General features: G+C 34.0%; 5 protein-coding genes, 2 long non-coding RNA genes, 1 other non-coding gene and 2 pseudogenes across 15 annotated transcripts; 7 read left to right on the forward strand and 3 right to left on the reverse strand.

Moving 5' to 3' along the window:
• Nucleotides 1-10,037: 10,037 nt before the first annotated feature.
• Nucleotides 10,038-17,708, forward strand: LOC105436310 (the record flags this gene model as incomplete). Its single annotated transcript, XR_004219338.1, has 14 exons — nt 10,038-10,346; nt 10,436-10,478; nt 10,782-10,904; nt 11,001-11,108; nt 11,525-11,669; nt 11,793-11,884; nt 12,649-12,742; nt 12,891-13,447; nt 13,617-13,711; nt 13,813-13,893; nt 14,694-14,858; nt 16,432-16,722; nt 16,858-17,262; nt 17,356-17,708. It is a non-coding gene; the product is annotated as a DNA topoisomerase 2-binding protein 1 (transcript).
• Nucleotides 17,709-17,966: 258 nt separating this feature from the next.
• Nucleotides 17,967-18,789, forward strand: LOC116406309. Of its 2 annotated transcripts, none has more exons than XR_004219335.1 (3): nt 17,967-18,072; nt 18,180-18,338; nt 18,457-18,789. It is a non-coding gene; the product is annotated as an uncharacterized LOC116406309 (long non-coding RNA). The 2 variants fall into 2 exon arrangements; XR_004219336.1 differs by having other exon boundaries at nt 17,967-18,001.
• Nucleotides 18,790-19,605: 816 nt separating this feature from the next.
• Nucleotides 19,606-27,891, forward strand: LOC116406310. The gene is made up of 3 exons (XR_004219337.1): nt 19,606-19,667; nt 27,602-27,745; nt 27,831-27,891. It is a non-coding gene; the product is annotated as an uncharacterized LOC116406310 (long non-coding RNA).
• Nucleotides 27,892-27,895: 4 nt separating this feature from the next.
• Nucleotides 27,896-43,529, forward strand: LOC116406308 (carbon catabolite repressor protein 4 homolog 4-like). Of its 7 annotated transcripts, none has more exons than XM_031890001.1 (7): nt 27,896-27,958; nt 29,613-30,443; nt 31,121-31,183; nt 31,362-31,512; nt 31,639-31,786; nt 33,738-33,833; nt 42,848-43,529. In XM_031890001.1, the coding sequence occupies exons 3-7, from the start codon at nt 31,123-31,125 to the stop codon at nt 42,908-42,910; spliced, it is 519 nt and encodes a 172-aa protein (XP_031745861.1). In that variant the 5' UTR covers nt 27,896-27,958; nt 29,613-30,443; nt 31,121-31,122; the 3' UTR covers nt 42,911-43,529. The 7 variants fall into 7 exon arrangements, 4 of the variants coding, with proteins under 4 accessions (XP_031745861.1, XP_031745862.1, XP_031745863.1 ...); XM_031890002.1 differs by having other exon boundaries at nt 31,362-31,427; nt 31,575-31,786; XM_031890003.1 differs by lacking the exon at nt 42,848-43,529 and adding an exon at nt 39,336-41,967.
• Nucleotides 43,530-51,537: 8,008 nt separating this feature from the next.
• Nucleotides 51,538-61,012, forward strand: LOC116406302 (annotated as a pseudogene).
• Nucleotides 61,013-68,220: 7,208 nt separating this feature from the next.
• Nucleotides 68,221-71,440, reverse strand: LOC116406303. Its single transcript, XM_031889997.1, has 5 exons — nt 71,153-71,440; nt 70,981-71,053; nt 70,222-70,280; nt 69,818-69,937; nt 68,221-68,376 (listed from the first exon to the last, which is right to left on the reverse strand). The coding sequence occupies exons 1-5, from the start codon at nt 71,438-71,440 to the stop codon at nt 68,221-68,223; spliced, it is 696 nt and encodes a 231-aa protein (XP_031745857.1).
• Nucleotides 71,441-84,313: 12,873 nt separating this feature from the next.
• Nucleotides 84,314-84,711, forward strand: LOC116406304 (secreted RxLR effector protein 161-like). Its single transcript, XM_031889998.1, has 2 exons — nt 84,314-84,447; nt 84,492-84,711. Exons 1-2 carry the CDS (start codon nt 84,314-84,316, stop codon nt 84,709-84,711), a joined length of 354 nt encoding a protein of 117 aa, XP_031745858.1.
• A 36-nt stretch (nt 84,712-84,747) lies between these two features.
• Nucleotides 84,748-107,400, forward strand: LOC101210305 (DNA topoisomerase 2-binding protein 1-A). The gene is given in 22 exon segments (XM_031889999.1): nt 84,748-85,082; nt 91,357-91,633; nt 91,723-91,765; nt 92,070-92,095; nt 92,097-92,196; nt 92,289-92,350; nt 92,806-92,950; nt 93,074-93,145; nt 93,933-94,016; nt 94,142-94,333; nt 94,336-94,633; nt 94,784-94,926; nt 95,096-95,424; nt 96,225-96,389; nt 98,178-98,421; nt 98,424-98,467; nt 98,603-98,696; nt 98,699-99,006; nt 99,100-99,144; nt 99,226-99,311; nt 100,050-100,155; nt 107,002-107,400. Coding segments are annotated over 22 exon segments (3,276 nt in total). The 3' UTR covers nt 107,080-107,400.
• A 688-nt stretch (nt 107,401-108,088) lies between these two features.
• On the reverse strand, nt 108,089-110,083 carry LOC116406307 (1-aminocyclopropane-1-carboxylate oxidase 5-like). The gene is made up of 3 exons (XM_031890000.1): nt 109,953-110,083; nt 109,102-109,328; nt 108,089-108,997 (listed from the first exon to the last, which is right to left on the reverse strand). The coding sequence occupies exons 1-3, from the start codon at nt 110,052-110,054 to the stop codon at nt 108,397-108,399; spliced, it is 930 nt and encodes a 309-aa protein (XP_031745860.1). The 5' UTR covers nt 110,055-110,083; the 3' UTR covers nt 108,089-108,396.
• A 16,681-nt stretch (nt 110,084-126,764) lies between these two features.
• On the reverse strand, nt 126,765-132,225 carry LOC116406306 (annotated as a pseudogene).
• Nucleotides 132,226-144,179: the final 11,954 nt, after the last annotated feature.

Genomic DNA, 144,179 nt, shown 5'->3' on the forward strand with positions numbered 1-144,179 from the left:
TTTTATAATCTTTGTTTCGGAAAGGATTAAGTGGAATGATTGTGAGAGATTATTTATAATCTGGGAGAAGATTATGTCAGAAGAATTAAAACCAAAATTGTATTTTTTTTATTATTATTTATACATTAACCTGAATTATGAGATTAAATGTAGAATTGTTTTTTTCCTGTGAATGAAATTCTTTGTTTTTTTCGTGAACCCTATACAAAATGAAAAATGTGCTAATATATGTTGCAAACTTTGTTGATACCGTTAAAGCCTCAACAAAAAATTGTATTCAAATTAATTTTTTTAGTTAACCGTAACCCAAGCGTTCACAAAAAAACACGAATTGATTTTTTTTTTTGTTAATTTTGTATAAATATTTTTTTACTACAATATCCCTAATACACTTTCAAAATTGAATTAGATGTTTTCCATGTGTACGATATGCTTATGGAATGATTTCCATAAACCAAATACAAAATAAAATATGTATTAATTTTTTTTGCGTTTGTCTAAACTTATTTATTTTTTTCGTACGGTTTCAAGAAACGACGAATATTTATATTAAAATAATGTTTATATTTCATTTCAACTGTAACCTCAACACACAACACATATGTATTAATTATAAAGTTGATTTTGTAAAAAACAAATTTGGACCATACGCGCAATACACAATACAAACAAATTGTATTATTTTTTTTCTATTTGTGTAAACTATGTTTCTCAAGTTATACCGTAAATAGAAGGCAAAAAAAAAAAAAAAATCTAAGTTTGTATCGTCAATCATATAGAATAAAAAATTGGATTACGTTGGTTTTATTTTATTTTTTCCATTTTGAAGATTTCTTTTTTCATATATTAATTTTTTTCTCCATGAGAACGATGAGCAACATAATAGCGGTTAAAGCCAACGACTATTTTTTTGAATTGCAATTAACGAAAAACATAACGGGCTAATGCAAACTACATGCAAGAGCTTACCTATCTCACCACTTGGCATTCTTAGTGGGGTAAGTGTCCTGCATGCAATAAGCCACTTGCATATCACATGCAAGTGATAAGCTTACCAAATCTTAACAAATGTTATTATTTAAATTAGTCTAAGGACAATATGGTAATTCAACATTTAAATCAAATTCAAAGTTCGAGTTTTTCAAGCCCAAAGTCAACATTTTGACTTTTAACCATTTTGTCCATCTTGACTAATTTCAACCTTCCAAGCATCAATTCGTATAAATTTCTTCAAAATTTAAATCACATTTGAATATAAAGTCATCCAAAGTTTGATTTTTCAAAGTCAAAAGTCAACATTTTGACTTCTTACTTCTTTACCATTTTCATCAATTTTGAGCTTCCAAATATGAATTCATATTCATATTTAAATTACATTTAAACATGAAGCTTTATCTTAAATTATAATCGATGACTATATTCTAATTCTAACAATTCGAATTATTCCATCATAATGTTCTAAGTTGATTCCTTATGAGCTAGTGGGGGAACCTAATGGATCTATAGATCAAGGGTTCTAACGATCTGAGATTAACTGACTAAACTGTTTAGATCGAGTTAATCAACCTTCGTTAACTAATGAGTCATTCCACTAAAGTCCCGTAGTTGCACTCCCCTCACTATAGATATATTTGTGTCCATGTGATATGACATGATAAGTAAGTTAATCTTTCACAAGTTGTTCATGATCTCGACTGGGTCAAAGCACTGTTTTACCCCGACATTATATCTTTTTTCTTTAAGTCCCACTGATCCACTATTAAATAATTGGTTTTAGGTCCAACCTATAAACTGAATCCCTCTCGGGCCAATGAAAGGGTGGGGCCCTTGTTCAAGACTTGGATTCAATCATTAAGGGAACAACCTATCTACTAACCCTAGAGTGGTAGGAGTGAATTCCGTCTTGCACCCTATGTCCCTAGCTATCCACCCGATCTTACCCCTGAAATGGGAGGCTTATTGAGCCAACGCCATTGAGCTCCCTCACTTATGCAGATCTATCAATAATTTCACGTGAACAGAAGTTCATAGTTAGTTCATTTTTAAAATTAAGTTACATTGGATATCTATAAACGAAATAGTCAGTTTTACAAAGTTAACGGTGTTATAACTTAAAAGCGACTATCTCATGGTTCCAGTCTTATGTCAACTCTTTACATAGAATGCCCCCACTTCCATGTCTCTTACCCTATTTTAGCGACTTACCCTATTTTAGCGACTTCTATAGGTCGAGCTATTCAAACCTCTCTTGAATTCTTGTAAACAAAGGGATCAGTCAAGAATCCAAAATAGTTATTAACACACACCGTCGTAAAGAGAGAGAGAAATTCCCTTATTATCATAATCCTTTTTTCGTGATCGATCATCTCTCAAGAATATCTCTGTCTTATGGCACCTCTCCTTTCCAACTAAAGAAAGTCAAAGAAGAGGAGTAGCAACTTCTTAGGGATCTCAGTTCTGCAAAAGCTAGAGAAAGCCTATGCAAAATCAACCACAACAGCAAAAGAATGTCCTTCAGCAGCAAGGTGAAAAGGAATATTGCATCCTTCATTGATTTGCTTAAGGGGCTAGTTAAGGAGTCTCCTCATTTAACCTCTCATTCTCAAAGTTCGCCTCTCTTATGCTTTTTGATCGATCTGAGATGAGAACAACTGTGATTAAGACAATGATTGCATAAGGAAAGACAGACCCTATCGTTAGAGATATTCCCTACTCAATTTGGATCCAAGGGAAAGCTTCTTCTTGAAATAGTACTTTTGACTACTCACTTTCAGTGATCGTAACCTAATGGATGGAAGAATTTCGTACCTCCTCAAAGGAAAGATTACATTGGGGTCCGTCCCACTCTTTCAAGGCCTTTCTTCTCAGGCATAAAGATAGGGCTTTCTTTAGCACTATTGTGATTTACTACTACAGGGTAGTGTAGGCTACCGTCCTTATGCTTTTCTGTGGATTTAGAAAGCACTTGAACAGTTTCCACATTCGCTGTGAAATGAGCTCCAACAAACTTTCCTTTCTTCCTTTGAGGCCTGAGACAGGTCAATGAATAAGGGCTACAATTCTTATAGTTCATAAAGAAATTCACTCTTTAGTCTATTCCCAATCCTAGTCCTTTGAGATTCTTTAGGTTCTGTGTACTAGACGTCGTCGACCCTCTCAAACGTGGAAAAGACTCTTTCCTCACTCATTGAGCTTGAAAAAGTAGCCCACGTGGCGGTATTCAGTCTTCACCCCCACTCTGCGGTTGAGGCATTTGTTCTCGAAGGAGAAGGATAGTCGCTCAACAAAGTTTACGAACAAGAAGGCGCCATAGGCGGGAACAAAGAATATTGCTCAAAGGTTTTAGCTTTATTTCTATGTGGGCCACTCTTTTTCCATGGAGGCAAGGACCATCTCAAACTACCTTAGAAGAGGCAGGAATTAAGAGACAGTGTCTGCTCTCGTGGCGGCCTTATCTCTTCTTATGGCACTTCTACCATTGGAGGTTTCAATCCTTCTTCTTTTGAAAGAGAAAGATGCCTTATGCATGCATTGGCCTCTAGCATATTTCTTTATTTATGTCAATTTTTCTCCCCTGGTTTTTCTTTCTATTTGCCTTATCAAATAAGAAGCGCAACCCTCAACAAAGGCGACACCTTAAACAAGGGCTACTGCCTCTCCCTCTACATCCCTTTCCTTTCTTTAATGGGGAAAGATTGTCAGAGATCTTATTCAAGATCTAAACTCTGGAAAGGAGTGCCTCCTTTCCTTTCCCTTCGCCTTCATAAGTCAGGCTATGAAAATAGATTGTAAGTGAACCGCTTACCATTCAGACTGATCTAGGAGACGGGTCGAGGTGTGGAGTTTTCTTCTTTCTTGCTTTGATATGTCCCACGGTCTTTTGAGCTAGTCTACTTTCTCTCTGCGGTTAGCTTCAGAAACTACCCCACTGAGAGGTGGAGTATAACCTTTCCGGGAGATCGATACCCTGATCTCGCTCAAGTAATAAGAAGATAAAGTGCTCAAGACTATGTAAGAAGATATGAAAAAAAATTGAATTTTGAAAGCTCTGATCTTTCATACTCTTAATTATATCCACGAAGCGGTAGGCTGAGCACCTTGATGTATAGGCCTTATGAATATGAGCGATAGCTTCCGATATGGAAAGGGGAAAGCAGGACCCACTTGAGGGTCAAGAAATAAGAAGAGAAGATAGAGTAAAGTCGAGTCCTCTAATTCTCATCCATTTCTCCAACTTCGTCTCCTCAACTGCGTAAACTGTAGGTCTCTTTCTTCTCCTCGTTCATAATGCACACCTCTTCCCTTCTCATAATAATCTTTTGAATAGTCAAGATCATCATAAAAAGCCTTGTTAGTCTTGTCTCAACTTCTCCTACTCACTCGAGCCTAACTACTCTCCTTCTCTTTCTTTCATACTAAGTTGATAGTGAAAAGAGAGAAAATTACTAGTTGGGACTTCGACCTTTAATCATAGATCTCATGAAAGAGATAAGGCTACTTCTCTTTCTGCAACTGAAAGAAGAAGAATCGCGACTGCCAAAATCCCTCCCACGGGATGAAAATAATACTTTTATTTATCCACATTGATAAAAGAAAGTTCAATATTCTTTTTTTAGTGGAATAACACTCGTCCTCTTACATACTCGTTCTTCCAGTCGTCTGAACCAAGAATATCCTTGTCTTATGGAGCTTTGTCTCTGCGCAAACATTATTTTTCATAGTCGAATAAAATATCAAAAGAGAAAGAGAGAATCATTTATGAAGAAGAAATCATTCTCAAGCTCTTCTTTTTCTCTCTCTTCTCAATGAATCGAGTCTTCGAACCTGCGAAAGTGCTCAAGATTATTTAAGATAGAATAATGAAATAGTAGTTTCTCAAGCTCTTATTAAAGACATAAGTCGTTTATTACCACATTCCGAAAGAGATTATGAAAGAGAAAAGATAAATGAATGAAATATTCCTAATCCATAAATCTCAGGTGAAGGACTAATCAAATGAGTTCAAAGAGAAGAAGAGGTCAATTGCAGAAAAGAATGAACTTATGAGCTGGAGATGGAAGAGCGAAGAAGATAGGAGGCCAAGCCAAGAGTCATCAAGAAGCCGTCGGATCCCAAAAAGAAAGGTCTAGATGAAAAGGAAGAAAAGGAAAAGGCCGAGTATTTTGTCCTAGTTAAGCCTAAGACCTAGGTGAATGAATCTTGAAGGGTGCCTGATTTGCCTATTAGGTAGTAGTAGTCTTGGTTTCATTGTATTCCCCATATCGAAAGGAAGTTCAGCCTAGGGTTAGGTGCTTTTTCCTTATTTAGCCCATGGAGCAGAGCATATGAGTCCTTTCATGTATCAGAGTTGCTACAGAAGATCGACTGACTCGATCCTCTGATCCTACTCTACATCACAGAGAAATAAAGCAAAAATCTTCTTTCCCACGCACCTCACGTCAGCTAAGGTTATTCTTTCTTCCCATATAGTGGGCTGACTTTGCACCTAAATGATAGAACTAAGTCATGCACAGCGGAAAAAGAATCGAATTTCTACCCTAATTGCCACAATTAACATGTAACCATAAACTAATCAAATTAGGGTTTTAAGAAATATTACCTTTGAAGCTTTCAAAAGGTTTGATATCTTCTTACCAATTCTAACCGAGACCACCACTAGTACTCAACTGCTATCCTCTAGACAAAGAACCGGGTTGTGGGACCCAACTTTGGTGTAGAAAGTAATGGAGATAAAATGGGATTGTAAGGTTTTTTTTTTCTTTTGTTGAGATGATGAAAATGATAAAAGAGGCAAAAGTTCTTCAACATTTGAAAACACCTCTATTTATAACCTAATTACATGCAAAAATGCATGCAATTCATTTGCCAAATCTCAACCCCTAATGTTCCACTAACAATTAGTGGAACTTAGTGGGCTAGGTGTCTATATCTCATATAGCCACATATCCCACTAAGAGTTAGTGGGATTATCCAATAAATGTTGGATTTTCCCACTAACTTAGTCCAAGGGTAAAATGGTCATTAGATATTTCTAGTCAAAAGTCAAACTTTGACTTTTCTTAGTCAAAAGTCAATATTTTGACTTTTTACCATTTTGTCCGTCTTGACTAATTCCAACCTCCCGAGCATGAATCCGCATTCATTTTTCCAAAATTCAAATCACATTTGAATATAAGGCCGGTCAAAGTTTGACTTTTCAAAGTCCAAAGTCAACATTTTGACTTTTTACTATTTTTGACCAATTCCATCAATTCCGAGCTTCTTAGTATGAATCCGCATTCATACTTATAGTATGTAAAACATAAAAGCTCTATTTCTAATTAGAAGACCGACGACTATATCACTATATTTGTCGGTTTCCCTTTCTTCTCCCAATTCGAACAATTCGACTTATTTCATCACACTGTTCTAAGTTTAATCCATATGAGCTAGCAGAGGAACCTAATGGACCTATAGATCATGGGCTCCAATGATTCAAGATTAACTAGCTAAACTCTTTTAAACCGAGTTAATCAACATTCGTTAACTAACAGGTCATTCCACTAAAGTCTCGTAGTTGCACTCCCCTCACTATAGATATATTTGTGTCCATTTGATAAAACCATAATCAGTAAGTTAATCCTTCACAGGTTGCTCGTAACCTTGGCTGGGTCAAAATACCGTTTTACCCCCAAGATTACATCTTGCTCCTTAAGTCCCACTAATCCACTATTGAACAATTGGTTTAAGGTTCAACCTATAAACTTAATCCCTCTCGGGCCAATGAGAGGGTGGGGCCCCTTGTTCAAGACTTGGATTCAGTGCTTAAGAGAACAACCTATCTACTAACCCTAAAGCGGGTAGGAGTGAATTCCATCTTGTACCCTATGTTCCCAGCTATCCACATGATCTTACCCCTGAAATGGGAGGCTTATTGGGCCAACGCTGATGAGCTGCCCTCACCTATGCAGATCTAAGGATAATCTCGTGTGAACAGGAGTTCATAGTTAACTCAGGATTAAGACTAAGTTACCTAGGTCATCAATAATTGAAATGGGGAGAATCTCAACCTTAATTTTATTTTAAAATAAATTTCAAAATAACCAATTTATTAATTTTTGAATTGGAGAATCTCAACTATTGATTTTAAAACGCAATTTCAAAATAACCCAATTATTATTTTGAATTTAGAAGAATTTCAACCATTGATTTTATTTCAAAACAACGTTTTAATACCAAAATAACATTGAGCTCAACCACCAAAATAACCAATTTATTATTTTGAATTAAAATTTTATTGTCATTTTTTTCAAGTGAGAACTTGCTTATTTGTTTGTTTTCCAATGTTTCTTATTCTTATTAAATTATAATTAACTTATTCTAAAAATATAGCATATTATATATATATAAAAACAATTAGTTTAATTGTGTTTAGGAAGATTTTTAAACCATGTTCATTTGACTTAATAACATTACTTAAATTATAATTTCTATCGATATTAGTTTAAAAGTGTAATTATTTCAATATACTGCGGTCTTATCAAAAGTCTTTTATGTGTAATTAATTTGCAATAGACAGTTCTGAGTTTATCAAAGTTTTTCATTATAATTAATTTATGATATGCAATTATGAGTATGCAATGGGGAGAATCTCAACCTTAATTTTATTTTAAAATAAATTTCAAAATAACCAATTTATTAATTTTTGAATTGGAGAATCTCAACTATTGATTTTAAAACGCAATTTCAAAATAACCCAATTATTATTTTGAATTTAGAAGAATTTCAACCATTGATTTTATTTCAAAACAACGTTTTAATACCAAAATAACATTGAGCTCAACCACCAAAATAACCAATTTATTATTTTGAATTAAAATTTTATTGTCATTTTTTTCAAGTGAGAACTTGCTTATTTGTTTGTTTTCCAATGTTTCTTATTCTTATTAAATTATAATTAACTTATTCTAAAAATATAGCATATTATATATATATAAAAACAATTAGTTTAATTGTGTTTAGGAAGATTTTTAAACCATGTTCATTTGACTTAATAACATTACTTAAATTATAATTTCTATCGATATTAGTTTAAAAGTGTAATTATTTCAATATACTGCGGTCTTATCAAAAGTCTTTTATGTGTAATTAATTTGCAATAGACAGTTCTGAGTTTATCAAAGTTTTTCATTATAATTAATTTATGATATGCAATTATGAGTATGCGTGTTAATAAGGTAGAGAATCATATCCTAACCTCTTCCTAATATCTCGGGATTAAAAAAATATCAATAACTTTATTCATTTTTTTATTTCACCACTATTAAAGTTCTTAACAACTTTATTCATTTTTTTATTTCAAAATAATCATATTATTAATTTTTATTGGCTAAATCTTAATCTTTTCGTCAATCTTTAATAAATTGTAAATTAAAATTAGTTTTCTAATTAGATCTTAATTTACTTTTAAATTTTGAATTTGAAAATTAAAATTAGTTTTTGTACGAAGATCTCAATTTTTTTTTATTATTTGGAAATTAAACCTCACCCTTTTTTTGTTTCAAAATAAGTTGAATCTTTTGATCCTTAATAATTTAAAAATTAAAATTAGTTTTCATATTAGATCCTAATTTATTTTTCCAATAAAATAGCATAAGATATTGTGTTTTTGTATAAAATCTCCCAAATTTTATTAAATAATTAATATAAATATATATATATATTTAAAAATCAGCAAAAAAATTTATAAGAGACGAGGAAGATAACTTTTGTATCTTTTTAATATTATGAAAATTTTAATATGAATTATTAAAAACACAAAAAAAAATATCTTGTTTTGTTGTTTATGTCTCAATCTACAAAATTTAGGAGTATTAATATTAGAATAAAATTTATAATCTACCTAAATTTTGTCAAGTAAAATCTTTAATTAAAACAAATATGAAGTTAAAATATTTTTATAAGGGATTGAGCTAAGAAAGCAGTACTCTTTGACGTAGTCTAGCTATTAAGAGGGAAAGCAAAGTTCTCTTAGTTTTTCTTATTTATTCGCGTTCTTCTCAATAAATAACAAATCAATTCTATCTTTTTTTCTTTTTAACCGTCGAGAACTTCTCAAAGATTAACCTTTTAAAATATTTAAAAAAATACATTGAATTTATATTTTGTTTAATTATAGATTTTATTTGGAAAATTGTGAAAGATAATGTTTGTTTATAATATATTTATAAAAATATTGAACTTTTAAAAATATTTATAAAAATATATTGAATTTATATTTTGTTTTAATTATAGATTCTATTTAGATAGATATTATTAGTTTAGAAAATATTTATCAAAATTTTGAATTTTTGAAAATATTTATAAAAATATATTGAATTTATATTTGTTTTAATTAAAGATTTTACTTGACAAAATTTAGGTAGATTATAAATTTTATTCTAATATTAATACTCCTAAATTTTGTAGATTGAGACATAAACAACAAAACAAGATATTCTTTTTTGTGTTTTTAATAATTCATATTAAAAATTTTTGGAGTGAAGGTTTTTGTTTTTCCACTCCAAGCGTTTGAGATTGTAGGTTGTAGACTTGAAAATCAAAGATAGAAGATGAAAAATGAGATAATATTTGCATGCTTCAAATGTTTATATTATTTTTTTTGAAAATGCATGATGAAGTTTCTTTTTTAAAATGCATGATGGAGTTGAAGATAAACCTCAAACTTCAAACGAAAGAGGGTAGAGATTGGAGGTTGCCGCTTCAAGGTGGAAAGATTAGGCTTTGTCCACTCGAGAAAGATGAGATCAAAAATGAAAAATGGATATGAAGGAAGAGAAAATGGAAGATGAGAAACGAAAAATAAAAAAAAAATGTATTTATTATATTTTAGGGTAGTTTACACTTTATCTACTTAATGGTATTTTGGGTTTTTGCAAATTCTTATTTATTGTTTTTCTTTTTTTCATTTGGTCATTTTTTAACTTTAAAATTGCTATTATTATTTAAAAGTATGTTTTTGGAAATTTTTTTAGACACCAACGCGAAGCACTGGATAGGCTCAACTTCCTTTCACAAAACCCTTCAGCCATTCACACTCTCAATCTTTCATCCCTCCAATTTCTCACAAAATCCTCTCTCTCGTCGGACTTCCATCGACACAGAAAGTAATCGAAGCAACTCTCCAACTTCTGAAGCCCAAACCATTTGCTGGAGCTAATGTGTTCGTCTCTCGTAATCTTGTCGCTTCGGAGATGTTCGATCCTTTTCACGACGCTCTCAAGCAGAATGGGGCTGAGGTTTTCCTCTGTTGCGATCCCTCTCAAAACGCCCCTAACGACTATCATGTTATCTCCTCCGCCGATCACGTACCAAACGTCTCATCCATTTCTTGTTCAATTTATATGGCTACTTCGGATTGGCGATGTGTTTATTGGTTGTTGATTCCTGCTTTCAGGCAAAGTTCGAGGATCTTCGCGCCAAGGGATGCAACTTGTTAGGTATAGTTAATTTGTAGTTCCAGCCTTTTCTTTCTTTCTTTTGCGGAATAGAATTGGAGAGAATTTTTTACTGGAGAACGAGATTAACAGGAAATTGAATGTCTCCATTAATTTGTCAAATGTATAGTTACCGCATTGCAGTTAATATTTGTCAGTGCATGCTGCATGTACGCAGTAGCCGAGTAATATATACTTCACTGCTCTCTCTTTCCGAATAGCCAAACATAGTTGTTTGAAATTCTCATTTCAGTCCGACGCCGGGGATTTGGTGCGTCGCTGACAACTTGAATTTCTGTTGGGAAGGTCCTCAGTGCGTGATGTCATGTGCAAAAAGAGCACAGACCTCTTCCTCAACAGGGTTATACTTGCTGCCTTGCCATGGATGGTGTGAAAATCTTGGCATCCGGTTTTCAGGAAGATGAAAAGGTACGTTGCAAATGTTCCTAGTCCACCCATCTTTTTTCTTATTAGTAATTAGTAATTTTATTTTTGTAGAACTAATGACACAAAATTGCATTGCAGGTTGAGATAGGGAAGTTAGTTAGTGCAATGGGGGGAGTATTGCATACGAAAGCATCACTAGATGTCAGTTTTGTTATCGTGAAGAATGCTTTGGCTGCGAAATACAAGGTCATGTTGCTTGAACTTTCGATTTTCTTGACGTGATATGTATGTGTATTTAGACCATTTCATGAATATCACGTGAATCATAAGATTTGAGTCAATTAAACTCCACAAAATTCATTTTTCAATCAATTTAGACCTTTAATCACGGTTACCTTTAAATTGATCTAATTGATATAACCATAAGTTTCACACGAAATTTTTCAAAAATGAATGTAATAGAGGGCGTAAATTGATACACTAACAAAAGCCAGGTTTAAATTGATACAATCTCTACAGTTTAGGGGTGTAAATTGATATTCTCCCTTAATTTAATTGTTAAATGCGTAATAGACTTAATAATGGTTTTTAGTTTTATTCTACCTGAAATGTTACTGCAAAGGTTTTGACAGATACTTTCATATTATTTTCTCTGTTTTCAGTGGGCACTAAACATTTCAAAGAAACCAATCGTGTCATTTTCTTGGTTACAACAATGCTGGATTGAACATCGTGTTGTGCCTCAGGAGGGATATCGGGTCCTTCCATTTTCTGGATTGAATATTTCGGTATCTGGAATTCCTGCAGGTTGTGTTTTATAATATTTTATTTCTTCTTAGAGAAAATTGTTTTCTTGTATTTCTTCTTATTTATGGTCCTCTTGGGGACATCCGATAAAATTGTGTTAGTTCCATCAATTCTGGGTCTCAGGTGAGCTCAAGGAGATGGCAAAGCTTATCTTGCAAAATGGTGGAAGATATTCTGCCGATCTCACAAGAAAGTGTACACATTTGATATGTGATATATCCTTTTTGCATTTTTTTTTCTTGGCGTTACTTTTGATCTTTTCACTTCTTGTTGTTTGAAGCACTCAAATTTATGTGCTGGAAAAACATCTTACTGCAGCTTAAGTTACAGAATAAATGGATAGGGATAATAAATACTACTAAAAAAATTAACTTTGAACAATATGTCTTGGGATCTTTCATAAGGGCCTCTATTTCTTTTCAAGTGCTATTATTGGCAGTATTTGACCGTAATAGTTGCAACTGCTTTAGTTTGTTTCATTGTATTTTGAGCATTAGTCTCTTTAAATTTTACCAAGGAAAAGTCTTGTACCTTATTTATTTGAAATTGGATCAACACTGATTATATGATTATTAACTCAATCATTCATTATTCCTTCTCTTCCGGTAGTAATGACCCTTCCCATTGTTAGGCGATTCACTTATGATGATAACTATTCTTTTAATGATCTTTAATGGCTATATTTTCTTTTCCATATCTCTTAGAACAATCCTAAAAGGATGTGAGATTGACACGAATGAGGTACGGCCTCATCCAAGAACAAAATTGATCACTTTTTGTCCCTTGACAATCTCTCTAGTTTCTAGTTGAGGTTAAGTGATGGGAATGACTAACCACACTCACAAACGTTTATTTGTATGGCCATTGCAAGCATGCTGCTTGCATAGACAATCCATTTCTAAATAGTTGCATAGAATGTTTACTTATTGGTATTAAATATTCTTGTTTGAATAAGAGGTTTTCTTTAATGGTTAAGTAAGCTCCTGAAGGTGACAAGTACAAGGTTGCACGAACGTGGGGCCGTATCAATATTGTTACTTGGAAATGGTTTGATCAGTCCATAGCCAGAAAAGGTAGTAGTTCGGGTTGTATATTTGAAGACCGATATGATATTTGAATTGTTGGCAGTTATTTGTCAAATAAGTTGGCAGTTATTTGTCAAATAATTTTATTAGTTTCTAACTTGTTTCAAATCCTTTTATCCTCGTTTTTAATTGATAGGATGTCTTAATGAGGATTTGTACCGTGTTGGTAGCGTTTCTGGAACTTAAAATAAATTGACAAGGGTTTGCTTGACTGCTCACAATGGCCAAGAAAAGGTTATTGTGAACTCAGCTGTACCGTCCTCATTTCTTGCCGATTCAAAATTCACAGCAGTTGCTGGTCCTTGGTTTTCAGACATGGATGTTGAAGTTACTCTTTCACAGAGCACGCCTATGTTTTCAGATGCTTCTCATTTTATAAATGAGGTTGATGTTGAAGTGCCAGTCGCGATGGGAAGGAATGAAGAAAACACTGTTAATTACCTTGCAAATGACTTTCCGTCTGAAGAAAACGACCTATATTTGTCAGCATGTAGAATAAAAGTTGTTGGGTTTGAAGCTTCTGAGATGCAGAAGATTGTAAATATGATTCTCAGAGGTGGAGGCTTCCGATACATGTTGTTCAATGACAAATTAACACACATAATAGCAACTGGCTTGAAGATTGTGATCGTCAGAAGAAGGAGATCCCTATTCTTGGTAGACACATGGCAGATGATGAACTTATTCCTAAAGGTTTGATATGCAAGACTCGTATTCTAAGCTATCTGTCTTTTGAATAGCAATCTTAAACTACCATCATGCAGAATAACTGCACATTTCATCTGGATGCATGACTAATATTTGTTTGGAGATCCCTAGCCTGTTTGTCTTGTTCTAAATTTTCTGGCTGTTTACTTTGCAGCATCTAGTAAAATGAGCACCATTGTTATGGATCGGAATAAAGTTCCAAATGTTCATCCAATCGTGCCATCAAATGTGTCAGAAGGAAATATTCATGTTAACATTGGAAAGACGTCAATAGCAGTGGAAAGAATTGAAGAAAAAAGTGAATGGAGACAGGAAAATGAAATTATCCCAGAAAAGCCAACAATGTGTAGCAAATGGTACAAACAAGAGTCAAGAAAAGATGGGGCGTGATTTCATGGTTTTGTTTTTCTAGTTCCTTTCGAGAAGATCGGGTATGTTGTAAAGATTCTTTCCTCTTATTTCAAACAACATGATTAATGTACACTATGCACTTTAGGTTTTAGATGTATTATTGTGGTAAATAGCATCCATTTTTTAAAAAATAACAAAGTAGGAGCCCTGTATTCAATATCAGTTGACTTGAGTAAAGAGTAGTTCATTAGTGCTCCAACTCCATGATTTTAAAAGCAAGTCAATGGTGCAGGTAGGATTCTAGATCTACCGTTTCTTTAACAATCGGATCCTGTTAAGAGAATGATATAAAAAAAAATGGAAAAATGACCTTTTTAGTCCCCAATTTTATAAAAATAGGTTTATTTGGTCCTTGAGTTTTCAAAATGTACTATTTTAATCCTTGAGTTCTCAATGTTGTATTGGAGACTCTCAAAACCAATTTTTAGAAGAAGTTATTCTACCTTAAAAATGTATAAAGTTATATTGGGGACTTTCTAAACCAATTTTTATAAACTCAGAGACTAAAAAGGTGCATGACCAAGTGGGCCTATTTTTTTAAACCTAGAGACTAAAAAGTGTACATTTTTAAAACTTAGGAACCAAACACATGTGTTCTTCAAAACTTGGGGAGTATTTTTCCTAAAAAATTTAAGATAATGCCAAATGTCATTTATCATGTGAAGTAATTACGATTTCATTTTTCATTTGAGGAATATGCCTTCAAATTTTTTTCCATTTTATTTTTGAACACTAACAAACGTACATCAACTTTTGACTTCCATAATCCCAAATATTTTTTATGTATATTCTGAGATCATATTTGAAATTCTCCTACTAGAGAGCTGAAATTGTTGAATGGATAAATCAAGGGGGAGGCGAGGTTGTTGAAGATCACATGAAGCAGAAAGTGCACTTCACTGTTGAATGTCATGGTGGGATACCAAGGAGTACAGACGTTCATAGTACTTACGTGTCAAGTCATTGGGTTCAATCATGTTTAGAGGTAAACTATAATAATTAATTGTCTTATTTGTGATTTCTGTTTTAGAACTCTACTATTGGGTTTTGTTTGTGTTTCCCTTTTTGGACATAAAAGTCCACACAAGGTTGAATAGCATATTTTGTTTCATTTAGCCACTGCAAGTTTGGATTGTGTTTGGGTTGGAGTTTTGAATTTTGAGGGACTTTAGTTTTGTGTTAGCCACGCTCTTATAATATGAAGGATGGATACTAGTTTTTCCAAAACCAAACACACATCAGTTTTCTAAGATTACAACAACTGTTCTCCCAGCGTAAAAAAAGGTATCCTCAAACCAACTAAAAGAAGGGGAATATATGAGCAAGATTTATAGTTAATAAATCATCAAAAGTAAATTAGAGTTGGACTCGAGAACTCTTGCTGATGTATAGGAAAAGCAGACAAGGTATGGGAATATAAATTAAAACAGCCTTTAGATGAAGAGGGCTGCTAGAACTGATCCTACCTCAAATGGCGCTACCAAAATATAGGACTTGAATCTTCTCCCCTCGCCCGTTGTTCTCGGCGATGTTAAAGTATCTCAATTCATAGACATTCATCTCCTTGTTTGAAGCAATAACTCCAAGGCCAATCTCAAATGTTGTGTTTCTTGAAATTCTTCTTAGCCAAGTATTTAAGATTCCTCTTGGAGAAGTAGCTACTGAAGTTGATGTTGATCTTGTTCTTGTCCTGAGTGATAGTGACTGAGTCACCAAGTGTCTCTGCCATCCCAGCTTTGTTGGTGCTTTCAAGAAGAAATGTCTCTGACGAGGTGATGGCCGTGATCTTGTCCTCAACTGGCATCACACAATCAAATGGTCACACCCTTATTTTTTCCCTTTGGGCCACCAGATGTGGCTGGTCCATGACTCATTCTGCTTCTGATCTGCTACTTGTTTCCCTAACTCTGCATCTGTATAGAACAATTGGCATAAAATGGTGGATACTATTAAATTGAAAAATGGAGATTCAATCAGTTCTATCATTTTGACCTTTTAATGTTTAGGGGAAGGTGGTAACATAAATTTACCTTCTCAGACTATCCATTAAGGTTGGTTGGAAAAGAAAAGGGTGGTCTATCTTAGAAAACATATTTGGTTGTTCTCTTTTTTCTTCACTCTGTCTACATTTTGGAAATATGAATGCTATCATAGTGTGAGAGGTTTCTTTATCGACAAAATTAATTGGAGTTCGAAATTTGAAGAAGTCTTTCTATGACTGTCCCTTGAACTCCAAAGGTTTGCACTCCATCCCTGTGCCAAACAAATAGATGCTTCTTAAATATTTTTCTGGAGGAATTGAGAAAGTATTGATGCAAACTTCTGTTAAATGCGTTAAATTACGGCTTTCAAGCCAATTTTGAATGGATAGCCGGAGTAGAAACTGCAATTATTGATGAAATTTGATACTACTGATGAATTTTATTTTTAATTTTATATTATTATTAATTCCGTAACTTAATTATGTTCAATATCTTAAACCGATATTTGAAATGAGAATTGAATATTTATCTTGTTTTTATTTGTTACTGACTATTTCAAATAAATTCGTTATGAAGGATGGATGTTTGTGGGATACCAATGGGCACATTCTCTATTCTCCTCTTCCTTGTTGTGTCCCTTTGCCTGGATTTGAAAACATACGGTTTTGTGTTTCACAATATGATGATAAAGACAGAGTATTGTTAAGAAATTTGTGTTTTGTACTTGGGGCCAAGTTTGTGGAGAAGCTGACAAAGAAGGTAACCCATCTAATATGCAAGTTCACGGATGGGACAAAGTATGAGGCTGCTTGTAAATGGGGGAAACAATGCATTACAGCTGAATGGATATATGAGTGTGTCAGACAAGGAACTTTGCGATTTTGTTGCTTTTCAATTATATATGTTCATATACATGCATATCCTGATAGAATTCTAGACCCATTGTGTTTATATTTCTTCTCTTAGATATGGAATGATTTTGTTTGAATACAAAATTTTCAGAGAAAGATTGTTTCTCTTGATTTGTATCGCCCAAAAGAAGTTACAGCTCAAGACAGAGTGACATGCTTGTGCACTGTCAGCCAATTTCCTACTCAAGCTGCCCCAATGATAGCCAATGAAAGCGTATCCCAGTTTCCTATCCATTCTGCCATTCTGAGAGACCAATCAGCTGGAACTAACAGTAGCTCTATAGGAGCAGCTGAACGAATAAGTTCTACTAAAAGAAGGCGCAAGTTATTTGACGAAGCCATACAAAAGCGTTCAGTTTTTGTTGGAAACAGTTCCACTCAATCTGACTGCAATTTGAATTCCACAAAACAAACTACATCAAAATCTTCTGTAGTAACTTCACACGTTCCTGATGTCGCTTCCGCAATCGAGGACTTGTTGGAGCAGACAACTAAGGTAAAATCTGGTTTGAGCTTCAATTCCATTACTTCATTCCATTTTTATTTTTATTTTTTCCTTCAAATCCTTTTGTTTTCCATTCTTTTTAAGATTCAAGATCAGAAGTCACCTGGAAAGACTGGCTGCGACAAAAGTGTATCCTTCTATTAGGTTTAAACTAACTAGTGGACATGGCCATTCTTAGCTCTTACATCCAAAGCAGTTAGTCGTACGAGGACAATTTCTTTTTCTTTGTCTGTTTTACTGAGTCAAAAGCAGCCTTTAGGTTTCATTATTACATTCTGGTGGAGCGAGAGAAAGAACAGAATCGTCAAAGGGTGTGAGAGTCCTTATTGCGATGTTTGATCCCTTACTGAATTCTTTGTTTCTTCTGGGACATTTGTTTTGTTATTATTTGCTAGACCTTATCTCTTTATTGGAGCCTTTTTTGCACTTTGGTTCTTTTTGTGGGCTTTCTTTTTTATGTCCGTTTATTCTTTCATTTTTTCTAAATGAAAATTAAGTTTTTTTTTTTAGAAAAGAAAAAGTTATTAAATGCATCTGCATTTAAATAGTATCTAGTGATAGACTTTAGTATCTTATCGTTGGTTCCCACTCCACCTAATCTATTATTACATGCATCTGTGTGCTTGTGTTCTAATTCCTTCTAAACTATTTTTACGGGATTTTCATAGCCATGTCTTTGAAGAACTTGAAGAACTCCCCTTTTCCTTCCCCAGAAGAAAGTTCACTCACAGTATGTTCATTCAGCTGTTGTGATTAGTTTGTAGAATTGAGAGGAGCATTGCCCATGGTTTATCTTTTTTGGTATTTTCAATTCATTTTTAAGACAAATGTTGATGTTTTATTTTTGGTGTAGCTGACTTACTTTGCCATGGACTATAAGAGCTAATTGTTCAAACCTGCGAATTTAGGTTCATCATCAAAAACCACCGTAGCCGATCGTGGGGATCCTAACGATCCCCGAGTAAGATTAAAACGTGATTGCGTTGGGATTATGGCTGCTTTCAAACTTGGGCAGCCTTTTCATCATGTTGTAATTCTAGCCAACACCCATCTTTGTTGGTAAAATTGTACTTTCTAGTTTCCTTTGCCCTTATCTGTAAAGTCTATATGATTGCTTTTAGGACCTGCTGTATTGAAGAACATCTTATCCATCCAATATGTAAAGAAATGGATATTTTGTTACAGGGATCCAGAATGGGCTGATGTGAAGCTCGCTCAGGCTAAGTATCTTTTATCACGCCTAGCTCGATTCAAATCTTTAGTTGCTGAAAAGTTTGAATGCACACCCTCAGTACTTTTGGCTGGCGATTTCAATTCAACCCCAGGAGATAAGGTTTGTATTCTATCTCGATTTATCATTTGCATTGAATTTCCTCTTTCTGAAGATATGGTATATAGCTATTTCATTGTTATTATCATGTCTAAATTACAAGTTTAGTCCCTTGAACTTTGTGTCTCCTTGATTGCTTAACTTTCCAAAAGTGTCTAAAAGATCTGCATGCTTTCAATTTTGTGTAACCAAGTCTCAAAATTTTAAATTCATGCATTTAATAGGTTCTGTTATACAGGGTAAATTTAGATCTATTAAAAACATAATTGAAAATTCATAGATTTATTGGACACAAAATTGAAAGTTTAGGGACCAAGTAGATACTGTTTCAAGTTTAGGATTTTTCCATACAGAATTGAAATTTTAGAGATCAAATAGATACAGACCTCAAAATTAAGGACTAAACTTACAATTTAACCAATTGTTATTGAGTGTATAGACTTATTTTTAGGCGTAGTGCTACTAGAACGAACTGATGACCATAAACTCACAGGGTGACATGAAAAGTACTATTGTATGGAATCTCATATAGCAGAAACATATAACAGAAAAATATTTAGATAGCTTATATTATCTTTCGAAAAATATAAACTACATAGTTCAAAACGAAGATGAACGGTAAATAGTTTGATGCTATAACGTTCTTAACCACACCACCTTTGAAAATAAGTAATCTAGAAACTTACTGGTTTCTGTTGGTGCAAATGTGAACCGAAGTTCAAAGATTGGTCTCTTATTTTTTTGTCTCTATACTTTCCTCCTCATTCTGCTTCATGAGGAGAAAGGCAATCTGTCAAAGAGTTGAAGGAGAAGACAGAAGAACTTAAAGGTCACATGAAGACCTAAAAGTTAGGTAATTTTTTGAAAACTTTTTTCTTAGTCTTGGTTAGTTTTAGTGGTATTTGTTAACAGGCTGAGACATACTCTTGTATGCCAAGGCTGGGTGGCCAATTCAATGGATGGCCTGAGACGGTGAAATGACGAGTGTAGAACAAAGTAGACAATCGAGCAGATTTACAAGTAGGAGGATGGTGTTTGGTCTTACTCTAAAGCTACTGCTAGAAAGGTGGTTCTCCCTTTATTTACACATGTTATCTATATTTAATTACTGTTTTTATGTGATGGTGAATAAATATTTAAGTCGTTTCAAGTTTGTACATCATGCTTGAGTTAATACATTTCCCAACTCGCACTAATTTTAAAGTTGAGACTAAGTTTGTTGCACTTACACACTTGGTTGCCATTTTGGATTTTGGAGTGCTTTTTCTACATTTTTTGAACTTTTTGGTAGGTTATGAGTTATGAAGTAACACTAAAGCATTATTAGGTCGTTTTTAAAGTTCGAGTGATACTTAAACATTTTTTGAACACCTTTTAGGTTGTTACAAACTAAGTTAGTTTTACATACAGCCATGGTTTCCATTTTGAGTCTTGAAAGATTTTTTTTCACACTTTTTGAAATTTTTGGTAAGTTATGAGTTATAAACTTACACTTAAGCGTTGTTAGGTTGTTCGAAAACTTATACGTGTTTTGAATACTTGTTAGGTTTGTATAGAACTAAGTTCGTTGCACTTACACACTTGACATTTTTGGTTTTGGAGTGTCTTTTTCAAAAATTTTGAACTTTTTTCTAGGTTATGACTTATGAACTTGTATTGAATATTTGTTAGGTCGTTTTGAAAGTTCAAGTGAAACTTAGACACGTTTTGAACTCGTTTTAGGTTGGTTTGAAACTAAGTTTTACACACATTTGATTGACATGTTGGGTCTTGAAGTACTTTTTTCATACTTTTTGAAATTTTGGTAGGTTGTGAGTTACAAACTTACACTGAAGCATTGCCTGGTCGTTTTGAAAATTCAAGTGATACTTACACACGTTTTGAATACATTTTAGGTTAGATTGAGTTTGTTGCACTTGGTTGTCATTTTTGGTCTTGAAATGCTTTTTTCAACATTTTTGGTAGATTATGAGTTACTAACTTACACTTAGGATTTGCTAGATCGTTTTGAAAACTCAAGTAATACCTAGACACGTTTTGAGCATGTTTTAGGTTGGTTTGAACTAAGTTTGTTGCACTTACACACTTGGTTGCCATTTTGGGTCTTGTAGTGCTTTTTTCACTCTATTTGAACTTTTTTCGTAGGTTATGAGTTACAAACCTACACGTAAGCTTTTTTAGGTCGTTTTGAAAGTTCAAGTGATACTTAGACACGTTTTGAACTCGTTTTAGGTTGGTTTGACACTAAGTTTTAAACACATTTGATTGACATGTTGGGTCTTGAAGTACTTTTTTCACACTTTTTGAAATTTTGGTAGGTTGTGAGTTACAAACTTACACTTAAGCATTGCTGGGTCGTTTTGAAAATTCAAGTGATACTTACACACGTTTTGAATACATTTTAGGTTAGATTGAGTTTGTTGCACTTACACACATGGTTGTCATTTTTGGTCTTGAAATGCTTTTTCAACCTTTTCGGTAGATTATGAGTTACGAACTTACTCTTAGGATTTGCTAGGTCGTTTTGAAAATTCAAGTAATACCTAGACACGTTTTGAGCACGTTTTAGGTTGGTTTGAACTAAGTTTGTTGCACTTACACACTTGGTTGCCATTTTGGGTCTTGTAGTGCTTTTTTCACAATATTTGAACTTTTTTCGTAGGTTATGAGTTACGAACCTGCACGTAAGCTGTTTTAGGTCGTTTTGAAAGTTGCAGTGAAAGTTAGACACGTTTTGAGCACGTTTTAGGTCGTTTTGAGCATGTTTTAGGTCGTTTTGAGTAAATGGTATGTATGTTGTGATTGTTTGATTGCATGTATAATACCTTATTGAGATGTGTATGCTTGATTGAGAAGCTGATAGAACACCAAGTAATGGTTCTTATTTGTTCATTAAGCAACCAAACTATTACATAATACAATACTCAAACCAGTCTTGAAAACACCGAACAAACAAGTACTATTACAGACAATAACCAAGTATAAAATAAAACATTCAAACATCAAAAGTCGTTTAGGATAATGGAAAACACTTTCTAAGATTAAAGTAACTGAACAACTTCTGTAATTCTGCTCTCTAGAAAATACAGCCCCTCCACTTCCAGAAACTGATTAACCAACCCCCATCTTTCCTTCCATCTCTCCCTTTTAACCTCCCCCTGTAACTAACTGTTGTCTCCACTAAGGTGGTTTCCACTTCCTCCAATTCCATCACCTGTGCACGTGCAATTCCACTTGTCTTTCTTCTGCTATATTGTATTGCAATTGGTGGTCTATCATTACTCTCCCTCTCCAAAGACACCTTGTTCTCAAGGTGGGAAATGAGGAAGCTTTTGTGTAAAATCATCACAGTTCTCCCATGTAGCCTCATGAGGTGGTATTCCTTTCCAACTAACAAGCACTTCCCACTTCTTTGTTGCTGGATTTTTAGGATAGCCAAAATTGTCTGCTGGTAGTAACTCTTGAAATGTAGGAACATCATCAATTCCATATAGTTCGGTAAATGTCATTCCTCCATCCATAGCTCGACATTTTGTCAAGAAACCTTAATCAGATGGTGTCCATGTCTCCATCATGTGTTACAGACTCACTCTAGTCTTTGTCAAACTCGGGTCACCCCTTATAACAACATTCTTTTCATTTTGTATGAAAGATAAAGTGAGTTTCCGCTAATCCACTTCAGTTACCCAGCCATTGCATTCCAAGGATGACATCCTGATAGAACACTGATGTAGTGTTTCTATTATATTGATAATTCAAACACAACTTACAACATAAGCAAACCGTGAACCTCAGAAAATGAGTCACGTTACATATAATTCACAAACATCAAACAAAGAAAACCTCCTAATCCAAAATTCCGAACAACAAAATACTAATAAGTAAACCAGAATATAGAACACCAATTTCTGCTTCCCCTGTCTTTCAAGCAGTATTGCAGACATTTTCCTTCACTCCAAAAACTCACTTTAACAAAGAGGCAGCCACATTTTCAGGTATAGAAAATAAAGTAGGTAGTATGTAGGAAGGCTAACCAGAACTGAGTTGCATAAGGTTTGTCTTTCGCCTCTAGAGATGTTATATCCTTTCCACCTTTCAAGTTTCTTGTGAATTCGATCAATGACTGGTTGCCAAAAAGACTTTTGTCGAGGGTAGCCTCCCAAAGGGAGACCTAAATATATAATCGGAAGCTTTTCTACCTTGCACCCTATCAGATTTGCTGTTTGAAACAAATCTTCCTCTCCCACATTAACGCCACTAAGGGCTGATTTTTCCCAGTTTACTTTCTGCCCTGAATACCATTCGAATAATCTAATGACGTTTTAAAGTTTAAGGAGCATCTTCACATCATACTTACAAAAGAGAAGAGTATCATCGACAAATTGAAGCAAAGGGAGGTGGATCAAGTCTTTGCCAACAAGGAAACCTTCAAACTGGCTGTTAATATGAAGCTTGTTTATGATTTCTCCTAAAACCTCACTTACTAGGAGGAATAAAAAGGGGGAGAGGGGGTCCCCTTGGCGGATACCTCTAGATGCTGTTATCCGGCCTCTAGGCTTACCATTGATGAAGACTGAATACTTTGGATTTTTTAGGCAGCCCATTATCCATGATATCCATTTGGAACTAAACTTTTTCAAAGATAAATTTTTTTCTAAAAAGTTCCAATTCACCCTATCAAAGGCTTTTTCCAAGTCAAGTTTTAAAATCCATCCTTTTTTCCGTTTTGCCCTATAATCTTCCACGGCCTCGTTAGCAATTAATATTGGGTCAAGAATTTGCCTACCTTCAATAAAGGCGCTTTGAGTGGGGCTTATAATTGCATCCATAACTTGTTTTAGACGTTCAGATAAAACCTTTGCGACGACCTTGTATGCTAACGTAGTAAGGCTGATTGGACGGAAATCCTTGACTAGAGTCACATTCTCTTTTTTCTGCACTAAACAAATGAAGTTTTCTTGGATGCAAGCATTTAATCTTCCATTTCTGTGGAAATCAGACATTAGTGATTTGAAGATATCCTTGAAAATAGACCATTGGGTGATTAGGAACTTCACTGTGAAGCCATCCGGGCCCGGAGCTTTATTGTTGCCAAGTGCCTTTAATGCCTTAAAGATCTCCTCCACTGAAAACTGGGTAACAAGAGCCTCATTCTGAATTGAGGAAACACAAGACCAATTACTGTTAATAGGGATGAATCTGTCCCCCGGAATTCTGGTATAAAGTGACTCAAAAAATTCCAGCACAAGCCTTTCAATGTCGCGGAATGAAGTCGAGACAACCCCATCATCATCTTTTAATTCAGTTATGAGGTTCCTTCTTTTATTCGCATTTAAAAAGCGGTGGAAGAAGCCCGTATTCTCATCACCCAAAGAAAGCCAATTGAGTTTACTCTTCTGAATAAAATTACGCTCTTCATTTTGATAAATACTAAGTAATTCCGCTTGCAAAGCAGCTCTAGAATTCAACTCTTCTTGATTTAATCCAATCAACTCAGCCACAAAATCATATTTTTCTAATTTTGACATCAAGGATTTCTCTGTTTTTTTTTTTACCTTAGCTAGCTTGCGCAGCAATATTCCAAGCTTTTACTGCCAATTTAACTGATCTCAACTGCTCATGAAGAATGAAACCAGCCCATCCCTGGAAGTTAGAGTTGCTCACTGTTTCAACAATAATCTGATTAGAATCACTGGACACCAACCAGCTGTTACAAAACCGAAAAGGAGAGGGACCCCAAAGAAAAGAACCAGCCTCCAAGAATAAAGGAAAGTGATCCGAGAAGATGCGTGCTTTTCGAGAAACCCGAGAATTTTCAAAACAAACATCCCACATCTGATTTATGAAGAATGTGTCTAATAATGATCTTCAAGGAGAACTACCGTCTCTAGACCAAGTGAACCTTCCATTTTGCAATGGAATTTCCATGAGAGAAACCATGTCAATAAACTTATTGAATAATGACATTCCTCTAGTACTTCTGCCAAAAGGAAATCTTTCCCGGGCCCAACGAGTGATATTAAAATTCCCACCTATGCACCAGGCCACGGCCGAACAATCAGCTAAGGAAGACAATTCGGACCAAACCAATTTCCTTTCTTTGCAACCACAAGGGCCATAGACATTTGTGATCCAACAAACCTTTTTGCACAAAGTGAGGCATTTGATTGACAAAGAGAAGCGTCTTTTAATGACCTCTGTTACAGATATTTTACTGCTGTCCCACATGGTAAGAATTCCCCCAGAAGATCCAACAGAAGCCACATAATCCCAGCCAATATCCTTAGAACTCCACAATGATTTTATAAAAGCCGAGTTCAAGGTATCCTTCTTAGATTCTTGAATCATGACTACAATTGTTGATGAATTTTTTAAGTGCTGCACGTTTAGAGGAGTCGTTCAAACCCTTAGTGTTCCAGGAGACAACCTTAATAATGACTGGGAGGAGGAAAAGGCAGTTGCACATCTAATTTAAGCCAGAATGATTCCACAATCGCCGACTATAGACACTAAATCTTTAGGCAAATCCAGGGGAATTTTAATAGGGAGAATATCTTCATCATTGAACAAGACATTCAGATCCATCCCATTAATTTCTGGGACTAATTTAGGGTCAACTTCAGTGTTGGGGACTGCCAATTTAACTGATCTCAACAGTAAGTTGATTAAGTTGGGCAGTAGGAGGGACACGAGACAAGGCATCTGCTGCTTTGTTTTCTAGTCCCGATTTATACACGACATCAAAATTGTAGCCAAGAAGCTTAGCAATCCATCTCTGATGTTGAGGTTGGATAACCCTTTGTTCCAATAAAAGTTTCAATGATCGTTGATCAGTTTTCACTACAAACCTTCTGCCAAAAGATAAGGTCTACAGCGTTGCACAGCCAAAACTACAGCCATTAATTCCCGTTCATAAACTGGTTTAGCACGATCCCTCATAGCTAATGTCTGGCTAAAATAAGCAATTGGCCGATGATTTTGAATTAAGACAGCACCTACCCCGTATCCAGAAGCATCGGTCTCTATTTCAAATGGTAAGGAAAAATCTGGCAGTGCTAAGATTGGGAGAGTCATCGTAGCCATCTTTAAATTCTCAAACGCTTCAGCAGCTGCAACAGTCCATTCATATGCTCCTTTCTTCAATAGTTGAGTCAAAGGAGCAGCCACACTTCCATAATTCATTACAAATCTTCGATAATATCCTGTCAACCCAAGAAATCCACAAACTTCACGGACATTAGTGGGCACGGGCCATTCTTTGATAGATCTAATTTTCTCGGGATCAACCTCTACACCCTTGCTCGAAATTATATGGCCAAGATACTCCACTTTCATTTTGGCAAACCCACACTTGTGCTGCATATTAGCATATAATTTATTCTCTCGCAGCACCTCTAACACCCATTCTAAATGTTGAAGATTTTCATCCAAACTTCTGCTGTAAATTAATATATCATCAAAAAAGACTAAGAAAACCTGCGTAGGTAAGGTTTAAAGATACTATTCATCAAAGCTTGAAACGTTGATGGTGCATTGGTGAGCCCAAAAGGCATGACAAGAAACTCATAATGTCCCTCGTGTGTTCTAAAAGCTGTTTTCTTCACATCCTTTTTACACATTCTAATTTGATGATATCCTGCCTTGAGATCAATCTTCGAAAATATATTAGCCCCATTAAGTTCATCAAACAATTCCTCTACTACTGGAATAGGAAACTTGTTTGGAACGGTCACACTATTCAACGCACGGTAATCTACACAAAACCGTCAACTACCATTTTTTTTTCACCAACAAGACCGGGCTCGAATATGGACTAGTACTAGGTTTTTATGCCAAATGCCATCATTTCATCAACCAATCTTTCCATCTCCTCCTTTTGCTGGTATGCATATCTATAAGGCCGAACATTGACTGGATTAGTCCCCTTCTTAAGATGTATATGATGTTCAATGGTACATTGTGGTGGCAACTCTCCAGGCCAATCAAAAACATCTTCATTCTTAGCTAACACGGCTGGAATAGACTAATGAGTGGTAGGCACTTCATCAACCCCATACATTGCTGCAAATGCCATTCCACCTTCCAAAGATCCACACTCAATCAGAAATCCCTGATCAAGTTCTGTCCATGTCTTCATCATGTGCTTCAAACTCACCCTAGCCTTCGTATGACTCGGATCTCCCCTTAATACAACCTTCTTCCCATTTTGTATGAATGTCAAAGTAATTTTTCACCAATCTACTTCGGTTACTCCTAATGTATGTAGCCATTGCATACCAAGAATGACATCCACTCCCCCCCAATTCCAATGGCAGAAAATTATCCACAACCTTCCATTCACCCAATAGCAGTTCCACTTGTTTACAAATTCCCTTCCCTTTTACAGCTGATTCAGACCCCAAAATAACCCCATAATCAGAAGTTTCCTGAATCCTCTTCTTCAACTACTTCTAGTTCTTCCCCATTTGCCCCAACAACTAAAACTCTAAGTTCCTTATGATCTTTCACTTTACACTTATGGCCCACAAAAAATCATTCCTCACAACGAAAACAGAGACCTTTCTCACGTCTAGCCTGAAATCCAGCATCAGAAAGTCGTTTTAGTGGTCCTTCTCGTCGATTAGGTTCACCAGCCACTCCTCGAAGTGTAATCATCCGCATTGGAACAATCCCTTCTGACTTGTTATCATTAGAAATCACAGGAATTTTAGGTTTAAAAGAAGCAGAAACCTGGAATTTTCCATCCGCTGCACGTTTGAAACTTGATTCTCCCCTTATCACTTCTCGGTTCTCAATCTTTTGGGCCAACTTCATCATTTGAGCAAGCCCCATAGGTTCCCAACATTCCATGCCTGCCTTAATCCATGGTTTCAAACCATTCATAAATGTTTCTTCTAAGACAGCCTTTTGTAGAAAAGGCAATGGTGCTACTGATTTGTCAAATAAATTCTGATATTCTTCCACTGTAATTTCTTGCTTGATCTTTAAAAATCTTCCCAGAATTGATCCCTCACGACTCGATTAAGATGGTACAAACTCTATACTTTCCTCCTCATTCTGCTTCATGAGGAGAGAGGCAATCTGTCAAAGAGTTGAAGGAGAAGACAGAAGAACTTAAAGGTCACATGAAGACCTAAAAGTTAGGTAATTTTTTGAAAACTTTTTTCTTAGTCTTGGTTAGTTTTAGTGGTATTTGTTAACAGGCTGAGACATACTCTTGTATGCCAAGGCTGGGTGGCCAATTCAATGGATGGCCTGAGACGGTGAAATGACGAGTGTAGAACAAAGTAGACAATCGAGCATATTTACAAGTAGGAGGATGGTGTTTGGTCTTACTCTAAAGCTACTGCTAGAAAGGTGATTCTCCCTTTATTTACACATGTTATCTATATTTAATTACTGTTTTTATGTGATGGTGAATAAATATTTAAGTCGTTTCAAGTTTGTACATCATGCTTGAGTTAATACATTTCCCAACTCGCACTAATTTTAAAGTTGAGACTAAGTTTGTTGCACTTACACACTTGGTTGCCATTTTGGATTTTGGAGTGCTTTTTCTACATTTTTTGAACTTTTTGGTAGGTTATGAGTTATGAAGTAACACTAAAGCATTATTAGGTCGTTTTTAAAGTTCGAGTGATACTTAAACATTTTTTGAACACCTTTTAGGTTGTTACAAACTAAGTTAGTTTTACATACAGCCATGGTTTCCATTTTGAGTCTTGAAAGATTTTTTTTCACACTTTTTGAAATTTTTGGTAAGTTATGAGTTATAAACTTACACTTAAGCGTTGTTAGGTTGTTCGAAAACTTATACGTGTTTTGAATACTTGTTAGGTTTGTATAGAACTAAGTTCGTTGCACTTACACACTTGACATTTTTGGTTTTGGAGTGTCTTTTTCAAAAATTTTGAACTTTTTTCTAGGTTATGACTTATGAACTTGTATTGAATATTTGTTAGGTCGTTTTGAAAGTTCAAGTGAAACTTAGACACGTTTTGAACTCGTTTTAGGTTGGTTTGAAACTAAGTTTTACACACATTTGATTGACATGTTGGGTCTTGAAGTACTTTTTTCATACTTTTTGAAATTTTGGTAGGTTGTGAGTTACAAACTTACACTGAAGCATTGCTTGGTCGTTTTGAAAATTCAAGTGATACTTACACACGTTTTGAATACATTTTAGGTTAGATTGAGTTTGTTGCACTTGGTTGTCATTTTTGGTCTTGAAATGCTTTTTTCAACATTTTTGGTAGATTATGAGTTACTAACTTACACTTAGGATTTGCTAGATCGTTTTGAAAACTCAAGTAATACCTAGACACGTTTTGAGCATGTTTTAGGTTGGTTTGAACTAAGTTTGTTGCACTTACACACTTGGTTGCCATTTTGGGTCTTGTAGTGCTTTTTTCACTCTATTTGAACTTTTTTCGTAGGTTATGAGTTACAAACCTACACGTAAGCTTTTTTAGGTCGTTTTGAAAGTTCAAGTGATACTTAGACACGTTTTGAACTCGTTTTAGGTTGGTTTGACACTAAGTTTTAAACACATTTGATTGACATATTGGGTCTTGAAGTACTTTTTTCACACTTTTTGAAATTTTGGTAGGTTGTGAGTTACAAACTTACACTTAAGCATTGCTTGGTCGTTTTGAAAATTCAAGTGATACTTACACACGTTTTGAATACATTTTAGGTTAGATTGAGTTTGTTGCACTTGGTTGTCATTTTTGGTCTTGAAATGCTTTTTTCAACATTTTTGGTAGATTATGAGTTACTAACTTACACTTAGGATTTGCTAGATCGTTTTGAAAACTCAAGTACTACCTAGACACGTTTTGAGCATGTTTTAGGTTGGTTTGAACTAAGTTTGTTGCACTTACACACTTGGTTGTAATTAATTCCGTAACTTAACTATGTTCAATATCTTAAACCGATATTTGAAATGAGAATTGAATATTTATCTTGTTTTTATTTGTTACTGACTATTTCAAATAAATTCGTTATGAAGGATGGATGTTTGTGGGATACCAATGGGCACATTCTCTATTCTCCTCTTCCTTGTTGTGTCCCTTTGCCTGGATTTGAAAACATACGGTTTTGTGTTTCACAATATGATGATAAAGACAGAGTATTGTTAAGAAATCTGTGTTTTGTACTTGGGGCCAAGTTTGTGGAGAAGCTGACAAAGAAGGTAAGCCATCTAATATGCAAGTTCACGGATGGGACAAAGTATGAGGCTGCTTGTAAATGGGGGAAACAATGCATTACAGCTGAATGGATATATGAGTGTGTCAGACAAGGAACTTTGCGATTTTGTTGCTTTTCAATTATATATGTTCATATACATGCATATCCTGATAGAATTCTAGACCCATTGTGTTTATATTTCTTCTCTTAGATATGGAATGATTTTGTTTGAATACAAAATTTTCAGAGAAAGATTGTTTCTCTTGATTTGTATCGCCCAAAAGAAGTTACAGCTCAAGACAGAGTGACATGCTTGTGCACTGTCAGCCAATTTCCTACTCAAGCTGCCCCAATGATAGCCAATGAAAGCGTATCCCAGTTTCCTATCCATTCTGCCATTCTGAGAGACCAATCAGCTGGAGCTAACAGTAGCTCTATAGGAGCAGCTGAACGAATAAGTTCTACTAAAAGAAGGCGCAAGTTATTTGACGAAGCCATACAAAAGCGTTCAGTTTTTGTTGGAAACAGTTCCACTCAATCTGACTGCAATTTGAATTCCACAAAACAAACTACATCAAAATCTTCTGTAGTAACTTCACACGTTCCTGATGTCGCTTCCGCAATCGAGGACTTGTTGGAGCAGACAACTAAGGTAAAATCTGGTTTGAGCTTCAATTCCATTACTTCATTCCATTTTTATTTTTATTTTTTCCTTCAAATCCTTTTGTTTTCCATTCTTTTTAAGATTCAAGATCAGAAGTCACCTGGAAAGACTGGCTGCGACAAAAGTGTATCCTTCTATTAGGTTTAAACTAACTAGTGGACATGGCCATTCTTAGCTCTTACATCCAAAGCAGTTAGTCGTACGAGGACAATTTCTTTTTCTTTGTCTGTTTTACTGAGTCAAAAGCAGCCTTTAGGTTTCATTATTACATTCTGGTGGAGCGAGAGAAAGAACAGAATCGTCAAAGGGTGTGAGAGTCCTTATTGCGATGTTTGATCCCTTACTGAATTCTTTGTTTCTTCTGGGACATTTGTTTTGTTATTATTTGCTAGACCTTATCTCTTTATTGGAGCCTTTTTTGCACTTTGGTTCTTTTTGTGGGCTTTCTTTTTTATGTCCGTTTATTCTTTCATTTTTTCTAAATGAAAATTAAGTTTTTTTTTAAAAAAAAGAAAAAGTTATTAAATGCATCTGCATTTAAATAGTATCTAGTGATAGACTTTAGTATCTTATCGTTGGTTCCCACTCCACCTAATCTATTATTACATGCATCTGTGTGCTTGTGTTCTAATTCCTTCTAAACTATTTTTACGGGATTTTCATAGCCATGTCTTTGAAGAACTTGAAGAACTCCCCCTTTTCCTTCCCCAGAAGAAAGTTCACTCACAGTATGTTCATTCAGCTGTTGTGATTAGTTTGTAGAATTGAGAGGAGCATTGCCCATGGTTTATCTTTTTTGGTATTTTCAATTCATTTTTAAGACAAATGTTGATGTTTTATTTTTGGTGTAGCTGACTTACTTTGCCATGGACTATAAGAGCTAATTGTTCAAACCTGCGAATTTAGGTTCATCATCAAAAACCACCGTAGCCGATCGTGGGGATCCTAACGATCCCCGAGTAAGATTAAAACGTGATTGCGTTGGGATTATGGCTGCTTTCAAACTTGGGCAGCCTTTTCATCATGTTGTAATTCTAGCCAACACCCATCTTTGTTGGTAAAATTGTACTTTCTAGTTTCCTTTGCCCTTATCTGTAAAGTCTATATGATTGCTTTTAGGACCTGCTGTATTGAAGAACATCTTATCCATCCAATATGTAAAGAAATGGATATTTTGTTACAGGGATCCAGAATGGGCTGATGTGAAGCTCGCTCAGGCTAAGTATCTTTTATCACGCCTAGCTCGATTCAAATCTTTAGTTGCTGAAAAGTTTGAATGCACACCCTCAGTACTTTTGGCTGGCGATTTCAATTCAACCCCAGGAGATAAGGTTTGTATTCTATCTCGATTTATCATTTGCATTGAATTTCCTCTTTCTGAAGATATGGTATATAGCTATTTCATTGTTATTATCATGTCTAAATTACAAGTTTAGTCCCTTGAACTTTGTGTCTCCTTGATTGCTTAACTTTCCAAAAGTGTCTAAAAGATCTGCATGCTTTCAATTTTGTGTAACCAAGTCTCAAAATTTTAAATTCATGCATTTAATAGGTTCCATTGAAGTTGAGAATCATTGTAAACCTAGATCTTTCTTTTTTTTCTTTGCTATGGTTAAATTATATGTTAATGTTTTGTTCTGTTACAATTTTGTTCCTATCAATATTGATTAGTATTAAAGTTAGTATACTATTTTGGACGTTGTTAGTTCTTGTACATTTATATGTCGTACTATCAGTACATCTTAAATTTAGTTCATCTGGTTTCAACAAATCATAACAACATTTGAAGACATTATTTATCAAATTGGTTAAAGTAATTTTTTAAAACAATAAAGTAATAGTAATAACTAAGTTAAGATTTATAAAAAATATAGAATTAAGATGGTACAAACTCTATACTTTCCTCCTCATTCTGCTTCATGAGGAGAAAGGTCATCTTTTTTATCGCTTTCATGCTTCCTGGCTTGTGGGTTTTGGTTTTGAAGACTTTTTGTAATTACTCTATAGGTGTTAATTTGATAGTTGGAGTGCGTTCCCATAGGTTATTTTTTCCCTTCCTTTTCCTTTTTGTAATTACTCCATGGTAGTACTTGGATCTCATTCTCATCACAACTTCCCAAAACCATCTAGGACTGTTGCATAATTAATGGTCCAATGTCTGATTAAAATTTTAAACCACCAAAATCATGTGAATTGAACTATGAGAATTGTTGAGAAGGATTGAATTTTATGTTTATTTGAAACTCAGCATCTAATGGACCGGCCATTTGAAATGATTTTTTTAAATGCTTATAAATGCTGTTTTCTTCACTTGTAGAGACTATAATTTAAACACATGAGAATGTTTAGGGCAAGGAGTTGATAATTCGTTATATAGTCTTAGGTTATTATAGTTTGTGCTTGAGGTGTGAATTATTTTAGTTTTGGTAATAATATTATGTGATAGAAGGTAAAACAGTAAAAACGGTAGCAAATTAGGTTTCAAAATAGTATTGATGATAGGTAATTGGGGATTTATAGTCTTACTATAGTCAGTGCCTCGAACATTTTCGTAGAAAGTCAATTCAAATATCCCTAAATATAGGTTCTTTTTTGGTTATTATCTCTTTGGACATCCAAAATCACAAGCTTATAAACAAAAAATTCTAGCAAATAATAAAGAAGTAGAACTCATTACTAGCCAGCAAATCATACTTCTTACAAACAACGTTAAAAACAAAAGGAAAAAGGCTCTTCCTTTTTCCTTTGGTTTAAAAAAAAGTTTAAAAAGGGACCTCAAATATTCTTCTAGGCCTAGACATGCAAATAAGTTGGTTCAATTACAAACACACTTACTACTTTCTAGTAGTAAAATCACTCATTCTTGAGCCTTTATGTCCTATGCAATTGTCATATTATGTCCTATGCAATAGGTCATATTATTGTCATTCAACAAGGGCTTTAATTTTGATCAGTGGGGAATTTGTTTTTTTGTCCTTATCTTTAAATGATGATCACTTTATTATACGGATCCAATTGATAAGTTAAATAGTGAATTTGATAAGTAGAATTCTGTCACAATTAGTGTTAAGTAAAGTTAATATAGGAAGAGTCTTTCATTTGACACATCACAATTAGTGTTAAGTAAAGTTAATATAAGAAGAGTCTTTCATTTGACACATCATATTTGATGTGTGTATATAATATAGATATGCACGTACAATTTTTTTTTTAGTTCACATGGGTTGAGATTTGAAACTCCAACAACCTTTTGATATAGAATATATGATCAAGTTGTGGTAGGTACACATTGTGTTATACACTTATGTATGTAATATACTGAAGATGGGACCGTTGGGCATATATGACGGCTTTAGTGAAACACAAACGGAGTCTCAGGTGTGTGCCCATCTTTCTTTTTGCCAACTATAACTCTTATCAATTATAGTAATTTTTTTAAAATTTGCCATCATTTTTGACCACTTGATTACAAGAGGACTAAAGAACGAACTACAACTCATAAGATTTTTTATGGAGTAGGAATTAGGGTATTATGGACAAATTCTTGATATATTAGGATTAGGATTAGGATTAGGATTAGTTTCTTATATTAATTAGAATTAGGATTAGTTTGATTTTAATAGAGTACTTGTCTTCTTGTATTCACAAATTTAAATATTAATAAAATTAAGTCATTTGGTCTACACCATAAAAAATTGTCATCGATGGAAAATTGGAAAACTTTTCGTGATGCTGATCACAAGAGGGAGCTTTGTGAGTTGTTCTCATTGCTAAACAACACAAATCTAACTGGGAGAACCCTTAAAATTTTTTTTTTAAAAAAAAATTCAAATTAATTTGATTGAAAACGTTGTTAAAACAAGCATTGAAGATTGTCAATTGCAATAAGAAAGCATAGATTGCAAAGAGTACGACAAGGCTTGGGCGGGGATTCAACAGGTATGCCTCTCCTATAGTACTTTTTTAACATTTTCATCTCTGGCAGACTTGCATATGAAAATGCCGAAACGTCACACCCAAGCATATCGACTTGAAATTCAAAGCAACTACCTAAACTACGTACAAGACATAAAGACAAGATAAATTGGGGCTAATCTGAGCATATGGCCATAGGTAAACACACCTTGGACAAGTATGTCTGTAACTTGAGGACACATTCAGGCTTGTCCCTAAGAAAGTGAATAACTCTGTCCAAAAGGCGCCAATGAACCGGCCATCTCGATCACTCACAATGCTTGTCGGTACACCCCACAGCTTCATAATATGTCTAAAGAATAATTGAGCTGTTAACTCCGCCGAACACTGCTTCGTAGTGGGAACAAAAGTGACATATTTCGAGAATCAATCTATAATGACTAATATAGTCTCATAGTCGCCTACTTTTGGAAGATGTGTGATGAAGTCTATAGAAACACTCTCCCACGGTCTCGTTGGCACAGGCAGAGGTTCGAGAAGCCCAGCAACCTTTGCCTTCTCGACTTTGTCCTGTTGACAGACAAGACACATCTTCGTGTATTGCATGATATCGTCTCTCAGACGGGGCCAAAAGTATCCATACTTCAGCAAGACATATGTCCTCTGTCATCCGGGGTGGCCAGCCCACAGAGTGTCCTGACACTCGTGTAGCAACTTCTTTCTCAGGTCTCCTCCCCTAGGGACATACAACCGTCTCCCCTTCGTCACTAACAACCCATCTTCAACCCAAAACTGCCTTGTTTTACCTGCCTCAGCTAAACTCATGACACTCTGAGCCGCAGAATGCTTCTGCAAGAACTCCCTCAAGAAATCGCGCATAGGACCATTAATCTTGCTTGCGTAGAGATGTGCTAACATGCACAAAGCAACGTGTTCACCTCTTCGACTAAGCGCATCAGCGGCCTGATTGCTCACCCCTTTCTTGTGTTCAAACTCAAAATCAAACTCAGTTAGGAATTCCTGCCATCTAGCTTGTTTTGAAGTCAACTTCGGTTGCGTAAAGAAGTGACAAGTAGCACTATTGTCCGTCTTCGCAACAAAAAGTTGACCCCAATAAGTACTGTCTCCAGGCCCTTAAGCAATGTACTACGACAAGCATTTCTTTCTCGGACACGGTGTACCTCCTCTCCGTGTCATTCAACTTTCGACTCTCATAAGCGATGGGGTCTCCATTCTGCAGGAGTACACCACCCAATGCGTAATCAGACGCATCGGTCTCTACTTCAAATGGTTGGGTCACATCTGCGATCCCAAGAATTGGCCCCTTGACCATAGCTTGCTTCAGTTCATCGAAGGCGACTTGACATTCCAGTGTCCAATTCCACTTGTTGTCCTTCTTCAGCAAGTCAGTCAACGGGCTTACTCTTTTAGAGAATCCTTCCACGAATCACCTGTAATAATTGGCTAACCCGAGGAAGGAGCGCAAGTCGGTGACTGACCTTGGTACTTCCCAATCACGAATCGCAATGATCTTTCCTTCTTCCATACTGATTCGACCACACTCAATCACATGACCCAAAAAATTGATCCGCTCTTGAGCAAAGGAACACATTTCCCTCTTGACATATAGTTGGTTCTCCTTTAGTTGGTTCTCCTTTAGTTGGTTCTCCTTCAACTTCTGAAAAACCCTTTTGAGGTGGTCCTTGTGTTCTTCTAGCGTGGAGCTATAAACCACTATATCGTCCAGATAGACCACCACAAACTTGTCAAGGTATTCATGGAAGACCTGGTTCATTAGCGTACAGAACGTTGCAGGTGCATTGGTAAGAGCAAATGACATGACAAGGAACTCGAACGCCCCATACCTCGTAACGCAGGTGGTTTTGGGCTCATCCCCTTCGACAATTCTTACTTGATAATAGCCCGATCGCAAGTCTAGCTTCGAGAAATACTTTGCTCTATGAAGGCGATCAAACAGGTCTTGATTATTGGTAACAGATATCTGTTGCAGACCATGATCTTGTTTAGGGCGCGGTAGTCGATGCACAACCGCATACTTCCATCCTTCTTCTTCTGGAAAAAGACTGGAGCTCAATATGGAGCTTTTGGAGGCCTCACAAATCCTGCGTTCAGCAGTTTACCCAGTTGTTTCCGAAGTTCGGCCAACTCCGGCGGTGCCATACGATAAGCATCCTTCGCAGGCGGTTTTGCCCCTGGCAGCAGTTCGATCTCATGGTCGATCATTCTCCGTGGAGGCAATGATTTCGGCAGGCTGTCTGGCATCACATCCTTGTACTTCTCTAAGACACTTAGGATGTCTTTGGGGACTGTTTCCCTTGGGCTTTCGAACGACTCCAGTGGGATAGCCATGAAGGTTGGTTCGTCACGAGCAAGGCCTTTCTTCAACTGCGTAGCCGAGATCATCTTTATCCCATCAGGCTGACGAATCTCCGTTTGAACAACAGTAGGCGTTGTTCCAGTAATCACTAAACATTTGGCTAGCGGCATTGGTATGACTTGATGCTCCAGTAGAAACTTCATACCCAGTACCACATCCAAGTCATCCATCTTTGCAACCACCAAATCTATGGGACCGCTCCACTCTTCCATCCTTATGGTCGTTCGTTTTACCAACCCGACGATAGGTAGGGCAGCTGAGTTCACGTCCTTCATTTTTCCTGCGTCCTTCTCCCGACGGAGATTCAGCCGTCTAGCTTCGGCTTCTACAATGAAGTTATGGGTGGCACCAGAATCCACCATAGTGCTCTTGGGTGGCTTTTGGTTGACCCAACAGTCTACGTACATGAGACCATTCTACGTACATTAGGGCCCCCATCCGAGGATTCTCGCCCTCTTCTATCTGTCCAACGTCTCCTTCAGTCTGACTCAATCTATCATCTGAGTCCGAGGCCAGGGTGGCTTGAAAAGCGTTGAAGTCGATACGGTTGGGGCACTCTCTGGCAAGATGAGGTCCTTTACATATGAAACAACTGATGGAACGACTGGTGTTGTTTTGATTGTTTGGTCCTCGCCAGTTGTTTCCTGTATTCGCTTGGAAGGGCTTGCGATCTCCACCTTGTCGCTTGTCTCCCCCTACAGTCTTCGGGGAATTTGGGCGGTTGTTTCTGTTTCCTCTAGAGGAGGAAGCTTGATGTCGTCTTGCATCCTAAGATTCACTAGATAAGTCAAACAACCGTTCAGCCACTGCGTATGTCGACGTGAGGTATTGGATTCGTTGCTCATACAACTTGGTCCTAGCCCACGGCTTCAATTCACGTAGTCCCGAATGTTCCCCGTGTGCTTCAATTCACGCAGCTTCCGTCGGGCCAGAACTTGACATTCTCAAGAAAAAAATTGCGAACGGAGTTCTTCTTTTAGGGCATCCCACGTGTCGATTGTGCAACGCCCTTCTTGAATGTCCATGTATCGGGACCTCCACCATAACTTCGCATCTTCTGACAGATGCGTGGTTGCCAGTGTCACCTTGGCCTCTTAAGTAATTGTGTTCGTGGATTTGAAATACTGCTCGACATCAAAGATGAAGTTTTCCAACGCCTTGGCATCTCTCGCCCCATAGAAGGGCTTGGGCTCAGGAATCTTGATTCTGCCCGCAGGAATGGCTCCTCCAGCTGGAGCCTGGTTTGCTAGTGCTCGCATAGTAAGGTTCACCCTTGTGTTTACCTCTGCGAGCTCATTCCTCACGACATCGAGGGTTGCTCGAAAATCTTCCGTCATGTTGTTGATCATCTTCAACATGTTCTTTTGGGAGTTATCAAGCTCCATAACTCGTTCTTCCATCTCGGCAACATAGCCCGATTAACTGTCCCCACGCTCGTAGGTGACATTTCCCGTTCTCATAACTCGGGACTTTAGAGCGTCGACTCTAGTCAATAACTCTTGGATGGGTAGTCCGTCAAGGCGACCGAACACGACTTCAATGCCATCAGCTTTCTTGGCAATATCCTCAAGCCGCTATTCCAAGAACCGGATGGAATCAGGAACTTCCACCAGGTAGAGCATCTGCTCTTCGATTCTCATAAGTCGCTCATTATGGGTCTTGCTAGACTGTTTCGCCACCGACATCTTTCTGTCTCGCACTGTCAACTGCCAACTTGGCTCTGATACCAGTTGTCACAATTGTAACCCTTCAAACACGATGTGAACGATTGTGCGACACTTGTTCGAACTCGACGAACAAGTCAGCCGATCAAAATCCGCAAATCGCGGACAACTTTAACACACGCTTCAACCTTCCCTCACGTTCTTGGAAAAATATTTTTAGAAAACGTAAAAGATGATTAATTTGATTGAAAACGTTGTTAAAACAAGCATTGAAGACTGTCAATTCTTAGTTCTGTCCCGAAACATCCAAAAAAGGGTCGATGTTATGGCCTAGAAAGAAACCACCCAGCTTAGAACAATGTCAGAGGTCCTGAAAGTTCACATCTACCTGTCGGATGGCCACATTCCGAGTAATAATAAAGTTTCTTGCCCACAAAAGCCGAACGGCGATGGCCCGACCTCGGTTTTTTAGTTTCGTCCCGAAACGTTGAAAAAAGGGTCGATGTTATGGCCTAGAAAGAAACCACCCAGCTTAGAACAATGTCAAAGGTCCCGAAAGTTCACATCTAACTGCTGGGTGGCCCCATTCCGAGGAATATCAATATTTCTTGCCGAAAAAAATCAAACGACGATGTCCAGACTTGATTTTTTAGTTCCGTCCTGAAACGTTGAAAAACTAAAATATTAAAATATTGCTATGAATCATATATTTACTCATGGTTTTTTTTTCTTTTTGTTTTTATTTAAGTCTTGAGTGTCTAAGAATTATTTGATATGGTACGAGTCTTCAAAAGTCACATCCTTTTCATTTTCTCTTTTATAGGATGAGTCATCAAGACTCATCTTTCTACACTAGATCTCTAATAAGTTCTAAAACAATTTTTTCTGAGACGACTTTTGCAGGTTGAATGGTGTTGTTTAAAACCAATTTGAATTGTTGAAGTCCCTTAACTTCCTAAGATGTCTCTCCATATCTTGTCTAGTTTTGGTCCTCTATTCTTTCTCGATTACTGTGGTCGGGTCATCTCGTTCACTCTAGATTGCATTGAGAGTATAGGGGATTAAGCAATAAACAAAGCATAAAATGCTCATAAAATGCTAATGAAATCTGGTAGATGAGAAACGGATATCGAATGGATGATCTTGAAAGAGTTTCCATTGTCCCAAACTACGAGCAAGTCGCTTCTCCTGTCCCTATCTCTTACTTCTGTTACTGTGACTGTGTTAGAGCAAAAGGAAGTAGTTTAAACCCTTTTAACAGACTAGAAGCAGCTTGAAATCTTCAATTCGACTTGAAGTTTAGAACTTCACTTATTACTGAAACAGTGCAAAAGCCAAGAAAAAAAAGTCTTACCAGGACTTTTGCCCTAGTGATTGACTTGGTTTTTGAATCAATTACATATATTTTCTCAAAATCTAGGATAAATTCAGGGTCCCACAGCCTTCGATTTTTGAAGTGCTTCGTCAAGAAAACCTGCAAAAGATAAATGAATTGTTTGCACATTCTTATATCTTTTGTCCACATTCCCATCCTGAAGAGAAGACCATCACATGCATAATATTCTTAAATTTCAAACGTCGTTGAGTCAATGAACGTCACTTTGTATAACTATGCTAGCTACTTCTATTCTAACGTATCGCGGCGAAACCTATACTCGGATTTACAAAGAAATGGAAGAGTCCATTAAATTATCATCACTTTCACTAGAAATAGAAAAATAGAGTGAACAATCATCAAATTCTTAAGTCCAACCTTACCTTAAGAACCTCCTTTTCAGACTTGTATAATGGATCTCTAGGTGCATCAATAGGTGGTTCTATGACATTGTAGCATCCATAATCACTCTAAGCACATCTAATATACTGCAGTTGTGAAGAAAAGTATGATCATACACTACTGAAATTCCTTAAAATCTTATTTTGGTCCTTGAACTATGATGTTTGTTCCATATTGTTCTATTAACTTTTAATTATTGTGTTTAAGTCCCTTAACCTTCAATAAGTCAGTTTTAGTCTCAGATTTCTTCATCAAATTAACTGTTAACTTACCAACCGTTCTTCCACAAAAACTTAAATGACCGTCTGTAAACATTTGCCGACTGACTAAATGAACATGCTAAATTGAAATCTGTTTATAGAAAATGATTGAAACTTTTCACAAAGGAGATGAACAGAGACTAGTGCTTCAACATACAAAAGGATACAACAAAAACATAGCATAATGTAAACAATTAACCACAGAGGATTAAAGTAAATGTGGTAAGACTGAAGTAATAAGACTTCAAAAAGTAAATGAAAACTTAGAGAGGCGTGATAAATGCCGGCCAATTGCACTAGTTATTGTTAATGTAAAGTTAATGAAAATGGCTAAACTAACAGGTTAAGTTTCTGTTCATTTGTTAGTTAAAAACTAATGAAAATGGTTGAAACGGGTTTTTAATCTAGAGTTCAAGACTAAAACATAATAATTTACACCATTTTATCATGTATATAAATGCAAAGAAAGAACAATAATACCTTTTGAGGCATTGGAGGGAGCAAGAACTTTGGGGACGACATAAACATCAGTATCCGGAGGAGTAACATACATCTACAACCAAGAAACACATCAACGAAAACTTTTTTTAACTATCAAATGAATCTGATAAAGCCAAGTTTGAAATGAAACTAAGCAAATTTTGCCACTAACCTCTCTAAAATCATAAACATCGCTGTTGGAATCCGACGACTTCCTAATGAAGAAATGACAGTGCATAAAACTAATCTTATGAAATTCCTCCTCATTTATCCTATAATCCACAATCATCTCCGAATCCCATCCCTGTGTGAACACGAAGCTTTTGCTCTGCACAATCGAGATATTCTCATCGCCAACGTCGTCGGAACCCGCTGCTGCAGCTATCGCGGCGACTAGGGGATCGTACTCGATGTCGAAATCTTTGTTGCTGTTGAATTCCTCCATTTCCTCATCGTCCATGTCGTAGTCATCGGGACCACCACTATCACCGTTGCCATCGCCGGAGAAGACTCGACAAGGGTTTCTTCTAGGGAGGAAGAGAGGAGATGCAGATGGAGTGGATTTCCGATAGGGCAGGCTTGGGAGGTGGGGAAGAGAGGTTGCGGAGGAGATGGAGGAGACTCAAAGATGGTTGATTGTGGGGGCGGCAACGACGAGGAGAGGAGGAAGACAGTGGAGTTCATGAGGACGCAAACTCTGTTAAGCGGGCACCGAAGAATTCGAACGCTCTTGTGTTGAGTTTGTTGATGGACACTGTCAGGTGGATAATGTTAAAAATAATTAAAATGAATATTTTTAAAAACATTCAAAAAAATCGTTAATATTATGAAAATGGTCAAATACTGTCAGTTTTGGGTCTACCATTTAAAAAATAGCATACATTTTTTTTATATTCGTCTGTTTTTCTCACAGAGACTGCTTTTTTCACAGCTTTAGCCGAATTCAATTATGAGATTTCTTATTTTGTATTTAAAATTTAAAATAAATGCTATTATACAATTACCAAAATATTTTCCAGCAAACAATTTCATATAGTTGTGAAAATAGGAACTCATTTAGGTTAAGTTTGAACTTCATTACTCTCAAAATCTCTTAGATTTATTGATTTTTGTGTGGGCAAAATTGTTCTGTGTATCCTCAAGCATTTAAGTCTTTACATGTATTCTGCCTTGAACAATTTGATAGTTTAGAGCTTTTTTAAAGTTTTGTTATAGGTTTTTTTTTTTTTTTTTTGTGAAATATGAGGTGGCTGGAATATAAGTAGTTGGATGTGTGCATATCTCATTTTTAAATTTTTTCTGGTGGTGATCTGATGAATGTCATAAATTTCATCAACCTAGGCTCATTTAGATTAGGAATCTCGCCTGAGATTGTTGAAATTGGACTGAGATTTGTTGAATGAGTCTTGAGATTGTTCTACGTTTGTGTTCATATGCATTATGTGTTGGTTATCGGGCTAGATTTCACCCGAGATTAACCAAGATACATCATAGGATGCATATAAAACACTAATATCGTGACATCACATGTAAATAACCCAAGTACATAGTGAATTTATGTTGTTCTTGACCGAGATTGGATCAAGATTCCCTTGAGTTCTAAGACAAAGTACTTATTTTCTTATGTTACCTGTGTTCTCTGTTTGGTAAATGCCTCTTGTCACTAAAATTTGCAATTCAAACATTTTCCTTCCAAAATTGACATGTTCTCACTCGGCGAAAACTATCTCCAATATTAAAAACAAGTTAACTCCTAGGCAATTGTATATGTTTAGGAAAACTCCATTCAATCATTTCTTGGACATTAGGTTGATGATCAGTGGATCTTTGTGTCATTACATCTTGTTAAGAGAGTTTGAGGATGATCGATGTGACATTATCAATTTTAAATTTCTCAGAAGGTGTCTTTCAGACAAGAAGATTTTGGCATTATTACGAGGTTGAGGTTGAGGTATAGGTGAAGACATGTTGTTGAGTTTGAACAGGATAAAAGCTCTTAGATTGAGACGCTTATATTTGGTTGGTAGGGCAAACATGAATGGGTCTAAATTGGGTAAAGATTACCAAAACCTTCAATTTGAGAGTTACAAGCCTACGGTATGAACCATTTTTGTTCTTCTAAAGTTATTTTTGTCACGAATGAATTAACCATTTCTGTTCAAATACCTATAGTGACAATATTTTTTTATATTTTATTAAGTTATATTTTCGAAACAAGAGTATTTTATGATACAAAACATTAAAGTTTTTCATCTAAATGCAACTGTAAGGGGCCGTTTGGGGGAAAGAAATGAATAAGGGGGAAAAGAATAAGGAAAATGGGGGATTAAGTGGAGGAAAGGATTATTATAATCCTTGTTTGAGGGAAGGATTATGAGGATTATTTATAATCTTTGTTTCGGAAAGGATTAAGTGGAATGATTGTGAGAGATTATTTATAATCTGGGAGAAGATTATGTCAGAAGGATTAAAACCAAAATTGTATTTTTTTTATTATTATTTATACATTAACCTGAATATGAGATTAAATGTAGAATTGTTTTTTTTCCTGTGAATGAAATTCTTTGTTTTTTTCGTGAACCCTATACAAAATGAAAAATGTGCTAATATATGTTGCAAACTTTGTTGATACCGTTAAAGCCTCAACAAAAAATTGTATTCAAATTAATTTTTTTAGTTAACCGTAACCCAAGCGTTCACAAAAAAACACGAATTGATTTTTTTTTTGTTAATTTTGTATAAATATTTTTTTTACTACAATATCCCTAATACACTTTCAAAATTGAATTAGATGTTTTCCATGTGTACGATATGCTTATGGAATGATTTCCATAAACCAAATACAAAATAAAATATGTATTAATTTTTTTTGCGTTTGTCTAAACTTATTTATTTTTTTCGTACGGTTTTCAAGAAACGACGAATATTTATATTAAAATAATGTTTATATTTCATTTCAACTGTAACCTCAACACACAACACATATGTATTAATTATAAAGTTGATTTTGTAAAAAACAAATTTGGACCATACGCGCAATACACAATACAAACAAATTGTATTATTTTTTTCTATTTGTGTAAACTATGTTTCTCAAGTTATACCGTAAATAGAAGGCAAAAAAAAAAAAAAAAATCTAAGTTTGTATCGTCAATCATATAGAATAAAAAATTGGATTACGTTGGTTTTATTTTATTTTTTTCCATTTTGAAGATTTCTTTTTTCATATATTAATTTTTTTTCTCCATGAGAACGATGAGCAACATAATAGCGGTTAAAGCCAACGACTATTTTTTTGAATTGCAATTAACGAAAAACATAACGGGCTAATGCAAACTACATGCAAGAGCTTACCTATCTCACCACTTGGCATTCTTAGTGGGGTAAGTGTCCTGCATGCAATAAGCCACTTGCATATCACATGCAAGTGATAAGCTTACCAAATCTTAACAAATGTTATTATTTAAATTAGTCTAAGGACAATATGGTAATTCAACATTTAAATCAAATTCAAAGTTCGAGTTTTTCAAGCCCAAAGTCAACATTTTGACTTTTAACCATTTTGTCCATCTTGACTAATTTCAACCTTCCAAGCATCAATTCGTATAAATTTCTTCAAAATTTAAATCACATTTGAATATAAAGTCATCCAAAGTTTGATTTTTCAAAGTCAAAAGTCAACATTTTGACTTCTTACTTCTTTACCATTTTCATCAATTTTGAGCTTCCAAATATGAATTCATATTCATATTTAAATTACATTTAAACATGAAGCTTTATCTTAAATTATAATCGATGACTATATTCTAATTCTAACAATTCGAATTATTCCATCATAATGTTCTAAGTTGATTCCTTATGAGCTAGTGGGGGAACCTAATGGATCTATAGATCAAGGGTTCTAACGATCTGAGATTAACTGACTAAACTGTTTAGATCGAGTTAATCAACCTTCGTTAACTAATGAGTCATTCCACTAAAGTCCCGTAGTTGCACTCCCCTCACTATAGATATATTTGTGTCCATGTGATATGACATGATAAGTAAGTTAATCTTTCACAAGTTGTTCATGATCTCGACTGGGTCAAAGCACTGTTTTACCCCGACATTATATCTTTTTTCTTTAAGTCCCACTGATCCACTATTAAATAATTGGTTTTAGGTCCAACCTATAAACTGAATCCCTCTCGGGCCAATGAAAGGGTGGGGCCCTTGTTCAAGACTTGGATTCAATCATTAAGGGAACAACCTATCTACTAACCCTAGAGTGGTAGGAGTGAATTCCGTCTTGCACCCTATGTCCCTAGCTATCCACCCGATCTTACCCCTGAAATGGGAGGCTTATTGAGCCAACGCCATTGAGCTCCCTCACTTATGCAGATCTATCAATAATTTCACGTGAACAGAAGTTCATAGTTAGTTCATTTTTAAAATTAAGTTACATTGGATATCTATAAACGAAATAGTCAGTTTTACAAAGTTAACGGTGTTATAACTTAAAAGCGACTATCTCATGGTTCCAGTCTTATGTCAACTCTTTACATAGAATGCCCCCACTTCCATGTCTCTTACCCTATTTTAGCGACTTACCCTATTTTAGCGACTTCTATAGGTCGAGCTATTCAAACCTCTCTTGAATTCTTGTAAACAAAGGGATCAGTCAAGAATCCAAAATAGTTATTAACACACACCGTCGTAAAGAGAGAGAGAAATTCCCTTATTATCATAATCCTTTTTTCGTGATCGATCATCTCTCAAGAATATCTCTGTCTTATGGCACCTCTCCTTTCCAACTAAAGAAAGTCAAAGAAGAGGAGTAGCAACTTCTTAGGGATCTCAGTTCTGCAAAAGCTAGAGAAAGCCTATGCAAAATCAACCACAACAGCAAAAGAATGTCCTTCAGCAGCAAGGTGAAAAGGAATATTGCATCCTTCATTGATTTGCTTAAGGGGCTAGTTAAGGAGTCTCCTCATTTAACCTCTCATTCTCAAAGTTCGCCTCTCTTATGCTTTTTGATCGATCTGAGATGAGAACAACTGTGATTAAGACAATGATTGCATAAGGAAAGACAGACCCTATCGTTAGAGATATTCCCTACTCAATTTGGATCCAAGGGAAAGCTTCTTCTTGAAATAGTACTTTTGACTACTCACTTTCAGTGATCGTAACCTAATGGATGGAAGAATTTCGTACCTCCTCAAAGGAAAGATTACATTGGGGTCCGTCCCACTCTTTCAAGGCCTTTCTTCTCAGGCATAAAGATAGGGCTTTCTTTAGCACTATTGTGATTTACTACTACAGGGTAGTGTAGGCTACCGTCCTTATGCTTTTCTGTGGATTTAGAAAGCACTTGAACAGTTTCCACATTCGCTGTGAAATGAGCTCCAACAAACTTTCCTTTCTTCCTTTGAGGCCTGAGACAGGTCAATGAATAAGGGCTACAATTCTTATAGTTCATAAAGAAATTCACTCTTTAGTCTATTCCCAATCCTAGTCCTTTGAGATTCTTTAGGTTCTGTGTACTAGACGTCGTCGACCCTCTCAAACGTGGAAAAGACTCTTTCCTCACTCATTGAGCTTGAAAAAGTAGCCCACGTGGCGGTATTCAGTCTTCACCCCCACTCTGCGGTTGAGGCATTTGTTCTCGAAGGAGAAGGATAGTCGCTCAACAAAGTTTACGAACAAGAAGGCGCCATAGGCGGGAACAAAGAATATTGCTCAAAGGTTTTAGCTTTATTTCTATGTGGGCCACTCTTTTTCCATGGAGGCAAGGACCATCTCAAACTACCTTAGAAGAGGCAGGAATTAAGAGACAGTGTCTGCTCTCGTGGCGGCCTTATCTCTTCTTATGGCACTTCTACCATTGGAGGTTTCAATCCTTCTTCTTTTGAAAGAGAAAGATGCCTTATGCATGCATTGGCCTCTAGCATATTTCTTTATTTATTGTCATATGTCAATTTTTCTCCCCTGGTTTTTCTTTCTATTTGCCTTATCAAATAAGAAGCGCAACCCTCAACAAAGGCGACACCTTAAACAAGGGCTACTGCCTCTCCCTCTACATCCCTTTCCTTTCTTTAATGGGGGAAAGATTGTCAGAGATCTTATTCAAGATCTAAACTCTGGAAAGGAGTGCCTCCTTTCCTTTCCCTTCGCCTTCATAAGTCAGGCTATGAAAATAGATTGTAAGTGAACCGCTTACCATTCAGACTGATCTAGGAGACGGGTCGAGGTGTGGAGTTTTCTTCTTTCTTGCTTTGATATGTCCCACGGTCTTTTGAGCTAGTCTACTTTCTCTCTGCGGTTAGCTTCAGAAACTACCCCACTGAGAGGTGGAGTATAACCTTTCCGGGAGATCGATACCCTGATCTCGCTCAAGTAATAAGAAGATAAAGTGCTCAAGACTATGTAAGAAGATATGAAAAAAAATTGAATTTTGAAAGCTCTGATCTTTCATACTCTTAATTATATCCACGAAGCGGTAGGCTGAGCACCTTGATGTATAGGCCTTATGAATATGAGCGATAGCTTCCGATATGGAAAGGGGAAAGCAGGACCCACTTGAGGGTCAAGAAATAAGAAGAGAAGATAGAGTAAAGTCGAGTCCTCTAATTCTCATCCATTTCTCCAACTTCGTCTCCTCAACTGCGTAAACTGTAGGTCTCTTTCTTCTCCTCGTTCATAATGCACACCTCTTCCCTTCTCATAATAATCTTTTGAATAGTCAAGATCATCATAAAAAGCCTTGTTAGTCTTGTCTCAACTTCTCCTACTCACTCGAGCCTAACTACTCTCCTTCTCTTTCTTTCATACTAAGTTGATAGTGAAAAGAGAGAAAATTACTAGTTGGGACTTCGACCTTTAATCATAGATCTCATGAAAGAGATAAGGCTACTTCTCTTTCTGCAACTGAAAGAAGAAGAATCGCGACTGCCAAAATCCCTCCCACGGGATGAAAATAATACTTTTATTTATCCACATTGATAAAAGAAAGTTCAATATTCTTTTTTTAGTGGAATAACACTCGTCCTCTTACATACTCGTTCTTCCAGTCGTCTGAACCAAGAATATCCTTGTCTTATGGAGCTTTGTCTCTGCACAAACATTATTTTTCATAGTCGAATAAAATATCAAAAGAGAAAGAGAGAATCATTTATGAAGAAGAAATCATTCTCAAGCTCTTCTTTTTCTCTCTCTTCTCAATGAATCGAGTCTTCGAACCTGCGAAAGTGCTCAAGATTATTTAAGATAGAATAATGAAATAGTAGTTTCTCAAGCTCTTATTAAAGACATAAGTCGTTTATTACCACATTCCGAAAGAGATTATGAAAGAGAAAAGATAAATGAATGAAATATTCCTAATCCATAAATCTCAGGTGAAGGACTAATCAAATGAGTTCAAAGAGAAGAAGAGGTCAATTGCAGAAAAGAATGAACTTATGAGCTGGAGATGGAAGAGCGAAGAAGATAGGAGGCCAAGCCAAGAGTCATCAAGAAGCCGTCGGATCCCAAAAAGAAAGGTCTAGATGAAAAGGAAGAAAAGGAAAAGGCCGAGTATTTTGTCCTAGTTAAGCCTAAGACCTAGGTGAATGAATCTTGAAGGGTGCCTGATTTGCCTATTAGGTAGTAGTAGTCTTGGTTTCATTGTATTCCCCATATCGAAAGGAAGTTCAGCCTAGGGTTAGGTGCTTTTTCCTTATTTAGCCCATGGAGCAGAGCATATGAGTCCTTTCATGTATCAGAGTTGCTACAGAAGATCGACTGACTCGATCCTCTGATCCTACTCTACATCACAGAGAAATAAAGCAAAAAATCTTCTTTCCCACGCACCTCACGTCAGCTAAGGTTATTCTTTCTTCCCATATAGTGGGCTGACTTTGCACCTAAATGATAGAACTAAGTCATGCACAGCGGAAAAAGAATCGAATTTCTACCCTAATTGCCACAATTAACATGTAACCATAAACTAATCAAATTAGGGTTTTAAGAAATATTACCTTTGAAGCTTTCAAAAGGTTTGATATCTTCTTACCAATTCTAACCGAGACCACCACTAGTACTCAACTGCTATCCTCTAGACAAAGAACCGGGTTGTGGGACCCAACTTTGGTGTAGAAAGTAATGGAGATAAAATGGGATTGTAAGGTTTTTTTTTTCTTTTGTTGAGATGATGAAAATGATAAAAGAGGCAAAAGTTCTTCAACATTTGAAAACACCTCTATTTATAACCTAATTACATGCAAAAATGCATGCAATTCATTTGCCAAATCTCAACCCCTAATGTTCCACTAACAATTAGTGGAACTTAGTGGGCTAGGTGTCTATATCTCATATAGCCACATATCCCACTAAGAGTTAGTGGGATTATCCAATAAATGTTGGATTTTCCCACTAACTTAGTCCAAGGGTAAAATGGTCATTAGATATTTCTAGTCAAAAGTCAAACTTTGACTTTTCTTAGTCAAAAGTCAATATTTTGACTTTTTACCATTTTGTCCGTCTTGACTAATTCCAACCTCCCGAGCATGAATCCGCATTCATTTTTCCAAAATTCAAATCACATTTGAATATAAGGCCGGTCAAAGTTTGACTTTTCAAAGTCCAAAGTCAACATTTTGACTTTTTACTATTTTTGACCAATTCCATCAATTCCGAGCTTCTTAGTATGAATCCGCATTCATACTTATAGTATGTAAAACATAAAAGCTCTATTTCTAATTAGAAGACCGACGACTATATCACTATATTTGTCGGTTTCCCTTTCTTCTCCCAATTCGAACAATTCGACTTATTTCATCACACTGTTCTAAGTTTAATCCATATGAGCTAGCAGAGGAACCTAATGGACTATAGATCATGGGCTCCAATGATTCAAGATTAACTAGCTAAACTCTTTTTAAACCGAGTTAATCAACATTCGTTAACTAACAGGTCATTCCACTAAAGTCTCGTAGTTGCACTCCCCTCACTATAGATATATTTGTGTCCATTTGATAAAACCATAATCAGTAAGTTAATTCCTTCACAGGTTGCTCGTAACCTTGGCTGGGTCAAAATAACCGTTTTACCCCCAAGATTACATCTTGCTCCTTAAGTCCCACTAATCCACTATTGAACAATTGGTTTAAGGTTCAACCTATAAACTTAATCCCTCTCGCGGCCAATGAGAGGGTGGGGCCCCTTGTTCAAGACTTGGATTCAGTGCTTAAGAGAACAACCTATCTACTAACCCTAAAGCGGGTAGGAGTGAATTCCATCTTGTACCCTATGTTCCCAGCTATCCACATGATCTTACCCCTGAAATGGGAGGCTTATTGGGCCAACGCTGATGAGCTGCCCTCACCTATGCAGATCTAAGGATAATCTCGTGTGAACAGGAGTTCATAGTTAACTCAGGATTAAGACTAAGTTACCTAGGTCATCAATAATTGAAATGGGGAGAATCTCAACCTTAATTTTATTTTAAAATAAATTTCAAAATAACCAATTTATTAATTTTTGAATTGGAGAATCTCAACTATTGATTTTAAAACGCAATTTCAAAATAATCCCAATTATTATTTTGAAATTTAGAAGAATTTCAACCATTGATTTTATTTCAAAACAACGTTTTAATACCAAAATAACATTGAGCTCAACCACCAAAATAACCAATTTATTATTTTGAATTAAAATTTTATTGTCATTTTTTTCAAGTGAGAACTTGCTTATTTGTTTGTTTTCCAATGTTTCTTATTCTTATTAAATTATAATTAACTTATTCTAAAAATATAGCATATTATATATATAAAAACAATTAGTTTAATTGTGTTTAGGAAGATTTTAAACCATGTTCATTGACTTAATAACATTACTTAAATTATAATTTCTATCGATATTAGTTTAAAAGTGTAATTATTTCAAATTACTGCGGTCTTATCAAAAGTCTTTTATGTGTAATTAATTTGCAATAGACAGTTCTGAGTTTATCAAAGTTTTTCATTATAATTAATTTATGATATGCAATTATGAGTATGCAATGGGGAGAATCTCAACCTTAATTTTATTTTAAAATAAATTTCAAAATAACCAATTTATTATTTTTGAATTGGAGAATCTCAACTATTGATTTTAAAACGCAATTTCAAAATAACCCAATTATTATTTTGAATTTAGAAGAATTTCAACCATTGATTTTATTTCAAAACAACGTTTTAATACCAAAATAACATTGAGCTCAACCACCAAAATAACCAATTTATTATTTTGAATTAAAATTTTATTGTCATTTTTTTCAAGTGAGAACTTGCTTATTTGTTTGTTTTCCAATGTTTCTTATTCTTATTAAATTATAATTAACTTATTCTAAAATATAGCATATTATATATATATAAAACAATTAGTTTAATTGTGTTTAGGAAGATTTTTAAACCATGTTCATTTGACTTAATAACATTACTTAAATTATAATTTCTATCGATATTAGTTTAAAAGTGTAATTATTTCAATATACTGCGGTCTTATCAAAAGTCTTTTATGTGTAATTAATTTGCAATAGACAGTTCTGAGTTTATCAAAGTTTTTCATTATAATTAATTTATGATATGCAATTATGAGTATGCGTGTTAATAAGGTAGAGAATCATATCCTAACCTCTTCCTAATATCTCGGGATTAAAAAAATATCAATAACTTTATTCATTTTTTTATTTCACCACTATTAAAGTTCTTAACAACTTTATTCATTTTTTTATTTCAAAATAATCATATTATTAATTTTTATTGGCTAAATCTTAATCTTTTCGTCAATCTTTAATAAATTGTAAATTAAAATTAGTTTTCTAATTAGATCTTAATTTACTTTTAAATTTGAATTTGAAAATTAAAATTAGTTTTTGTACGAAGATCTCAATTTTTTTTTATTATTTGGAAATTAAACCTCACCCTTTTTTTGTTTCAAAATAAGTTGAATCTTTTGATCCTTAATAATTTAAAAATTAAAATTAGTTTTCATATTAGATCCTAATTTATTTTTCCAATAAAATAGATATTGTGTTTTTGTATAAAATCTCCCAAATTTTATTAAATAATTAATATAAATATATATATATATATTTAAAAATCAGCAAAAAAATTTATAAGAGACGAGGAAGATAACTTTTGTATCTTTTTAATATTATGAAAATTTTAATATGAATTATTAAAACACAAAAAAAATATCTTGTTTTGTTGTTTATGTCTCAATCTACAAAATTTAGGAGTATTAATATTAGAATAAAATTTATAATCTACCTAAATTTTGTCAAGTAAAATCTTTAATTAAAACAAATATGAAGTTAAAATATTTTTATAAGGGATTGAGCTAAGAAAGCAGTACTCTTTGACGTAGTCTAGCTATTAAGAGGGAAAGCAAAGTTCTCTTAGTTTTTCTTATTTATTCGCGTTCTTCTCAATAAATAACAAATCAATTCTATTTTTTTTCTTTTTAACCGTCGAGAACTTCTCAAAGATTAACCTTTTAAAATATTTAAAAAAATACATTGAATTTATATTTTGTTTAATTATAGATTTTATTTGGAAAATTGTGAAAGATAATGTTTGTTTATAATATATTTATAAAAATATTGAACTTTTAAAAATATTTATAAAAATATATTGAATTTATATTTTGTTTTAATTATAGATTCTATTTAGATAGATATTATTAGTTTAGAAAATATTTATCAAAATTTTGAATTTTTGAAAATATTTATAAAAATATATTGAATTTATATTTGTTTTAATTAAAGATTTTACTTGACAAAATTTAGGTAGATTATAAATTTTATTCTAATATTAATACTCCTAAATTTTGTAGATTGAGACATAAACAACAAAACAAGATATTCTTTTTTGTGTTTTTAATAATTCATATTAAAATTTTTGGAGTGAAGGTTTTTGTTTTTCCACTCCAAGCGTTTGAGATTGTAGGTTGTAGACTTGAAAATCAAAGATAGAAGATGAAAAATGAGATAATATTTGCATGCTTCAAATGTTTATATTATTTTTTTTGAAAATGCATGATGAAGTTTCTTTTTTAAAATGCATGATGGAGTTGAAGATAAACCTCAAACTTCAAACGAAAGAGGGTAGAGATTGGAGGTTGCCGCTTCAAGGTGGAAAGATTAGGCTTTGTCCACTCGAGAAAGATGAGATCAAAAATGAAAAATGGATATGAAGGAAGAGAAAATGGAAGATGAGAAACGAAAAATAAAAAAAAATGTATTTATTATATTTTAGGGTAGTTTACACTTTATCTACTTAATGGTATTTTGGGTTTTTGCAAATTCTTATTTATTGTTTTTCTTTTTTTCATTTGGTCATTTTTTAACTTTAAAATTGCTATTATTTAAAAGTATGTTTTTGGAAATTTTTTTAGACACCAACGCGAAGCACTGGATAGGCTCAACTTCCTTTCACAAAACCCTTCAGCCATTCACACTCTCAATCTTTCATCCCTCCAATTTCTCACAAAATCCTCTCTCTCGTCGGACTTCCATCGACACAGAAAGTAATCGAAGCAACTCTCCAACTTCTGAAGCCCAAACCATTTGCTGGAGCTAATGTGTTCGTCTCTCGTAATCTTGTCGCTTCGGAGATGTTCGATCCTTTTCACGACGCTCTCAAGCAGAATGGGGCTGAGGTTTTCCTCTGTTGCGATCCCTCTCAAAACGCCCCTAACGACTATCATGTTATCTCCTCCGCCGATCACGTACCAAACGTCTCATCCATTTCTTGTTCAATTTATATGGCTACTTCGGATTGGCGATGTGTTTATTGGTTGTTGATTCCTGCTTTCAGGCAAAGTTCGAGGATCTTCGCGCCAAGGGATGCAACTTGTTAGGTATAGTTAATTTGTAGTTCCAGCCTTTTCTTTCTTTCTTTTGCGGAATAGAATTGGAGAGAAATTTTACTGGAGAACGAGATTAACAGGAAATTGAATGTCTCCGTTAATTTGTCAAATGTATAGTTACCGCATTGCAGTTAATATTTGTCAGTGCATGCTGCATGTACGCAGTAGCCGAGTAATATATACTTCACTGCTCTCTCTTTCCGAATAGCCAAACATAGTTGTTTGAAATTCTCATTTCAGTCCGACGCCGGGGATTTGGTGCGTCGCTGACAACTTGAATTTCTGTTGGGAAGGTCCTCAGTGCGTGATGTCATGTGCAAAAAGAGCACAGACCTCTTCCTCAACAGGGTTATACTTGCTGCCTTGCCATGGATGGTGTGAAAATCTTGGCATCCGGTTTTCAGGAAGATGAAAAGGTACGTGCAAATGTTCCTAGTCCACCCATCTTTTTTCTTATTAGTAATTAGTAATTTTATTTTTGTAGAACTAATGACACAAAATTGCATTGCAGGTTGAGATAGGGAAGTTAGTTAGTGCAATGGGGGAGTATTGCATACGAAAGCATCACTAGATGTCAGTTTTGTTATCGAAGAATGCTTTGGCTGCGAAATACAAGGTCATGTTGCTTGAACTTTCGATTTTCTTGACGTGATATGTATGTGTATTAGACCATTTCATGAATATCACGTGAATCATAAGATTTGAGTCAATTAAACTCCACAAAATTCATTTTTCAATCAATTTAGACCTTTAATCACGGTTACCTTTAAATTGATCTAATTGATATAACATAAGTTTCACACGAAATTTTTCAAAATGAATGTAATAGAGGGCGTAAATTGATACACTAACAAAAGCCAGGTTTAAATTGATACAATCTCTACAGTTTAGGGTGTAAATTGATATTCTCCCTTAATTTAATTGTTAAATGCGTAATAGACTTAATAATGGTTTTTAGTTTTATTCTACCTGAAATGTTACTGCAAAGGTTTTGACAGATACTTTCATATTATTTTCTCTGTTTTCAGTGGGCACTAAACATTTCAAAGAAACCAATCGTGTCATTTTCTTGGTTACAACAATGCTGGATTGAACATCGTGTTGTGCCTCAGGAGGGATATCGGGTCCTTCCATTTTCTGGATTGAATATTTCGGTATCTGGAATTCCTGCAGGTTGTGTTTTATAATATTTTATTTCTTCTTAGAGAAAATTGTTTTCTTGTATTTCTTCTTATTTATGGTCCTCTTGGGGACATCCGATAAAATTGTGTTAGTTCCATCAATTCTGGGTCTCAGGTGAGCTCAAGGAGATGGCAAAGCTTATCTTGCAAAATGGTGGAAGATATTCTGCCGATCTCACAAGAAAGTGTACACATTTGATATGTGATATATCCTTTTTGCATTTTTTTTTCTTGGCGTTACTTTTGATCTTTTCACTTCTTGTTGTTTGAAGCACTCAAATTTATGTGCTGGAAAAACATCTTACTGCAGCTTAAGTTACAGAATAAATGGATAGGGATAATAAATACTACTAAAATTAACTTTGAACAATATGTCTTGGGATCTTTCATAAGGGCCTCTATTTCTTTTCAAGTGCTATTATTGGCAGTATTTGACCGTAATAGTTGCAACTGCTTTAGTTTGTTTCATTGTATTTTGAGCATTAGTCTCTTTAAATTTTACCAAGGAAAAGTCTTGTACTTATTTATTTGAAATTGGATCAACACTGATTATATGATTATTAACTCAATCATTCATTATTCCTTCTCTTCCGGTAGTAATGACCCTTCCCATTGTTAGGCGATTCACTTATGATGATAACTATTCTTTTAATGATCTTTAATGGCTATATTTTCTTTTCCATATCTCTTAGAACAATCCTAAAAGGATGTGAGATTGACACGAATGAGGTACGGCCTCATCCAAGAACAAAATTGATCACTTTTTGTCCCTTGACAATCTCTCTAGTTTCTAGTTGAGGTTAAGTGATGGGAATGACTAACCACACTCACAAACGTTTATTTGTATGGCCATTGCAAGCATGCTGCTTGCATAGACAATCCATTTCTAAATAGTTGCATAGAATGTTTACTTATTGGTATTAAATATTCTTGTTTGAATAAGAGGTTTTCTTTAATGGTTAAGTAAGCTCTGAAGGTGACAAGTACAAGGTTGCACGAACGTGGGGCCGTATCAATATTGTTACTTGGAAATGGTTTGATCAGTCCATAGCCAGAAAAGGTAGTAGTTCGGGTTGTATATTTGAAGACCGATATGATATTTGAATTGTTGGCAGTTATTTGTCAAATAAGTTGGCAGTTATTTGTCAAATAATTTTATTAGTTTCTAACTTGTTTCAAATCCTTTTATCTCGTTTTTAATTGATAGGATGTCTTAATGAGGATTTGTACCGTGTTGGTAGCGTTTCTGGAACTTAAAATAAATTGACAAGGGTTTGCTTGACTGCTCACAATGGCCAAGAAAAGGTTATTGTGAACTCAGCTGTACCGTCCTCATTTCTTGCCGATTCAAAATTCACAGCAGTTGCTGGTCCTTGGTTTTCAGACATGGATGTTGAAGTTACTCTTTCACAGAGCACGCCTATGTTTTCAGATGCTTCTCATTTTATAAATGAGGTTGATGTTGAAGTGCCAGTCGCGATGGGAAGGAATGAAGAAAACACTGTTAATTACCTTGCAAATGACTTTCCGTCTGAAGAAAACGACCTATATTTGTCAGCATGTAGAATAAAAGTTGTTGGGTTTGAAGCTTCTGAGATGCAGAAGATTGTAAATATGATTCTCAGAGGTGGAGGCTTCCGATACATGTTGTTCAATGACAAATTAACACACATAATAGCAACTGGCTTGAAGATTGTGATCGTCAGAAGAAGGAGATCCCTATTCTTGGTAGACACATGGCATATGATGAACTTATTCCTAAAGGTTTGATATGCAAGACTCGTATTCTAAGCTATCTGTCTTTTGAATAGCAATCTTAAACTACCATCATGCAGAATAACTGCACATTTCATCTGGATGCATGACTAATATTTGTTTGGAGATCCCTAGCCTGTTTGTCTTGTTCTAAATTTTCTGGCTGTTTACTTTGCAGCATCTAGTAAAATGAGCACCATTGTTATGGATCGGAATAAAGTTCCAAATGTTCATCCAATCGTGCCATCAAATGTGTCAGAAGGAAATATTCATGTTAACATTGGAAAGACGTCAATAGCAGTGGAAAGAATTGAAGAAAAAAAGTGAATGGAGACAGGAAAATGAAATTATCCCAGAAAAGCCAACAATGTGTAGCAAATGGTACAAACAAGAGTCAAGAAAAGATGGGGCGTGATTTCATGGTTTTGTTTTTCTAGTTCCTTTCCAGAAGATCGGGTATGTTGTAAAGATTCTTTCCTCTTATTTCAAACAGCATGATTAATGTACACTATGCACTTTAGGTTTTAGATGTATTATTGTGGTAAATAGCATCCATTTTTTAAAAAATAACAAAGTAGGAGCCCTGTATTCAATATCAGTTGACTTGAGTAAAGAGTAGTTCATTAGTGCTCCAACTCCATGATTTTAAAAGCAAGTCAATGGTGCAGATAGGATTCTAGATCTACCGTTTCTTTAACAATCGGATCCTGTTAAGAGAATGATATAAAAAAAATGGAAAAATGACCTTTTTAGTCCCCAATTTTATAAAATAGGTTTATTTGGTCCTTGAGTTTTCAAAATGTACTATTTTAATCCTTGAGTTCTCAATGTTGTATTGGAGACTCTCAAAACCAATTTTTAGAAGAAGTTATTCTACCTTAAAAATGTATAAAGTTATATTGGGGACTTTCTAAACCAATTTTTATAAACTCAGAGACTAAAAAGGTGCATGACCAAGTGGGCCTATTTTTTTAAACCTAGAGACTAAAAAGTGTACATTTTTAAAACTTAGGAACCAAACACATGTGTTCTTCAAAACTTGGGGAGTATTTTTCCTAAAAAATTTAAGATAATGCCAAATGTCATTTATCATGTGAATAATTACGATTTCATTTTTCATTTGAGGAATATGCCTTCAAATTTTTTTCCATTTTATTTTTGAACACTAACAAACGTACATCAACTTTTGACTTCCATAATCCCAAATATTTTTTATGTATATTCTGAGATCATATTTGAAATTCTCCTACTAGAGAGCTGAAATTGTTGAATGGATAAATCAAGGGGGAGGCGAGGTTGTTGAAGATCACATGAAGCAGAAAGTGCACTTCACTGTTGAATGTCATGGTGGGATACCAAGGAGTACAGACGTTCATAGTACTTATGTGTCAAGTCATTGGGTTCAATCATGTTTAGAGGTAAACTATAATAATTAATTGTCTTATTTGTGATTTCTGTTTTAGAACTCTACTATTGGGTTTTGTTTGTGTTTCCCTTTTTGGACATAAAAGTCCACACAAGGTTGAATAGCATATTTTGTTTCATTTAGCCACTGCAAGTTTGGATTGTGTTTGGGTTGGAGTTTTGAATTTTGAGGGACTTTAGTTTTGTGTTAGCCACGCTCTTATAATATGAAGGATGGATACTAGTTTTTCCAAAACCAAACACACATCAGTTTTCTAAGATTACAACAACTGTTCTCCCAGCGTAAAAAAAGGTATCCTCAAACCAACTAAAAGAAGGGGAATATATGAGCAAGATTTATAGTTAATAAATCATCAAAAGTAAATTAGAGTTGGACTCGAGAACTCTTGCTGATGTATAGGAAAAGCAGACAAGGTATGGGAATATAAATTAAAACAGCCTTTAGATGAAGAGGGCTGCTAGAACTGATCCTACCTCAAATGGCGCTACCAAAATATAGGACTTGAATCTTCTCCCTCGCCCGTTGTTCTCGGCGATGTTAAAGTATCTCAATTCATAGACATTCATCTCCTTGTTTGAAGCAATAACTCAAGGCCAATCTCAAATGTTGTGTTTCTTGAAATTCTTCTTAGCCAAGTATTTAAGATTCCTCTTGGAGAAGTAGCTACTGAAGTTGATGTTGATCTTGTTCTTGTCCTGAGTGATAGTGACTGAGTCACCAAGTGTCTCTGCCACCCAGCTTTGTTGGTGCTTTCAAGAAGAAATGTCTCTGACGAGGTGATGGCCGTGATCTTGTCCTCAACTGGCATCACACAATCAAATGGTCACACCCTTATTTTTTCCCTTTGGGCCACCAGATGCTGGTCCATGACTCATTCTGCTTCTGATCTGCTACTTGTTTCCCTAACTCTGCATCTGTATAGAACAATTGGCATAAAATGGTGGATACTATTAAATTGAAAAATGGAGATTCAATCAGTTCTATCATTTTGACCTTTTAATGTTTAGGGGAAGGTGGTAACATAAATTTACCTTCTCAGACTATCCATTAAGGTTGGTTGGAAAAGAAAAGGGTGGTCTATCTTGGAAAACATATTTGGTTGTTCTCTTTTTTCTTCACTCTGTCTACATTTTGGAAATATGAATGCTATCATAGTGTGAGAGGTTTCTTTATCGACAAAATTAATTGGAGTTCGAAATTTGAAGAAGTCTTTCTATGACTGTCCCTTGAACTCCAAAGGTTTGCACTCCATCCCTGTGCCAAACAAATAGATGCTTCTTAAATATTTTTCTGGAGGAATTGAGAAAGTATTGATGCAAACTTCTGTTAAATGCGTTAAATTATGGCTTTCAAGCCAATTTTGAATGGATAGCTGGAGTAGAAACTGCCATTATTGATGAAATTTGATACTACTGATGATTTTTATTTTTAATTTTATATTATTATTAATTCCTTAACTTAATTATGTTCAATATCTTAAACCAATATTTGAAATGAGAATTGAATATTTATCTTGTTTTTATTTGTTACTGACTATTTCAAATAAATTCGTTATGAAGGATGGATGTTTGTGGGATACCAATGGGCACATTCTCTATTCTCCTCTTCCTTGTTGTGTCCCTTTGCCTGGATTTGAAAACATACGGTTTTGTGTTTCACAATATGATGATAAAGACAGAGTATTGTTAAGAAATCTGTGTTTTGTACTTGGGGCCAAGTTTGTGGAGAAGCTGACAAAGAAGGTAACCCATCTAATATGCAAGTTCACGGATGGGACAAAGTATGAGGCTGCTTGTAAATGGGGGAAACAATGCATTACAGCTGAATGGATATATGAGTGTGTCAGACAAGGAACTTTGCGATTTTGTTGCTTTTCAATTATATATGTTCATATACATGCATATCCTGATAGAATTCTAGACCCATTGTGTTTATATTTCTTCTCTTAGATATGGAATGATTTTGTTTGAATACAAAATTTTCAGAGAAAGATTGTTTCTCTTGATTTGTATCGCCCAAAAGAAGTTACAGCTCAAGACAGAGTGACATGCTTGTGCACTGTCAGCCAATTTCCTACTCAAGCTGCCCCAATGATAGCCAATGAAAGCGTATCCCAGTTTCCTATCCATTCTGCCATTCTGAGAGACCAATCAGCTGGAACTAACAGTAGCTCTATAGGAGCAGCTGAACGAATAAGTTCTACTAAAAGAAGGCGCAAGTTATTTGACGAAGCCATACAAAAGCGTTCAGTTTTTGTTGGAAACAGTTCCACTCAATCTGACTGCAATTTGAATTCCACAAAACAAACTACATCAAAATCTTCTGTAGTAACTTCACACGTTCCTGATGTCGCTTCCGCAATCGAGGACTTGTTGGAGCAGACAACTAAGGTAAAATCTGGTTTGAGCTTCAATTCCATTACTTCATTCCATTTTTATTTTTATTTTTTCCTTCAAATCCTTTTGTTTTCCATTCTTTTTAAGATTCAAGATCAGAAGTCACCTGGAAAGACTGGCTGCGACAAAAGTGTATCCTTCTATTAGGTTTAAACTAACTAGTGGACATGGCCATTCTTAGCTCTTACATCCAAAGCAGTTAGTCGTACGAGGACAATTTCTTTTTCTTTGTCTGTTTTACTGAGTCAAAAGCAGCCTTTAGGTTTCATTATTACATTCTGGTGGAGCGAGAGAAAGAACAGAATCGTCAAAGGGTGTGAGAGTCCTTATTGCGATGTTTGATCCCTTACTGAATTCTTTGTTTCTTCTGGGACATTTGTTTTGTTATTATTTGCTAGACCTTATCTCTTTATTGGAGCCTTTTTTGCACTTTGGTTCTTTTTGTGGGCTTTCTTTTTTATGTCCGTTTATTCTTTCATTTTTTCTAAAAATGAAAGTTAAGTTTTTTTTTTAAAAAAGAAAAAGTTATTAAATGCATCTGCATTTAAATAGTATCTAGTGATAGACTTTAGTATCTTATCGTTGCGTTCCCACTCCACCTAATCTATTATTACATGCATCTGTGTGCTTGTGTTCTAATTCCTTCTAAACTATTTTTACGGGATTTTCATAGCCATTGTCTTTGAAGAACTCCCCCTTTTCCTTCCCCAGAAGAAAGTTCACTCACAGTATGTTCATTCAGCTGTTGTGATTAGTTTGTAGAATTGAGAGGAGCATTGCCCATGGTTTATCTTTTTTTGGTATTTTCAATTCATTTTTAAGACAAATGTTGATGTTTTATTTTTGGTGTAGCTGACTTACTTTGCCATGGACTATAAGAGCTAATTGTTCAAACACGTGAATTTAGGTTCATCATCAAAAACCACCGTAGCCGATCGTGTTGTAATTTCTAGCCAACACCCATCTTTGTTGGTAAAATTGTACTTTCTAGTTTCCTTTGCCCTTATCTGTAAAGTCTATATGATTGCTTTTAGGACCTGCTATATTGAAGAACATCTTATCCATCCAATATGTAAAGAAATGGATATTTTGTTACCGGGATCCAGAATGGGCTGATGTGAAGCTCGCTCAGGCTAAGTATCTTTTATCACGCCTAGCTCGATTCAAATCTTTAGTTGCTGAAAAGTTTGAATGCACACCCTCAGTACTTTTGGCTGGCGATTTCAATTCAACCCCAGGAGATAAGGTTTGTATTCTATCTCGATTTATCATTTGCATTGAATTTCCTCTTTCTGAAGATATGGTATATAGCTATTTCATTGTTATTATCATGTCTAAATTACAAGTTTAGTCCCTTGAACTTTGTGTCTCCTTGATTGCTTAACTTTCCAAAAGTATCTAAAAGATCTGCATGCTTTCAATTTTGTGTAACCAAGTCTCAAAATTTTAAATTCATGCATTTAATAGGTTCCATTGAAGTTGAGAATCATTGTAAACCTAGATCTTTCTTTTTTTTCTTTGCTATGGTTAAATTATATGTTAATGTTTTGTTCTGTTACAATTTTGTTCCTATCAATATTGATTAGTATTAAAGTTAGTATATCTATTTTGGACGTTGTTAGTTCTTGTACATTTATATGTCGTACTATCAGTACATCTTAAATTTAGTTCATCTGGTTTCAACAAATCATTAACAACATTTGAAGACATTATTTATCAAATTGGTTAAAGTAATTTTTTAAAACAATAAAGTAATAGTAATAACTAAGTTAAGATTTATAAAAAATATAGAATTAAGATGGTACAAAATATTTTCCTCCTCATTCTGCTTCATGAGGAGAAAGGTCATCTTTTTTATCGCTTTCATGCTTCCTGGCTTGTGGGTTTTGGTTTTGAAGACTTTTTGTAATTACTCTATAGGTGTTAATTTGATAGTTGGAGTGCGTTCCCATAGGTTATTTTTTCCCTTCCTTTTCCTTTTTGTAATTACTCCATGGTAGTACTTGGATCTCATTCTCATCACAACTTCCCAAAACCATCTAGGACTGTTGCATAATTAATGGTCCAATGTCTGATTAAAATTTTAAACCACCAAAATCATGTGAATTGAACTATGAGAATTGTTGAGAAGGATTGAATTTTATGTTTATTTGAAACTCAGCATCTAATGGACCGGCCATTTGAAATGATTTTTTTAAATGCTTATAAATGCTGTTTTCTTCACTTGTAGAGACTATAATTTAAACACATGAGAGAATGTTTAGGGCAAGGAGTTGATAATTCGTTATATAGTCTTAGGTTATTATAGTTTGTGCTTGAGGTGTGAATTATTTTAGTTTTGGTAATAATATTATGTGATAGAAGGTAAAACAGTAAAAACGGTAGCAAATTAGGTTTCAAAATAGTATTGATGATAGGTAATTGGGGATTTATAGTCTTACTATAGTCAGTGCCTCGAACATTTTCGTAGAAAGTCAATTCAAATATCCCTAAATATAGGTTCTTTTTTGGTTATTATCTCTTTGGACATCCAAAATCACAAGCTTATAAACAAAAAATTCTAGCAAATAATAAAGAAGTAGAACTCATTACTAGCCAGCAAATCATACTTCTTACAAACAACGTTAAAAACAAAAGGAAAAAGGCTCTTCCTTTTTCCTTTGGTTTAAAAAAAAGTTTAAAAAGGGACCTCAAATATTCTTCTAGGCCTAGACATGCAAATAAGTTGGTTCAATTACAAACACACTTACTACTTTCTAGTAGTAAAATCACTCATTCTTGAGCCTTTATGTCCTATGCAATTGTCATATTATGTCCTATGCAATAGGTCATATTATTGTCATTCAACAAGGGCTTTAATTTTGATCAGTGGGGAATTTGTTTTTTTGTCCTTATCTTTAAATGATGATCACTTTATTATACGGATCCAATTGATAAGTTAAATAGTGAATTTGATAAGTAGAATTCTGTCACAATTAGTGTTAAGTAAAGTTAATATAGGAAGAGTCTTTCATTTGACACATCACAATTAGTGTTAAGTAAAGTTAATATAAGAAGAGTCTTTCATTTGACACATCATATTTGATGTGTGTATATAATATAGATATGCACGTACAATTTTTTTTTTAGTTCACATGGGTTGAGATTTGAAACTCCAACAACCTTTTGATATAGAATATATGATCAAGTTGTGGTAGGTACACATTGTGTTATACACTTATGTATGTAATATACTGAAGATGGGACCGTTGGGCATATATGACGGCTTTAGTGAAACACAAACGGAGTCTCAGGTGTGTGCCCATCTTTCTTTTTGCCAACTATAACTCTTATCAATTATAGTAATTTTTTTAAAATTTGCCATCATTTTTGACAACTTGATTACAAGAGGACTAAAGAACGAACTACAACTCATAAGATTTTTTATGGAGTAGGAATTAGGGTATTATGGACAAATTCTTAATATATTAGGATTAGGATTAGGATTAGGATTAGTTTCTTATATTAATTAGAATTAGGATTAGTTTGATTTTAATAGAGTACTTGTCTTCTTGTATTCACAAATTTAAATATTAATAAAATTAAGTCATTTGGTCTACACCATAAAAAATTGTCATCGATGGAAAATTGGAAAACTTTTCGTGATGCTGATCACAAGAGGGAGCTTTGTGAGTTGTTCTCATTGCTAAACAACACAAATCTAACTGGGAGAACCCTTAAAAATTTTTTTTAAAAAAAAAAATTCAAATTAATTTGATTGAAAACGTTGTTAAAACAAGCATTGAAGATTGTCAATTGCAATAAGAAAGCATAGATTGCAAAGAGTACGACAAGGCTTGGGCGGGGATTCAACAGGTATGCCTCTCCTATAGTACTTTTTTAACATTTTCATCTCTGGCAGACTTGCATATGAAAATGCCGAAACGTCACACCCAAGCATATCGACTTGAAATTCAAAGCAACTACCTAAACTACGTACAAGACATAAAGACAAGATAAATTGGGGCTAATCTGAGCATATGGCCATAGGTAAACACACCTTGGACAAGTATGTCTGTAACTTGAGGACACATTCAGGCTTGTCCCTAAGAAAGTGAATAACTCTGTCCAAAAGGCGCCAATGAACCGTCCATCTCGATCACTCACAATGCTTGTCGGTACACCCCACAGCTTCATAATATGTCTAAAGAATAATTGAGCTGTTAACTCCGCCGAACACTGCTTCGTAGTGGGAACAAAAGTGACATATTTCGAGAATCAATCTATAATGACTAATATAGTCTCATAGTCGCCTACTTTTGGAAGATGTGTGATGAAGTCTATAGAAACACTCTCCCACGGTCTCGTTGGCACAGGCAGAGGTTCGAGAAGCCCAGCAACCTTTGCCTTCTCGACTTTGTCCTGTTGACAGACAAGACACATCTTCGTGTATTGCATGATATCGTCTCTCATACGGGGCCAAAAGTATCCATACTTCAGCAAGACATATGTCCTCTGTCATCCGGGGTGGCCAGCCCACAGAGTGTCCTGACACTCGTGTAGCAACTTCTTTCTCAGGTCTCCTCCCCTAGGGACATACAACCGTCTCCCCTTCGTCACTAACAACCCATCTTCAACCCAAAACTGCCTTGTTTTACCTGCCTCAGCTAAACTCATGACACTCTGAGCCGCAGAATGCTTCTGCAAGAACTCCCTCAAGAAATCGCGCATAGGACCATTAATCTTGCTTGCGTAGAGATGTGCTAACATGCACAAAGCAACGTGTTCACCTCTTCGACTAAGCGCATCAGCGGCCTGATTGCTCACCCCTTTCTTGTGTTCAAACTCAAAATCAAACTCAGTTAGGAATTCCTGCCATCTAGCTTGTTTTGAAGTCAACTTCGGTTGCGTAAAGAAGTGACAAGTAGCACTATTGTCCGTCTTCGCAACAAAAAGTTGACCCCAATAAGTACTGTCTCCAGGCCCTTAAGCAATGTACTACGACAAGCATTTCTTTCTCGGACACGGTGTACCTCCTCTCCGTGTCATTCAACTTTCGACTCTCATAAGCGATGGGGTCTCCATTCTGCAGGAGTACACCACCCAATGCGTAATCAGACGCATCGGTCTCTACTTCAAATGGTTGGGTCACATCTGCGATCCCAAGAATTGGCCCCTTGACCATAGCTTGCTTCAGTTCATCGAAGGCGACTTGACATTCCAGTGTCCAATTCCACTTGTTGTCCTTCTTCAGCAAGTCAGTCAACGGGCTTACTCTTTTAGAGAATCCTTCCACGAATCACCTGTAATAATTGGCTAACCCGAGGAAGGAGCGCAAGTCGGTGACTGACCTTGGTACTTCCCAATCACGAATCGCAATGATCTTTCCTTCTTCCATACTGATTCGACCACACTCAATCACATGACCCAAAAAATTGATCCGCTCTTGAGCAAAGGAACACATTTCCCTCTTGACATATAGTTGGTTCTCCTTTAGTTGGTTCTCCTTTAGTTGGTTCTCCTTCAACTTCTGAAAAACCCTTTTGAGGTGGTCCTTGTGTTCTTCTAGCGTGGAGCTATAAACCACTATATCGTCCAGATAGACCACCACAAACTTGTCAAGGTATTCATGGAAGACCTGGTTCATTAGCGTACAGAACGTTGCAGGTGCATTGGTAAGAGCAAATGACATGACAAGGAACTCGAACGCCCCATACCTCGTAACGCAGGTGGTTTTGGGCTCATCCCCTTCGACAATTCTTACTTGATAATAGCCCGATCGCAAGTCTAGCTTCGAGAAATACTTTGCTCTATGAAGGCGATCAAACAGGTCTTGATTATTGGTAACAGATATCTGTTGCAGACCATGATCTTGTTTAGGGCGCGGTAGTCGATGCACAACCGCATACTTCCATCCTTCTTCTTCTGGAAAAAGACTGGAGCTCAATATGGAGCTTTTGGAGGCCTCACAAATCCTGCGTTCAGCAGTTTACCCAGTTGTTTCCGAAGTTCGGCCAACTCCGGCGGTGCCATACGATAAGCATCCTTCGCAGGCGGTTTTGCCCCTGGCAGCAGTTCGATCTCATGGTCGATCATTCTCCGTGGAGGCAATGATTTCGGCAGGCTGTCTGGCATCACATCCTTGTACTTCTCTAAGACACTTAGGATGTCTTTGGGGACTGTTTCCCTTGGGCTTTCGAACGACTCCAGTGGGATAGCCATGAAGGTTGGTTCGTCACGAGCAAGGCCTTTCTTCAACTGCGTAGCCGAGATCATCTTTATCCCATCAGGCTGACGAATCTCCGTTTGAACAACAGTAGGCGTTGTTCCAGTAATCACTAAACATTTGGCTAGCGGCATTGGTATGACTTGATGCTCCAGTAGAAACTTCATACCCAGTACCACATCCAAGTCATCCATCTTTGCAACCACCAAATCTATGGGACCGCTCCACTCTTCCATCCTTATGGTCGTTCGTTTTACCAACCCGACGATAGGTAGGGCAGCTGAGTTCACGTCCTTCATTTTTCCTGCGTCCTTCTCCCGACGGAGATTCAGCCGTCTAGCTTCGGCTTCTACAATGAAGTTATGGGTGGCACCAGAATCCACCATAGTGCTCTTGGGTGGCTTTTGGTTGACCCAACAGTCTACGTACATGAGACCATTCTACGTACATTAGGGCCCCCATCCGAGGATTCTCGCCCTCTTCTATCTGTCCAACGTCTCCTTCAGTCTGACTCAATCTATCATCTGAGTCCGAGGCCAGGGTGGCTTGAAAAGCGTTGAAGTCGATACGGTTGGGGCACTCTCTGGCAAGATGAGGTCCTTTACATATGAAACAACTGATGGAACGACTGGTGTTGTTTTGATTGTTTGGTCCTCGCCAGTTGTTTCCTGTATTCGCTTGGAAGGGCTTGCGATCTCCACCTTGTCGCTTGTCTCCCCTACAGTCTTCGGGGAATTTGGGCGGTTGTTTCTGTTTCCTCTAGAGGAGGAAGCTTGATGTCGTCTTGCATCCTAAGATTCACTAGATAAGTCAAACAACCGTTCAGCCACTGCGTATGTCGACGTGAGGTATTGGATTCGTTGCTCATACAACTTGGTCCTAGCCCACGGCTTCAATTCACGTAGTCCCGAATGTTCCCCGTGTGCTTCAATTCACGCAGCTTCCGTCGGGCCAGAACTTGACATTCTCAAGAAAAAAATTGCGAACGGAGTTCTTCTTTTAGGGCATCCCACGTGTCGATTGTGCAACGCCCTTCTTGAATGTCCATGTATCGGGACCTCCACCATAACTTCGCATCTTCTGACAGATGCGTGGTTGCCAGTGTCACCTTGGCCTCTTAAGTAATTGTGTTCGTGGATTTGAAATACTGCTCGACATCAAAGATGAAGTTTTCCAACGCCTTGGCATCTCTCGCCCCATAGAAGGGCTTGGGCTCAGGAATCTTGATTCTGCCCGCAGGAATGGCTCCTCCAGCTGGAGCCTGGTTTGCTAGTGCTCGCATAGTAAGGTTCACCCTTGTGTTTACCTCTGCGAGCTCATTCCTCACGACATCGAGGGTTGCTCGAAAATCTTCCGTCATGTTGTTGATCATCTTCAACATGTTCTTTTGGGAGTTATCAAGCTCCATAACTCGTTCTTCCATCTCGGCAACATAGCCCGATTAACTGTCCCCACGCTCGTAGGTGACATTTCCCGTTCTCATAACTCGGGACTTTAGAGCGTCGACTCTAGTCAATAACTCTTGGATGGGTAGTCCGTCAAGGCGACCGAACACGACTTCAATGCCATCAGCTTTCTTGGCAATATCCTCAAGCCGCTATTCCAAGAACCGGATGGAATCAGGAACTTCCACCAGGTAGAGCATCTGCTCTTCGATTCTCATAAGTCGCTCATTATGGGTCTTGCTAGACTGTTTCGCCACCGACATCTTTCTGTCTCGCACTGTCAACTGCCAACTTGGCTCTGATACCAGTTGTCACAATTGTAACCCTTCAAACACGATGTGAACGATTGTGCGACACTTGTTCGAACTCGACGAACAAGTCAGCCGATCAAAATCCGCAAATCGCGGACAACTTTAACACACGCTTCAACCTTCCCTCACGTTCTTGGAAAAATATTTTTAGAAAACGTAAAAGATGATTAATTTGATTGAAAACGTTGTTAAAACAAGCATTGAAGACTGTCAATTCTTAGTTCTGTCCCGAAACATCCAAAAAAGGGTCGATGTTATGGCCTAGAAAGAAACCACCCAGCTTAGAACAATGTCAGAGGTCCTGAAAGTTCACATCTACCTGTCGGATGGCCACATTCCGAGTAATATAAAGTTTCTTGCCCACAAAAGCCGAACGGCGATGGCCCGACCTCGGTTTTTTAGTTTCGTCCGAAACGTTGAAAAAAGGGTCGATGTTATGGCCTAGAAAGAAACCACCCAGCTTAGAACAATGTCAAAGGTCCCGAAAGTTCACATCTAACTGCTGGGTGGCCCCATTCCGAGGAATATCAATATTTCTTGCCGAAAAAAATCAAACGACGATGTCCAGACTTGATTTTTTAGTTCCGTCCGAAACGTTGAAAAACTAAAATATTAAAATATTGCTATGAATCATATATTTACTCATGGTTTTTTTTTCTTTTTGTTTTTATTTAAGTCTTGAGTGTCTAAGAATTATTTGATATGGTACGAGTCTTCAAAAGTCACATCCTTTTCATTTTCTCTTTTATAGGATGAGTCATCAAGACTCATCTTTCTACACTAGATCTCTAATAAGTTCTAAAACAATTTTTTCTGAGACGACTTTTGCAGGTTGAATGGTGTTGTTTAAAACCAATTTGAATTGTTGAAGTCCCTTAACTTCCTAAGATGTCTCTCCATATCTTGTCTAGTTTTGGTCCTCTATTCTTTCTCGATTACTGTGGTCGGGTCATCTCGTTCACTCTAGATTGCATTGAGAGTATAGGGGATTAAGCAATAAACAAAGCATAAAATGCTCATAAAATGCTAATGAAATCTGGTAGATGAGAAACGGATATCGAATGGATGATCTTGAAAGAGTTTCCATTGTCCCAAACTACGAGCAAGTCGCTTCTCCTGTCCCTATCTCTTACTTCTGTTACTGTGACTGTGTTAGAGCAAAAGGAAGTAGTTTAAACCCTTTTAACAGACTAGAAGCAGCTTGAAATCTTCAATTCGACTTGAAGTTTAGAACTTCACTTATTACTGAAACAGTGCAAAAGCCAAGAAAAAAAAGTCTTACCAGGACTTTTGCCCTAGTGATTGACTTGGTTTTTGAATCAATTACATATATTTTCTCAAAATCTAGGATAAATTCAGGGTCCCACAGCCTTCGATTTTTGAAGTGCTTCGTCAAGAAAACCTGCAAAAGATAAATGAATTGTTTGCACATTCTTATATCTTTTGTCCACATTCCCATCCTGAAGAGAAGACCATCACATGCATAATATTCTTAAATTTCAAACGTCGTTGAGTCAATGAACGTCACTTTGTATAACTATGCTAGCTACTTCTATTCTAACGTATCGCGGCGAAACCTATACTCGGATTTACAAAGAAATGGAAGAGTCCATTAAATTATCATCACTTTCACTAGAAATAGAAAAATAGAGTGAACAATCATCAAATTCTTAAGTCCAACCTTACCTTAAGAACCTCCTTTTCAGACTTGTATAATGGATCTCTAGGTGCATCAATAGGTGGTTCTATGACATTGTAGCATCCATAATCACTCTAAGCACATCTAATATACTGCAGTTGTGAAGAAAAGTATGATCATACACTACTGAAATTCCTTAAAATCTTATTTTGGTCCTTGAACTATGATGTTTGTTCCATATTGTTCTATTAACTTTTAATTATTGTGTTTAAGTCCCTTAACCTTCAATAAGTCAGTTTTAGTCTCAGATTTCTTCATCAAATTAACTGTTAACTTACCAACCGTTCTTCCACAAAAACTTAAATGACCGTCTGTAAACATTTGCCGACTGACTAAATGAACATGCTAAATTGAAATCTGTTTATAGAAAATGATTGAAACTTTTCACAAAGGAGATGAACAGAGACTAGTGCTTCAACATACAAAAGGATACAACAAAAACATAGCATAATGTAAACAATTAACCACAGAGGATTAAAGTAAATGTGGTAAGACTGAAGTAATAAGACTTCAAAAAGTAAATGAAAACTTAGAGAGGCGTGATAAATGCCGGCCAATTGCACTAGTTATTGTTAATGTAAAGTTAATGAAAATGGCTAAACTAACAGGTTAAGTTTCTGTTCATTTGTTAGTTAAAAACTAATGAAAATGGTTGAAACGGGTTTTTAATCTAGAGTTCAAGACTAAAACATAATAATTTACACCATTTTATCATGTATATAAATGCAAAGAAAGAACAATAATACCTTTTGAGGCATTGGAGGGAGCAAGAACTTTGGGGACGACATAAACATCAGTATCCGGAGGAGTAACATACATCTACAACCAAGAAACACATCAACGAAAACTTTTTTTAACTATCAAATGAATCTGATAAAGCCAAGTTTGAAATGAAACTAAGCAAATTTTGCCACTAACCTCTCTAAAATCATAAACATCGCTGTTGGAATCCGACGACTTCCTAATGAAGAAATGACAGTGCATAAAACTAATCTTATGAAATTCCTCCTCATTTATCCTATAATCCACAATCATCTCCGAATCCCATCCCTGTGTGAACACGAAGCTTTTGCTCTGCACAATCGAGATATTCTCATCGCCAACGTCGTCGGAACCCGCTGCTGCAGCTATCGCGGCGACTAGGGGATCGTACTCGATGTCGAAATCTTTGTTGCTGTTGAATTCCTCCATTTCCTCATCGTCCATGTCGTAGTCATCGGGACCACCACTATCACCGTTGCCATCGCCGGAGAAGACTCGACAAGGGTTTCTTCTAGGGAGGAAGAGAGGAGATGCAGATGGAGTGGATTTCCGATAGGGCAGGCTTGGGAGGTGGGGAAGAGAGGTTGCGGAGGAGATGGAGGAGACTCAAAGATGGTTGATTGGGGGGCGGCAACGACGAGGAGAGGAGGAAGACAGTGGAGTTCATGAGGACGCAAACTCTGTTAAGCGGGCACCGAAGAATTCGAACGCTCTTGTGTTGAGTTTGTTGATGGACACTGTCAGGTGGATAATGTTAAAAATAATTAAAATGAATATTTTTAAAAACATTCAAAAAAATCGTTAATATTATGAAAATGGTCAAATACTGTCAGTTTTGGTCTACCATTTAAAAAATAGCATACATTTTTTTTATATTCGTCTGTTTTTCTCACAGAGACTGCTTTTTTCACAGCTTTAGCCGAATTCAATTATGAGATTTCTTATTTTGTATTTAAAATTTAAAATAAATGCTATTATACAATTACCAAAATATTTTCCAGCAAACAATTTCATATAGTTGTGAAAATAGGAACTCATTTAGGTTAAGTTTGAACTTCATTACTCTCAAAATCTCTTAGATTTATTGATTTTTGTGTGGGCAAAATTGTTCTGTGTATCCTCAAGCATTTAAGTCTTTACATGTATTCTGCCTTGAACAATTTGATAGTTTAGAGCTTTTTTAAAGTTTTGTTATAGGTTTTTTTTTTTTTTTTTGTGAAATATGAGGTGGCTGGAATATAAGTAGTTGGATGTGTGCATATCTCATTTTTAAATTTTTTCTGGTGGTGATCTGATGAATGTCATAAATTTCATCAACCTAGGCTCATTTAGATTAGGAATCTCGCCTGAGATTGTTGAAATTGGACTGAGATTTGTTGAATGAGTCTTGAGATTGTTCTACGTTTGTGTTCATATGCATTATGTGTTGGTTATCGGGCTAGATTTCACCCGAGATTAACCAAGATACATCATAGGATGCATATAAAACACTAATATCGTGACATCACATGTAAATAACCCAAGTACATAGTGAATTTATGTTGTTCTTGACCGAGATTGGATCAAGATTCCCTTGAGTTCTAAGACAAAGTACTTATTTTCTTATGTTACCTGTGTTCTCTGTTTGGTAAATGCCTCTTGTCACTAAAATTTGCAATTCAAACATTTTCCTTCCAAAATTGACATGTTCTCACTCGGCGAAAACTATCTCCAATATTAAAAACAAGTTAACTCCTAGGCAATTGTATATGTTTAGGAAAACTCCATTCAATCATTTCTTGGACATTAGGTTGATGATCAGTGGATCTTTGTGTCATTACATCTTGTTAAGAGAGTTTGAGGATGATCGATGTGACATTATCAATTTTAAATTTCTCAGAAGGTGTCTTTCAGACAAGAAGATTTTGGCATTATTACGAGGTTGAGGTTGAGGTATAGGTGAAGACATGTTGTTGAGTTTGAACAGGATAAAAGCTCTTAGATTGAGACGCTTATATTTGGTTGGTAGGGCAAACATGAATGGGTCTAAATTGGGTAAAGATTACCAAAACCTTCAATTTGAGAGTTACAAGCCTACGGTATGAACCATTTTTGTTCTTCTAAAGTTATTTTTGTCACGAATGAATTAACCATTTCTGTTCAAATACCTATAGTGACAATATTTTTTATATTTTTTAAGTTATATTTTCGAAACAAGAGTATTTTATGATACAAAACATTAAAGTTTTTCATCTAAATGCAACTGTAAGGGGCCGTTTGGGGAAAGAAATGAATAAGGGGGAAAAGAATAAGGAAAATGGGGGATTAAGTGGAGGAAAGGATTATTATAATCCTTGTTTGAGGGAAGGATTATGAGGATTATTTATAATCTTTGTTTCGGAAAGGATTAAGTGGAATGATTGTGAGAGATTATTTATAATCTGGGAGAAGATTATGTCAGAAGGATTAAAACCAAAATTGTATTTTTTTTATTATTATTTATACATTAACCTGAATATGAGATTAAATGTAGAATTGTTTTTTTTCCTGTGAATGAAATTCTTTGTTTTTTTCGTGAACCCTATACAAAATGAAAAATGTGCTAATATATGTTGCAAACTTTGTTGATACCGTTAAAGCCTCAACAAAAAATTGTATTCAAATTAATTTTTTTAGTTAACCGTAACCCAAGCGTTCACAAAAAAACACGAATTGATTTTTTTTTTGTTAATTTTGTATAAATATTTTTTTTACTACAATATCCCTAATACACTTTCAAAATTGAATTAGATGTTTTCCATGTGTACGATATGCTTATGGAATGATTTCCATAAACCAAATACAAAATAAAATATGTATTAATTTTTTTTGCGTTTGTCTAAACTTATTTATTTTTTTCGTACGGTTTTCAAGAAACGACGAATATTTATATTAAAATAATGTTTATATTTCATTTCAACTGTAACCTCAACACACAACACATATGTATTAATTATAAAGTTGATTTTGTAAAAAACAAATTTGGACCATACGCGCAATACACAATACAAACAAATTGTATTATTTTTTTCTATTTGTGTAAACTATGTTTCTCAAGTTATACCGTAAATAGAAGGCAAAAAAAAAAAAAAAATCTAAGTTTGTATCGTCAATCATATAGAATAAAAAATTGGATTACGTTGGTTTTATTTTATTTTTTTCCATTTTGAAGATTTCTTTTTTCATATATTAATTTTTTTTCTCCATGAGAACGATGAGCAACATAATAGCGGTTAAAGCCAACGACTATTTTTTTGAATTGCAATTAACGAAAAACATAACGGGCTAATGCAAACTACATGCAAGAGCTTACCTATCTCACCACTTGGCATTCTTAGTGGGGTAAGTGTCCTGCATGCAATAAGCCACTTGCATATCACATGCAAGTGATAAGCTTACCAAATCTTAACAAATGTTATTATTTAAATTAGTCTAAGGACAATATGGTAATTCAACATTTAAATCAAATTCAAAGTTCGAGTTTTTCAAGCCCAAAGTCAACATTTTGACTTTTAACCATTTTGTCCATCTTGACTAATTTCAACCTTCCAAGCATCAATTCGTATAAATTTCTTCAAAATTTAAATCACATTTGAATATAAAGTCATCCAAAGTTTGATTTTTCAAAGTCAAAAGTCAACATTTTGACTTCTTACTTCTTTACCATTTTCATCAATTTTGAGCTTCCAAATATGAATTCATATTCATATTTAAATTACATTTAAACATGAAGCTTTATCTTAAATTATAATCGATGACTATATTCTAATTCTAACAATTCGAATTATTCCATCATAATGTTCTAAGTTGATTCCTTATGAGCTAGTGGGGGAACCTAATGGATCTATAGATCAAGGGTTCTAACGATCTGAGATTAACTGACTAAACTGTTTAGATCGAGTTAATCAACCTTCGTTAACTAATGAGTCATTCCACTAAAGTCCCGTAGTTGCACTCCCCTCACTATAGATATATTTGTGTCCATGTGATATGACATGATAAGTAAGTTAATCTTTCACAAGTTGTTCATGATCTCGACTGGGTCAAAGCACTGTTTTACCCCGACATTATATCTTTTTTCTTTAAGTCCCACTGATCCACTATTAAATAATTGGTTTTAGGTCCAACCTATAAACTGAATCCCTCTCGGGCCAATGAAAGGGTGGGGCCCTTGTTCAAGACTTGGATTCAATCATTAAGGGAACAACCTATCTACTAACCCTAGAGTGGTAGGAGTGAATTCCGTCTTGCACCCTATGTCCCTAGCTATCCACCCGATCTTACCCCTGAAATGGGAGGCTTATTGAGCCAACGCCATTGAGCTCCCTCACTTATGCAGATCTATCAATAATTTCACGTGAACAGAAGTTCATAGTTAGTTCATTTTTAAATTAAGTTACATTGGATATCTATAAACGAAATAGTCAGTTTTACAAAGTTAACGGTGTTATAACTTAAAAGCGACTATCTCATGGTTCCAGTCTTATGTCAACTCTTTACATAGAATGCCCCCACTTCCATGTCTCTTACCCTATTTTAGCGACTTACCCTATTTTAGCGACTTCTATAGGTCGAGCTATTCAAACCTCTCTTGAATTCTTGTAAACAAAGGGATCAGTCAAGAATCCAAAATAGTTATTAACACACACCGTCGTAAAGAGAGAGAGAAATTCCCTTATTATCATAATCCTTTTTTCGTGATCGATCATCTCTCAAGAATATCTCTGTCTTATGGCACCTCTCCTTTCCAACTAAAGAAAGTCAAAGAAGAGGAGTAGCAACTTCTTAGGGATCTCAGTTCTGCAAAAGCTAGAGAAAGCCTATGCAAAATCAACCACAACAGCAAAAGAATGTCCTTCAGCAGCAAGGTGAAAAGGAATATTGCATCCTTCATTGATTTGCTTAAGGGGCTAGTTAAGGAGTCTCCTCATTTAACCTCTCATTCTCAAAGTTCGCCTCTCTTATGCTTTTTGATCGATCTGAGATGAGAACAACTGTGATTAAGACAATGATTGCATAAGGAAAGACAGACCCTATCGTTAGAGATATTCCCTACTCAATTTGGATCCAAGGGAAAGCTTCTTCTTGAAATAGTACTTTTGACTACTCACTTTCAGTGATCGTAACCTAATGGATGGAAGAATTTCGTACCTCCTCAAAGGAAAGATTACATTGGGGTCCGTCCCACTCTTTCAAGGCCTTTCTTCTCAGGCATAAAGATAGGGCTTTCTTTAGCACTATTGTGATTTACTACTACAGGGTAGTGTAGGCTACCGTCCTTATGCTTTTTGTGGATTTAGAAAGCACTTGAACAGTTTCCACATTCGCTGTGAAATGAGCTCCAACAAACTTTCCTTTCTTCCTTTGAGGCCTGAGACAGGTCAATGAATAAGGGCTACAATTCTTATAGTTCATAAAGAAATTCACTCTTTAGTCTATTCCCAATCCTAGTCCTTTGAGATTCTTTAGGTTCTGTGTACTAGACGTCGTCGACCCTCTCAAACGTGGAAAAGACTCTTTCCTCACTCATTGAGCTTGAAAAAGTAGCCCACGTGGCGGTATTCAGTCTTCACCCCCACTCTGCGGTTGAGGCATTTGTTCTCGAAGGAGAAGGATAGTCGCTCAACAAAGTTTACGAACAAGAAGGCGCCATAGGCGGGAACAAAGAATATTGCTCAAAGGTTTTAGCTTTATTTCTATGTGGGCCACTCTTTTTCCATGGAGGCAAGGACCATCTCAAACTACCTTAGAAGAGGCAGGAATTAAGAGACAGTGTCTGCTCTCGTGGCGGCCTTATCTCTTCTTATGGCACTTCTACCATTGGAGGTTTCAATCCTTCTTCTTTTGAAAGAGAAAGATGCCTTATGCATGCATTGGCCTCTAGCATATTTCTTTATTTATTGGTCATATGTCAATTTTTCTCCCTGGTTTTTCTTTCTATTTGCCTTATCAAATAAGAAGCGCAACCCTCAACAAAGGCGACACCTTAAACAAGGGCTACTGCTCTCCCTCTACATCCCTTTCCTTTCTTTAATGGGGGAAAGATTGTCAGAGATCTTATTCAAGATCTAAACTCTGGAAAGGAGTGCCTCCTTTCCTTTCCCTTCGCCTTCATAAGTCAGGCTATGAAAATAGATTGTAAGTGAACCGCTTACCATTCAGACTGATCTAGGAGACGGGTCGAGGTGTGGAGTTTTCTTCTTTCTTGCTTTGATATGTCCCACGGTCTTTTGAGCTAGTCTACTTTCTCTCTGCGGTTAGCTTCAGAAACTACCCCACTGAGAGGTGGAGTATAACCTTTCCGGGAGATCGATACCCTGATCTCGCTCAAGTAATAAGAAGATAAAGTGCTCAAGACTATGTAAGAAGATATGAAAAAAAATTGAATTTTGAAAGCTCTGATCTTTCATACTCTTAATTATATCCACGAAGCGGTAGGCTGAGCACCTTGATGTATAGGCCTTATGAATATGAGCGATAGCTTCCGATATGGAAAGGGGAAAGCAGGACCCACTTGAGGGTCAAGAAATAAGAAGAGAAGATAGAGTAAAGTCGAGTCCTCTAATTCTCATCCATTTCTCCAACTTCGTCTCCTCAACTGCGTAAACTGTAGGTCTCTTTCTTCTCCTCGTTCATAATGCACACCTCTTCCCTTCTCATAATAATCTTTTGAATAGTCAAGATCATCATAAAAAGCCTTGTTAGTCTTGTCTCAACTTCTCCTACTCACTCGAGCCTAACTACTCTCCTTCTCTTTCTTTCATACTAAGTTGATAGTGAAAAGAGAGAAAATTACTAGTTGGGACTTCGACCTTTAATCATAGATCTCATGAAAGAGATAAGGCTACTTCTCTTTCTGCAACTGAAAGAAGAAGAATCGCGACTGCCAAAATCCCTCCCACGGGATGAAAATAATACTTTTATTTATCCACATTGATAAAAGAAAGTTCAATATTCTTTTTTTAGTGGAATAACACTCGTCCTCTTACATACTCGTTCTTCCAGTCGTCTGAACCAAGAATATCCTTGTCTTATGGAGCTTTGTCTCTGCACAAACATTATTTTTCATAGTCGAATAAAATATCAAAAGAGAAAGAGAGAATCATTTATGAAGAAGAAATCATTCTCAAGCTCTTCTTTTTCTCTCTCTTCTCAATGAATCGAGTCTTCGAACCTGCGAAAGTGCTCAAGATTATTTAAGATAGAATAATGAAATAGTAGTTTCTCAAGCTCTTATTAAAGACATAAGTCGTTTATTACCACATTCCGAAAGAGATTATGAAAGAGAAAAGATAAATGAATGAAATATTCCTAATCCATAAATCTCAGGTGAAGGACTAATCAAATGAGTTCAAAGAGAAGAAGAGGTCAATTGCAGAAAAGAATGAACTTATGAGCTGGAGATGGAAGAGCGAAGAAGATAGGAGGCCAAGCCAAGAGTCATCAAGAAGCCGTCGGATCCCAAAAAGAAAGGTCTAGATGAAAAGGAAGAAAAGGAAAAGGCCGAGTATTTTGTCCTAGTTAAGCCTAAGACCTAGGTGAATGAATCTTGAAGGGTGCCTGATTTGCCTATTAGGTAGTAGTAGTCTTGGTTTCATTGTATTCCCCATATCGAAAGGAAGTTCAGCCTAGGGTTAGGTGCTTTTTCCTTATTTAGCCCATGGAGCAGAGCATATGAGTCCTTTCATGTATCAGAGTTGCTACAGAAGATCGACTGACTCGATCCTCTGATCCTACTCTACATCACAGAGAAATAAAGCAAAAATCTTCTTTCCCACGCACCTCACGTCAGCTAAGGTTATTCTTTCTTCCCATATAGTGGGCTGACTTTGCACCTAAATGATAGAACTAAGTCATGCACAGCGGAAAAAGAATCGAATTTCTACCCTAATTGCCACAATTAACATGTAACCATAAACTAATCAAATTAGGGTTTTAAGAAATATTACCTTTGAAGCTTTCAAAAGGTTTGATATCTTCTTACCAATTCTAACCGAGACCACCACTAGTACTCAACTGCTATCCTCTAGACAAAGAACCGGGTTGTGGGACCCAACTTTGGTGTAGAAAGTAATGGAGATAAAATGGGATTGTAAGGTTTTTTTTTTTTTGTTGAGATGATGAAAATGATAAAAGAGGCAAAAGTTCTTCAACATTTGAAAACCTCTATTTATAACCTAATTACATGCAAAAATGCATGCAATTCATTTGCCAAATCTCAACCCCTAATGTTCCACTAACAATTAGTGGAACTTAGTGGGCTAGGTGTCTATATCTCATATAGCCACATATCCCACTAAGAGTTAGTGGGATTATCCAATAAATGTTGGATTTTCCCACTAACTTAGTCCAAGGGTAAAATGGTCATTAGATATTTCTAGTCAAAAGTCAAACTTTGACTTTTCTTAGTCAAAAGTCAATATTTTGACTTTTTACCATTTTGTCCGTCTTGACTAATTCCAACCTCCCGAGCATGAATCCGCATTCATTTTTCCAAAATTCAAATCACATTTGAATATAAGGCCGGTCAAAGTTTGACTTTTCAAAGTCCAAAGTCAACATTTTGACTTTTTACTATTTTTGACCAATTCCATCAATTCCGAGCTTCTTAGTATGAATCCGCATTCATACTTATAGTATGTAAAACATAAAAGCTCTATTTCTAATTAGAAGACCGACGACTATATCACTATATTTGTCGGTTTCCCTTTCTTCTCCCAATTCGAACAATTCGACTTATTTCATCACACTGTTCTAAGTTTAATCCATATGAGCTAGCAGAGGAACCTAATGGACTTATAGATCATGGGCTCCAATGATTCAAGATTAACTAGCTAAACTCTTTTAAACCGAGTTAATCAACATTCGTTAACTAACAGGTCATTCCACTAAAGTCCCGTAGTTGCACTCCCCTCACTATAGATATATTTGTGTCCATTTGATAAAACCATAATCAGTAAGTTAATCCTTCACAGGTTGCTCGTAACCTTGGCTGGGTCAAAATACCGTTTTACCCCCAAGATTACATCTTGCTCCTTAAGTCCCACTAATCCACTATTGAACAATTGGTTTAAGGTTCAACCTATAAACTTAATCCCTCTCGGGCCAATGAGAGGGTGGGGCCCCTTGTTCAAGACTTGGATTCAGTGCTTAAGAGAACAACCTATCTACTAACCCTAAAGCGGGTAGGAGTGAATTCCATCTTGTACCCTATGTTCCCAGCTATCCACATGATCTTACCCCTGAAATGGGAGGCTTATTGGGCCAACGCTGATGAGCTGCCCTCACCTATGCAGATCTAAGGATAATCTCGTGTGAACAGGAGTTCATAGTTAACTCAGGATTAAGACTAAGTTACCTAGGTCATCAATAATTGAGATAGTCAGTTTTAAACAGTAAACGGTGTTATAACGTAAAAATGACTAATTCATGGTTCAGTCTTATGTAAACATTTTACATAGGATGCCCCTACTTTCATGTCTCTACATGAACGATTAGGATCACCTCGTTTGTACTACAAAGTGGGCCGCATCCATAGTTTCTCTAAATAAGGCGCCCAACCTTTATTTCATATACTATAGACTATTTAGGCTATATACTCGAACTTGATCCACGTTTATGTTTACACATAAAGTTCAAGTTTATTCAAAAAATAGCCTTGGAACTTGATTTATTGGATTTAAGATTATAATATTTAATTTCTCAATAACAACTTTATTGAACAGAATATGATTTACAAACTACGAGTTTTAGGACAAAAAATTCCAACACTAAATCAGTCGAGATATTTTTACCTATCTTTAAAGGCGAAGAAATTGCAATCCTCTTTATTTAACTAACCTCCTCAAAAGAACTGGTCTCGTAAGATGCCGATGTTTATGGACCTTTGTTCTTTGACCGCCTTGATTTTAGCCTCTGAACCTCTTCAGAGGCTTAAATAATGATGGAAGGACTTCTAAATTCACATGAGGATCTTGACGGATGAAAGTAGGGAAATCGAAGTATATATATTTACAGACTAAGAGGTTCAAAGGCTAAAATCAAGGGAAATTGGGTCTTATGGGGGAATAAAATTGCATTTTTCCTTATGGAAAGGAGGAAGAACACAATAACTGTCTTTTCCCTTGATTCCACTCAAGCACTCAATCACCACAGATCATATTAGAGGGTTCGAGAGCCACGGGCAATTTCAGCCTACCCTTCCCTTGCTCAACTATTCGTTTCAGAAAGTCTCTTTGTTAGGACTTGGGTGCGCCAGCAAGAGAAAAGCCTAAAATCAAAGCTCTAGATGAGTTGAACTTTCTTATACGTTGAAAAAGGTTAATGCACTCAATCAATAATCTCTTATTCTATTTGATTTTCTAAACGAAGAAAGCATGAAAGAAATTCAAAATCAAGTAGAAGTAAAGAAGCAGAGCGGTTGCGAGACCAGTTGCAGGCTACGTGTTAAGGGTCGCAATCTTAGTTGTCCTGGAAGTCGTCCAAGTGTCGGATGCTCAATCGGTAAGCTCGTTCATGTCTGATTTGTCGTCGACCTTTCTTCTTTCGCTATTTACTGGGACTTTCTTCTCTGAGTTGATTTTGTCCACTAAGTTTGGACCCCTTCTAATTGGACTTTCGTTCTAACTTCTACTGATCTATATGGATAAATCAGTCTCATCCCCCCATAATTAAGTAGTGTCCACTAAAAAAGAGCAAAGCGATATGAAATCTTTTTGTCAACGATAAGGTTTCGTTTCTGGGTTTAGAGGCGGGGAATACTTAAGAGGGTAAAAGATCCCACTTTCTAGTATTCCTCACATGCTTTTCGTCTTCAATTAAGGCCTTTGTTATCATCCATGGTTAGATCGGTGAATGCGAGAATAGGTGGTCTATTTCTTTATTTCTTTCCTTTTCATCTAATAAAGAACCTTTTTGGACCCTTGAATTGAGTGAAAGGCCTAGGGCCTTGGCATTACAATTCCATGATCTTGCGCATTCCCGTGGAGCTCCTTTTTAGTGGACGCTACTTGATTATGGGGGGAATGAGACTCTACCCTAATCAATAGAACTAAAGAGAAAGAACAAGGGTCAAAGAATGATCAAGGGCTACTTCCTATGCGACTTCTACTTCTCCTAGTTGCGCAAGATCTCTTGATGGTTGTCTAGGCTGACCTACTTCTTCTTTTCATGCTCCAACGACTTTTTCTTATGGGTTTGACTCTCATGAATGTACCAATTGGACTATAATCCCCGGTTTCCATCCAATGTGAGAGGTCAAATCTCCAAAATGAATTATGAAAGTTTGCAACCCATTCGTTAGGACCCATATAGAGTTAAAGAAAAGTCAAGCTCCATAAGAGTTGAAATTGAGTCGAGCTAAATAAAGTGAGAGAAGAGAATGGCAGACTAGGTAGCTCTCCCTGTGAATGGAAGAAGTTTTCATGGAATTCATGACCCGACCTATCTTTGCTACATTCTTATATGAGTCCGACTATCCTAACTCCCATTCTTAGGCTTTTTTTCATATTAAGCTGCATAGAACGACTGGACTTAAAGGAGAGGCGAAGGAGGAGTTGACAAAGAATATCGAGAAGTAAAGGAGTGAATTGCAATTCCAGGAAAAAGAGAGAGAAGAAAGAAATAAGTCAAGAAGGAAAGACCTCATACAATATTCTTTGCACCTCGTACCTCCCGCCTCAATGAATAAGGGGGGAAGGATCAATTGCGACGGACAATACACACTTGATTTTAGTTCGAATGAACTTTGATCATTCTTTAAGCCTCTAATACTTGCTTTAGAGATATTGAAACTTATGCTACAATATGGGTTGCCTCCACCTGATCGAGTTACCACCTCCTCGTCCACTTTCTGATGTAAGATTGAGAATAGAGAATGATCATAAACGAGATTATGAATCTCATGAATTCACTAAGCTTTCCTACTTTCTCTACCACTTCTTCAACGAGAACAACCGCCTCAATGAACAAGGGTGAGACGGCCTCTTGTCTTTCCTTTCGCCCATGCCTACCTAGCTCTCCCAAGTATTCGGTATTCAATGCTCTTATCCAATGAAAAGTCATGAATCGACATGGAGGAGCGGAAGGTATGAGACGGGTGAACTACCCACTCAAAGGATCAGTTATTTGCTAGGGTACGCGTAAATCATCGTCAGATGTTTCCGTCTTAATAAAGGGGCTTTCTTTCCTTATTCAATAACTCAATTCAGAACTCAAATTGGAAGCAATCGACGACTAGAGATTGAAAGGAGAAGTTTCCTAGTAGGGTCAATCGATCAGCTTTCACTTTCAATAGGAGGATGCAGCTCCCTAGCAATCACAAGTAAGAGGGACTGATCGAGCCACTGCCTCTGAATTCAAAGCCTGTCATGTCCCCACCCCAAACTAACACAGATGAACAAGTAAAGTAGACAAACTCATTAAAGTAGACAATGACTCTGCCTTTAAAGAAGAAAGAATGGAAAGTCTGAAAGAAGAGTACTTTTATCGTAAACACTGGGGTGCATCCTCAATGGAGCATTCCTTTCTCTAGAGCTAGAAAGGAAATGGGAGATCTCGAAGTGCGGCTTGTCTTCGACCAGTGATTGAGTGATTTATAGACGATGCCTTTCCCGTGTAGTGGGCCTTATGAGAGATCCAATTCGGGTCTTGGGGAGGTTTGGGAGTTTCTTTCTTCTGCCACTAACTTCCACCTTGTCTGGTCATCCTACTCCTGCATTCATTCGTATATAGAAAATATGTCGCTTTTAAGCTAAGCAAGGACACCAAATAGAATTCTCTTTCCCCTCCTATTGGGTTGAAGTAGAAAAGTTTGATTCATGAACTAGTCCATCTCGAACTCGACTCATAGGTTGCTGATTAGGTCATTTCGCTCTGCGTAGAAGGAGGCTTAATGAATATGAGTTCCCAAAGGCTAATTAATTCAATGAAAATACATAAGAAAGAGTACAGATGTCCCACCAATTCAATCCTTTGAACTTCAAAACCGAAGAGAAAGGACTCGCCCGCTCCGTTGCCTCCTTAATTAGGGACATAAGCTAGGGCTTGATCTAAATCATCTGTCGAAAGAGCATCTTTTGGTTCTAGGATCTTCGCCTTCGTTGATTGGCTTCTAACCTTTGAGCGAGGAGAGTGATTTCATTAGTAAACTGGAAAGATTTGTAGAACGCACAATTTCAAATGAAAGATCTGGGAGATGCACAATACATTCTCAGAATCCAAATTGTTCGAAACCGAAAGAACAAAACACTAGTCATGTCTCAAGCATCTTATATAGACAAAATGTTGTCTAGGTATAAAATGCAGAATTCCAAAAAGGGTCTGTTGTCGTACAGATATGGAGTTCATTTGTCAAAGGAACAATGTCCTAAGATACCTCAGGAAGTTGAGGATATTAGAAATATACCCTATGTTTTCGCTGTTGGAAGTTTGATGTATGCAATGTTATGTACTAGACCTCACATTTGCTACTCAGTAGGGTGGTCAGTAGGTATCAATCCAATCCTGGATGTGATCACTGGACAACCGTTAAGAACATTCTAAAATATCTTCAAAGAACAAAAGACTACATGCTCGTGTATGGTACAAAGGATTTGATCCTTATTGGATACAATGATTCTGATTTCCAAACTGATAAACATGCTAAAAAGTCTACATCAGGATCAATATTCACTCTAAATGGAGGAGCAGTGGTTTGAAGAAGCATAAAGCAAACTCGTATAGTTGATTCCACAATGGAAGCTGAATACGTAGCAGCTTGTGAAGCAGCAAAAGAAGCAGTATGGCTAAGAAAATTCTTGACAGATCCGAAAGTCATTCCAAATATGCATCTACCAATCACTTTATACTATGATAATAGTGGTGCAGTTGCAAATTCAAGAGAACCTAGAAGCCATAAAAGGGGAAAGCATATTGAACGCAAGTATCATCTTATCAGGGAAATTGTACATCGTGGTGACGTTGTAGTAACTCATATTTCTTCTGAGCAAAACATTGTTGATTCTTTTACAAAAGCCCTCACGGCTAAAGTGTTTGAGGGTCACCTACACAGTTTAGGTCTACGATGTTTGTAAACTATGACAAGTGGGAGACTTATTGGGCATGTGCCCTAGTTGTATATATGTTTATTCTATCTTGGTTAAATTCAACATTGTTTTATCCCACTAGGAGTTTTAGTCCAAGTGGGAGTTTGTTGGAATTTTTGTCCTAAAACTCGTAGTTTGTAATTATATTATGTTCAATAAAGTTGTTATTGAGAAATTAAATATTATAATCTTAAATCCAATAAACTAAGTCTCGAGGCTATTTTTTAGTAAACTTGAACTTTATGTGTAGACATAAACGTGGATCAAGTTCGAGTATATAGCCTAAATAGTCTATAGTATATGAATAATGGATGAGCGCCTTATTTAGAGATACTATGGATGCGGCCCACTTTGTAGTAAGTACAAACGAGGTGATCCTGAATCGTTCATGTAGAGATATGAAAGTGGAGGCATCCTATGTAAAGTGTTTACACAAGGCTGAACCATGAATTAGTCACTTTTACGTTATAACACCGTTTACTGTTTAAAACTGACTATCTCGATTATTGATGACCTAGGTAACTTAATCTTAATCCTGAACTAACTATGAACTCCTGTTCACACGAGATTATCCTTAAATCTGCATAGGTGAGGGTAGCTCATCAGCGTTGGCCCAATAAGTCTCCCATTTCAAGGGTAAGATCGGGTGGATAGCTCGGGACATAGGATGCATTACGAAATTCACTCTTATCCGCTTTAAGGTTAGTAGATAGGTTGTTCTCTTAAGCACTAAATCCAAGTCTTGAATAAGGGGCCCCTCCCTCTCATTGGCCCAAGAGAGATTAAGGTTATAGGTTGGACCTTAAACCAATTGTTCAATAATGAATTAGTGGGACATAAGGAGCAAAATGTAATCTTGGGGGTAAAACGGTATTTTGACCTAGCCAAGGTTACGAACAACCTATGAAGGATTAACTTACTGATTATTATTTTATCAAATGGATACAAATATATCTATAGTGAGGGGAGTGCAACTACGAGATTTTAGTGGAATGACCCGTTAGTTAACGAATGTTGATTAACTCGATCTAAAAGAGTTTTGCTAGTTAATATTTGAATTATTGAAGCCCATGATCTAATTGTCCATTAGGTCCCTCTGCTAGCTCCTATGGAATAAACAGTGTGATAGAATAAGTCGAATTGTTCGAATTGGGAGAAGAAAGAGAAACCGACAAATATAGTGATATAATCATCGATCTTCTGATTAGAAATAGAGCTTTATGTCTAAATAATATTGTAATACTATAAGTATGAATACAAATTCATACTAAGAAGCTTGGAATTGATGGAAATGGTCAAAGTTGTAAAAAATCAAAATGTTGACTTTTGACTTTAGAAAGCCAAACTTTGACCGACCTTATATTCATGTGATTTGAATTTTAGAAAAATGAATGCAGATTCATGCTCGGGAGGTCGGAATTAATCAAGATGGACAAAATGGTAAAAAGTCAAAATATTGACTTTTGACTTGAAAGGTCAATTGACCATTTTACCCTTGAACTAAGTTAGTGGAAAAATCTAACATTTTGTTGGATAATCCCACTAACTCTTAGTGGAATATGTGGCTACATGAGATGTAGACACCTAGCCCACTAAGTTCCACTAATTGTTAGTGGAATATTAGGTATTGAGATTTGGCAAATTAATTACTTGCATTTTTGCATCTAATTAGGTTATAAATAGGGGTGTTTTCAAATTGTTGAAATTTTTTTGGCATTTTTCTAGTAATTAGAAATTACTATTTTTTCATACTCCAATATCTCAACCAAAAATTTCTACCTTCCAATTTCATTTTATCTCCTTTATTTTCTACACCAAATTGGGTCCCACAACCCGGTTCTTTGTCTAGAGGGATAGTAGGTGACTACTAGCGGTGGTCTCGGTTTGAATTGGTAAGGAGATCTCGAAGATTTTCGAAAGCTTCAAAGGAAATATTTCCTAAAACCCTAATTTGATTAGTTTAGGGTTACATGTTAATTAGAGGCAATTAGGGTAGAATTTCGATTCTATTTTCGCTGTGCATGTCTTAGTTCTATCAGTTCATTGATTGTGTACTAATCAAAAGAGCTTGAACTCCGAAAATCTACTCTAACCTATCTTTAGATATTATGTCACTCAAAGCGATCATGCAAGATGGGTTTCAGAAATGGTGACTCAATGGACTCCTTCTCTGTCTTTTCCCTATATGGTTCCCTCATAAGTAAAGTAAAGTCATCTTAGCCTCAATGAACAAGGACTCGAGCCGCCGTTTCCATAACAGAAGTCGCTATTGAAACCATCAGATAGTTCATTATAGCATTTAAGAAAGAAACTCGGTTTGAAATCTAAGATTGACAACTATTTTTTCCATTAATCAGTCCTTCGTTTTTTTAGTTCTCTCATCATCAAATTTCATTGATCTATCGCTCTATATGAGCCTAATGGAGCGGTTTTGCAATATACTTTTTGCCTATGGACCATCCGAAACACTAATCTTTCTTCCTTTGCTATGCCCATATGAACTAATAGATTTTTCGCATTTCCCGGCCGATCATTACAATGCGAGTCAAAGGGGTTAAAAGTCGCGCGCTCAATAGAGACCCTTTATGGGGGATTCCAGTTCGACAACAAGTGAAAAGAAAGTAGCAGCAGGTTGATCGCTAACATATGAGCCTTTTCGCTTGGGTGCTTTCTTCATCCATCGTACAAAAGTACTTGAATCCATAGAATGTGAAAACTCTAAATTATCCGAAAAGGAAGAACGAAAGCAGAATCTCCATCCCATTGACAAAGACAAACGATTGTGAACACTTTAAGATTGAACATGGAACAAAATAAAACCACTGACAATGAAGATCAAAGAGAACACATGGAATGATCGTTTCAATCAAAACAATATGATATCCGGGAAAATAACTAATCATCGGCACGCGAATAGAAGGAAGAAATATTACCTCGACCCTACCTTGCTCGAAACCACCAAAGGGAAAAATATTACCTCGACCCTACCTTGCTCGAAACCACCAAAGGGAAAAATGTAAGGTTTAGAAAATCGGTGTGGATCAAAATACCGTGAAGAAGATGATGTTGAACGATGGAGAAAAACCAGTGAGTGCCAAAGAGGGTAAAAATACTGTAAGATCTAGGGAAGTAGGTTGAGAGATAGATCAATTTTGGGGAATAGATTTCGGCAAAATAGAGAGAGGAAAAGTGTGTAGAAGAAGAGAGAACCATTGGTCGAGCGGATGTAGAAGGAATAAGGATGATTAAATTTAGTCATTTCCGTGAGTCAATTTCTTTGGAATAACAAGAGATATATCAACGTTTTTAAGGGTCATTTTGAAAAATGGCAAAACTACTTTTTCTTTTAAATTTTAGCAAATAACATTTTTTGCACGTGCATTATATTTTATAAAATACCAAAATATCTCCTTCTCCAACTATAATTATTTCGTTTCTACATTGTACTTAATTTAGGTTATTCATTTATCTGCTTTTAATTATTTTTTACCTCGAAAAGATACAGCAACCCATATCATAACTTTTTTTTCTTAATATCTCGGGACTCAACTAATTGATTCAACATTTTAATAACTTTATTCAATCTTACTAATTTCAAAATAACCAAATTGACTTTGAATTTCAAAATAACCCAATTAAATTTCAAAATAACAAAATTATTATTTTTCAGAATTTGAGAATCTGAACGATAGATTTTGTATCAAAATAACATTAATTAAATTTCAAAATTAAAAAAATATCACTTTGTTTGCTATCTTATCTCAAAATAACATTAATGGCTTGAATACCAAAATAACTCAATTATTATTTTGAAATGGGGAGAATCTCAACCTTAATTTTATTTTAAAATAAATTTCAAAATAACCAATTTATTAATTTTTGAATTGGAGAATCTCAACTATTGATTTTAAAACGCAATTTCAAAATAACCCAATTATTATTTTGAATTTAGAAGAATTTCAACCATTGATTTTATTTCAAAACAACGTTTTAATACCAAAATAACATTGAGCTCAACCACCAAAATAACCAATTTATTATTTTGAATTAAAATTTTATTGTCATTTTTTTCAAGTGAGAACTTGCTTATTTGTTTGTTTTCCAATGTTTCTTATTCTTATTAAATTATAATTAACTTATTCTAAAAATATAGCATATTATATATATATAAAAACAATTAGTTTAATTGTGTTTAGGAAGATTTTTAAACCATGTTCATTTGACTTAATAACATTACTTAAATTATAATTTCTATCGATATTAGTTTAAAAGTGTAATTATTTCAATATACTGCGGTCTTATCAAAAGTCTTTTATGTGTAATTAATTTGCAATAGACAGTTCTGAGTTTATCAAAGTTTTTCATTATAATTAATTTATGATATGCAATTATGAGTATGCGTGTTAATAAGGTAGAGAATCATATCCTAACCTCTTCCTAATATCTCGGGATTAAAAAAATATCAATAACTTTATTCATTTTTTTATTTCACCACTATTAAAGTTCTTAACAACTTTATTCATTTTTTTATTTCAAAATAATCATATTATTAATTTTTATTGGCTAAATCTTAATCTTTTCGTCAATCTTTAATAAATTGTAAATTAAAATTAGTTTTCTAATTAGATCTTAATTTACTTTTAAATTTTGAATTTGAAAATTAAAATTAGTTTTTGTACGAAGATCTCAATTTTTTTTTATTATTTGGAAATTAAACCTCACCCTTTTTTTGTTTCAAAATAAGTTGAATCTTTTGATCCTTAATAATTTAAAAATTAAAATTAGTTTTCATATTAGATCCTAATTTATTTTTCCAATAAAATAGCATAAGATATTGTGTTTTTGTATAAAATCTCCCAAATTTTATTAAATAATTAATATAAATATATATATATATTTAAAAATCAGCAAAAAAATTTATAAGAGACGAGGAAGATAACTTTTGTATCTTTTTAATATTATGAAAATTTTAATATGAATTATTAAAAACACAAAAAAAATATCTTGTTTTGTTGTTTATGTCTCAATCTACAAAATTTAGGAGTATTAATATTAGAATAAAATTTATAATCTACCTAAATTTTGTCAAGTAAAATCTTTAATTAAAACAAATATGAAGTTAAAATATTTTTATAAGGGATTGAGCTAAGAAAGCAGTACTCTTTGACGTAGTCTAGCTATTAAGAGGGAAAGCAAAGTTCTCTTAGTTTTTCTTATTTATTCGCGTTCTTCTCAATAAATAACAAATCAATTCTATCTTTTTTCTTTTTAACCGTCGAGAACTTCTCAAAGATTAACCTTTTAAAATATTTAAAAAATACATTGAATTTATATTTTGTTTAATTATAGATTTTATTTGGAAAATTGTGAAAGATAATGTTTGTTTATAATATATTTATAAAAATATTGAACTTTTAAAAATATTTATAAAAATATATTGAATTTATATTTTGTTTTAATTATAGATTCTATTTAGATAGATATTATTAGTTTAGAAAATATTTATCAAAATTTTGAATTTTTGAAAATATTTATAAAAATATATTGAATTTATATTTGTTTTAATTAAAGATTTTACTTGACAAAATTTAGGTAGATTATAAATTTTATTCTAATATTAATACTCCTAAATTTTGTAGATTGAGACATAAACAACAAAACAAGATATTCTTTTTTGTGTTTTTAATAATTCATATTAAAAATTTTTGGAGTGAAGGTTTTTGTTTTTCCACTCCAAGCGTTTGAGATTGTAGGTTGTAGACTTGAAAATCAAAGATAGAAGATGAAAAATGAGATAATATTTGCATGCTTCAAATGTTTATATTATTTTTTTTGAAAATGCATGATGAAGTTTCTTTTTTAAAATGCATGATGGAGTTGAAGATAAACCTCAAACTTCAAACGAAAGAGGGTAGAGATTGGAGGTTGCCGCTTCAAGGTGGAAAGATTAGGCTTTGTCCACTCGAGAAAGATGAGATCAAAAATGAAAAATGGATATGAAGGAAGAGAAAATGGAAGATGAGAAACGAAAAATAAAAAAAAAATGTATTTATTATATTTTAGGGTAGTTTACACTTTATCTACTTAATGGTATTTTGGGTTTTTGCAAATTCTTATTTATTGTTTTTCTTTTTTTCATTTGGTCATTTTTTAACTTTAAAATTGCTATTATTATTTAAAAGTATGTTTTTGGAAATTTTTTTAGACACCAACGCGAAGCACTGGATAGGCTCAACTTCCTTTCACAAAACCCTTCAGCCATTCACACTCTCAATCTTTCATCCCTCCAATTTCTCACAAAATCCTCTCTCGCCGACTTCCATCGACACAGAAAGTAATCGAAGCAACTCTCCAACTTCTGAAGCCCAAACCATTTGCTGGAGCTAATGTGTTCGTCTCTCGTAATCTTGTCGCTTCGGAGATGTTCGATCCTTTTCACGACGCTCTCAAGCAGAATGGGGCTGAGGTTTTCCTCTGTTGCGATCCCTCTCAAAACGCCCCTAACGACTATCATGTTATCTCCTCCGCCGATCACGTACCAAACGTCTCATCCATTTCTTGTTCAATTTATATGGCTACTTCGGATTGGCGATGTGTTTATTGGTTGTTGATTCCTGCTTTCAGGCAAAGTTCGAGGATCTTCGCGCCAAGGGATGCAACTTGTTAGGTATAGTTAATTTGTAGTTCCAGCCTTTTCTTTCTTTCTTTTGCGGAATAGAATTGGAGAGAAATTTTCGACTGGAGAACGAGATTAACAGGAAATTGAATGTCTCCGTTAATTTGTCAAATGTATAGTTACCGCATTGCAGTTAATATTTGTCAGTGCATGCTGCATGTACGCAGTAGCCGAGTAATATATACTTCACTGCTCTCTCTTTCCGAATAGCCAAACAGAGTTGTTTGAAATTCTCATTTCAGTCCGACGCCTGGGATTTGGTGCGTCGCTGACAACTTGAATTTCTGTTGGGAAGGTCCTCAGTGCGTGATGTCATGTGCAAAAAGAGCACAGACCTCTTCCTCAACAGGGTTATACTTGCTGCCTTGCCATGGATGGTGTGAAAATCTTGGCATCCGGTTTTCAGGAAGATGAAAAGGTACGTTGCAAATGTTCCTAGTCCACCCATCTTTTTTCTTATTAGTAATTAGTAATTTTATTTTTGTAGAACTAATGACACAAAATTGCATTGCAGGTTGAGATAGGGAAGTTAGTTAGTGCAATGGGGGAGTATTGCATACGAAAGCATCACTAGATGTCAGTTTTGTTATCGCGAAGAATGCTTTGGCTGCGAAATACAAGGTCGTGTTGCTTGAACTTTCGATTTTCTTGACGTGATATGTATGTGTATGTAGACCATTTCATGAATATCACGTGAATCATAAGATTTGAGTCAATTAAACTCCACAAAATTCATTTTTCAATCAATTTAGACCTTTAATCACGGTTACCTTTAAATTGATCTAATTGATATAACTATAAGTTTCACACAAATTTTTCAAAATGAATGTAATAGAGGGCGTAAATTGATACACTAACAAAAGCCAGGTTTAAATTGATACAATCTCTACAGTTTGGGTGTAAATTGATATTCTCCCTTAATTTAATTGTTAAATGCGTAATAGACTTAATAATGGTTTTTAGTTTTATTCTACCTGAAATTTACTGCAAAGGTTTTGACAGATACTTCATATTATTTTCTCTGTTTTCAGTGGGCACTAAACATTTCAAAGAAACCAATCGTGTCATTTTCTTGGTTACAACAATGCTGGATTGAACATCGTGTTGTGCCTCAGGAGGGATATCGGGTCCTTCCATTTTCTGGACTGAATATTTCGGTATCTGGAATTCCTGCAGGTTGTGTTTTATAATATTTTATTTCTTCTCAAAGAAAATTGTTTTCTTGTATTTCTTCTTATTTATGGTCCTCTTGGGGACATCCGATAAAATTGTGTTAGTTCCATCATTTCTGGGTCTCAGGTGAGTGCAAGGAGATGGCAAAGCTTATCTTGCAAAATGGTGGAAGATATTCTGCCGATCTCACAAGAAAGTGTACACATTTGATATGTGATATATCCTTTTTGCATTTTTTTTCTTGGCGTTACTTTTGATCTTTTCGCTTCTTGTTTGAAGCACTCAAATTTATGTGCTGGAAAAACATCTTACTGCAGCTTAAGTTACAGAATAAATGGATAGGGATAATAAATACTATAAAAATTAACTTTGAACAATATGTCTTGGGATCTTTCATAAGGGCCTCTATTTCTTTTCAAGTGCTATTATTGGCAGTATTTGACCGTAATAGTTGCAACTGCTTTAGTTTGTTTCATTGTATTTTGAGCATTAGTCTCTTTAAATTTTACCAAGGAAAAGTCTTGTATCTTATTTATTTGAAATTGGATCAACACTGATTATATGATTATTAACTCAATCATTCATTATTCCTTCTCTTCCGGTAGTAATGACCCTTCCCATTGTCAGGCGATTCACTTATGATGATAACTATTCTTTTAATGATCTTTAATGGCTGTATTTTCTTTTCCATATCTCTTAGAACAATCCTAAAAGGATGTGAGATTGACACGAATGAGGTACGGCCTCATCCAAGAACAAAATTGATCACTTTTTGTCCCTTGACAATCTCTCTAGTTTCTAGTTGAGGTTAAGTGATGGGAATGACTAACCACACTCACAAACGTTTATTTGTATGGCCATTGCAAGCATGCTGCTTGCATAGACAATCCATTTCTAAATAGTTGCATAGAATGTTTACTTATTGGTATTAAATATTCTTGTTTGAATAAGAGGTTTTCTTTAATGGTTAAGTAAGCTTCTGAAGGTGACAAGTACAAGGTTGCACGAACGTGGGGCCGTATCAATATTGTTACTCGGAAATGGTTTGATCAGTCCATAGCCAGAAAAGGTAGTAGTTCGGGTTGTATATTTGAAAACCGATATGATATTTGAATTGTTGGCAGTTATTTGTCAAATAATTTTATTAGTTTCTAACTTGTTTCAAATCCTTTTATTCTATTTTTTAATTGATAGGATGTTTTAATGAGGAGCTGTACCCTGTTGGTAGCGTTTCTGGAACTTCAAATAAATTGACAAGGGGTTGCTTGACTGCTCACAATAGCCAAGAAAAGGATATTGGGAACTTGGAAGCTGTACCGTCCTCATTTCTTACCGATTCAAAATTCACAGCAGTTGCTGGTCCTGGGTTTTCAGACATGGATGTTAAGTTACTCTTTCACAGAGCACGTCTATGTTTTCAGATGCTTCTAATTTTATAAATGAGGTTGATGTTGAAGTGCCAGTCACGATGGGAAGGAATGAAGAAAACACTGTTAATTGTCTTGCAAATGACTTTTAGTCTGAAGAAAACGACCTATATTTGTCAGCATGTAGAATAAAAGTTGTTGGGTTTGAAGCTTCTGAGATGCGGAAGATTGTAAATATGATTCTCAGAGGTGGAGGCTCCCGATACATGGTTTTCAATGACAAATTAACACACATAATAGTTGGAGATTCGTCAGAAATGTAATTATCCTTTTACTTTAATCGCAACATAGGTTTTGTGAACTTTATTGCTTGAATTTGTGAGCTCGCCTGTGCTGTGAGCTTTTTGATTTCATTTGAATGGTCTATCCACCCAATTGAAAATTAGTTTTATCATATTTCAAATGGCAGGGAGAAAAAGGAGGTTAGAGATATTGCTACTTCAGGAGTTGTTCATGTGGTTAGATCCAACTGGCTTGAAGAGTGTGACCGTCAGAAGAAGGAGATCCCTATTCTTGGTAGACACATGGCATATGATGAACTTATTCCTAAAGGTTTGATATGCAGGACTCGTATTCTAAGCTATCTGTCTTTTGAATAGCAACCTTAAACTACCATCATGCAGAATAACTGCACATTTCATTTGGATGCATGACTAATATTTGTTTGGAGATCCCTAGCCTGTTTGTCTTGTTCTAAATTTTCTGGCTGTTTACTTTGCAGCATCTAGTAAAATGAGCACCATTGTTATGGATCAAAATAAAGTTCCAAATGTTCATCCAATCGTGCCATCAAATGTGTCAGAAGGAAATATTCATGTTAGCATTGGAAAGACGTCAATAGCAGTGGAAAGAATTGAAGAAAAAAGTGAAACAAAAGTGAATGGAGACAGGAAAATGAAATTATCCCAGAAAAGCCAACAATGTGTAGCAAATGGTACAAACAAGAGTTGAGAAAAGATGGGGCGTGATTTCATGGTTTCAAATGGGAAGTCATCATGTGTATTTAAGGGGAAAATATTTTGTTTTTCTAGTTCCTTTCCAGAAGATCGGGTATGTTGTAAAGATTCTTTCCTCTTATTTCAAACAGCATGATTAATGTACACTATGCACTTTAGGTTTTAGATGTATTATTGTGGTAAATAGCATCCATTTTTTAAAAAAATAACAAAGTAGAAGCCCTGTATTCAATATCAATTGACTTGAGTAAAGAGTAGTTCATTACTGCTCCAACTCCATGATTTTAAAAGCAAGTCAATGGTGCAGATAGGATTCTAGATCTACTGTTTCTTTAACACTCCGATCCTGTTAAGAGAATGATATAAAAAAAATGGAAAAATTACCTTTTTAGTCCCCAATTTTATAGAAATAGGTTTATTGGTCCTTGAGTTTTCAAAATGTACTCTTTTAATCCTTGAGTGCTTAATGTTATACTGGAGACTCTCAAAACCAATTTTTAGAAGAAGTTATTCTACCTTAAAAATGTATAAAGTTATATTGGGGACTTTCTAAACCAATTTTTATAAACTTAGAGACTAAAAAGGTGCATGACCAAATGGGTCTATTTTTCTAAACCTGGAGACTAAAAATGTACATTTTTAAAACTCAAGAACCAAACACACGTGTTCTTCAAAACTTGGGGAGTAATTTTCCTAAAAAATTTAAGATAGTGCCAAATGTCATTTAGCATGTGAAATAATTACGATTTTCATTTTTCATTTGAGGAATATGCCTTCAAATTTTTTTTACATTTTATTTTTGAACACTAACAAACATGCATCAACTTTTGACTTCCATAATCCCAAATATTTTTTATGTATATTTTGAGATCATATTTGAAATTCTCCTACTAGAGAGCTGAAATTGTTGAATGGATAAATCAAGGGGGAGGCGAGGTTGTTGAAGATCACATGAAGCAGAAAGTGCACTTCACTGTTGAATGTCATGGTGGGATACCAAGGAGTACAGACGTTCATAGTACTTATGTGTCAAGTCATCGGGTTCGATCATGTTTAGAGGTAAGCGATAATTAATTGTCTTATTTGTGATTTCCGTTTTAGAGCTCTACTATTTTTTGTTTGTGTTTCCCTTTTTGGACATAAAAGTCCACACAAGGTTGAATAGCATATTTTGTTTCATTTAGCCACTGCAAGTTTGGATTGTGTTTGGGTTGGAGCTTTGAATTTTGAGGGACTTTAGTTTTGTGTTGAGCCACGCTCTTATAATATGAAGGATGGATACTGTTTTTTCCAAAACCAAACGCACATCAGTTTTCTAAGATTACAACAACTGTCCTCCCAGTGTAAAAAAAGGTATCCTCAAACCAACCAAAAGAAGGGGAATATGTGAGCAAGATTTATAGTTAATAAATCATCAAAAGTAAATTAGAGTTGGACTCGAGAACTCTTGCTGATGTATAGGAAAAGCAGACAAGGTATGGGAATATAAATTAAAACAGCCTTTAGATGAAAAGGGCTGCTACAACTGATCCTACCTCAAATGGCGGTACCAAAATATAGGACTTGAACCTCAGTCTTCTCCCTCGCCCGTTGTTCTTGGCAATGTTAAAGTATCTCAATTCGTACACATTCATCTCCTTGTTTGAAGCAATAACTCAAAGCCAATCTCTAATGTTGTGTTTCTTGAAATTCTTCTTAGCCAAGTATTTAAGATTCCTCTTGGAGAAGTAGCTATTGGAGTTGATGTTGATCTTGTTCTTGTCCTGAGTGATAGTGACTGAGTCATCAAGTGTCTCTGCCACCCCAGCTTTGTTGGTCTGATGAGGTGATGGCCGTGATCTTGTCCTCAACTGGCATCACACAATCAAATGGTCACATCCTTATTTTTTCCCTTCGGGCCCCAGATGCGGCTGGTCCATGTAGAAAATATGTTTCAACCTGACAATAGGAACTGTTCTAGTTCAAATTGTTTTTAATAATATGAAAAAGTGTGTAAAAAATGTAAAATACTAAATTGATTTGAAATGACTCTCGAACCGATGTATTGGGAGGCGTTTGGTCAGAAAACCGTAAAGAAATGCTTAGATGTCTCAAACTGATGCAAATATGAGCGTGTGTGAAAACGTTACTGATATTGCTGTTAAATATAATAAACCAAATGAGAGCGAAATTTGCTCTGCTACTTGTTTCTCTAACTCTGCATCTGTATAGAACAATTGCATAAATGGTGGATACTATTAAATTGGAAAATGGAGATTCAATCAGTTCTATCATTTTGACCTTTTGATGTTTAGGGGAAGGTGGTAACATAAATTTACCTTCTCAGACTATCCATTAAGGTTGGTCTGAAAAGAAAAGGGTGGTCTATCTTGGAAAACATATTTGGTTGTTCTCTTTTTTCTTCACTCTGTCTACATTTTGGAAATATGAGTGCTATCATTGTGTGAGAGGTTTCTTTATTGACAAAATTAATTGGAGTTCAACATTTGAAGAAGTCTTTCTATGACTGTCCCTTGAACTCCAAAGGTTTGCACTCCATCCCTGTGCCAAACAAATAGATGCTTCTTATATATTTTTCTGGTGTAATTGAGAAAGTATTGATGCACACTTCTGTTAAATGCGTTAAATTACGGCTTTGAAGCCAATTTTGAATGGATAGCTGGCGTAGAAACTGCCATTATTGATGAAATTTGATACTACTGATGTTTTTTAATTTTAATTTTATATTATTATTAATTTCGTAACCTAATTATGTTCAATATCTTAAACTGATATTTGAAATGAGAATTGAATATTTATCTTGTTTTTATTTGTTTACTGACTATTTCAAATAAATTCGTTATGAAGGATGGATGTTTGTGGGATACCAATGGGCACATTCTCTATTCTCCTCTTCCTTGCTGTGTCCCTTTGCCTGGATTTGAAAACATACGGTTTTGTGTTTCACAATATGATGATAAAGACAGAGTATTGTTAAGAAATCTGTGTTTTGTACTTGGGGCCAAGTTTGTGGAGAAGCTGACAAAGAAGGTAACCCATCTAATATGCAAGTTCACCGATGGGACAAAGTATGAGGCTGCTTGTAAATGGGGAAACAATGCATTACAGCTGAATGGATATATGAGTGTGTCAGACAGGTACCTTTGCGATTTTGTTGCTTTTCAATTATATATGTTCACGTACATGCATATCCTGATAGAATTCTAGACCCATTGTGTTTATATTTCTTCTCTTAGATATGGAATGATTTTGTTTGAATACAAAACTTTCAGAGAAAGATTGTCTCTCTTGATTTGTATCGCCCAAAAGAAGTTACAGCTCAAGACAGAGCGGCAGGCTTATGCACTGTCAGCCAATTTCCTACTCAAGCTGCCCAATGATAGCCAATGAAAGCGTATCCCAGTTTCCTATCCATTCTACCATTCCGAGAGACCAATCAGCTGGAACTAACAGTAGCTTTATAGGAGCAGCTGAACGAATAAGTTCTACTAAAAAAAAGCGCAAGTTCTTTGACGAAGCCATACAAAAGCGTTCACTTTTTGTTGGAAACAGTTCCACTCAATCTGACTGCAATTTGAATTCCACAAAACAAACTACATCAAAATCTTCTGTAGTAACTTCACACGTTCCTGATGTCGCTTCCGCAATTGAGGACTTATTGGAGCAGACAACTAAGGTAAAATCTGGTTTGAGCTACAATTCCTTTTACTTCATTCCATTTTTATTTTATTTTTTCCTTCAAATCCTTTTGTTTTCCTTTCTTTTTAAGATTCAAGATCAGAAGTCACCTGGAAAGACTGGCTGCGATAAAAGTGTATCCTTCTATTAGGATTGATGTTTTTATGTTTAAACTTTTGGTTTCGTTTGCATTTGGTTTAATCCTTAATGGTACCAGATTTTCCCGCCAGACTGTTCGCTTGTTGGTCAAGACCATTCAGAAACTTCTCCAATTGGTGCTTTATCTAACCAGTGGTCAAAAAGGTAATTTTTGCCGTTGTCTCCTTGATCTTCTTATGGAAAGACCATGCTGAATTGAAGTGTTTAACAAGAACGGTCGCTGACTGGAAATATAGTGAGACCATTCAACAAAGTCATTATGAAAGTCAGTTTATTTTCACTATAAGAGAAATATTTTTTTATATTCTTTTAGTCTCTACTGATGAATTGCTTCCTAGAACAATATAATTTATAATTTCTTCCTAGAACAATATAATTTATAATTTCTTTCAAAATAGGTTCGTTTGAGTAATAGTATTAATTATAAAACTCAAATCACACCGTTTGCAATGCTTGAAAACCAGTATTCACAAATAAATGCTATCCTTGAGCATTAACTTTTTTCATGGGACACTTGCAAAAATGGTAAAACAAGTTATAACTTTATTATTTGTGAAAATGATCAAAAAAGTTCAGCCACCATATAAAAGCCTGGATTTGATTATTTTGCTATATTTTCAAAATCACAAACCTTTAAGACATTTTTGCAAAATCCCTAAACTAATTTGCCTCCCAATACAATTTTCCTTTTCATTTTAGAAAAACCAGGTTTGGAAATAAATGCAGTAGGTTATTTCTTTATAAACTAGCCATTAAATATCCCTGTATTCTAAGTGGATCTTAGCATAATGCAAGCTTTAGTGTTTTTTCCAGAAAGACTATTATGTTCGAACGCAATTCAATTTTGCCTTTGTAACTCGGTTTTTGAGACCTTTGTGTCTTGTATTTTCTCAGAGCTGAAAGAAAAGAAGATGTCGGCAATTCTACTACTGAAGATGGGACTGTGGGCATATGTGATGGCTTTAGTGAAACACAAACGGAGTCTCAGGTGTGTGGCCATTTTTCTTTTTGCCAACTATAACTCTATCAATTATAGTAAATTTTTTTTTAAATTGCCACCATTTTCGTCAACTTGATTACAAGAGGACTAAAGAACGAACTATAACTCATAAGATTTTTTATGGAGTAGGAATTAGGGTATTATGGTCAAATTCTTAATATATTAGGATTATGATTAGTTTCTTTTATTAATTAGAACTAGGATTAGTTTGATTTGAATAGAGTACTTGTCTTCTTGTATTCACAAATTTAAATATTAATAAAATTCTCTCATTTGGTCTACACTAAATTGTTATCGGTATTAGAGCAACCGTTTGGACCAACTTTGATTGCCATCGGTGGAAAATTGGAAAATTTTTCGTGATGCTGATCAGAAGAGGGAGCCTTGTGAGTTGTTCGCATTGCTAAACAACACACATCTAACTGGGCGAACCCTTAAAATTAAAAAAGAAAAGAAGAATGAAATTCATCCTAATTTTGCATGGATGCATTAGTACACGTCAAGGAAGACAGAGGTGAAGAAAAAATATACTAGTTGGCTAGTTGGTATAGGCAAGAAAGTCAAATTTCCTCCCAAATGAAGAATTGGAATTCTGATTCAAGTGATTCAAAAGAAGAATTCTAACACAATAATTTTGCTCGTGCTTGATTTTCTCAAAGAACCTATCATTATCCACATTTGAAATTTGGTTATAGTGATTCTAGCGATTTCATCAAAGATTCTAATGCAGTTTGGAACAAAATAACAAGGATGGACGGTGGTAAAAATATCAAGACAGATGGAACTTGTCTTGATGAACCTTTCTTAATGAGACGAGGAAAACTGAGAACATGAACGGACCTACCAAATAGTGGCAGGAAGAGGTTTTAGAGAAAAAATCAAGAGGCAATTGGAACTCACAGAAGACGGATCACAACATAGTTTTTCGAACTCCAAGATTCCAAGAATCCATCCAAGAAGTTCAAGACTCGGGAAATTTTCCATTCAAAAGGGAAGGCGATAGACCAACCCGAGTAGGAAGGCAATATTTTCAGAAAAATTATGACCAAGTTCAAGAAGAAAGACAAGAAGATAAATTCCACATACCTTCATTCCTTGGCAATTCATACTTCAAAACTTCTCTTGATTGAAAGGGAGACAAACAAACACACAACTTTACGTGGAAATTCGATTACTGGGAGAAAAACCACGATATTTTTCTTATTATTTTTTGATAAATGATACAATAGATATAAGGAGAATAAGTAGAATATACAAGGAATAAAAAAAGGAAAAAATTTAGGAATTAAGGAAAATATTCCCATAATCTTTTCATAAATATTTTAAGATTCTAACACTCCCCCTCAAGCTGGGATATAAATATCAATGAGACCTAACTTGCTAACACAAAAGTCGAAGTTTGGTTTGAGAAGCCCCTTGGTAAGAACATCAGCAACTTGTTGACTCGAAGGATGTATGGAGTGCATATGCTCCCTCTGTCATCCCGATCAATCTCAACATGTTTAGTTCTATCATGTTGAATATGATTGTTAGCAATACTAATAACGACTTCATTATCACAACAAAACTTCAATGGTATCTCACATTCGTGATGAAGATTCGACAGGACTTTCTAGAGCCATTTTTCCTCACATATTCCCAAATTCAACTTTATATTCAGCCTCAGCGCTGCTCCTTACCACAACACTTTGCTTCTTACTCCTTCAAGTTACAAGATTGCCCCAAACGAAGGTACAATAACTGGAGATAGACTTTCTGTCAACAACAGATCTTGCCTAATCCGAGTCAGTATATGCGTCAATGGTCTTTCTATCTATTTTTTTAAACATCAATCTTTTACCATGTGTTGTTTTCAAGTATGAATTTTGTTGACAGCTTCCATGTGTTTCTCATAAGGAGCGTGCATAAACTGGCAGACAACACTCACAACAAAGGAAATATTAGGACGAGTATGGAATAAGTAAATCAATTTACCCACGAGGTGTTGGTATTGTTCTTTATCAACTGGAACTTGATCATCAGAGTTTCCTAGTTTATAGTTAAATTCAATAGGAGAGTTTCCTAGTTTATAGTTAAATTCAATAGGAGCGTCAGCAGGACAACATCCCAACATACTTGTCTTGGTTAGCAAATCAATGGTGCATTTTCTCTGGGACACGGAGATCCCTGCTTTAGATCTGGCCACCTCCATTCCAAAGAAATATTTAGATTTTCCAAATCCTTGATTTCAAATTAATTACCCATTCTCTACTTAAGTTGACTAATTTCAGCCTGATTATCTCCAGACAAAACAATATCATCCACATAAACTATTAAGATTGCAATCTTCCTTGTCTTGGAAACCTTTGTAAATAAAGTATGATCGGAGTGATCCTGATTGTATCCTTGGGACTTGACAAATGTAATGAATCTGTCAAACCATGCTCTGGGTGACTGTTTTAGACCATATAAGGATTTCTGGAGTTTACAAACCTACTAACCAAACTGTGCTTCAAAGCCAGGCGGGGGGCTCATTTAGACCTCCTCTACTAGGTCTCCGTTCAGGAAAGCATTCTTCATTTAGCTGATATAGAGGCCAATCTTTGTTTACAGCAACGGATAGGACTCTGACAGTATTTAACTTAGCAATAGGAGAAAAAGTTTTTGAATAATCAACATCATAGGCTTGAGGAAACCCTTTTGCAACTAACGTTGTCTTATGTCTGTCAAATGTTCCATCTGCTTTGTATTTGAGAGTGAACACCCATTTGCATTCTACAAGCTTGTGTCCATTAGGTAGAGCACAAATCTCCCAAATGTTATTCTTTTCAAGAGCTTTCATTTCTTCCATGACAACATTCTTGTATTCAGGACACTCTAAAGGAGTGAAAGCTCTGAACTGTGGTGAGAGATTCTTGTATGACACATAATTACATATGGAGTGCTTTGTGCAGAACCTTGTACCTTTCCTCGGTGCAATAGGAAGATCAAGAAATGGATCATACCTGCTACTATTTCCATAATGGTTTGACTTAGTTTTTTTTTCAGTATGTTCAACAACAACCTCGTTCTCAATAATCCTATCCTCTCTGTCTACAATGGCCTCATCAATACCGCGCTACTCACTTATATCTTTCATAATACTTGTCTCGTACCTATCATTCCTACTCATTCTATTATTACTATGTGAGTTAATTGAATCAGTCATAATCTCTTATTGGTTCAAAATCCTGGATTGAAACCATCTGAACAACAGGAAACTCAACTTCCTTTATGAGATTCATTCTATAGTAGGTTTTCCAAGGAACTTGATTTGTTGGTAGGACTGTACTGTGAGAGATAGGGTCAGGTAAGGTAACCACAGTAGGATAAGAAGACTCTAAGGAAGCATATAGTTAGACTTCAATCACATTCTCCCCCTGAAGTAGGCTAACGGGAAAAAAATGACGATCTTCAATAAAGGTGGCATCCATGGTAACAAAGTACTTATGTGAAGATGGATGGAAGCATTTATAGCCTCGTTGGTGTAGAGGATATCCAACAAACAGCAAGCCTGAGCCCTAGGGGTAAATTTAGTTTGGTTAGGACCATGGCTACGGACATAGGTAGTGCAGCCGAACACTCGAAGGGAACATCAGGGATGAGAAGAGTGGAGGGATAGGATTCTTTGAGGCAATCTAACGGTGTCTAGAAGTGAAGGACATGGGAAGGCATGCGGTTGATGAGATGAGCGGCAATGAGAATGGTATCACCCCAAAGATAGGAAGGAAGAGAAGTGGGCAACATAAGGAAACGAGCAACTTCCAAAAGGTGACGATATTTTCATTCGACAACCCCATTTTGTTGAGGGTGTAAACACAAGAATTTTGGTGAACAGTTTCTTTAGAGGATAAGAACTCGTTAAGAGAGTGGTTTTGAAACTCACGACCACTAGAGGGACATCATCATCAAACAAGTAAAGATCTCTATTGTGTCAGGCAGTGCCAATCATACTCCTCGAGCTCAAGTCCTGAAAAGAAATAGAATCAGGTAAGAATGTTGTTTTACAGTTTAGTTCATGAGTAATCTTGCTAATCGACAGAAGATTATATGAAATTCACGACACATGCAACCATTGTGTAATGAGAACCGTCAAAAAGAGAAATTTGCCCTTTTCTGGCAATGGAAGCCAAGGAGCCATCATATATTCTTATTTTCTCATTCCCAGCACACGAAATGTAGGACACAAAGTGTTTAGAGGAATCGGTTAAATGTTCTGTGACACCAGAGTCTAGGATCTGAGGATTCTTACCATCAATACTAATTAGACTAAATGTCCCACTAAATCACACTGACTAAATCTCTATGTGATTTCCATCAATGGTTGTGTTGTTTAGGGTTTGTTCAATGTCCCGCTTTGATACCATATTGAAAGGGAGACAAACAAACACACAACTTTACGTGAAAACCCAAGTATCGGAAGAAAAATCACGATATTTTTCTTCTTATTATTTTATGATAAATGATACAATAGGTACGAGGGAGAATAAGTAAAATTAGATTCTTATCATTATGAACAGATTCTTTATCAACAAAATCAGAAAAATATGCAAAAGAATCGGACAATGGCTAACTTTACTGAGAGAATAGAAAAATGTCTGCAAAACTGAGGGAAACCACATGGGAAAAACCTTCAACGACTATCCACAAAAAAATACGTAGGCTAGAAAACAATCTCAAATTGACAGCACATCGGGACAAAAAGTGAATAAGATGAGCGGAGTAAAGAAGGTAAAATGTGCGAGGAAGAGCCAATTTTGGAAGAAAGAAAAAAATTAAAGAAAAAGAATATAAAGCTATTTTCAAAATGGGAAGGGCACAGTCTAATTTGGAAGAAAAATCAAGAAACCCCTACAAACTTACATTTGGGTACTTAGGCGAAATTGTTGACAAAGCAGAGGTGATAGGAAATAAGCACCGGATGTAAAAGGAAGATCACGCGTTGAAGAAGAGAATAGAGCAGAAATTAACCTTGACCACAATTACCAAAATAGACAACAAGAGAATCAACACCTATTGTAATTGGTATGAAAAAAATGTGCAAGATTTACCAACAATCGTTCAAGTACAACAAAGATCAAGGTTATATCAAAATCATTTTCCTCCCACCTATGGTAATTGGTATGAAAAAAATGTGCAAGATTTACCAACAATCGTTCAAGTACAACCAAAGATCAAGGTTATATCAAATCATTTTCCTCCCTTCCTTGAGTAGTCTGCATATATTTTAACAACAAAGGATTGTTTAAACAACATAATTCCTGGATTAATTCATGGTGATTTTGCTAAAAGATTCATTCCATTTCAAAAGGCAAATCTTGACTCGACTTGTGAAATTTGATTGTTGTTGATATTAGTTTTTCAGAGTTGTTTTCGTTCAAGTGGTTTATCTTTTTATTTTTACCTTCATTTTCATTTTAAAACTCGATGATGAGTTTTTTAGAGGGATAAAATGATGTAGTAAGAATTTGGGTATTATGGTCAAATCCTTACTCTATTAGGATTAGGATTAATTTCTTTTATTAATTAGGCTTAAGATTAGTTTCTTATTCGGATTAGGATTAGTTTCTTTTATTAATTAGGATTAGGATTAGTTTGATTTTCAATTATAAATAGAGTATTTGTTTTCTTGTATTTACAATTTTTAAACATTAATAAAATTTTCATCAATTTTAGAATCATCAATAAGGTTGAAATTGATACTAAGAACAAATTAACAAATTAATTATTGAGACACTATTTGGTAACTATTTTGCTTTTTGTTTTTTTCGTTTTGAAATTTAAAGCCAAGCACCTTTCAACCTCTAAGGGGCCAATTGGGGCACCAACTATAAGTTGGGTGGTGAGTTATTATAGCTCACCCCTTTTTTGGCCACCAAATATAATAATGGAGTGTGCAACTATTTATAACCAACAATGAAGTAGTAAACACTATTCCAAAATCCTCTTAGCTACAATATTTACTATTTTCACTCATTCTTTTTTGCTCTTTGCTAGAGTATTTACTATTCCTCATCCAAAGAAAAATAATTAGCACCCGAAACACAAATTATTTTAACCTAAACTAAAATAGTTTGCATCCCAAACATTATTATAACTCATCGATTATAATAAACACTAACTATAATAATCAACTTATTTTGCTTTGTTATTTACTTTTTACCGACATTTTCAACTCTTTTTACTTATGCTTTGTTTGGTGTATGGATTTGGATAGAAATTATTTTAATTAAATTTCAGGATTTTAAGAAAATGAAACGATTTCAAATTCTTATTGGCATTTGAGGCCAAAAAGATTTTAAATGATTGAAATTAACATTTCTTGTCTGAATGCTCACTAGAAATGAAAGGAAAGTATAACGATTTGCTTTTAGGTCCTCATAATTTTATTTATTTATTTTAGTTTGTTCATTTTCCAAACACAAGGAAGTTTCTTTCATCTTTTTCGAACCCAAAACTCTATTTTTTCATGAAAAAAACATATAAAGAAACAAAAAACAAATCTTTTTGAAAAGATAAAAAAACCATGACAAGAAATTGAGAGAAGATAAACTTAAATACTCCTACTTCTACATTTCTTGATTTGTTTTCTAATTTCTATTAATGTTTTAAAACTGGGACAATTTTTAAAACTAAAAAAAACATTTTTTTTTTTATTTTTGAAATTTAGCTAAGAATTCAATTCTTATACTTATGAAAGACACAAATTATCTTAGGAAATTCAGAGAAAAACTAATTTTCAAAATAAAAATAAAACGGTTACTGAACATGGCCTTAGTTGTCAGTTCTTGCTTGATAACAACTAAATATTTGTAGGTTGTGGGTTATGAGGAGGATTTGTCAGGAAGGCAAATGCTCTTGGACAAAGTTCGAACCCGGAGTAGCATGACTTGAAGTTACATCCTGCCCTTGTAAATACGACGCCTTAAAGATAGTGGTAGGACTTGGTGCTGGATTGTGAAGGTTTGATTAGAACTCATTTTCCTTAGAGTTTAATGTTATTCAAGCACTATTTTCATTTAGAAGTTGTAGAAAACGTTTGAACCTTGATTGATTGTATAGTCAACCAAAATGATTTAAAAGAAAAGTTATTGAAGATGGGGATTACATGGGGATTTTATCTATTGTCTTGTGATTCAATGACATCTTGGCACTTGTAAGCTGGAAATTAACCAATATTAGTTCGATTTGCAAGTAACACAGAAGATTTTTGGAGATTTTTGACTAGCTGATGGATGGATATTATACTGCCCCTAAAAAAAGGTAATACCTACTAATTTTCTTGAATCTCCCATTTTCCAATTACGATAAGCGTGGAAACTTTTTATTTTGTTATTTACTACAAATTCAAGTATTTAAGCCCTACACTATAAATTCAAAAGTAAAATAGGAAAAGTGAAAGATGAGGAAATTGATGCTGATATATTATTTATTTTATTTATTTTTAATCATATGATTGTATCTATTGAACTAACATTGATAAATACTCCGTTGACTATATAAGTAATCAATTGTAATATAAGCTTGATGAGAAGGTTAATAGCATGTACACTTGCTATTCAAAGTTTTAAAGATAATGACAAAGCGAGCTTAGTTTGGCAATGGTTGGCATGCAATTTCACCCTTAGATTTGATTTCCCATTTCTTTGTTCAAAATTTCCTTAAATATAACATTTGGTAGATAGTTTTTAATTTCTTTGTGAAAATGACAATTAAATGTCTATGGGTATTTAGATTGCATGTTTTTTATGACAGATTGTGAATATCTATTTGGTAGCTAATTATAAGATTTAAATATGCATGTTGGATATGGAAGAAAATTAAATGTCAAGCCAATAATTTTAATTAATTTAATGATAAACAATGTTCTGTATGTTAAAAAATTAATAATAAAGTGAACGAATAAAAAACTCTGATCTTGCAAGTCCAAAATACAATGTTGAATAACAATACCCAATACTGAATATTATTAGTCTTACGAACACATTCCATAACATACAACAATTAATGGAGAAACAACATCAAATTCACTAAAGCAAACACACACAAACCCTGAAGGGAAAGTGGTTCCTTTTTTTGTTCTTTCTTTTTGTGGGGGGGAGGGGAAAGAAGTAGCATTATTCAAATCTTGTCACTACTATATGAAAACCCTTGAATGAAAGGCCATCGGGAGAGTGAAATTTAACACCAACTCCTTTTGATTTATGCTCCTCACATTGCCCTGACAGCTTGAAACCTAGGTTCCTTTGGGAGGAACTTCTGCTCAGCATAAACTGACATATAGTCTCCAAACACAAACTTGGGATATCCTTCTTCCACTTCCTGGTTTGCTTTATCCACCAGCTGTGCTGCAGGAGCTATGGTGGCTTCCATTGATGGATTGTAAAATGAAGCAATTGATCTCCTGTTCCCATTCGGTGAGGCTAAAACCCGATGCCAAACACTCTTGTATCTCCCATTGCTCAGGACCTCAATCTGATCACCTGTGTTGATGACTATGGAGTTGGGAAATGGCTGCACATCAATCCACTGCCCATCTTTCAAGATTTGAAGGCCTCCCACCTGATCGTCTTGGAAGAGCAAGATGACACCGCCGGCATCGGTGTGGGCACGGAGGCCATTCACTAGCTCTGGGTGTGGACATGGTGGGTAATGGCTGATTTTGGTTCCAAAGAAGGCCTTTTCCAGCCCTTCGCCACCATTGAAGGCAGCCTTTATGTATCCTTCAGGTAAACCTAAGTTCTCATCCATTACTGCCATCACCTTTTCAGCTAGTTTTCTCAGCTCCGATCTGTACTCTCTCATGGTTTCCCTGCCATAATTGGATTCATATACATATATTATTTCCTGTTTTTAAGAAGAATCTGATTTCAATGCCCTATTTTCACTGAATTTTCATGAAAGTTGAATGCTTACTTAAATCCAGGAAGGTTGGAGGGCCATTCGTTGTCATCATGGAGAAGGAAGACATCTTCCCAATCAAGATTTTCCAGCTTCTCACCACTCTTGTTCTCAAGCAAATCATTCAGGAGCTTCACAGGTTTTGAACTCTTGAAACTTTCTTCTCTTTCCACCTTGTAGCACTCTGAAGAAACCTTCTTCACCCTCTCTAGGAGCTCTTCAGGAATCCCATGGTTCACCAGCTGACGTATTCAAATAACATATATTCCTTTTAATCAAACCATAATCCAAATATTTATGTCCCGTTTGGTAACTGTTGGTTTTTAATATTTGAAAATTAAGCTTATAAAATACCACTTTCATCTTTTAATTTCTTTGTTTTGTTGTCTATGTGTTAGAAGTGTTTTAAAGTGTTTTTAAAGTCAGTTAAAGTTTCAAAATAAGAAAAAGAACAAAAAAAAAAAAAAATAGTCTTCATATACTTATTTTTGTTTTTAGAAATTGATTTAGAATTCAAGTGAACTATGAAAACTAGAAGTAAGAAGAAGTGAGAAATGAGGCACGATTTTCAAAAACCAATAACCATATAGCTACCAAGTGGCACTTTAAACACTAGAACACCAGCCGTTACACTACAAGTACTATAGTTGGGACATACTTTGAACATGATAAAATCACTTTGAAACATATTAACCGTTAAAAATTAATTTAAAGTTATATTTTATATTTTTAAGCACAATTGAAATGTCCTGAAAAATCAACTTTGAATAATTAAAAATATGTTTTGAATTGATTTTGAATACGTGAAGAACATGCCCTTCGCATCAACCTGAAACTTGCAGACAAAAGACTAATAGTTAATGTACCTGAAAGAATCCCCATTCTTCGCAGCCATTGGCTATCTGAGCCAATGTCTTGGCCCTTTCTTGCCCATTAAGCTTAGAGAAATCAATGACTGGAATTGCCATTAGAAAGCTGAAAACACAGGTTTTTTTTTCTTTTGAAGGGATGAAATTTGATTGAGAGAGTAGTAGTTTATGTTGATGGGTTTAGAAAGAAAAGGGGTGCCCCTATTTATAACACTTTTCCCTCCCAACTTTGATGTCAACCCTTTAGTAATTAAAATCCCCTTTTCTTTTAAAACAAGTCCCCCCTCCTTTGAAATGGGACGGTGACTTTTTTTAGTAAAATAATTATTCAAAAAAGTCAATGATCTCTCTCAAATTCCAACCTTTGTTTGCAAACACATTACTGAAGCACTCAACTTCATGTAGGGTCCCACAAACACTTCATTTATCAATTAATTATTTGGGTTTTGTTTTCATTAATTATTCTTTCACTAAACGTTGCCGACTGATCCTTTTTATTTGCCTTCAATCTCTTGAACTTCCAGGCTATCAATCATCGGGGGACTATATTTCATTTTCATAATTACTAAGTAATTTATGCAGTCCCAAGTTCTAGGTTGTGTACTTTTATCCTAATCAGGCTTACTTTTGATCTGTGCTTCTTTGTTTCCAAAATGTTAGGAAACTTAATTTAGTTCTTTTAAATTAATTAATACAATAAAAGAAATAGATAGAGTGAAAATTTAAGGGTAAACTTAAATTCAACTCATGTATGGAAATGTAATATTCTGAAACCCAAGTAGAAATCATTCTCATACATATGGACTAGAAAAGTACTTTCCAAAATTTTTTTGTGTGTAGTGGCCGATTGATTCTTATTAAGATATTTTGTTTTGGTGGGGAGGGATAGATTCTTATAAAGGCTGGATTGGTAATCATTTGATTTTTTCCTTCATTTACTTTACTTGGGTAAAATGATTAAATTCTTTTTTTAATTTTTCTGAGAAAAAATAAATGGTTTGATTTTTTAAATTACTTGTTGAAATAAATAACAAAGCAAAAAATTTAATGGTAAGAAAAAGTGGTTATACGCTTAATTTTTCAAATAAACACCATAGAGTTAAGTTGGTAAAGGAAAGGAATTACACAACCACAAAAGCTTCTGATTCTTTTGAACTTCAACGAAATTTTCCTTATCCTCTAGGTGGTTTAATTTCTTCTTTATATCAAACCAACCTTTTATCCCTTTTTTTTTCTTAAAATGAAAAGAAAAAAACCAACTAAATATTCTATCATAAGGATGCAGTTGAAGAAATTGATAAATGTAAGGCTAAATCTTTGTCACAGGTTGCAAAAATATTTTTATGTAGCGTCCATTTTGCAAACATATAAAGCTAATATGTATGATATTAATCTTACTCAAACATAAATCTGTGCGGACTACCACCGTTGATATTGTTGACTTTTTTTATCCTCAAGGTCCTATCTTTGACTCTCTCACATGGATATGCTTTTGATATTATAATTAATTAATTAATTATCTCTTACACACTTATTTGAAGGCATAGTTTTTGGGTTAAGGAAGAGGCTACATAGTATCATGCCTTTAAAGTTTTAATATACATACATACATCAAGGAAAAGCACCTTAATTAATCGGTCAATTATTGGATATTACATAATTTTGGTCCTTTTCCTACCTTTACATTTCTATTTTTAATTTATCACTCAAAATTTATTCATGCAAGTTAGTTCAATTTATTAATCTTTTCGTCAGAATTTTAGCTTGCATTTCCTTATAAAATTTCTGTCCTCTTACAATAAATTTGAAAAATATTGTAATTTAACCAATTCAGTCCCAAAAGTTTATTTTGAAAGGTTATTTATGATTTATTGAGTGTGTACAAAATAAATTAAATGAAATGAAAATATTATTATCATTGACAACGGTCAACCAATATTTACATTGTATCAAAAATATTAACATCTATCTACTATAGACTACATATATAACAAATTGTGATAAACTAATTAGTGTCTATCATGATACAAATATTAGTCTATTGTAAAAATATTTTGTTCATTTTACTATATATGAAATCTTGATATGGTATGTTATGATTTGTCAACGCTTTCTCCATTTCTAGAAGTTGAATACAAATGATAATTTATTTATAAAATTACATTTGTAGAGAATTTAAAATAATTTCACAAACGTATCGTAATTTTCAAAATTTCAATTCCGAACTCATTTTATCATATAATACTATTGATATCATTGACATTGGGCAAACGAGTTGCTCTGTGTGTGCCACATGTACTAATCCTCTATTTTGCTACTAATTTAAAAACAAAAAATGGTCATCATTCCAATATGGAGGTTTTTGTGATTTCTTTAATCTGTTATATTCTTATTACGATTACAAATGTAAGTTAGTTTAAGTAACAATTAGATTAAGCTCATACATTAGATTGTTTAATCTAATAAAATAATCGGTTTCTAAAAATATAGCATTCAAATAAAATAGTAATACACAAATTGAAAGAGAAATTAAATAAAAGAACTTCAACACCCATGTCAATAAGTCAAAAGGCTATTAAAAAAAAACAGATACATACCTACAACAATTATAGAAAAAATATCACAAATTGGTAAATATGTTTAAATGATCGGACAACTCTAAAATGCAAACCCAAGATTGAATGCAAACCTAAGATTGAGTTAGGTTAGGTTGAATTTTTCTATTTTGTTTCGTTAGGTTGAGTTTTGGGTTAAATTGATTCTTTTTTGTTGATCCAATCTAACCTAAATTACACGTATATTAATAAAAAAAATACCTATTTGTTTTGGAGAAGATGGATTTGTCAACTCTAATGTTTTTCTTTTGAAAGTATTTTCTTTGTTTAAAGTTTATAATAGATATCATGAATATTTGGTATTTAACATTTGAGTGTTGTGAGATTTTAGTAATTAGACGCATATTGTTCTAGAAGAATTAGAATTTTAAAACAATATATAAAAAAAAAAAGTTAACTTGCCAACCCAACTCAATTATTGAGGGTTGGGTTTGAAACCTGGTTTCGATCTTTTTGGGTTGATGTCTCGATCAAACTCGAAGGGTTGATCTTGAAATTAAAATAAGTTATAAAAACTATTTAGAAGTTCTACTTTTCTTTTAAATATATTATTGTACTTCGTTAAAAAAAAAAATTGATTGTATTGAAAACTTTGAACTTCTAAAATTTAAAGGTTTTCGGTGAAAGAAAATTTTATTATAATAATTGGTAGACACATTGGCCAAACAAATTAATTGTCTTCGAAGCTACATACTATTATTATCCAACCGAATGCATCTATGAATTGTCCAGTTAGAAGTGCAAGTAAATATTTGACATAACTTCTTCATGTAAAAGAACTATGATTGGTCGAGGGAGGAGAGATCCTCAAGCTACATCAACCTTAATTTGAATGATATATGTAAAGGTGATTATCAGTTGGTTAGTTGGAGTTGGTTTTTCGATAGAATCGACTATTGTTGATTTAGTAAATGTTCAAACCAATCCCAACCATGAAGGACCACAAACCAACGTCGGTCGATCATCGTTGATTTAAACATTTGAAGTTTTTTAAAAGGTTAATTGTCGGTTTGTATCTTTCTCAAACTGACATCAACCAAACGTTTTCCTAACTTCAATCGGCTGCCTTTGGTTCAACAATTTTGATCGGTCAACTCGATGATCACTCCCTAGACATATGTTTTAATCAATTGAATTACACTTATATTTACATACTTTTTAAATTAGTTATTGGTCCATACTTTTCTGAGTACAAACTAGAGTGGGAGGATCCAAACCACAACTTGGTTCTCATACTACACTAATACTAGTTAAGTTAAACCTTATTTATTTGGTGTGGTAGGACCATAATCATTGCTAATAAAATTGAATTTAAAAAAACAATATACCTTTTGCAATAATATTGGGATCATGACTTTAATTATTTGTACGAAATAAATAATGTCACATCAATAGATGACATTTGAAAGACATAATCAACAATAATTAGACATGAAAATGAAATAATGAGGGTAGTTAACTTAATACTTTGTTTTTAATAAGTTTATTCTTTTAAATTAAAAGGGGAATGACATACAATAATTCATTAGGTATTGCAATATATGCTTAGCAAATCAACATCCTTTTGATTTGATTCCAATTGTGGCAATTTAGGGCCCCAAAGATCTATATATATATATAATAATCAAATGGAATTTATCATTTATATACAAACCTATCATGTATGTTAACATATTTCCTTCATATTATTTATCTTATAATTTTTTCTTAAATATTTATATATTTCACCTATTATATCTAAAACGAATTTTATTTATTATTGATTTACTGAACACGGATATAATCTACTATTTAAGTTTAAAGTTGAAATTTGTTTATTTTTAAAATGTGTTTCAAGTTAAAGTTAACAATTCAAATTTTCAAACTCCTACGTCTTGATTTGAGTGGTAGTTTATACTTAAAAATTGAGAATTTTCTATACATATGGTTTAAATGAATCGGTCAAACTATACAATTGTCTAAATTTTGTTTGCTTGTTTCTTTTTAATAAATTAGGGTATATATTTGATAAGTTGATGAAGAAGGACCATTTGGTAGTTCATTTATTTTCTGTTTCTATTTTTTTATTTTTAGATTTTAGAAAATGAATGTGTTTAGTAACTAATTCACTTATTTTGAAATTTGTTTTTATTTGGAAGAAAACCTATATGCTTTTTGTTTTTAATAAAAAGATTTAAAAACGAATAAAAGAAAAGAAAAGAAATTGATAATTGTATTATAATGGGGAACATGGGAAGGGTTGATGGTATAGTGTATGCTTTCATCCTAAAATGCCAAGTCACCGCAGCCGTTTATTGGATTTAATAATTCCTAATTTACAACTTTAAATAAAAAAATCCACCTTCTTTTTCCCTCTGTAATCACTAATATAATAATAGACTACAAATGACTCTAATTTCTACCAATTAAAATTAAAAGATCAGCATAAAAGAAGTATTTCTTTTCTCTTTTTGGTAGAAAGAGAAGCAATAATAGTTTTATTGCAAACTTTAAGACGTACTCCATTAATGGTTTTTCAAATTAAAAGTAGGGAAAACTGCAAAAAAGAAAAAAAACCGTTTTACATTGGACTCTAAGCTTTTAAAAATGTTGAAATTGGAGCTTATAATATTTGTGATAAGAAATTGAATCTTTACAAACTTGTATAATCACTGCAATCACTACAACTTTTAGTCTATTGGTCAAATTTTAAATTTTGGTATAGTTGCAACTACAATCTTACTTTAAAAAATATATATTTTTTTAATTTGAATGGAGCATATACGTTTATTTAGATATGAATTATATCAATTTTAAATTTTAGACTTTTTAATGGTGTAAATTTAGACCCTCGATTATGTGTTTTTTTGGAGAAATATTGTAAACTCCTAAATTTTTGTAAGTAAATCAATTTAGAATCTCAACTAAAACTTTTTTTAAAAAATATTCATGCATCAATTCTAATCTTCTATATTTTGTTAATTCGTCATTGGAAGAAATCTACACATATGCAAGCATTGTATGCATGCGACCATCTACATTGTAATTTGGAGTCTTAATAAAGTTTGAAAACCTTAATACTGTTTTTGTATTGTTCAAAATTACTTAGAAACACGACTCTAATCATTTAATTGCATGAAAATCACATATAAAAATGTGTAAAATCACAAATATAATATCGATTTTGAGTGAATAAAGACCTATTTTTCAATAATTTTAACTATTTCTAAACTACTCTTAACTTATAAGTTCAATGAAAGATGTGGCAAATGATACACCTTACAAAAAAAAAGAAGATAGATTTAAATTAATACAATTTCGAGAGAAGTGTGTTGTTTTTTGTTGGCTTGATCAGAGATCCAATCTAAACTAAAATTTAGGAGGAAAAAGAAAAGGTTGTTTTTCATGAGAATTAATGTGGTTTGACAAAATAATTTTAATATCGGGATTGGTGCAGCTTAAACCAAGTAAGTTCATGCATGCAAATGTATATATATGTATATGTATGTATATATTTAAAGGGTCAAACACATGGAGGTGATCAGTAATGGTGTTCTCTTACAAGGCACCCCTTTTAGGTTACATGCATCTACATAGATTTCTTGTCTTTTGCTTCCCTTTTCTTTTAATTAATTGATTCTTGTTTTCTAACTTTAGGCTTATTAATATTCATTATGTTCTTTGCTGTTTTGCTTTGCTTTACCCTTTAAAATTAAGTTGTTTTCATTTCTTGCTTCATCCTTTTTTTATTATTATTATTTAACATCAAAGATTGAGTCATGTTATAAGAACCCAATGCATACCATGTTATAAGTAGTTTTAAATACTTTTATATATCTCTTAAAATTATACTATTTTTATCGTATTCAAAATCATTTTATCTTTTTTTAATTATTTAGGTTTTGTCGATGATAAAACATATAGTTGAAAAAACTCATCTAACGTAGATTTGGAAATAAAAATTCATTAACCTTTGTCACCTTAGCTAATTAAAATTTGAACTTTCTATACTCAACCTAAATACAGATGCCTAACTATACAATTGTAGGTAAAAAAGGCTAATAATAAAAAAGATAATGTTCAACAAAGATGACTAATAAATAATCCAAAAGAAAAAAGAATGGAAGAAAGAGATGATATTTTAAAAATATTATCAAACTAAAGGTCATAATTGACTCTGAAAAAAAAAAGTTCTCAAAAATTCATTTTATTTTAAACACTCTTTCATAAAATATCTTTAAAATTAAAAGAAAAAAAAAGGAACTAACAACTCTCTCTTACAGGTATGTTTATGTACCATGCATTAAAAGTGTTCTTGTTAATATTTTTATTAGTAGAGGGTGGCGGGAGGTTGGTCAGGGTTGGCCAATGACGACCATTAGAGGTGGTGTTCAAAGTTGGCGGGTGAACCTTATAAAAGAGGTATGAAGCATTGACTTCTAAAACCTTTGTCCCAAACATGGGTTTGGCAAGCTTAAGCCTAACTGATATATCAAACTCAACCCTTGAAACAAATAACCCCTTAGATTGAAGGACTCAACTACCTTCAACTATATACTTGAAAATGGTAAGTTCAGAAAAATGGGAGGTTAATTAGTCAGCTTAGACAGCCTTTCAAGTTAGTTGACCCAATTATCACCTCTCCAATAATGATCGATCTTGCTTAGGCATGTCTCTGGCCCATTTCATATTTCTAAGAGATATGCAACATTTTGAACTTTACCCTTCAAACCTTGTCTTCTGCTCTTGATCTTTTTTTAATTGGACTAGAGAAGGTTGTGTAGGACTAACTAAAAAAGATAAAATAGTCAAAAGCCTACAAGAAGTAAGTCTCGTAAAGCATGAATTAGCCTTGACTTCAGTGAACAAAAGATAGGCCAAGTTTATAGAAAGACTAATAACGTTGAAAATATGTTATCTTATTTTACTCTAATCGCAAATAGTTTTGTGTTTTACGCATCTATTTCATGATTTTTTTAAGGTGTTGTGCTTAATTCAAGTCATTCTAGACCATAATGTCTATTTTGGACTCGACGAACATAATTCGATGTTTAGAACGTCAATGGAGCAAGAAAATTCAAGTTGAAAAATTGAAGGCACAACGCCATGACACTAGTTGTGATGCGATAAGGCAAAATAAACTATTTTCGAGATAGCGTCACGACGCTATGAAGTTATGAAGCAAGACCATGCTCGTATTTTGCACGGCGCGTCACGATGCTGCTACATTATTTCTTACTTTTACCTAGCTGTCAGGATTCAAAAGACACACTTTTGCATTAGAATTTTAAACATTATTCACATAATTAACTCTAGGCACTCTCTTGAACCATTGGATTGAGGACTTTCACATATTATTGTTGACATTTTCAATGATCTATCGTAACTAAGGCACTCATATCTAGTTTGGAATTTCAGGTTTATATTTTGATTTGAACACTCTGAAATGTTGAGTATTTATTTTTTATAAAAACTCTACGAGCAATTGAATTTCTCTCATTGAATTTATTATTACGATTGAATGTATTTGGAATATTCACAAATAGCCAATTATTTTTAATCAATTGTTATAGATCTAATTCTAATACGTTGTTAAGTGTAGATCATATGATAACTGAGGCTAAATTATAATTGTTCATTGAATCGGCATATCCAATCTAACGACATCTGTCTAACTTAGCTTAGAATTGAATTCTCTCTGAGTATTTTGATTAGGGAATTGCAATTTGTTTGATTGACTTAGCTTTTGTTCGAAATCTTAGTGCTTATTGATTTGCATGTTTAGGATGCTTTTCATTTAAGCATAAAGATTAATTGAATTGTAGAATGTCCACTCTACCACCTCTAGACGTGGTCGGCTAAAAAATTGTTCAGAGGTTGCAAGTGATATAATATACATGATGAATCCATGACTATTGAGTTGTTAATCAAAAGTAAACTAAAATAAATACCAAGCTAGGGTATTTGTCTTATTAGTAATTTTCATACATCAATCTCTCAATTTGTGATTTCTTACCTTCACTTTAATTCATTCAAGTAAAATTGAGTCTCATTCAACATACTCCTCATTCGTTACTTTACAACAAGTTGATTTTAAGGAAAACTTGATAGGTTTTCTGTCAATCGACCCATTACCCACTCAAATACTATGAAATTAGTGTGGAGAACGGAACAAATTATTTGGTTTGATAGAAAGCCCCGACAACTTTCAATCGATCAAAGATTATGGAGAAGTATCTAAAACACGTAGAGAAACGGTTTTAGAAGCTTTGCATATACTTTTTAAATGATTGTCAAATGAAATACTTGTGGTTTAAATTTTACAATTATTATCTATCATTTTTGTTCGTGGTATAAAAATTGAAAGTATGTTTTAGAGTAACTTTTTGGATGTGACAATAAAAAATGAAATGAGGTGGCTTAAATTATTGCTAGCAAAAGTTAAAGGAATTAGCTAAAAAATATTGTTGGAATGGTGGGTTTGAATCAAGATAGATCTCTCTCAATTAAGAAAGAAAAAGAAATATTTTTTTAATGCATGTTGTGAGTTTAAATAATAATAATTATACACAAAGTATTAATGAAGTACGTACCTTATAAGTAAAAAAGTATTAATGATGAGGGAGAATATTCCTTTCATGGCTGGAAAAAACTATATATTATAACTTATCTTTGACAAACAAATTATATTTATTACTCAATCAAAAACCACTAAACCCAAACAAAGAAGCAACTAATTAATTAAGTCCAGTGTTCCTTGGCTTCATTATTATTCTAACTTCCATAATTATGATTAGTCAACTTAACTACCTCATAAGTGAGGATTTATAGTTTGTCAGACTGCTACGAATATACACTCTAATCAATACTATCATCCTTTTAATGTAAGTAAAATGTTAAGTTATTTTAAATGGTTTATTAGGATTTGTCTGACCCTTACTTGAGTAATGATAAAATGATGCTATAGTTAGATAGATGATTTACTTACTTGATTTAGTAAAATATGTCAATGTTATTATTTTAGAAAATTGTCCAAAATAACTTATTATAAATTTTACCGTTATGAAAATAGCACAGTTTTTGAAAATTTGTGATAATGCTTCTTCTCTATTGAGATTAGATTTGTACTTAATTTGATAGTATATGATTCGTGCACTTAAGGAATACGAGACATGTGCAACGAAAAAACACATAATCTATTTTATCTTAGTTGCATCTAAACTATTTAGAAATCAACATGCACTAACTACCTAATTATATGAAATTAGAGTTTATCGAATACGTACCTTTGAAGCTTTTCGATCGTCGTAATTTCCTCACATATACGAACCCGGACCACTAGTTTTGACCCACTATTCTTCCAACTTAGAACCGGATTGTGGATCTTGATAAGTGAAGGAAGTTGAGAGATAGCTGGAAATTGGAGGTGAAACTTTGGTTTTTGAGTTGAGAGAGAAAATTGGCATTGGGGAAATGCCAACATTTAATTTTACGGTTGGATTTTCTTTGAAGCCATTAGTAAAACGTCGAGGAAGGTGTGGAAAGGCCGACGTTTTCGAGTTGCGTCGGCCTTTCCCCTCCCTATTTGTTTTGTAGTTACAAACAGAAGCATTTGCGAAAGAGAAAAGAAAACAAAAAGAGTAAGAGAGGGAAGAAGAAGAAGTCGTTCGCTGCTCCTTGTCTGCCATCCGTTGTCCACTGCCGCTCGTCCGTCACCCACCGCTCCATGCTCCTCCCTCATCCTTCGTTGTCGATTTGCTTGGTATAAGATTTTGTCCTTTTTTTTTTTTTTTTGAAACTATGAAAATGCATGTATGTATTGTTTTATGTATGTATTACACAAATGTATACGTAATGTATGTGTATTGATATCATGTGTAGTTTGAAATTCATTGTATGTATGTGTAATGTATTATGTAATTTTGTATGTGTAATCCATGCAAAAGATATATGTATGTGTAATATATTATGTATGATTTTATGTGAAAATATATGAGTTTTTATATATAAGTTTGAGATTGTATGTGAAATTTGAGATCGTATGTTGACATTATATAATGTCTGTGTAATGTATGTTTTTTAGATTTTAATACGAATTAAATAGTTAATTTAAATTTGAGTTTGAATATGAATTTTTGTTTAATATCAATTGTAATAAAAATTTGAATTTAAAGTTGAATACGAATTTGAATATTATGGATATCCTACCGTTATGATAGTCTATTTATTTATGTCAAAAAATTAGTTTCTAATTTGTAAATTACTAGTTTTGGAATTCTTTAAGTAGTTTTTAATTAAGTATATATGAATTCTTAGGTATGTTAAAAGTGTTAGTTAGATTTAAACTTAAGATTAAATTTGAACTTAATTTTAGTTCAAGATTAGAGATTTGACAATATAACTTATTCATGGAGTAAGTTGGAATATGTTCAAGTAAGTTGGAGTAAGTTAGAATAAGTTGGAGGAGAGATATAAAACTAATAAACATATTTATGTTTTAGGGCTTTTAACAAGATGGACAAGAGTTGGATGAAACTTAGGGATAGGTTTCGGTTGAATACAGAGGAGTTTCCCAATTGATAGAGGTTACAAAATATCACGTAAATCATTATAGACAACTAAGGTGTCCATGCAAGAGATGTTGAATTAGAATTGGAACACATTAGAAGATGTAGAGCAACATCTATTAACACTGGAATAGCCTCTTCATACATAGATTTGGTGTATTATGGAGAGCCCATAAAATTGTACAGTGGTATACAAAGACTTGATGAAAGAACGAGTAGTAGTAATAATCCTTTTGATGAAGGAACTAGTAGTAACCCATTTTTTGAAGAAAATGAAATGTTGGGTATGCTAAATGATCTACAAGTTGGTATTGAACACGTAGAAGAGATGAGTGAAGGTTTGGAGAATGAAATGTCGTTTATCAGTTGGGTGAATTTAGAAGAAGATATAACAAACGTGATATTTAAAGAGTTATTAAACCAAGTAAGTCGTGAGCTATACCCCGGCTGTTCAGAATTTTCATCCATGAACTTTTGTTACGATGATGCATGTGAAGGTTCTAAATAGTATGAGCAACAAGTGTATCTACATGATTTTACAGATAATAAAACGCATTTTCAATGTGTGGTACCAAGATCCCTCGTTCATTCTACGAAGCCAAATGTAAGTTGTGTGAGTTGGGCCTTTGATACGAGAATATTCATGTCTGTAAGTATGATTGCGTATTGTTCTAGAAGGAGTTCAGAGATTTACAACAATGTTTGACTTGTGGTAAGTCTCAATACATGGTTAGTTCCAACAACAGATCATCAGGAAAAAAAATTTCACAGAAAGTATTGCCCTACTTTTCGTTGTTGTCGAGATTGTAGCACTTGTTTGTATCGCAAGAAAGTTCGGCGAACATGAGATGGCATAAGGATAAATGAGTGGAAACAAAGGATGTGCTGATACAGAGGGATGGAAGCACTTTGATTATGAATTTTTTTTATTTTTAACGTAATGTTCATTTGGGATTAGCTTCAAATCGATTTAATTTGTTCGGTCATATGAGTACCTCGTACAGTATGTGGCTTGTGGTGTTAATTCCTTACAATTTTTCGCCATAAAAATGCATGAAGAATTCAAACTTCTTCATGTATTTGCTCATTCCCGATTCAGAATCTCCTGGTAGAAAAATTGATGTGTATCTACAACCATTATTGAGGAATTGAAAAATCTATGGACTTTTGGTGTGCGTATGTATGGCTTTCTTACGGATCAATGTTTTCAGTTGTATGCAGCCTTGTTGTGGACAATTAATGACTTTCCAGCATATGGTGATCTATCTGGGTGGAGTACGAAGGGGTATCAGACATGTTCCATCTGCATGAGAGATAGATCGTCGTTCCCGATAAAGAAAAAATAGCTTTCATGGTCAACGTTATGTTTTAGATAACCACATTTGGCATAGAAGTAGACTACATGATGGAAAAGTAAATCGTAAGGCACCTCTAGTGGTAATGAATGGCCAAGAAATCTTGAAACTAGATTCGTTGGAGTTTCCAGTTATGAGTGAGCATCATGCGTTGAAAGATAGAAAAAGAAAGAGAGCTCTTAATTGGATAAAGAAAAAAAAATTCTTCGATCTTTTTACTGGTCAAGACAACTTATTCATCACAAACTTGATGTAATGCATATTAAAAAGAATGTTTTGACAACTTGGTTGGTACATTGTTAAATATTGAAGGGAGAACCAAGGATACCACGAATACCTAGTTGGATCTACAAGATTTAAAAATAAGAAAATATTTACATTTGATAGAAGTTGGTAACCGATTGGTGAAACCACATGCGAGCTACACGTTGACCAGCAACAAACGAGTTGAGTTTTACAAGTTCCTGAAAGCAAGTAAGTTTCTCAATGGATTCGTTTCTAATATTTCATGATGTGTGTATGTAAACGAGGGGAAAATATCAGGTCTCAAAATGCACATCTGTCATGTTCTGCTACACTGACTTCTACCAATCGATGTTTGTCCATTCCTATCGAGAAATGTGTACAACTATTACTTAACTGTGTAGTTTTTTCATGATTTAGGCAATAGAACAATAAGAGTAAGTGATTTGGATAGATTGCAGGCAGATATCATAATTATATTGTACAAACTGGAAATAATATTTCTACCAGCTTTTTGAGTGTAATGGTACACCTTGCAGTTCACCTACCATACAAGATTAAGGTTTCTGGTCCGATTTCTTACAGTTGGATGTATCTCATTGAAAAAAGTTTATGCACTCTATAGCAATATGTTCGTAACAAAGCACATCATGATTGAAATGACGATAGCATTCCAGAGGATACAACAAGTATGGATCTCTATGCTAATCAATTTAAGTCTTTTTTTTGTCGCCACCTAAACTCAAAATTACACCTCAGGAAACATCTACTTTTGATACGTTGTCGGGGTGAAACCATTTCTGAAACTTTTAAATGACATGAGTGAGTGTTTTCTGAATGGTTCAAAGCTTAAGTATATAGAGTAGATGACTTTGAGAATTCGTACATGCGTACTTTATATTCTATATATAATATGTTTGTGCACACTCATTTCAGGTTATAGCATAAAGGCGTGAGAGTTCCAACTTGTCTCAAGATTTTATCTCACTCGCAATAAGACTTTCACTTGAGGTTTGCTCTTACAATGGATGCATTGTCGGTGGCGTACGATTTCACACGTAAGAGCGTGATTCCCGATGCACAACACAGAATAGTGGAGTCATGGTAATCGATGAAGGTAGTGGAGGTAGTGCCGACAACAATTTCTATGGTGTTTTGGATGAAGTGTTGCACGTTTAATATCCATTTGGACAACGTGCTTGACTATTTAAGTGTAGATGATTTGACATAGACATTTACACATAATGCTCTTTACACAGAATGCTCCAACTTTCATGGTTATTTAAGCACATTTACAAAGTGATTATTTCATGGTTTAAGTATTATGTAAACTCTTTACACAAAATGCTCCCACTTTCATGTCTCTACATGATCGATCTAGGATCATATCATTTTACTAATTAGAAAGTGAGTCGCGTATCCATAATGTCCTTAGAATAAGGCACCCAACCTATTCATTTATACTACATACCATTTAGGCTATATACTCAAACTTGATCCACGTTTATGTTTGTACATCAAGTTTAAAACTACACTAGATAACCTTGGGACCTTAGTTTATTCTATTCAAAATTATAGTTTTCTATTTTCACTAATAAGCCCCAATAATCACTTTATTGAATAAATATAATTTTAAATTACAAACTACGAGTTTTAGGACGTAAATTCCAACATGCATGTGTAGGAAATTATGAAATAAAAACTTTTTAAAGAAAATTCCCTCAATCTTGAAAATACTATTATATTATATATTTATATCTTTTCTCTTATTAAAAGATAAAATTTCATTGGCTCGTTGAAGAAGTTTCCATAACAACTCCAAAAAAAAGCAGTTTCCTAAGTGAGGTTCAACCCTAACACTCAACTTTCCATAGTTTGAAAATATGTTTTTCTTGTTATTTGTATGATGATGGGACTGATAATTTGACGTTTGCGTTTTAACGTACATAATATTGGTACCAAGTTAATAATACTCATTCGAGTTTCTTTATATTCGTCGTCCCGAGTTTTATTGAAATCTCTAAGATTTTGATTGACTTTTTTTAAAAAGCCACATGTATGTATTCTTTTGTAGGATGCCTCGTATATTTGTTGGTTTTGGGGTGTATGGAAGAAGAATGAGAAAGAGTACGTTGGTGTCAAATGAAAGGGTTGATTGTGGATGTTGGTATAAAGTTTGAGGGCTTTTAAGGAAAATTTATAGAATTAGTGGGATAAAATCAGCTAAGTTCGATTGGGTCTAAGATCCATGCATAGTGTGAAGCTCCTTATATTTGTCTTTGTTATTAGCAATCAAGAAGATCTTTCGTTGTAACTAATCGGGGATAATGTGTCTCAAGTTGCAATTTTGATTTCGATGGTACCAATAGGCACATCAATCTAGGAGTTCATTACCGTCATGATTTCCTATTCAAATGGCCCAAAAACTATTCTTCTTTCACACCTAAGCTCTTCATTTTATTTCTGAATAGAATGTGGGTTTGAATGAGATCCGATCTTTAAGTCGATTGACTAATAACATGTGTCTATTAGAATTGGGAGATAAATATAGATGAGTTTATCAATGATCTAGGTACCTATAGACACGTTAGATTCTAACAATCGTTGATTATTTCATTTCTTGTATTATGTTTTACTGTATTGGTTGTATTATTACATTTGCCAATTTTACTTTTTCATTCTTTGTAATAGGTTGTTCTATTTTGACCTGGTATAAAGAAGGTTTTATTGAAAACCCTAACTTTTTGAAAAAGCTAAAAAACCTTAAATCCCTTACGATCGCCAACCACGTACGTCTATACCTTCATTAATATTGTGTATTTTCAAATGGTGAAAGACCTAAATCCCTACCAATCTTAACTTTTTGAAAACCTAAAAGAACTTCGTTTCAAATGCGATCGAGAAGGACCGAGAAGAAGCACATCCACGACTTTTCAGAAAGCATGCTATTTTGAAAGGGTGAAAACCAAACAAAAATATTATTTGCTGTTATTTATTTCTTTATGATGTTGCCTCAATCTTTCCTTCTGTCCTCTCCATCCTCACTTTCAACCTTCCTCAGATCATTTTCGTTATCACCTAGTTGCCACCTCCATTCTTATGTCCTGTCTTCCTTTCTTATTGTCGCTACGCCCTGCCAAGTGGGAATTTGTTCGATTTGGAAGCTCTAAATGATGAAACCTCTCATTTATTCCAAATGTAAAATGAAATTATCATGAAATACAATAACAAAATAAAGAATAAAACGAAAATGTTATCGAAGGGAGCTAGTTTGTAGATTCGATTCCATTATTAGAATTGAAAATTTTTGTTTGCATCTTATGAATACTTATAAACATTCATAAACAGATTATGTTGGTTCCAAAGAGAAGCAAGCTACTAATTCCCTTAACTTCAGAAAAAAAAAATCTATATTCTTTTAAAACTATAGATATTAAATAAGATAGCTTTTAATCATCCAAGAGGCATTATCAAAATATATATTTTGAAGGAATAAGTATAAATAAACTCCAAATTTTACTATACTTGGATAATACAGTAACATCACGTCTTTGATTTTGGACAAACACGAAAACAAATCAACTTTTACTCAAATATATACAAGTAATGAAATCAGATATAGGTAGCAAGCAACTTTAAATTCTTTATCAATTTCATCCCTTTTATATATTTAACCATTTTAAAAATTCACAAATTTATTTTTTCACTTTCTATCGACACAAAAATATTTATTAATTGGTCATTTTTAAACATCAAATAAATAAAGAATGCCTCTATGTTTAGTGGCTGTGAAACATACAACTTGATTTTTTTTCTTTTTGTATGACCTTACAAAATATCATAATAGTTTTTAAAATAATCTTAAAATGCGTTTTAAATAGTTTTTTATCAAAAGTTCAATAAACATGAGTTTTTTTATAGAAAAAAGACATTTTTTTCTCTAGCCGATCAAAGCTTTACTCTTACTGAATGACCTATTTTGAGAATTTGTAATTCAGAAATCATATCCATAGTTCTTTCTCAAAAATTTGATGAAATAATATGGAAATGTTGAAGAAACCATAAGAAAATAAGAGATTAAATAAACAACATTGACCATATCAATTCAGCAGCTACAATACAATTCTAAAACAATTTCTACAAGTCAAAAGCTACATTTTATCTCTATACTAAATGGCATACGTTATATATATCCGATACCAAAACCCCCCGAGTTTAATCAAAGATCTACAGTTGTATACTTCTTAAAACTTGCATTGTTTGACTTACCACATCGAGCAGTTGCAAATATTCATCCGCACCATCAACGAGACACTGCAAATTGATATCTCAACAGTGTTGGTTTGGATTAAGAGTATAACCAATTCAAGTCTAATATGCAATTTAACATTAAATCTTCAATGCACTACAAACAGGTTGCCTAATACATGACATGAACATAAAATCCGAAACATATCAACAAATCCCATATATATATCTCATGAAAAAAGAAATAAATAAAATGGTAATGTCTGTTGTCAAATTTGTGTCGATTAGTTGACATTGAAAACAATTCCTTATAGAATAACCAATATTTGCAAGAAAGTAATCATGTTGCATGTTCAAAATACATAATAGATTGAGAGAATCTATTAATTCAATGTTGTACAGTCCAAATTACTGACTAAAACTAATAATATATGTCCAAACTGATGCATGATTCACATGAACTTTAGAGAGCAAAAACGTAAATGAACATGGAAATATATATATGTGTATATCTATCTATATATAGATGCATATTGGAACAATTGAACATGGAAATAGATACAACAAACCTTGTCAGCTTCGGCCAACTTCTTGCATATCCTGGCCTTCTGTTCATCTTGCAAATCATTGTCTTCAATCACCACTTCAAATATCTGTAGGAAACATCGAAGTTTTACATATTTCCATTCAGCCATTAAAAATACGACATTATATAGATTGAGAAATAACAAAACCTGTGAAAGCATTTGAGCCACTGGATATCCTTCTGCAAGTACATTGTTGACTTTCTTGTTTGCAGTATCGAAGTTACCACTTTTACAAGCAACAAAAAGTGCATCAACAACCTCCTGAGGGATAATCTACAATGGAAAAATTTTAGATAGTACATCATGCATTAATATAACAACACAAGAAAAATTCTGTGCATCTCTCGAGCAGTTTATTGATAATATTGAAGAAAAAAAATGGAAACCATCCACTATTAAATTACCAAAAAACCCTTATGATCATTGTGACAATTAATGGCAGAAAATAGGACACTTGAAACTCTTACAACACAAAAAATATAAGACATCATCTAGTTAAATTCAACCATCTGAAAAGAAAAAAAAACAACAGATAACACTTTGTGCAGTTATAGTCACTCTCAAATAGTTCTGTTTGGAACATGGATTCAAGAGAAAGCAGTGTTGCTGAGGCGAGAGTGGGACCAAAGTGAACCATTAGTAAGCACAACCATTTCTAAATATTCGTACTTAGAATCCTAGAAATGACAATGATCATGAAAATTCACATTACTCACCCAGAGACGTTAACAATCCTTTGAAGAGATTGATGATCCAAATAAGCGTGCAGCTGACTGGAGGGGAAAAAAATAAAAGTTAGAAAATAAGAAATGAGCAATTGGATTAATTGCCAATCCCATTCTACAATAATCTGATATTTTGTGTTAACATAAGAAGCATTTAAGGGCATCAATGATAAATCAGAATAACTGATAACCTAAATGCTAATATATGTCGCCCAACAAAATTTAACTTTGACTAATTATAGTAGAAAATGTTTACCCGTTAATCATCCAAGCTCCTAATCATGTTTAACATAATGTGGAATAACAAAAGAAACATTGTCAACCGAAATAATAATAACAATAATAATGTGATGATTCTGTAAGGACCCTAGATAGAAAATTAGTGGATTATTAGGAGAAAATGAAAATGGTTGTTTAGCAAGGCCATATTAGTAAATAGATGGTAAGTTGGTTAGGTCTTTTTGTTATAAATAGTGGGGAGGGGTTGGGGAGAGGTGTGAAGAATTTTGAAGAAAGATTTCCTTGTAAGGGAACCTTGGGAGTCTAGCCCTCTCGAAAGGCTAGGGTTACTTGTTACTTGTTCTTATGATCATCTAATATATATTTAATATTTGGATGTTTTTAAGTATTCTTGAGTTCATCTTTTCTCCTTGTTAGGTGGGATCCTAACAGATTCCTAATCTAAACATCTTTAACTTAATGGTGAACAGCAGTGTTGCATTTGAATCATACCTGTAAATATGTGATAGCTCGACGTAGGTCACCTTGAGAGATTGAACTTAAGGTTGAAAGAGCCTACACAGATTATAAGTTTACATCATATTAGCCATGCCAAATAGCTTTTTTCAAACCATAATTTCTATTACTTGGCAACAAAGAGCTAACCTCTCCGTCTAGACTAAGACCTTCTTCATTGCCGATGTGCAATATACGCTTACTCATAACCTCTTCAGAAAGTGGCTTAAACCTAAACTTTGCACACCTAGATGCAAGGGCTCTATAATCCTGCATAGATGAGGGGGGGAAAACTAAGACAACAGAATCCCCATGCTAGCACCGTGTCAAGACCAAGTAAAAGTAATCCATTGTAGAAATCAAGAACATAAGAAACCAGTTTCCAGTATTCTCCAACAAGTCAAATGATTGTGAACCATATATAAGGCACAAGACAAATTGATGCCACATTTTCGTAAATTGAACAGATGTTGCAAATATCTATAATAATCCCATGCCTCCATAAAAAAATGAATATAAAAAATCGAGAATGTCCAAATTTCACAAAAAATTGAGTAGCAACTGCTTCATTATATTCATCTCCAGCTCATTCACAAATTTTATCAAAATCAGACTCACACTGTTTTAAAGCCCTCCCCGTCATGCATCTGCAGGTCGGGTGCCTCGCCTTTAGGCTCACAAAATAAAGCACACCTCATGCATCGTTTGTGAAGCCCCAAGGCTCAAAGCCATGCCTTGGGGCTTTTTTATTATTTTTAGAAATATAAGTAATTGAGATTTTCCCTGCAATAATAACTAAAAAATGGAATTTACTAAACCTAAATGCAAAATGCCTCGAAAAAAGACTACGTTTTCTGTTTTGGGTTTTGCACTTGAGCCCTTGAAAACTATTGCGCTTTATTGTGCCTTGCGCTTAAGCGCCAGAAGACTTTTTCGCTTTAAAAAACATTGGGCTCCATAGTCTTTGTGAATTTACCTTTTTTGACAATTAAATTGTGGTCTAGTTAAAAACTAATCTATGGACCATAAACGGTGATGCAACCATTGCTTTCAAAGATCTGATCCACATACCCTCTCTCTCTCTCAATTATTTAACCGGAGGAAAACTACCACCAACCCTTCCAATTTTGTTTTCCATAAGTGGCTTGCAAGTTCATATGAGCTATGATTAATAATTTCGCCACAAAAGTTTGGAAACTGTCATAAGTATCAAAAGCAAAAATCCAAAAAATGCCACAACAATATATTGTAGACTACAAACATCAACCAAACAGGAAAAAAGAAAAGCAAAATTTACAACAATATAGAGAGGAATAAAACACGATAAAAGGAAGCTATGCCTTACCTGCTGATATAGTTGCAAATAAAAAAGAATCGTGTCACTTTGGAGTGTGTTTCCATGGTACGCCTCAAGGCATTCTACATCATGTTTCATATAAGGAAGAGAAAAAAGTTTAACTCACAGTAACTAAAAAAAGAAATTATATCTACATTGTGATCACACCTGAGCATCTTCAGTCATTGAATCAGCCTCATCCAGAATGATTATCTTGAATGGTGGACAAGGATAACCCCTGGATTTATTTTCTTTTGTAAGAAGTGTGAAGCTCATAACAAGAATGTTATGAAAAGTTATATTGATAGATATGATTAAGAAAAGTACCCTTGCCGTTGGCCACTGCTTACTGCAACACCAGCAAAATCTTTAATCTTAGTCCGAACAACATTAATCCCACGGTCATCACTTGCATTCAACTCCAAAACTCTAGACTTGTAAAGTTCGGGACTGCAAATAATACTTCTTCAGTCAAATATTTTGTGTATCAAATAAAAACTAAAAAGACATTAATTTTTGTCTATTTCATGTTTAATACAAATTAAGCAAGTAGGTTGAACGGTTTCATTATGAAATAAGCAAATCATAAATGTCTTGAGCAAAGACCTCCCAGAATCTCGCTAACACCATTTAACCATAATGATAATGAGATCACGATTGATTTATAGTTTCATGTATGAATCTATGATGCAAACCTCTTCACTAATCAGATAACACAAGAAGCACAGATACTTCAACTGTGGTAGACAATCAGTATCGAATCATATCAGATACCAATATTCCTTGACATGAGATTTGGCACATCTATTCATGTTGGATCTATAAAAAATGCAACTCATCTAATCTTCCTCAACTAAAAACTAAGCAGCCTATTTAAAAGCTCATTGCCCCAACCCAAACTAAAAGAAGATATAATAAAAATAAGGGAAAAAAAGTATAAACATGAACCTTAGAATCATCTAATATTCAACTCCATGCATGAGCCCCACAACGGTCACATGGGTGCACACACACATTGCCTAGAAAATTTTAATGAAAAAACGTATCCCGAATATATTCATATCCTAGTTGTTTAGAGATCAGTGTATCCATGTATCCCATCATATTCATGTATGTGCTTCATAACACAAGGTTTCATCTCAAAATCAATTGATGACGAGATAAGAGGACTGAGGAATAACTCATCTATCTCGGTAAGGGCGCAAGATCACACCATTTTTCAAATTTGAGATCCCATAACACCCACCCCAACTAAAGAATAAACAAAATTAAAATTCATAAAATTAAAATCTCCTCAAAACCAGTCAACCCCTCAACGGAAAGATTCCAAGATATTTCTTATAATGGATTCTGAATACCAAACACAAATCCACATCTTCCAAAAAGACAACAGGAACGAAAGAAGCACAAATAGAACTATATAAATCAGACAGGAGCAAATACGAACCCGAATAATTGATGGGCAATTGCAAGAGCAGTGGTGGTTTTTCCAGTACCAGGCGGTCCATAGAAGAGCATATGTGGACACTATCCAACCAACAATTGAATAGAAAATGAACACCGAGTTGCAAAGAGCATTACAAACACCATTAAAATAAAAAAGAGATATCAATGATAAGTACATTAGCAGTCTCGAGGGTGTTGGTGAGGACCCGAACCACCTCATCCTGATGCGCTACATCTTTCACTTGCTTCGGTCGACTATCAATCGGAAAAATGAACAACGGTAGAAAGAATGCAACAGATTCTGAGAAACAAGTGAATTGAAAAAGGGAAACGTACTATTTCTCCACCCATGGTTGAGAGCTCTGCAACAATGGTGCCATTTCTTCTAACGCTGATCCACTCTCCTCGGCACCGGAAATAGGGTTTATACTTCTTTTTCCGCGTTCAGTCGAGAGAGGATTAGCTTCAATTTTTAATCGGTCTTTGTTAATTAAACATGATAAAGCCCACAGCCCAAACATGAGGACTTTTATGGCCGATTTAAAGCCTATTTTATTATTAAGCCCAAAATATGCAACCTTAACTTTCTGTGGTTTTTCAGCTCAACATGACGTTTCATTGTAGGAATGGAAGGTTCAAAAAATATTAGTTAGTCTTAGTACCATTTGAAGTGAACTAAAATTTAATCTCTCATATTTGAATTTTAACTTTTATATAGTGATTATATTCTAACCTTTTTTTTTCAAATGATAGAGATAGAAAATCAAGAACAAAATATTTAAATTTTGTCATACATTTTATCCATTTTGTAGATATGACACTTTTTAGTATGTACAGCGTAGATTGGTAGTGTATCAAGTACACCTTGTATTTCAAATTGTACTTGTACACATGTGAGTTTGGTTTTTTTTAGAACTTATTTTATCACATCTACAAAACAACCCAAAACTCATATCTTAATCATCCTACCCTAAAAGTATTATAGGTTCAAATTTGTAGACCCAACAATTGATGAAACTAATTTTACTTTAGCACACATTTTGAAGCATGACATGAGTTAAACGCATCAAATTATTTTTTTACATAGATAGGTTATTGGGATTGGGAGAAGAGTAGACAAAATATTTGTTTGTCCAAATAATTGGATAATAATGTTGTAATTTTTTTTCTCAAAATATTAGTAATACATTCAACTATCAACTAAGACCCTACAATAATAGTTATATCAGTTTATATTTTAAACATTAAGGTTTTATCAATTTAAATCTCAAATTAATATTTATATCAATTTAAACCCTTAATTTTCAGGAATGTGTCAAATTAAATCACAAACTTACCTAAATATATCAATTTTGTATCGAAATAAAACATAATAGAAAGTTTAAATTGATACAATCATCATCAGTTAAGTAAGTGGTTAAAATTAATACACTTATAAAAGTTCAGAATTTAAATTAATATAATTATTAGTTCACTCTATACAAAAATTCAAACATTTACTTACTATTCCCAAATCATTACAATTGAAATGTGATAAAAAGAAGTAACTTTCATTGTTTGAAACTTAAATTGTTTTACTTCTAAAAGAAGGACATATATAGGGCACAAACTTTGAACCAATAGATTAAATGTCTAAATTTCTCACCTTTAACATATTGTTTAACTAAAAAAAATATCCTAAAAATTCAAACATTATACTCTTCCATGTATTTGGGAGTAATGTTAACTCATATGTCTTATCACTGTCAGTTCAAATACGATAAAAGATATAAGATTAGTACACTTTCATCACCTAATTAAAATAAGAGATTTTTGTATAGATGACTCAATTTCAGATACATTAACGAAGGGTGATCCAATCTTAAAAATCAATGAAAACTAACTTTTTCTATACTTACATCGTGGAGCCTTATGGCCTCTACTACATGAATCTTCTTAGGTAAATAAGTGTTCTTCCTTCACATGGATATTTTAGAAGTCGTGGTTAACATTGAAATAGTGATTATCAAGCTCCCTTGCAATATCATGGTGGTTTTACGTAGCTGCAAGACCAATTGGCAAACAATGAATATTTGGATCACAGATTTTGACTATTTTGTTATGAGTGAGACACTCGTAACATGATAAGAAGTCACAAACACCAAAATATTTTGTGACATAAATAAAAAGTTCCTTTTCATCGATTTATGTTTAAAATGGAGTAATTTCACGTGAGCACATTTAGGAAATGGCCATTGATATCAAGTTGTGCAGTTTGTATGCATTTGACCATTGGGATGCAAAAAGACAATAGGATTGCTTAACATCGATAGGTTGAGATAACAATCCATATGATGAGAGAAAGGGGAGTTGGTATTTAGGTATATTGCTTCTTCACTACAATTTGTCAATGTCCTTTAATTGTTGGTGCATTTATTCCTCCTACCTTTTCTCAAGTACAATTGATTTCACAACTTTGGTTCCTCCCTCCCTATTTGCATAAATGTGAAGTTTAAAAGTCTTAATTCTTACCTAAATTTGTGTCATAGAAATAGACCAATCAATCAAACTTAAAGAAATTTTTGAAAGCCTTCAATTTGAATCGACCAATCGACAAAGCTTAAAGAACTTATTGAAAAGCCTTCAGTTTGAATTGTTCCTAACTTCGTAAACTTGTTTCACTTTATATCTAAAGTAAGGGCCATAGAGGTTTTTCAGTCATAGTTTGGTTATGTCTTTTAGTAAACAATTACAAACGTAGCATAAGCAGAGAAAAATTACACAATTTATTAGTTTTTTTCGTTCATCTATCAAAATTATCTACTAAATAATACTAATTTTTTCAACTAATCTCGAAAATCAAACTTAATTATTTGTCACACCTATATATGCCCATATAATTTGGTGGGTAGTCTTTCATTATTAACCAATTTTATTGATGTTTTTTTTCCCTCTTTTACACTACAAATTAAAACTACATGTTATTGGAAATTTCAAAGAAATTCAGTAGAAAGTCTCGATCTTCCATTTCCTAAATAAAGAGGAAGAGAAATTGATTGGGAAGAAGAAAAGCATCTTCAAATTCCAAATTAGGGTTTCTAGAGATAAAAGAGAAGTTTTATTTTTTTAGTTTTGGAAAATAAAATAAAAGAGAAGTTGGTGTCAAATTTTCATAAGTAGGTAAATGATAAAGAGGAATTATATGCTTAGAATCATAGCATATATTCTTTATCTTAATAACCCATAATGGAATTAAGGGCTGCCCATCAAAATTTTCTTCTATATATTCATTTAACATTCCAAAGGCCAATGGTCACGCAACTCAAGAAAACAATACTCTCAAACTTTTAAGTAATTACAAAAATCGAACTCCTAACCTTACTTGTATATTGAAATTTGACTCCCTTACATATTATTTATAATTGATCAAGTTTGGAGGGTGTGCACTCTACACACCACCCTACTTCATGAGTGGATCCAAACAATATATAATATATAGTTTTGGAGAATACAACTATTTCAATAATATGGCTTGATATTTGTTTTTTTAATAGAATAATAACATTTTATTTTTAATACACCTATTTTTCTACAATCAAATAACTAGTTCTTCAACTACCTTGAATTTTCTTTTTTTCCATTTGCGTTGATACCTTTGGTTCAACATTTTGAATTTTAATTCGTAATAAACTTAAATTAATAAAATTATTCTCATACACAAATGATTTATAATTAGTACCTAATCATAAAAAAATATATAATTAAAGTTATAAATAAACGTTGACTTTTGTTCATAATTGATTTAAATGGATGAAACTATATTCTAATATGTATGGCTTATATTAAATATATATATGTGCATGTGGGTTGAATAATCCTTATTTCACATGGTGGTTTAGTGTAACATGATCAATAATTAGGTTAGAAAGCATTTGAATTGGTCAGAAATCTCTTTCAATATTAGGTACATTTTTAAAAAAAAAATTAGTCTCTTTTTTCTTTTGTTTTTTTTTAAAAATTATTTAATCTATGTCCACTATTTAAACTTCATTCATATATAAAATATGTGAGGAAAATATTTGATTTTGTATAGATTAATTTAGTAATTTTTTATTTTTTTTGAATTCTATATATATATATTATATATATGTTCAATGTGGAATTAAAAGTTTGAAAATATTTAATTATTCTATAAGAATGAGAATTTTGAAGAAATGTCAATGACAGAGATCCCCACTTTGTGAGTGGATTTTAGCGAAGTAAAACGACGTCAGATTAAGATTGGTTTTAAGTTTTTCTCCAAGTTGGAACAATGGGACGATAAATCTGGGACGCGGAAAAACTGAACCCAATCAAATAATAACACATATATTAATAAATAATAATACCATTTTAGATCCTCGTCTATCGTCTAAGTATCCAATTACGCGCTACCACGTGGTGAAAATATTTATAGATATATTTTCTTAACTTTTTTCCTTCCAATTGAAGCCCATGTATGAAGATGAATGTAACTTACACTCCCTTTGCGCTCAACTATTGTTAAAAAAAGTATTGTAAAATATTTTTTAAATTATGACTATTCTATTTCTTTTTCTTCTTATTTCTCTTATTTACTCCTCACTTCTCTAAACATATATTATAATAATTCAAACTATAATAATCTACATCCTAAACACATACATTAATAACCAACAAACTATTATAACTCACAAGCTATAATAACTACATATTATAATAAACTTACTTCATGTCACACGAACGACTTTTTAGTTTTTATAGTGTTAGTGTCCAATAGAAAGGGGTTGAAGATGTTACTAGCCTTAGACGACCATTGAAAATGTTGTAATAATATCTACGTATTATAATAAATTTCAATTAACAAATCATAGTAGATTGAAAACAATTGAAAAAAGAAAAAGAAAAAAAGAAATGATAATTAAGAGAGGAGAGAAGTCTTGTGGTGGGCCCGGGAGACCCTACTCGAAGTCATTTTGACTTTGTATTTACCGTCCAATTCAACCCCACCATTGGGACCATCCTCTCTCTTTAAAAAGTTATAATAAGAACAAAAACAATAAATAATCACTGTTCATGCTAATATATTTTCTCTATCAACCTTCTCAACTCCAATATTCTTATCATTTACATTTAATATCTTTAACTTAAAAAATCATTTAATAAACTATATTTTTTTAATTTTATAGGATTAAATATTGAATATTGAATTTAATCTGTCAAACATCCAATTATTATCAAAAGTTCAGATTTTATGAATGATTTTTTAAAAATAAATAATAAATTGGGCTAAGCTAATTATTATATTTTTTTACTTAAAACTTTATCTAAAAAGAATATTTAAAAGTTATATACATAAATGATGCAGCCAAAACACGTCTTCTAAAAAGTTGACAAATTAAAGAGAATTATACCGTGACTATTTTTCCATGCAGGAGAAAATAGGTTATAGTACTTTTGTAAACTTGAGATTATTTTTTATTTTATTTTTATCTAAATTAGATAAATAATAATAATGATACTCAAAAAAAATATATTGTAAAGTTTTTCAAGGTGTAATGGAAAAAAACAGTTTTTTTTCAATTATTATTCTTTAAAAAAAACCCTAAGTAAATATATTGTGGGTTAAAAATACAAAGATTAAATTTTGGACAAAAGTAACTAAGTAATATAAAATCTTGAAGTATAAATGAAAAAGTTATTTTAGATAATAAAATAAGATCCATCAAACAAGGGAGATGTCGGCATATAATCCAAACTTCTTACTTATTTTATGGATTAAATAATCCTGCAATATTTCAATGAACTTGACCATATAACGAAAATTTTCAATACTAACAAAATAAGTTTTCAATTAATTTAATGAAGATTATGTATTGTCTAACTATGTGGGATTATGAATTTAAAAAATATGGATTCTCTTCCCATGTGATCCTTAATGTCCTTTACCTAATGATGTCATCATATAACATTGTCAATTATTGCATTGCATTACTATTTATAATATTACTTAAATCTTATAACTTTGACCTACTTTCTTCTACTTCGTACGTCTTCTATAATATTTCTTTATTTCTTGTTAATTAAAGGATTATAATTTATAATATAAAGATTAACTACCTTTTAAAAGGCACTTAATTTTGTTTTTAGTTTTAACACTACTTTTAGCATTCATATATGTGTATGGTATAAGTGAAATGTGACGTCTCAATTGATGTCATTTATGTATTTTGGGATTAGCTTTGTCATTTTTTTTTTTTTTTCAATACTCAAAAAGAATTTCAATATTAAAATAAAAGGTTTTGTTATTAATATTAAATAATACAAGTTTAATTTCTAGTTTCTTCAAATTATCATAAGTTTTTTTGATAGATCATTTCCATAATGTTCATATTTGGTCCAATAGAATCTATTTGATATATATTCAGTACAAAATTGAAAGAGTCGTATTAATATAAATAGTCTAATTTTAGTTTTTAAAACACCAATTGATTGTTACAAATATTTTGAACATGTGCGTAAAAAATATTAGAAACACAATTGAAAATAAGAGTGAGTATGACGATAGATTGATAAACCGAGCTGATCGAATTGAAGGTAGTCGGTCGGAGATAGGAAGGGATACGGTTGGGTGTCGATCGGTTAGTGAAAATCCAAATTGACCACATTTATTTAAAAAAAGTTTTTCGACCTAAACCTACTGATTCGATCAACCGACCGATTTGTACTCCTTCATGGTTGGCGTTGATTTAAGCATTTACTCGAGTAATATTAATATAATAGTAAGTATAAATTATATTGATTTTATTATATGAAAATCATTTGTTGTTAATAATTAATAGCTAAAGATTTTAATTCACACGATCACAAAAATTTTATTTTATTGTAAGGTTATAAAGTGATATTTAAAAAGAAAGAAAATGAGAAAAGGTGTTTTAACATAAAGTGTAAAGCATTAAAGAAACATATGAAAACTCCAAGATGTGAAAAAAAGAATTGAATTGCCCACTCATAAGAGACAGCTTCATTTTTTGCCCTAAATAAAACCCTAATGTCCAATTCATAGTCCACTTTTTTCTTATTAAAAAAGTTTATTTTTCTCACTTTTTGAAATTTATTATACACTCTTTTCAAATATACTTTTCCCTCCTTTTTAATTTTTTAAAATTAAATTGCAAAACTTTTGAAAACCAGGTTGAAATCTCAACTCTCACTTTTTCTCAAGTTTGATAACATGAGTAAAGACTTTAACACCTACCCTTTAAGACAAAATGTACGATACAATTTTTCTATTTTCAAGTTTAGGAATTATAAGAATGAGAATTAAACTAATCTTTTCAAATGGGAATTAACTTATTTAACTTTACTACTTAATATTTAAATTAGTATGTCTTGACTTATCCAAGCTAATTGTGTTAGTTAATTAAAAATATAATTTTATTTTATTTCATAAAATCTTTAACTATATCACATTCAAACTATATAAAACACAAATTTAAAATGGTCAAATTAAGCACCATAATTTATTATTTTTGTCTTTATATTTTAAATAAATAATGCAATACTACATTTTAAAGCAAATCCCTTAACTAATCTACATCATAACACCGCCATTCATTTCTCTAATTTTGCGGACTAGTAATTACGACAACCAAAAATTCATATATCCATTATAGATCTAAGTTAACATGTCTGTTAACACAAATTTACTCATTCTAGTAATTGTCTCCCATGATATAATAGATCAACTTTTTTTCTAAGAGTAGAACCATGTCTAGAAGATTAACGAATAAAATTTTGTGGATCAACCAACGTCAAGATTGTGAATAATGAAAAAGATGTGTTTTTAACCAAATAGAAAATAACTTTTTATAGATTTATTCGTAGCTATTCAAAAATTCAATTATTAAAAATCATGAAATGATGCATCAATTCATGAAGAAACACAAACCATTACTATTTATTCCAACAAGAACATTAAACATTTATGTAAAAAAAAGATAGAACCATGCTAGTTAACTAGTCTTAATAAAAAGGAACACAATTTTCAAAACTAAAAGCTAAAAGTATAGAAAAATATTACAGTTTATCCATAATAATATATCGTATGGAAACTACTATCTACGACCCAAAATAGATATGAATAGTAGTCTATCGTAATTTATTGCAAATAGAGTATTGTGCTATTTTGCTATATTTATAAATATTTTCATTAGTTTTATAACATTCAAAATAATAGCGTATTGAAATAATTTAATTCATAAAGCCAACATTCTCTTGCCAAATTCTAAGTTGTCTAACTTTTCACCAAATTATAAAAAATCAAATCAAATTCTAAATACTAAATTGAACATTATATTAAATTTAATTTCACCTCTCCATTTAAATTTTAAAGTAATTTGTACATAAAAATCCTCCATCATAGATTTGATTTAAAAAAAAAACTCTAGCTACGATGAAAACAAAAATAATAATTATTATTATTGAAGGGGAAGTTAGGAATTGATAGGTGTATAATAATTAATAATTTTAAAGAAAAAAAGAGAAAGAAAAGTTGAACTAAAATTACTACAGTTTTTGTTGAAATATAATGTTCTTTAAGTTAAACATTATTTTTAAAAAGTGCAATAAAAATTGATGGTTTACGTGGGCATTAGGATAGAAAATTGGAAAAGGCTATTTGATTCCTTCCACACATTGGTCAACTAATTGGCCACATAACTCAAACTCATAATGAAAAGCTCTAATTAATTACTCATAATTAAGTGCTAATTGGATTAAACAAATCAAATCAATGATTATTAATGTATTAGAGAGAGATTTCCTCCAACGTTTTGCCTCTAGTCAAAAAGTAACTACAAATTAAATGATTTTTTTTCCATACATATGGTTGTCCCTAAATCATAAATTATTTAATAACAACGTGTAGATAGATACAAAAGATATATCATTGAAATTTAATATAATTTTGAAGTAAGTTTATGTTAATGAAGATTGATATGCTTTCATTTCTTAAATTGACGGTTTGATCCTAAGATCTTATCATTGTTGTATAAAATAATTAAGTTTTCTATACCATACTTATCCTTTTTCATGCTATTTTGAGGACTAACAAAGTTATTTATTTGAAGCGTGAAGAAGTAATTGTTTCTCTCTCCTTAATTTCTTATTTAGTCTCTCACACTGTTTGAAATATTACACATTTTGAATATTTAAATTTATATTGGAACATACTATATAACATAATAATATTGTATTGTAATTTTGAAACAGCTTCTACGTTACAAAAATAAATAGTAGAAATTAAAACAACTTCGAATAGAACTTGCAAAACATTAAGCTCGTTAAAAAGAATGCTGAGTTGCGGATCACGCTCTTTTTAAGACGTTTTACGACTCTGTTCAATGTGAAAATAGTTTCTAAATTTTTATAGTGCTCCCCGTGATAAAAACAACCCAGTTCTCGTCTGTCTCAACCAAAATATGCATCGAAAGTTGATATAAATTTTAACACTCTTCCGACATTGCTTAAAGAAGGAAAAGAAAGTGTGCTTGAAAAAACAAACAGAGAATGATCGTAAAAGACTTGAGTAAGAGCAACTTGACGAATGACGACAGCGTACACATTTACCTATCTCTTCACTCCTCTCGATCTCAAATATTTGTTTAAATAAAAGGAAGCACACCATATATATTCCACTAATTTGCTTTTATGGTGGGAGGAGGGCAGAGGGTATGTCCCTATGAAAAGAGGGAATGAAATGCAATCTAACCTAATCTCCAACATCATATAAGATTCTTCCCCTAATGAATAATGTCTTTTAAATGTTGTAATTGTGGGTGACTCAAAGGACTATCCTCCTCCTAACTTCTTTTCAATCCTACGTTAACTTTCACTTAATTATACATCGTACACTCTTTTAATATTCTCAAAACGTTTTAAGTTACATTTATAAATAAATAAATATATGACCTATTTTTTTTAGAAAAAATTATTATCTAAAGATTTATTGTAAGTAATATAGCAAGCTAAGTAAATACAGAGTTAATAATAGCATTTTAACATGATAATTTTCATGCTAAGAAATGTGAAAATAATTTCATAAATTATGATAGAAATTCTAATAAAAACAATACCATTATTCTAAAAAACCAAATTGTCATTTTAAAAACAAAGTTTTTTTTTTTTCTAGGAAAAGGCAAATTAGATTTTAAAAATGATGTATGGGAAAAATAGAAGAAGAAAGTAAATAGTCACCATCAACCATTTGTCAAAAAAGCACTCATCCAATTATGCTAATTTATTTACCCTTTTTTGATGGAGGTAGAGAATTTCAAAGATTTCAGCTGCCATACATATCATCTGTGTTCATTGACTATATAAGACCACATTCCCTCTATTCTCAATCCTTTTTTTTTTTTTTTTTTTTCTTTTTCAAAATGACCCATATTGCCTAAAAAACTAAAAATTAAACTATATATATTTGTTAGTCTCTTAGTTATAAATAATAAATGTATTTTACCTTTAAATTTTTAAAATATACATTTAAATATTTAGTTATTCTTCATTTTATATTTATACTACTTTTAATTTTACGTTACTTTCAAAATATGTGTTCAGCTTTCTTTAATTTCAACTCTGAGTTGTTTTGGTGTTTGTGTTGTTATAAAGTTTTGGTTTCCTAAAAAAGAAAATGAAAGAAGTATAAAAGGAAATAGCCAAGAGTTGAAAATTCATAATTAGGGTTTATATTATTTGAATTTTTAAATTATTATTTTAAAAAATTAACATGTCATTTAATGTTTTTACAAAAATAATTTTTCCCCTCCCTTTATCCTCCTTTGATCTTCTTCTTTAATTCTTATTTTAGTTAATTAAAATGAAATGTTGATCTTTAAACCGAGATAAAAATGAGAGACTTTTTAAATCAAATTTAGAGACAAAAAAGATACACTAACCAATATTTAAAGGTTGATTGATAGAGCTAAACTAAATGTTGATATTGATTCTAAATTAAAGAGGAAGGTAATTTAAGAAATATATAATATTAATATATAGCAAAATGTATGAATAATAATATATTCCATCACTAATTATCTTTATAAACTTATTTGTTATATCTAATAATGCTTAAAAGATTATTTTTTTATATTTAAGAAGGTTAGAAAAATATATGTAATTTATGAAATAATAAATACAAGATATTTGGGTATATATTCGGCCATTGAAATTATAGAGATAAGTTGGCCTCCACTTTAGATACCAACCACCATTGTATTATGGTTTAGATTTTATTTAAAAAGAAGAATTTTTAGTGGCCAAAACGCATGCTTTCTCTTTTCAAGTACATCTCCATTTCTTTTATGTTTGACTAAGTCCACGCCATCTTTCTTCTCTTTTTCTTTTTCTTTTTCTTCCCCTTTATAATTATCCATTAAAAGGATGGACCCAAATTGAAATCATACTCAAATAAATCAAATATCTCTAAAATGTTTTTATTATATTTATAAGTATTTTCAAGTTAACTAGTGGGGTTTTTGTAATAATGTTAAAAGTATGATATGAGAGAAAATGTCAACAAAAATAAGTTAGTGTGAGTTACTGAAATTCAGAGTCCACGACTTCCATGAGTTGTTCAAGTCGAATCGCAAGACTCATTTCATCATGCACACCTTTTCATACATGATTGTCTTTACTTTTTATGTGCACATAACAATTAGCTAAATAACAACATAAAGACTAATGGTTTAAACATATATCATTTCACAATCATTTGTAGCATACAAAACATAGCGTAAGCTTTTCATATGAATCTCTTTTGGAAAATTCATTTTGAAATCATCACTTCAAACCAATAAATACTTTAAAGAAACTTTTCAAACATATGAAATGTTTTGAAGAAAAACACTCATACAACTAGAACTCATATCCCAAATGCTCCTTTTCGTCTCCTTCTCGCATAATCACTTCAACATCACTTTTACACTTAGCTTTTCTCTCCAATTTTCGAGAGTAACAATTACTTGACAATTTGACTTCACCCCCCTATTTATACTAATTAATCCTAAAATTGATTGGTCACCTTTAAACTCTTGTCATCTTGCCAGCTCTTACTCTTAGTGGTGTACGTGTAAACTTAAAGTTTAACTTAACATGCTTAGCTTAAAACTTCTACATGTGGCTATTAAGTAAACTCACAAATTTTTTCAAAAGTTCCCTCCCTTCAACACCTAGTTCCAACTCACGAAGACCCTTAATCGCCTAGCTGTACAATAACGCCAATCATATCCTATCACATAACCCTTCCTCGTGAACTACTTAAATACTAATTCCTATCACCTAGTTCTAATCAAAACACCTTCTTTTATCACTTAGTCAAATTTGACTCAAG

This window comes from Cucumis sativus, unplaced genomic scaffold (assembly GCF_000004075.3).
Source record: "Cucumis sativus cultivar 9930 unplaced genomic scaffold, Cucumber_9930_V3 scaffold85, whole genome shotgun sequence".
Classification (NCBI taxonomy): domain Eukaryota; kingdom Viridiplantae; phylum Streptophyta; class Magnoliopsida; order Cucurbitales; family Cucurbitaceae; genus Cucumis; species Cucumis sativus.

What these genes read in the sequence shown, in the direction of transcription:
- LOC116406307 (XM_031890000.1), bottom strand. Translation starts at nt 110,054, where the DNA reads ATGGCAATTCCAGTCATTGATTTCTCTAAGCTTAATGGGCAAGAAAGG. An exon ending in AAGAATGGGGATTCTTTCAG is followed by an intron (nt 109,329 to 109,952) that starts GTACATTAACTA and finishes TGAATACGTCAG; the next exon opens with CTGGTGAACCATGGGATTCC. An exon ending in TCCAACCTTCCTGGATTTAA is followed by an intron (nt 108,998 to 109,101) that starts GTAAGCATTCAA and finishes CAATTATGGCAG; the next exon opens with GGAAACCATGAGAGAGTACA.
- LOC116406303 (XM_031889997.1), bottom strand. Translation starts at nt 71,440, where the DNA reads ATGGACGATGAGGAAATGGAGGAATTCAACAGCAACAAAGATTTCGAC. An exon ending in ATGTTTATGATTTTAGAGAG is followed by an intron (nt 71,054 to 71,152) that starts GTTAGTGGCAAA and finishes TCTTGGTTGTAG; the next exon opens with ATGTATGTTACTCCTCCGGA. An exon ending in CTGAAAAGGAGGTTCTTAAG is followed by an intron (nt 69,938 to 70,221) that starts GTAAGGTTGGAC and finishes TATCTTTTGCAG; the next exon opens with GTTTTCTTGACGAAGCACTT.
- LOC116406308 (XM_031890001.1), top strand. Translation starts at nt 31,123, where the DNA reads ATGTCTTTGAAGAACTTGAAGAACTCCCCCTTTTCCTTCCCCAGAAGA. An exon ending in CAGAAGAAAGTTCACTCACA is followed by an intron (nt 31,184 to 31,361) that starts GTATGTTCATTC and finishes CTGCGAATTTAG; the next exon opens with GTTCATCATCAAAAACCACC. An exon ending in AAACACAAACGGAGTCTCAG is followed by an intron (nt 33,834 to 42,847) that starts GTGTGTGCCCAT and finishes TAAATTTCTCAG; the next exon opens with AAGGTGTCTTTCAGACAAGA.
- LOC116406304 (XM_031889998.1), top strand. Translation starts at nt 84,314, where the DNA reads ATGCAGAATTCCAAAAAGGGTCTGTTGTCGTACAGATATGGAGTTCAT. An exon ending in TTCGCTGTTGGAAGTTTGAT is followed by an intron (nt 84,448 to 84,491) that starts GTATGCAATGTT and finishes GCTACTCAGTAG; the next exon opens with GGTGGTCAGTAGGTATCAAT.